The 144,179-nt window shown below is 38.8% G+C and overlaps 10 protein-coding genes across 10 annotated transcripts; 6 read left to right on the top strand and 4 right to left on the bottom strand.

Moving 5' to 3' along the window:
• Positions 1 to 2,342: 2,342 nt before the first annotated feature.
• Positions 2,343 to 4,018, bottom strand: ccdc85b (coiled-coil domain containing 85B). Its single transcript, XM_056243748.1, has 2 exons — positions 3,703 to 4,018; positions 2,343 to 3,585 (listed from the first exon to the last, which is right to left on the bottom strand). The coding sequence occupies exon 2, from the start codon at positions 3,424 to 3,426 to the stop codon at positions 2,824 to 2,826; it is 603 nt and encodes a 200-aa protein (XP_056099723.1). The 5' UTR covers positions 3,427 to 3,585; positions 3,703 to 4,018; the 3' UTR covers positions 2,343 to 2,823.
• A 3,699-nt stretch (positions 4,019 to 7,717) lies between these two features.
• fibpa (fibroblast growth factor (acidic) intracellular binding protein a) lies at positions 7,718 to 12,592 on the top strand. Its single transcript, XM_056243749.1, has 10 exons — positions 7,718 to 7,847; positions 7,936 to 8,134; positions 8,230 to 8,356; positions 8,483 to 8,583; positions 8,910 to 9,043; positions 10,762 to 10,870; positions 11,010 to 11,073; positions 11,145 to 11,231; positions 11,317 to 11,414; positions 12,262 to 12,592. The coding sequence occupies exons 1-10, from the start codon at positions 7,763 to 7,765 to the stop codon at positions 12,329 to 12,331; spliced, it is 1,074 nt and encodes a 357-aa protein (XP_056099724.1). The 5' UTR covers positions 7,718 to 7,762; the 3' UTR covers positions 12,332 to 12,592.
• A 6,387-nt stretch (positions 12,593 to 18,979) lies between these two features.
• Positions 18,980 to 26,938, top strand: efemp2a (EGF containing fibulin extracellular matrix protein 2a). The gene is made up of 10 exons (XM_056243742.1): positions 18,980 to 19,233; positions 19,426 to 19,474; positions 20,732 to 20,944; positions 21,504 to 21,626; positions 22,630 to 22,746; positions 23,856 to 23,975; positions 24,072 to 24,191; positions 24,294 to 24,420; positions 25,001 to 25,196; positions 26,058 to 26,938. Exons 1-10 carry the CDS (start codon positions 19,138 to 19,140, stop codon positions 26,217 to 26,219), a joined length of 1,323 nt encoding a protein of 440 aa, XP_056099717.1. The 5' UTR covers positions 18,980 to 19,137; the 3' UTR covers positions 26,220 to 26,938.
• A 13,571-nt stretch (positions 26,939 to 40,509) lies between these two features.
• npas4a (neuronal PAS domain protein 4a) lies at positions 40,510 to 46,483 on the top strand. Its single transcript, XM_056243741.1, has 8 exons — positions 40,510 to 41,023; positions 41,446 to 41,603; positions 41,749 to 41,851; positions 41,936 to 42,242; positions 42,365 to 42,474; positions 42,695 to 42,830; positions 42,920 to 44,685; positions 44,799 to 46,483. The coding sequence occupies exons 1-8, from the start codon at positions 40,849 to 40,851 to the stop codon at positions 44,825 to 44,827; spliced, it is 2,784 nt and encodes a 927-aa protein (XP_056099716.1). The 5' UTR covers positions 40,510 to 40,848; the 3' UTR covers positions 44,828 to 46,483.
• An 11,681-nt stretch (positions 46,484 to 58,164) lies between these two features.
• mrpl11 (mitochondrial ribosomal protein L11) lies at positions 58,165 to 104,251 on the bottom strand. The gene is made up of 6 exons (XM_056243746.1): positions 104,129 to 104,251; positions 96,421 to 96,589; positions 78,507 to 78,602; positions 60,354 to 60,447; positions 59,712 to 59,871; positions 58,165 to 58,376 (listed from the first exon to the last, which is right to left on the bottom strand). Exons 2-6 carry the CDS (start codon positions 96,541 to 96,543, stop codon positions 58,271 to 58,273), a joined length of 579 nt encoding a protein of 192 aa, XP_056099721.1. The 5' UTR covers positions 96,544 to 96,589; positions 104,129 to 104,251; the 3' UTR covers positions 58,165 to 58,270.
• Positions 86,267 to 91,810, top strand: tmem265 (transmembrane protein 265). The gene is made up of 2 exons (XM_056243745.1): positions 86,267 to 86,988; positions 90,409 to 91,810. Exon 2 carries the CDS (start codon positions 90,410 to 90,412, stop codon positions 91,454 to 91,456), a length of 1,047 nt encoding a protein of 348 aa, XP_056099720.1. The 5' UTR covers positions 86,267 to 86,988; position 90,409; the 3' UTR covers positions 91,457 to 91,810.
• Positions 104,252 to 104,538: 287 nt separating the features above from the next.
• Positions 104,539 to 105,776, top strand: pfdn6 (prefoldin subunit 6). The gene is made up of 4 exons (XM_056243743.1): positions 104,539 to 104,732; positions 105,102 to 105,172; positions 105,271 to 105,395; positions 105,497 to 105,776. The coding sequence occupies exons 1-4, from the start codon at positions 104,669 to 104,671 to the stop codon at positions 105,615 to 105,617; spliced, it is 381 nt and encodes a 126-aa protein (XP_056099718.1). The 5' UTR covers positions 104,539 to 104,668; the 3' UTR covers positions 105,618 to 105,776.
• Positions 105,777 to 107,958: 2,182 nt separating this feature from the next.
• On the bottom strand, positions 107,959 to 109,198 carry LOC130078217 (putative nuclease HARBI1; the record flags this gene model as incomplete). Its single annotated transcript, XM_056243744.1, has 4 exons — positions 107,959 to 108,027; positions 108,458 to 108,795; positions 108,874 to 108,985; positions 109,067 to 109,198. Coding segments are annotated over 4 exons (651 nt in total), but the record flags the coding sequence as incomplete, so codon positions are not given.
• A 15,173-nt stretch (positions 109,199 to 124,371) lies between these two features.
• her5 (hairy-related 5) lies at positions 124,372 to 125,442 on the bottom strand. Its single transcript, XM_056243751.1, has 3 exons — positions 125,340 to 125,442; positions 125,011 to 125,106; positions 124,372 to 124,920 (listed from the first exon to the last, which is right to left on the bottom strand). The coding sequence occupies exons 1-3, from the start codon at positions 125,385 to 125,387 to the stop codon at positions 124,402 to 124,404; spliced, it is 663 nt and encodes a 220-aa protein (XP_056099726.1). The 5' UTR covers positions 125,388 to 125,442; the 3' UTR covers positions 124,372 to 124,401.
• A 1,959-nt stretch (positions 125,443 to 127,401) lies between these two features.
• her11 (hairy-related 11) lies at positions 127,402 to 129,051 on the top strand. Its single transcript, XM_056243750.1, has 4 exons — positions 127,402 to 127,473; positions 127,661 to 127,756; positions 127,878 to 127,968; positions 128,368 to 129,051. Exons 1-4 carry the CDS (start codon positions 127,447 to 127,449, stop codon positions 128,958 to 128,960), a joined length of 807 nt encoding a protein of 268 aa, XP_056099725.1. The 5' UTR covers positions 127,402 to 127,446; the 3' UTR covers positions 128,961 to 129,051.
• Positions 129,052 to 144,179: the final 15,128 nt, after the last annotated feature.

Here is a 144,179-nt window from a genome sequence, read left to right as displayed (position 1 = left end):
GAAAAATTCATGTGATCTGCATGACAAGTGTGTGAGGATATGCAGGATGTCACTCAAAAAAATTATCACACTTAAAAAGGGGGTTTCACATCCATAGATGCCTTAGAAGAATATATATTTGTTCTCTCTTCTAAGTGTGAAAATTGTTTTAAAATATCTGAAGAACCTTTTTCCACTATAAAAGGACCTTTAGTGCAATGGAAAGATTCAATTGATGTTTAAGTTTCTTCATGGAACAATTAAGAACCTTTATTTTAAGAGTGCAATTAATAGCCTATGGTGACAAAAATATAGAAAATACATTAAATACAATTAAAGATGAATAGTCAAGTGACAAAGTAAAAGAGCTCGTATAAGGTGAAAGAGGCCAAAACATCATAAATAGACAGAGAGCATATTAAATAAACATGGCGACCCTTTTTCCTTCACACTGCGTCCTCTGTTATCGCTCTGATTTCAAGTGAGTCACATAGAGGGGACATGAGAACATATGATTGAGATAATGAAGAGTTTGTACTGAATGAACCAGCGAGCACATGTTCTGCTGAAAGGACCTCTGTATGCCAGGCAGTCACAGTGAAAGTATTTCTGGCTCCGGAGCTGCTGTGCAAACAGCATGCCCAAAATAAAACAGTGAAACATCAATAAATGAAGGCCTGAGGTACAGCATGACTAAGGCCTCGTTAAGCCATGACGGGGAAAATTTCATCCATGCTATTCAGAAGTCCTTTGTGGGCTATACAATATATATATATATATATAAAAAATTGTTTTCATGGAAAGTGAAAGTATGAGGAAAAAAAGACCAGAACAGAACATGGTGTGTCAGTCAAGTGTATTTAAAGCTATCTCAATTACTATGAGCATAGCCTGAAACAAAGCAAATGCTAATCAATCAGAGAGCTGGGTCTTGTAGCTATAAAACTGAAGTCATTGAAATAATACTGATCATATATTTGGAATAAAAACATGTACAACAGAACAATCCTATGTAGGAGGGGTCTTGTAGAATGCAGCAAATACAACAAAAATGACTATAATAATAACAATATATAGCACAATAATTTGAAAACTACATTTCTGTCAATGTTTTCCCCTCCAAACATCAGTGTCAATTCAGCATGTATTAATTAAAGTCTTGTCAAAGCAACAACTGAACACAAAAAGCTTTGTACAGTACAGCTATGTAGTTAAAGTGGGGTTAATGCAAAAGAAAGTTCATTTTGGATTCAGTGCAGAGCACAGCAACACTGTTTAGTGGAGCACACGTCACTACATCTAGTGAATTATACTGTCCAGTTCAAAATAAACAAGAAATAACAATCTTATACTGTAGAAAAGTGGTCTAGTCACATGTGCATTTCCAGTGAATCATTCCTGGGCCCCCGCAATAGCGATACAGCCATATTTCACAAAAAATCTGATCTGCTTACAATGGAGGCTTTGCTTTGCACAATCGTTTGATACTACCAGTTCCTAGTCTCCATTGTTGAAAATGATTCAGTGCTTTTTGTAAATGATCTCAAACAGATCATTATAGTATATGGCTCTAATCAGTAAAAATGTAAATCACTAAAGATTGAAGATTCATTGCAGCCCTGTCATAGTGCATCGTAGGAGAAACATCAGCCCGTGAACAGATCAGTGCACAGTAAAACCTGGTAAAAGTTAGCAGTTTCTCCCAATGTTGTTTAAAATGTCAACTAAACCCTAATTTGCCCCTATCTACAACCCCTGTAAGAGATAAGAGGAAACATTCCAGCAACACTTGGAAAAACATTCAAATAATGCTACTAATACGATAAATAGCCCTGCAGGAAAATGTAAAGATTTTGAAACATGGTGGATGGTTTCTAGTAAGTTCAAGCCGGTAGGCCGTCTTAGACCAGAATTAGACAAGTTGGTCATATCATTTTAAGGTGGTCCAGATGTTATTCGACTAGCTTAGACCAGCAAGAAACCGGCCACCATGTTCCAAAACACAGCTACCAGCTTAAGGGGAAAGTGATGATTTACTCTCATCCATTCCAAACCTGTATGACTTTCTTTCTTCTTCAGAAAACAAAAGAAGATATTATGAAAATGTGTTTATGTTTCTGTCCACACATAAGGATTTTCAAACATTGTTGTCAGCTTAAAAACTGTCCCTAAATATTTTTTTCTTATTTTAAAATGATTTATTTTAATTTCACATTTTTATAATTTAATTATTAGCTTTTCACCCACTCATGAACTCCTTGCAGTTCCCTCACAAACCCCTAGTTTGTGAAGCCTGTACGATAAAAGTCAATGGGGTACAATTCTGTTTTGGACACCTATTTTATTTTATGCATAAAAGTTTTATTTTATGGATAAAAACAGTTCTTCAAAATAAACATTCTTCACAATATCTTCATTTGTGTTCTGCAGAAGAAAGTAAGTCTACAGGTTTGGAATGACATGAGGGTGAGTAAATGAACACATATTTTGCATTTTTGTGTAAACTATTTCTTAAAGATTGATTTTCCAGCAGGAGGACAGGTTTTGAAAGAAAAGGTGTCACTTTAAACCTTAAAAATAATTCTATGTTGACTGGCACCCAATAATTTCCCTCAAGTTTTAAAGGTCTGCCAACTATAAAATGTTAATCAAGGAAATATAGAGAAACTGTACTTATGGCATCAAAAGGCCATGAGTAAACTAGCCTACTTAAGTCCTGGTCTATTTTTTTTCCACCGAAATCTGAGATGTCATTTGTCAGAAAATGTAAACTACTTTTGTAGACAAAAAGTCTGTCTCAGCATCAAGAGAGAAGGTTAAGTAATATGGCTCTGCTCCTCTCCTTCAGTCATCTGGTGAACACACCAAGTGCAGCTGGTCTGGACTGCCAACACTCCCGGTGCTGGAGCTCCCGTCACCCACATCCCGGGCCACCATACACGGTATGTTGAGATCCGTGGAGCCACCCGGGCTGGAATCACTTCTGCTGACGCACTCTTCCTCGAGCACCAAACAAAGTTCCTTCAGATCCAGATTCTCCTTCACCAGACCGTCCTGCATCCGCTCCAGGTCGGCGAGTTTCTTGAGGTATCCGCCGAGGTCCTCGCGCATCACTTTGGCCGCGTGATGGCCGAACAGTTGCCACTCACGCGCGAGCTTCTTTACTTTCAGACGGTCGTCGTCCAGAAAGCAGCATAAATCCCGAAGTTCCTGGTTCTCCTCTTGCAGCCGCTGGTTGATGACTTTGAGTTCCCTGATTTCAAGCAGATGTCCCTGCAGTTGTTTATTGACCTCCTTTATTAATCGACCGCGCTGTATGAGAGCGGACATCTTATCCGATTCTTCTTTGCGGAGTCGATTCACCAGCTCTTCCTTAGAACAAGTCAGCAAGTCTTCATCGGACATCTTTGACAGCTCCCGGTTCAATATTTCACTGTCGCTCCCCATATTGTACACAAATTCACCATCAATTGATATTACAGCGGTTAAACTATAAAATAAGTCTGACGAGGCACATGAGTTGTCTGTCACTGTAAATGAATCGCAACATTCCTCACCCAGGCACGAAGAAAACGGCCATTTCCTCTTCGGTCCGATATTTATAACCTACAATAAGGGAAAATCACAATTCTTATATGCAAACAGGCTTGTTTTTGGCCATGTTTAACGATTAAAACAACAAGCTCATCCCGATTGTATCACACGGAACAGGCCTAACGTTACCTCATTCTCCTCGGCGTTTTAAATCGTAACTGGCAGCATTAATTTCTCAGTATTTGGCTTCTGGGAAGTACTGAAGCACAATTGCGTTTGTTCCTGCTCCTCGGGATGGGATGAGAGGTCAACAGAGAGGTTTAAAATAATCCCCGTGGAGCATCTCTTCTCTTCTGTATTATCAGGGATCACAATGTCCGTCCGCATCCGTCTCTCTCTCTCTCTCTCTCCGCCCTAAAGCTTCCACTCATGCAGTGCAACCCACGGTATAACCACGTTATTATTTACTGTCTAAATAGGCAATACATCCCATCGCTAGCGTTCCTAAAACGCGTTAAAAATAAATAAAAATTTATTTAAAAATAAATAAATCAGAGTAAAAAATGTAGGACAGGCTGGTTACACTATAGTGCTGCATGCGATTGGTCGGTTTTTACCTAAAAACTATGTCGGATAATCCGAATCAACGAGGTTGAAATGTATAACGGCAGCCTGCGGGTTTACTTCGTGGTGATTCCTGAGGAATTCGCTGAGATGTTCCTTGAGATTAGTGTTTCCTTTGGCGGTGGTGGTGGTTGGAGGCAGTGATGTCTTCCCCCATCTCCTCCTCTCCTCCCCCTATTCTCTTCACCCCCTCCCCTCTTCCCTTACCGTAAACTCTGCACTGTATCCTGGCTAGTGTGTGAGTTTCCCTCTCACAGCTGTTTCCAATGTCTAAAGATTCATGATACTCCTACCAAGATATAGGCGTACTGTATTTCAAAGGCTATTAATACAAGTTTATGTTGAAATATCTCTGGATGAGGTCTTCCCGCTGCTGCGATGAGACTGCATACACACGGGACACACACAAAACTAACGGAAAGGGTGACAAAAGCTTTTTCTCTACTTTAAGCCATGGTATTTAGCCACATCCTTCCTCCCTGCTCTCCAGCACAATTGCTTGCATGAGGACATAACAATGTGGGTGTTAACCAGGGCCAGCCCGGGGGTGAGAGGGGGGTTGCTGGAGTGAGAATGGAAACAGGCCACAGTTTCGGATAAACGAGCGGGAGGGGTGAACAAAGGCATGCAAGACAATAGGGGAGAGGTGTTGAATAATAAGGACATGTCAAAAACACGCTTGCGCTCCTTTGGTGGATTCAGTTAATTAATTGCAGTTTGGGTGCAAGGAAAACATTTCGATTTTTGTTGCCTAAACTGCATGTGCAGGGGATTAAAAAGTATACTTAGCCTATTTATAGACAACTGTAATGAAATAATAAGCTGGCAATGATGGTTTGGTTATCTAGCCTACTTGGAAACATATTGAAAGCACAGAATATGTCTTTGTCAGTCTAATCTTCTTCTTGTAAACTCCTGTTTTAAAAATTTGTGTTTTACTATTTGTCTCCAAACCTGCATCCACGAAGTGTGTGCTCTTCAGTCTCCTCCACTCACCGGTTATCGTCTCCTCCCAAGCTACCTGGTAAAAGGAAATGACTTTGTTATTCACTATTATCAATCATCAATAACTCTTTATTGACTTCACTGTCCACCTGCTTCATCTGTGCGTTCCATCTGTTCAAAATACGTGTTTGTGTTTGATGATAATCCTGTCTCTGAGTCTGGTATTTCTTAAATACCAGATCAATATAAATCAGATCATGTTATCATATAAAATCATCTTATAAATGTTATTTCCCTAACCGTTTCAATGCACGATTCTAAATACATTTTAAAATGTTGAGGGATTTTGGTGAACTATGTGAACGTTTTAATTTGGTTACTTTGTTTACCACACAGATGCTTTGCATCCTATTGCCTACACTGTACTCTACACTGCCCTACAGTAATGCTAGGGCAGGATCGTTTCCCCTTATAAATGGCTCAAGGACATCATAGACCAGAATTGTGATGTCAGTAACTTTTTCTTGGTTATACCTGATATTAAAGCTTGTGTTATTAAGGCTACCACTATCACCATGGATTCTTTTTTTTAAACCACGCATTCCATTTTAACAATCAATTTGTAGGATATTAAGAGTCCTTTTAATATGATCTATTCAATGAAGCAAAATCTTTTTACTCCTCCTGACATCTATATTTTTTAACTTCAAAGTTTCAGTATTTCTATTCAAACCATAGTAATGTCACAAATAGCACTATTTGACTATAAGACATGTTCAGTTGATGGGGGCTCATATTTTAATAGTATAATACGTATAATAATATACAGTTTTTTTTGTTTGTTTTTTACAAATCTACTCTGTTTATTTTGTTTTCATTTCAATATACCTGAAATATAATGAAGTTGTTTTGTTTTTCATTGTTTTTGTATAATTCTGTTTTTTTAAAATGTATATATATATTTGTATGTAATTCATTGACAATGTTCTTATGTTATTGAGCATTAATATATATATATATATATATATATATATATATATATATATACAGTGGTTAAAGTGGGATTTGGCAGGTGGGGGAACATTCAAATTTTGTGTGGTGCAACAGGGAAAAATGGCTCACCGTGGGACAACATATTGAGTATCGTGGTATAGCAATACTTTTTGGTATAAGTATCACCCACAGCCCCACCCACAGACATGTGCATTAAAATGTGAGGTATTTAGGGGGGTTCGGGTCGGGGTGCATGCTCCCCCGATAAAATTTTTGATTTCTCTGACCTACAAATGTGCAATTTAAGACTTTTGAAGGCCCCAAAAATGGATAATAAATAGCTTTAAAACCATGTCATTGAGCATTCGATTATTTTGTCAATACCTCTCTCCTCATCTACACCTTTCTTTTTCTCTGTCTCCTTATCCTGGCCTATTCTTCCCCTCCTATATCACCCACAGCCCCACCCACAGACATGTGCATTAAAATGTGAGGTATTTAGGGGGGTTCGGGTCGGGGTGCATGCTCCCCCGATAAAATTTTTGATTTCTCTGACCTACAAATGTGCAATTTAAGACTTTTGAAGGCCCCAAAAATGGATAATAAATAGCTTTAAAACCATGTCATTGAGCATTCGATTATTTTGTCAATACCTCTCTCCTCATCTACACCTTTCTTTTTCTCTGTCTCCTTATCCTGGCCTATTCTTCCCCTCCTAAAGCTGAACTTTGACTGATAGTCTTTTCATTTTCGTCTGTGTCAGTGAAGAAAGTAAACATAGGCTTAACTGATATTTATATGTTTTATGAATCATTTTCTTAAACAAGTTAATTTACTCAAGGCTACCTACCAGGTCAGTATTGCCAATAGGAACCTTCTACAAGCTTTGGAATTTGAAAAGTAATTTTAAAACTAATCCTGCTATTGATATCGCTGTAAGACCCTATAGAACAGTGGCTAGGGAAAACAATTGTCAGGCGAAATATCGAACCAAAAACTAACTTTACTGCGCTCAACCACCGTGAGTGCATTTCACGCATTTGTATTGTAATCGCTTGTGAGACCCGAACACTAACTACCCGAAACTACAGTCACGTGAATGTGACGTAAAATGAATGTGGCGCACACCAGGAAGTAATCATAACGGTGTGCTGTTGCTATGGATGAAGTGTAGTCGCTCGATTTGACAGTCTGTGTTTGGTAAACATAACTATGATGGTTACCAATGCATAATCGACTCGTGATAATTATTTCTACGTACGCATCCGATAAGTTTTCGAGCGAATAAATGTTGAAAGGAGCTAGACATTCAAAAACAAAAGCCAATGTTGTGACATCTGAATGTGATTAAAAACCAGCCGTCGCGATAATACGCTTGTGTCTTTGGTAAGTCCACTTAGGATATTTGGAAAATAAGTCATGTAGCATGTCTGAGATGTGTGGTGTGTTAAATTGTGTTAGGGATTAGTTAGATGGTTAATGATTAGTTAACGGCCGTAGCTTTAGTTAGCCTACTGTAGCTAAGTCTGGTTCTTGACTTGCAAAAAGTGCCAAAGAGTGAGACTATTTAATACCAGATTATCCTTGCAACTCAAAGTCACTGGACGTTAAAACTAAAGCATCTGTTTGGTAATAACTTACCATGACCATGCGCCTCTGTACAGCTTAATACATTGCCGATGTCAAGATGTCTGTGGAGCTGGATGTATTTGTTGGAAACACCACCATTATGGACAAAGAGGTGTATCAACTGTGGTTGAATGGATATACAGGTGAAGTATAGTGCATGAGACTATGAACTACTGTAATACCTGCTTAGAAATGTATGTTATATTTATAACAATGTGGTTGCCTTCATAGTGAATGATGCAGTGACGGTGCGGATAGAAGGAGGTGTAATGGAGGAGTGTGAGGTGAGTGCAGAAGTGCTGCTCAGTGACACCATGGACCAGTACAGAACTTTCCAGATGTGCGAGAGACTTTTACACCACCCAGCTAAACTAGCCAATCAGCTTCTGTTTCAGATACCGCCAGACAGACAAGCCATGCTCATTGAACGGTATGCGCTGATTTGTGTCTTGCCAATTGAAATAGTTTATTTGAATAGTTTTGTATTATTGAGTTTAAACTACATTTATTCATATTTTCTTCTAGGTATTATGCTTTTGATGATTTGTTTGTCCGAGAGGTCCTGGGGAAAAAACTCTCCAAAGGAACAAAAAAAGACCTTGATGATGTTAGCACAAAGACAGGTATTACACTGAAGAGCTGCAGAAGACAGGTGGGCTGAACTACTCTATTTGAAACTATATATTTCTCATTGATATGATAACTAAGATTTATGCTTGGATGCTTTTCCAAGATCCTTTTGGGAATTTAATGATTATATCTATCTCCTCAAATATAGTTTGACAACTTCAAGCGAGTGTTCAAAGTGGTGGAAGAACTCAAGGGCCCCCTTGTGGAAAACATACGGCAGCACTTTCTGTTACCTGATCAATTAGCGAGGTGAGAAAGAAATGAACATTTGCTTAAATTACTCTGTTTAGATCTATTCCTTCAAGATTCGGTAACACATTACAATAAGGTTTCATTCGTTAAAATTAGTTAATGCATTAACTAACATGAACTAACAATGAGCAATATATTCTTAGAGCATTGATTAACCTTTGTTAATGTTAGTGTTCGTAAATAATGTTAACAGATACACTTGATCTTAAAAAATTATTGGTAAATGTTGAGTGATATATTCATCCCATGAACAATTGCTTCAGTGCTGATTTGGTGCTTTTTCACCTTCTCTTGCTAAACGATCTTGCCAATTCCTCCTCCAGAGACTATGCTGCAATAGTGTTCTTTGCCAATAATCGTTTTGAGACGGGGAAGAAAAAGTTGCTGTATCTAACCTTCCAGGACTTTGCCTTCTGTGCTGGGCAGCTCATCAACAACTGGACTCTAGGAGCTGTTGGTAAGACCAGTTACACAGCTCTTACACAGCCAACTCCAATACTTGAAATTGGTCAATCGTGGCAATCAGTGGTCAAATATTCTTGTATAATGGCTACTAAAGTAAATGGCTGACTGTTATCCTAGGCAGCCGATTTCCTACACAGGTGTGCTAGATTATGTCTTTTGTACCACTCAAGTTATTTTTAAAGCATTGTATTATCACATGATGAAATACTTTTAAAACACTATTTATAATATTTCTTTATTATTATAATAATATATAAAATGCATAATAGTCATAATTATATCATATTAATAATAATTATATAACAGGTCTCAATGCTAAGGATTGTTTCTACTGGCCTGGTCGGGTCAGTGGTTAATTTTTACTTGTCCTTCCAAAATTTTCATTGGCCCTGCCACAAAATAAATGAATGAATTAATAAGTTAGTTTTTGTTTTCAATCCATGTAACTTTGTATTCTACTAAATAAGCTTATTATGAAACCAAAATAGTGAAATTTCATTTCCAATTTCGATACCACTGCAAAAACCACTAGTATAACTAATATAAAGTTCAAACATTTTGAACGTCCCTTTGTAGTCAATAATTTTATCCCTTAAAACTAATCTTTTATCACCAAAATGACATATTTTAACTTTTTTTTTTTTTTTTTTGGTTATAATGTAGTTTGTGACGTCAGAAATGGCAGCGATTTCAAACCGTGTTTTTGAGGCTGTCTTTGGTTCACTGCAGTTTCAAAGAGAAAATACTCAGCAATGGTGTTGACTTATAAATTTGCACATGGTTTGTCTTAAAGCATATTAAAAACACATCATAGACATATAAACAACGTTAAAAGCTTGATTTTCACCACAGGGGGACTTTAAAGAAAAGTGAACAGTCAGTAATACAATAAGAACAAATAAACAAATTATAGGCACAAATAAACCATAGAACAGACACAAATGAAATAAACAGTGCTTTAAGTTTTTCAAGTAGGTCTAACAGAAGGACTCTGGTACAGAAATTGAATAATCAAATGAAAACAACACTGCATAGTTTTCACTGTATGAATTGAATATAGATTAATCTATGTTAAAGCTACAAAAGTTATTCAGTCAAGAGCAGTGAGTGATTTTCTTTTTGTCTTTTGTTGTTTGATTAACATTAATGACTTTGACGGCAGCAGGTTGATTAGGCTGCTGTCACTTTAATAATAATAATGATACACATCCGATTTCTTTCTCAACTGTTTATGTTCACTTACGAGGACACTGAGTTCTCTTTTACATCTTGCGCTTGAGTGGTTTAAAATCACTTGAAAGTTTAAATTGACAAGACTTAAAAACACTTGATAATCTTTTGTGACAACGCAGCACTGGCCTGAACGATCCATTGACAATTCCATCAAGTGTCCTGAGCCGCGCTGGTCAGTGTTGTAAAATAAACCCCATCAGGGTGGTACTAAACCCCTCCCTGTCACGTCAGGGTTCTGATCACCCTGTCATTTTTTTTTTTTTTTGCGATAAAGCCTGGCTGATTGCACATTTTTCCTTGCATAAATGTCCTAATGTTTAATTTGACATCTGTATGTTCTTGAGCATCTAGTCTGAGGTTATTAATGGACATCTTCAGTCTGACCACTTGTGTGTAGTTTAGAAATACACATAGATGAAATTATCTCCTTTTTTGTCTTTGTCTGTACTTTCAAAATCCACCATTTCTCTCCATTAGATAACATGATGGAGGACATGGATGTAGATCTGGATAAGGAATTCCTTCAAGACCTCAAAGACCTTAAAATTCTAATCACAGACAAGGATCTCTTAGACCAACACAAAAGGTGTGTGTTCAGCACTGTGTGATTGAGTGATTTGGTGATTAGAATAGAGTCTGAGGAGGGCTGTTGTAAATGTCCAAATGTTGCATGGTTACTCCCTCTGTCTCAACCATCTGAATAATGAAACCTCTCATCCACTCAGTTTAGTGTGCACTGCTCTGCGGGGTAAAACTAATGTCTTCAACGAGATGGAAGCCAATTTTAAGGTAAGAGAGTTGGTCATGTGTTGTCTTGTGAAATAAATGCTTTACTACATTCAAAATGTCTTCTGCTGTAGAATCTCTCAAGAGGCCTTGTGAATATCGCTGCCAAATTAATCAACGCAAAAGATGTCCGCGATTTCTTCATTGACCTTGTTGAAAAGGTACTTTTTAAAATTTAATAAAAGGATCTATCAGGTCTGAAGCACTCACATTTTTCACAAAGCATTTATTCTTTGTTCTCTTCAGTTTATTGAACCTTGCCGATCAGACAAATGGACATCAGTAGATGTGAACCTCTACCTTACTCATTATACTAACTCGGCACATATCCTTGACACCTTTAAGTAAGTGTCACTATGGCTGTTGTATATTTTCTTTTTCGTATTTTTCTGGACGATTGCTTTTGCAACCAGTGGGGGTCACTGTATCATATGCACATTACTTTATCTGTAGTCACCTTTGTTTCCTGTCCAGTCATTTATGTGGTTTAACCACTGTGGAATGTGTTTATTATTCAAACCAAATCACAACACCTCAAATCACTTGGAAAATATGTATTTATCCTGACCTACACTACCGTTCAAATGTTTTTTTATGCTCACCAAGGCTGCAGTTATTTGATCAAAAACAGTAATATTGTGAAATATTATTACAATTTAAAATAAGTTTTCTTATGTTCCTTATATAACTGTTTTCATATATTAAAATATATCTTTTTCTTGTGATGGCAAAGCTGAATTTTCAGCATCATTACTCCAGTCTTCAGTGACGCATGATCTGTTAGAAATCATTGTAATATGATGATTTGCTGCTCAAGAAACATTTCTTATTATTATCAATGTTGAAAACAGTTTTGCTGCTTAATTTTTTATAGAAACTGATTTTTTTTTAGGATACTTAGATGAATAGAAACTTCAAAAGAAGAGTATTTATTTGAAACAGATTTGATTTGTTACATTTTCTTGTAACACTGTAAAAGTCTACTTTTGATAATTGTAATGCATCCTTGCTCAAAAAAAGTTTTGATTTTATTAAAAACAAAACAAATAATTCATACTGACCCCAAACTTTTGATTGGTAGTATATGAAGAGTGAACATCAAAGCAAACATTTTGAATGTATTAACAAAACAAGCTCTTAAAAATGTATGTTGTGACACATTTTTAAATCTCTCTCCGATTTCTTTCTCAGGCATCATTCTGTCTGGACCAGGTACATGGGAGTTATCAAAAGTTGCATCCTTAAAATGTACCATGAGTAAAGAATCTTAATTGACACCTTTTCTCTCTCTTCATGATAACTCATCTGCATGCAGTCTAGCATCTTATGAATTTATGGCCTGATGTTTAATATCTCCTGTCTATCATCTTTCTTTAATCTTTTCTCAAATATGCCCCACCCCCCACCCCTACCATCTGTCCATGTCTTCACCTCCCTCTCCCTCTATCCCTGTTTCATTCTTTTACCCCTTGGCCTCCAGAAATGTATGACTTGTAAATAAAAACAGCATGATTTCCACAGACACTGTCTGCATTGTGTTTTCATTAACTCTGCTTTGTGGGTTTCCCTTTTAGCAAAGCCACTGAAAAAATTGGTGTATTTAGTAATGATGGATGGAACAAAATTGTACCCTGATCATACTTGATTTGACTGACATAATTTGGGGATCCTAATGATAATTAACATGCAAACAGTCCAAAGGATGTTGTGGCTTGAGCCCTTATGGTCCTTAAACTCCTGACCCCTCTGGCTTGACCAGAATAAGTGGGCGCATGGCGCACTGATGGGTGTGAGGTCTGTGTGTGGGCCCATTGGGGGCTGGGAAAGCAGTAGGGGGCCACAATTTGTCAGGTCTTGGTGGCACAGTGTACATGTGTGTTTTTACAATAATGGTATGTGATGGCAGCTGTCAGCCCTACCACATTACTCTAGAAGTTTTTTTGGTACAAAAGTAATGGCAAACAGATTTGTTTGCCCTTTTGTCATTTGCAGAGCAAAACAATGTTTATTTCTTTGTATAATTTGATAAAGCTTGAATGTAATGCCTCCAACATCAACTGATTTTGTGACTTGACAACTGAGTTTGGTAAATGTATAATCATTTCTTTAATTACATGTATGTAAAGCCTCAACTAAACCAAATCATGTAATTCTACATGCTTATATAAATACAAATATACTGTACATCTACTAACATACTATTTGTAATATTTCTACCAAATTAAGTATACTTTTCTGAATCCAGCCATATTTATTCTTATCGAAATGGGAATTATTAGTATTAGTGGGCAGGACATTCTCATTCTAGACTGTAAAAAAAAACTGTTGAGAATAGGCACCAATGTATTTATATATATTTTTTGTTTTCTTAGTGATTCTTTATTTTGCCCATTTGTAATTTGTTTATTAAAATGCCTCATTCTGCCAATACATTTGTGAAAGCAACTACAGGTTTATGTATTCACCTTATAAACCAAAGATATCGAAGTTTTAAAAGGTTGTATAAAGACCTCAACACTTGACACATAAACCTAAAGAACGGTGACAATAAATGTAAAAAGAGGAGCTCTTAACATCAAAACACAATTCATAATGACAAACCAACTAAATAATTTAAGTCGGCAAACAGCAAATCAATAATCGTTTAACAGCAGCAGCAACATTTCAAAGAAAAACATTACAATTCTTAGTTCAGACATGTGTTTGAATACATTTGGGGGGATTCTGTTTATGTAGTTATAACTTGGATTTCTTTGGTATTTGTTACTCTTTTTTTTTAGTGAGCATTTGATTAGACAAAAAATTGTGTAGTGTAGGATGAGTCATCAATATTTGTGTTGGTTTTCCCAGAAGAGAAAGGATGTTGAAGAGTGTATTTACATAGACCTAGTCTTCAAGCCACAATCTCAATTTTTTTAAATCATGCTATGTTGTTTGAGTTTGTGAAGTAAAAGTAAAAGTCTTTCCATTGCCTCTCATTTCTAGTAATATCAGCCTGCGAGCACCTCCAGTTTCAATATTTAGACTGCAAAAAAACGAACCAACTTTTCCAAGTAAGACGTGCGTCCTATCCTCCCTTCTTTCACTCTACCCTTGCCTCTGTCTCTCTCTCTTTCTAGTTTGCTCTCCAATTTTTGTCTACATTCCACTAGCTTCTCCCAAGCTATAAATATCCAGCCGAATGAAAGGAATAGAGAGAGCGAGAGACCTAAAAAGATGGGAGAGATGAAGGGTGACTTGAGGTGGAGGGGAAAAGAGAGAAACAAAGTTGTAGGCTGTGGGGGGCGAGTTTAAATGAAACCAGGTGGGGTCTTTGCCTTCGTGTGTGTGTGTGTGCGCGCGGGGGCTGGTTATGTGTGTATGGAGGGGGGTTGGCTGCATGTGTGTGTGAATCTGTATGCTGTTTTTTCTATCGTTGAGCTGGACACATTTGGAATTTTGGAATTTGGGCCGCAGACCAGGAATTTTCATCCTGGGGGGTCAGACGAGGAGGGGACAGGGGGCGGAGGATGGCAGTGCAGGGGGGCTGTATGGGGGTCGGAATGGGCTGTCCCTCTCTCCTCTCTTCCGTCTTTCCCTCCCTTGCATACATTCACAGTCCAGCTGTCCGTCTCCACACTCACTCTATCAGGCTGAGGAGTGAGGATAGAAGAGAAGACGTGCCACCACTGCACAGAGACAAGCAAGAGAGGGATTCACAAAAGAAGATAAACCACTGAATTCAAGAACATAGCAGAAAGAAAGAAAGAAAGAAAGAAAGAAAAAAAGAAAGCCCGGCCTGTGAGTAAGTATAGCATGTTTACGAAAGAAAATCTAATATTGCACTGTAATATAATGTCATCTTGTACTCCAAATAGCTGTTGTTTGCATGGGGTCTTTGGGCATTGTGGATCTGCTCATCTAAAAGCAGAAATGTCAGGCTGAATTGAAGTTATGCCACAGACAGTGGGGCACAGGGAGAAAGCGATTAAGGGAAGACTAAAGAAAGTTTCAACTAGCCGGGTTGCTCCAGGCTGTTTGAAGGGCTGCACACGTCACGCTAACTCTCCACGACTACAGACACCACACTGCGCTCTATAGAACGAACAATCAATCACATTATTCAGCAAATTCCTCATCTCCTACCATATTGTATCATCTCATATCTTCCAACTTTCCATGCTCATACATAGTGTTGTATTTTCCTCAGCATTTATTACTCAACCATCATGATGGTTTTACACATCTCTACATGTCTGAAGTGTTGCAAAACTTTCCAATCTCTTTTCCAAGCACTGTTTCACAACCAGACTAATGCCATTGACTGTATGTTGTTACTTGAGCTCTGTGAACGTAAAATGGGGGACGTTGTTTAGATAATGTTTCTATTTTTAAAGACAAAAAGCTGATTCATACTAACTCCCGTCTGTTTATATGAGCTGGTTTGATGTGAAAGACGCAGCAGAATGGGACTATTACGCACAGACTCTCAAAGGTTTCTGAGGATACACAAAGGTTGGGGAATTTGTGGTAACACTTGTGTTTATCTGAAAGTGTTCTAAACTTCTCTGGAAGCACAGGTGTTGTTATAAGAATGAAGGCTCAATAAAATGCCTATGTGACAGAACAGGGAACACTGCTTTACTGTACTTACATAGGCCACTGCTGTTACACAATTTTTGTTTATGTGTTCTGCTAATTACTTATGTTAGATGTTTTATTTTGGCTGGATGCTGACTTGAGCGTTCATTTAAAAGCAGAGAGTGTGACAGAGAGCCGGGATATGCCAGACTGGGGGCCTCTGTTTTAGCCACATTAGTTCTCTATTTTTGGAAATATTCATTTGTCATCTCAGGGCAGAACTGCTAAAGTAAGCAACATGAAAGTAGTGAGCATTACTGATGATGACCAGAAAGAGTCTAGAAGTTTTACACACTATCATTCAAAAGTTTGGGGTCAGTATATTTAAAAAAAAAAAAAAAAATTAATACTTTTATTCAACAAGGATGCATTAAATTGATCAAAAGTGACAGTAATAACATTTATAATGTTACAAAAGTCTGAAATTAATTAATTTTACTAATTAAAAAAAGTTTTCTATTCATCAAAAAAAAAAGTATATATATATATAATATATATCATGCAGGTTTCCACAAAAATATTAAGCAGCACACCTGTTTTGAACATTGATAATAATAAGAAATGTTCCTTCAGCATTATCAGCATTTTAGAATGATTTCTGAAGGATCATGTGACACTGAAGATGGGCGTAATGATGCTGAAAATTCAGCTTTGCCATCACAAGAATACATTACATTTTTTTATTTTATTATTTGAAACAGTTATTTTAAATTTTAATAATATTTCACAATATTACTGTTCATACGGTAGGCTATGTTGTTCTTCAAATAAATGCAGCCTTGGTAAGCATAAACCTTTTAAAAACAACAGTAGTGTACTTGGCTGGTTTCAAGTTGTCGTAAAACCTAAGACAATCTTTGGTCTCTGTATACAGTAACACTGTAAATAAACAAACTATTGAGTCACTTCAAAAATGATTGCAGTTTAATTATGTAAATTAATGAGATAAACCACATCTAGGTTCCTCTGATAGAAGACCAGAATGACACCTGTGAGAACTGACCCTAAAAGAAAATTAGCTAAGAAACATGAGCTAATACATGTGTCTCTATGATGTCTTGTTGACAGTCTGCATGTTGTTGGGGCCATGGGGGTCCTGACATAAAAAACCCACTTAGTTTTGCACAGGTGGGAGGTAAGGAGGTAAGGAGGTAGTATTCATAAAATTATATGTGCACCAACCAGCAAGGTTTCAAATTGGAGACCCTGCATGAGTGCTTTGGCCACCATGTCAGATTTGGAGTTTAATGTCCAGCTGAGCACACAGAGTTAACCGTAGACATGACACTGGACTAGTGTGAGCGTGTTTATAAGGTTGAGAGAGAGGTAGGAGGAGAGCGTTTGTCATTATGTGTGTGGTCTCTCCATGAAGTCCGTTCTTTTATTACTTGTGTTATTGGTGGTCGTATAATCACTGCAGACTTTACAAAAGTCACAGCACTACCAGCCAAGCAAATGTTCAGCAAATAGACGAGCTGCTTCCCATCTAAAAGCACATGGTGCATCTGGAGTGCTCCACATTTAATTTGTAGCCATACAATGACTGACTTATCTGCCAAAGAAAAGTATTAAATTAATCTAAAAACAGCAGAACAGAGACTGGGACTTATACAAGGACATTCTGGGTAATCACTTGAACTTACCAGTGAACCTTGGGGGGTTCTCGGGAATGTGATACTGTGGGAAAAACAGCGAGTGTCCGGCTGACCGTTATTCAGAGTGGTGCCCACATCCTCTCCGCTGGCATTCCAGAAGGTCAAGTGCCACTCAGACAACATGGCAGACGATGTTACCCACGCCTCCACACTGCCCACACTCCGACCAAGCGACTGAACCGTGCTCTTGCTGGCCTCAAGTTTGTTTATGATGGTTGATTTCAGGTTTTTCCCAGTCCGATGCAACACCACAGGGACAGCCTGCTTCCAGATTTTTGCAGGATGCCACTTAACTATAATAGCACGTATAGGTCAGTATAGGAGTGGGTTATTCACAGATGAGAGATTTGTGAGAGTGTTTGGATTTCAGTGTGTTTGCGTGTGAAGTCGCAAGTGTTTCTTGTACGGTGACTACTGTAAATCGGTTGAATCATTTCTTGTGGTTTGGGAGGAAAAGCACAACAATTCTATCTGGAGGCTGATGCAGCTGAGTTATAGAATGTGCAGATTTGCACGTCATCCAGTGGTTTGCGGTTTGTCACACTGAGTCAAAATGACAAATACTTTTAGATTGGACTCTCTGAAACCCCCCCAACAATATCAACAAGTCAAAGAGCTACTGTTGGGCTCTGTGTCATGTTGGAGCAGCTTTTGTGTTTCCATACAGCGCCTGCAAACAATGTCAATGTACAGTATATGCGTGTATTTACAGAATACAACGCCAGGAAAATAGTGCTGCATTTAATATGTCTGTGTGATATTTTGCTCAGTGTAAACTGAACAACTTTTCACTCCCCTCAAAGCCACAAATATTTGATAAAAATTACAGTTAATATTTAGATTTTTCTTGTGCTGTGTGAATGATTTTTTTTTTATTTGGTAACATTTTACAATAAGTGGTTACATTATTAATGCATTATGTATCATGAATTAACAATACACCACGTTTTTGAAGCATTTATTAATCTAGATTAACATTACACATGCTAATACAGTGCACACAAAAGTATAATTTCATAATAATTAAGAATATTGAATTATTAAGTAGTAGGCTATTAGTATTTAAAAAACTTAGTATTTAAATAGGTCTAAATTAACATTTATTCATGCATTAAAAGCAAAATGAACAATAAGTTATTTTTATGTTTAGCATATTGGTACTCTTTGAAGTAGCCTATAGGAGTACTGTGTAAATAACATTAACATGATCAACATTAAGTGCCATGGTATAAATCATCTAATACAATCATTGTACCACAGTATTGCAACCTTACTTTTGTGCACATAAAGAGCCTAGGTCTTAATCTTTCTGTCTACCTCACATTGTCCACAGTGAAACAGACTAGGATCAAGTCTATTTGATTTTCCATCGGTTACCAAAATTGTTGCATTTTTAATACAACCACTAGGGGGAGTCTGGTAATCAAGCAATTTCAGCGGACGGTCCTGTGCATCGAGAGAGTGAGCAGCACCACTTGGATAAATGAGAGGTCCTGACATTACATTAGAGTCTGATATGCTAAATAAAGCCGAAATAAATCACAGACATCCGTTCTGACTTTTAGTTATGATTAATACAGCGGTATCACTTAAATGTTTTCAAACTTGAAAGTTTGTTTCTGAAGTTTTCTCAAGCTGTTTCTCATCCACAGGTTTGAACTTTCAGTGAACTTTATCGCAGCATCATCACTGTACCAGCGTGCGCGCGCGTGCACGTCTGTCTGATCCCAACACTCTTGGAAGGTGTTTTTGTGTCTGTCCTCATCAGAGCCTGTTGAAGGTGTGTGTGAGGATGCGGCCCGGGTGTGTTTTGGTCTTTTGTATGTGCATCTCTGTGTTTCTCCGTCGCGCTATTTCACAGCCACCCACAGAAACTGACACCTACACGGTAAGGAGGAACGAAACCTTCCCCTGTCTTCTCCCTCCCTTTTCTCTCTCTAAATAAATCTTCATATCATAACCTATGTTATATCATTTAATATCATCTTCATATCTTATATTACTCATAGGCGGTGTAACTATTCGATTTATAGATCACCTATATAACGTTTAATGGACTAATTCATGTGTTTTTCTATAGGAATGTACAGATGGATATCACTGGGATCCACAGACTCAGCACTGCAAAGGTAAAACATCTTCAATTTCATGCTGATTATGGATATTTGTAGAAGTTCACTTCACTTTAATAAAAAAAACATTCATTTGGAACACCATGGAAAATCATCAAACACAGACAACATTTAGCTAAATCACACAGATTAAGAGTTTTGGATATGAAAGATATATTTAACGTCATATTTAATTTATTTAACGACGTTAAACATTTATTTAACGACGATATATACGTCATATATAAGCCTACTTAGTTATTACACATTTAATGTGTATTTATATAAAATATACTCTACCGTTCAAAAGTTTGGGGTCAGTAATATATATATATATATATATATATATATACACTACCGTTCAAAAGTTTGGGGTCAGTGAGAATTTTATTTTTATTTTTTGGAGGAAAGAAATCAATACTTTTATTTATCAAGGACAGTAAAGACATTTATAATGTTACAAAAGATTCTATTTCAAACAAATGCTGTTCTTTTGAACTTCCTATTCATCAAAGAATCCAAAAAAAAACAAAAAAAAAACTGTACAACTGACAGACCAACAACTGTTTCAACATTGATAATAATAATAAATGTTTCTTGAGCATCAAATCCTCATATTATACTGATTTGTGAAGGATCATTTGACACTGAAGACACTGACACTGGTGATGCTGAAAATTCAGCTTTGATCACAGGAATAAATTACACTTTACTATATATTCACACAGAAAACAGCTGATTTACACTGGAATAATATTTAATACTATAACTGATTTTTGTTGTATTTTTAATCAAATAAGCGCAGCCATGGTTAGCAGAAGAGAATTCTTTTAAAAGTATTTAAAATCGTACCAACCCCAAACTTTTGAACGGTAGTGTATATATATCTTTTTAAAATAAATTATTACTTGTATTCAGCAAGAACACATTAAATGAATCACATGTGACAGTAAAGACATTTAATGGTACAAAAGATTTCTTTTTAACTTTCTATTCGTCAAATATTATTAAGCCATATTACATTTCCTAAAAATAGAAAACATATTTTAAATTGCAATTATATTTCACAATATTATGGTTTTTACAGTATCAAATAAATGCCACAACTTGATGATTATAAGAGACTGTAGTGTATATTATTAAATCTTTAAATTAATATAATTTGACATTCTGACAAATGACTGTTCCAATAGTAGTTTATGTCTTCTTAACAGTTTTGTGACCCATGGTCATGGCATTCAAACAGACTGTATATGCTGCTTATCCTGTCTGCAGATATAAATGAATGTGAGACAATCCCAGAGGCCTGTAAGGGAGAGATGAAGTGCTTCAACCACTATGGCGGGTACCTGTGCCTGCCTCGCTCTGCCTCGGTCATCCCCGCCCCTGATCCGCCCAACCAGGTCCATCCCAGCCTAGAGAACATGGCCAGCGAGTCATTCAACCTGTGCCCTACAGGTTTTGAGCCCCAGGGAGACAGCTGCGTGGGTGAGTGTGTGAAAACGAGTGTGTGTTTTCAGAACAGATGTCAGACGGCCTGTGAGTGTGTGGGAATCAGCTCTTGTAATCAGTAGCATGCCTTTGTAGAGAGTCATGTGTGTCCAGATCAAAATCAGTTATGTGAATGGGATGGTGGTGGTGGGGGTTATTGCATGCAATGTTTTAGTTTTGACTGATAGCGCTTGAATGACTCAGGCAGAAACAGGTGGTCAGGGGAAATGGTCAGCTAGTTTTTGCGTCCAGACAACTGTGCGAGTCATGCTGAAGTCTTGGCAGGTGGCTGGTCTGCAGGGGGCCGAAGAATTTACTAAGACTGAGGCATCCCAGCTGTCGTCTATCGTCAAGAGGAAGGAAATACAGATAACGTTACTCAAGACCGCAATGTAGTTTTCACTTCCCATGAGCAGTAAACCAATAAATGCTGCAATAACTACATTCCAGAGTTATGCTAGCTCCAATGCCATAAACTGAGAAGACAAAGAAAAGATAAAAAACGGAACCAGAGATGTGTCCACAATAAATTTCCATTATTGTCTCACAAAAACAGATGTGGATGAGTGTGAACGGGACAGTCACGACTGCCAGCCCAGTCAGCAGTGTTTCAATACAGAAGGCTCCTTCTCGTGCCAGTGTCCAGATGGGTATCGTAAAGTGGGCACAGAATGCATCGGTGAGAAATGAAACGCCTGCCTAATTCTGTAGCAATACAACAACAGAGTTCACATCTCCAAAAAAAGCAAATCACAAAGATCTGTCTTTATTTATTCATACTCATGTCGTTTCAAGCCTTCCATTGTGAAAAATAAGTTTGCTTCATTGTCCTGAATGTGGACTTGTAGAGTACTTCAAAACTTAATAATTATTTTTTTAATTACACTTATTTTGGTGTGTCGACTAACGTATTAAAGCACGCGTGAAAACTTAATTAATTTTCTAATAACGCCCATAGTTAAAATTACAGTTATTATACTTTAAATGTACTAAATTGTAACTTCATAATTCCAAATGTGTAATTATAAACATATGTAAATGCATTACATACAAGTTTCAATACAAATTACATTAAAGTATATTTTAGACTGTACACAAGCATATTCTTTAAAAGTTCTGTTTTAAAAAAAATGCTAAGGTGTACCTTTTCCACAAGGGTTTCTTTCAAAAACGCTTCAGAAATTACACGAATCACCATAAACATTTTTTTAAAGAGTATTACATATGGCTTGTGTACATTGCAAGTCTCCTGAAGCCATACAAAAAAATTAATGTGAGGAACAGACCAAAATGTAAACCATTTGTTCTTGCCTTTAGGTTCCAGTACCTCAAAAGTTATCACTAGCTTGGCAAGAGTTAATTATGATCTTTATCTAATTTTAATTTATATATGATCTTAATTTGGTATCTATTATTATCTTGATATTCAAAATTTAGAAATATCTATAAATATTAACTTTAAAATACTTATCTGTAAAAATTTTGTATCCACACATATTAATATAATCAGTTCAATTTACTAAGTTGTTCTCATGGTTAAGAGTGGATACCACTGTTTGAGTGAAGTGTGCCTTAACTCACATAAAATGGTGAGGTGATCTGTCATTGTCTGTCCAATCATACCAATGAGGAATATAATTTTTTTTATTTGTAATCTAATTGAATGTTTTCATACTTTTCAGACATTGACGAGTGCCGGTACCGCTACTGTCAACATCGCTGTGTTAATGTCCCTGGCTCATTCTCCTGCCAGTGTGAGCCTGGTTTCCAGCTGGCTGGCAACAATCGCTCCTGTATTGGTAAGCCAACCCACACGCTTAATCCCACGCCCCGTTTTGCCATACCCTGAGTCATAGGCCAACCCACCCCACACACACACACACACACACACACACACACGCACTCAGAATCCAAACCCACGTACTTACACAACTCCATCCTACACCTCATTTTCTTTAAGTAAGAGCCAAAATATAAACCAGTAAAAGAGCACTTTGTGCATGGAGGAAAACGAGGAATTGAGTCATTAAAGTCAGTGTGAACAGCTGTTTGCAGCACTTTTATAATTGGATGTATTTCCAAGTGAAACAAGTTATTCAACATGAAAAAAAAAAATGTAGAACGTGACTTGATTTTATCCAATTGATTGGAATTGATCGGCCCAGAATACACTTTTATCATGTTGATTAAGTCTTTTAATTTCAAAGTATTATGGTGCAATTATTATTAATATTTTTTGTCTGTAGAATAACATGCCTTACATTTCCATCTACATTTCTGTAGAATAATTTTGTAACGAGGAGAATAGGACGTGGAACAAAGGCTTTTACCTTTTTTTTTTCTCCTCCCGGGTGATGGGAATGTACAGTTTGCTAATAGCATGTGCCTCTAGCCTCACATGTGTGCGGGAATCGGATGATATATTTTATTTTTTTTGTTTATGAACTACTTTTGTTTAAGTAACACTTGACAGCAGAACGCTTATAGAAGTTTGTAGGAGTTTTTCTGGTAGTGAATAAAATACAAACGGTGAAATGCCAACCTATACTTTCTTCTGCTGCAACTCACATGTGCGAGCTATTCCCCCATTACCAACACAAGATGTGTTACTGTGTGCATTAAGCATCAGTAAATAGGGTCAATTTTGACTTAATAAAATCTCATTGGGTGCATCAAAATTAAACAGAACATTTCCTTCCTTAGGGGATCCCTAAAACAAACGATTATGAACTGAGATTTGATTTGCTTAGCCACTTTATTAGACAAAAATGGCCAGTCCATCTCAGAAAGTATTTCTTTTCTTAAATATCCGATTGCCTTTTTTAGTGACTGCAATCCTTCACTGCTTGCCTTGCGCCGAATGTTTTCATACATGATCCCGTCTGCTTTGTCATTCTGTTGCACTCAGATGTTGACGAGTGTGGCATGGGGGCTCCCTGCAGTCAGAGGTGTTATAACACGTACGGAACGTTCCTGTGTCGATGTGAGCAGGGTTATGAGCTGGGGCCAGATGGCTTCGCCTGCAATGGTAAGCTGGGAGCAAACACAAACCAAAATAAATACACATATTTGTGAAATATATTTATGCAACTTACAACTGGTCAAATTCCTTCTTTGTCGACAGACATAGACGAGTGCAGCTACTCCAGTTACCTGTGCCAGTATCAGTGTGTTAATGAGCACGGCAAATTCTCCTGTGTCTGTCCTGATGGCTATCAGCTCTTGGGCACACGCCTCTGCCAAGGTTCGCCTCAATTTAACGCTCTCTTGTTAAACGCTTTGCTTCCCAATTCGCTCATAGGAGAAAAGAGACATTCTCCCCCCCCCCCTTTTTCTTTCAATCTAGACATAAACGAATGTGAGACAGGAGCTCATCAGTGCTCTGATGGACAGACTTGTGTGAACATTCATGGAGGTCACAAATGTGTAGACACCAAAAGCTGTCAGGAACCCTATGTGCAAGTGTCCGAAAAGTAAGTTAACAATTTGGAAATACCACAAGCACTTGCAGGCTGTTCAGTTCACGCATTGGAACTTCGGAGAGATTTTCCTCTACCTTAATTGTCTATTGTTCTTCGTAATCATTACTGCCTATTTGAGACATACCTGACATGGTTTCTCAAATCGCCTGGTTTATTTTTCCATATCTCGGGCCAGTTCTTGAGTCTGTGCCTCTGAACAGGTCTCAACATAATCTGCAAAGTTCCACAAGCTTTTAATGAAAAACAGGTGGTCAGGCATTTCTGAAGAAATATCTGGTTCGATGGATGGCATCCAAAATTTTAAGCCAATTTGCTGGACATATGGTACACATTCTTCTATAATTTGGTACAGTTGTGGCTAACACAGTCATTAGTCATGCCAAAACCTGACCTAGTGGGTAAAAACAATAAAATTTAGTATATTCAGTCTAAATCAGTCCAGTCCTGTGCAATTTTGTTGATTCATTTGAGTGCAGATCAGTTCAAATCTATTCAATTCACTTTCGTTTAGTGCTGAAACCTTTTACAGTCAATCTTTCCTAACTGATACAATTGTCTCTCTTCATTGCAGTCGCTGTATGTGTCCTGTCACAAAGCCCAGCTGTCGAGACATGCCCTACTCCATTGTTCATCGCTACATGAGCATCACATCCGAGCGCTCCGTCCCCTCAGATATCTTTCAGATCCAGGCCACCAGCGTCTATCCTGGAGCCTATAACACCTTCCGCATCCGTTCTGGAGATGACAATGGAGATTTTTACATCAGGGTATGTTCAGATTTTAATTACTGCAGATTCTGAAAGAATACCTTAATATGGTGTGCTGTATAATATTATTGGTTTTTGCAATTCATTTGTCTTGTTTTCAAGTACAATGATCTAAACACCCTTAAAACAAGCTAGATTCATATCTTGAATAAAATTTAATTTCTTACCCCATTGGCAAAATATATTCTTGGATGCACAGTACCATTTTTAGGTTTTGGGACCTTTTGGAGTTTAAAAAACATGTTTTAGAAGTCTCTTATGCTCACCAAGGCTGCATTTATTTAATAAATACAGCAAAAACAGTAATATTTGTGAACTATTATTACAATTTAAAGTACGATAACTGTTTTCTATTTTGATGTATTAGAATGTAATTTATTCCTGTGGTGGTAAAGCTGAATTTTCAGCATCATTACTCCAGTCTTCAGTGTCACATGATCCTTCAGAAATCATTCTAATATGCTGATTTGTTGCTCAAGAAACATGTATTATTATCAGTGTTGAAAACACTTGTGCTGCTTAATATTCTTGTGGGAACTGTGAGAGAATGTTTTAGAATGATTTGATGGCTAGAAAGTTCAAAAGAAATATTATCAAATTATTTAAAATAGAATTTTTTTGTAACATTATAAATGTCTTTACTGTGACTTTTGTGCGTCCTTGCTGAATAAATAAAAGGGAAAAAAAATGATATATAGTTAAAGATTATATCAACAGCAGTGTATATATAAATATTAAAAGTCACAGTGTTCTGTCCATGAAATCAAGAAGACCCCTTTGATTAGTGCCATCACGACGAATACATATCTCACACTGCCAAGTTTTGAAATGATCTTGTTCCTGTCATGTGCCTTTCCTCAGCAAATCAACAACATCAGTGCCATGCTTGTTCTCGCCCGCGCCGTGAACGGCCCCAGAGAGTATGTGCTGGATTTGGAGATGGTTTCGGTCAACCCGCTCATGAGCTACCACACCAGTTCTGCCCTGCGCTTAACCATCTATGTTGGGCCTTATGCTTTTTAACTGAAAGAGATGCAGAGATGCCTAGAAAGGGAAACGGGGTGGAAGAGTGGAAGCACTGATTGATTCATCCAACAAGGAGGGCTTATGAGATGGATATGTCTGCCAAATGACAGACATCATTTCCAAGATTGTAGAGAAGTCATGTACCAACCTATTTTAACTTCTACATCGTAAATAATAAAAAAGGCTGGGACTATATTTTAAGGACAATATGTCTACAAGATAATAACTCATTATATTGTGTCATTTAGAAAATGGCGAAGTTACCAGCTGCACTATGATCCCAAACCTGCTGTACAACCTATGTAAACTGTCTTTTATCATTTCTAAATGCCCGTTTCTCAGGATGAGGGGTGCAGCTCTGTTCCTCTCTTTCCTATGGTTTGCTCTTCCAGTTCAGAAGTCAGCAATAATAATTAATCCCTCCTATTCAAATAGATGTAGCAATAACAATATCAAGGCTGTAAAAAGTATCTCTGTATGTTCTTAAGTGTCAAAAGCCTCTATTAATGTTCCACTATGTATAATCCATATCTTGAGTTCAGAATTGTTTTTATTCATTGTTATTCAGTAACCACTCAGTCATTCCAAACCTCTACCCCACCACAACCATCAATAATGCTCACATTTCCTTGTGTTTTTTTTTTTATACCACGGTGCCATTGTTGTATTTTCGATCCTGGATTTATTACTGTAATAAATTTGATGAGACCATAAAACTCTGGCTCCAGACCCACATATGTTTGCATTCCCGCTGGTATTTGTCAGCTATGCATCTTCTTCCGCCAAATGGAAAATGCTCACGTGCCCTGCTTAACCCTTCCACCCACCTTTCCTATCTCTTGAGTCATCTAACTACTAGATAGACTGGAACCCTATTGAGGAGCTGTCCGCCTCTCTGTGGCCTTATTAGCACAAGCCTGACAGAGAAAGAGATCTGATTTAGAGGGGAGAAAATTATATACAGTATATTCAGTATAATCTACAGCATCTTGCCTAAACTATATAGGAAAAACGTTTAAGGTGGAAAACAATGGCAATTTATTTAGTGAAGTCAAAGTCCAAAACTCAGTCTTTTATAATCAATACTATGTTGTTTCCACTGAGTCACAGATCCAGGTTAATAGAACTTTCTGGATCTGATCCGGATCCAACACTAGCAGCAAGAGGGCCCTTTCTCAGAGTGGCAATGAGAACTTCTCTGAATGGATTAAGCTGAGTGGCTTGAATCGTAAATGGAGTTACTGTATTTGAGGCTAATGGGGTAATGATGTCACAAGACTTGCATGATTTTGTGTGGGAGGTGTTCGTGTTAGGTTGTGCAAAATATTTGAATAGCAAAAACTAAATTAACAAGCTAAAATTGGCTAAAATGCATACTTTTTGGAATAAATGTTAAGTACTAATACGTATATTAATATAATATAATTAATATAATATAATACAAAATTAAAATAGTCCACCTTTGACTGAAAATTCCATAAATGTAGACTATTGGTATTATTTATAACAACAATAATAATATATTGTATATTACATATTGTACTTAAATATAAATATTCGGCACAACCTAATATGAACAAGAACTTCCATCCATTCTCCAAACTGCTTATCCTCTAGAGTCTTAGGATACACTATGCTATATAATAATAATAATGATAATAATAATAAGTATTATTATTATTATTAGCCTATATATTGTATATTATAGTATATCTGCATTTAAAATGGTCTTATTTTGACTGACATTGCCATTTTATTTCAAAAGTAGACAAATATATATTGTTATATTATATTATATTATATCTATGATCTAATTCGCTTAACCTCTGCAGAGTCATGACATTATTATGTCAATAATATACTACAGATTTTTCTTCTTTGGATTATCCCTTTATTTAAAAAATATATATATATATATATATATATATATATATATATATATATATATACTTTAAATGTGCATAATGTTCGATGTATGTTAATTGCATTACACAAGAATAGACTGATCTGGACAGCAAAATCAAGATCATTCCAGCATCAAAGATACATTCAGACTATTTGCAGTAACATGAATGTAGTTCTAGAACCTTCCACCTGCCATCAACAGCATCACTGCTTATGTTTGTTCTTTAGCAGCTTTTCAGGAGTGACCACTTGCACTGATCAATCACAGCCGAAAAAAGCAACGGGAAAATACCCACTTTTGAGTTTCATCGTCCCTGGCGCTGCTCGCCCATCCCACTACTGCCTCCAGTTATCTGTGCCAACAAACACATACACACATACACAGAGTTCTACTCTCTCTGATACAACCCAGTGATGACTCATTCCCTGCAAAGTCTTACATAATCGCAGGTCTGAAAACTAACTCTAGTCTGCCACTTGGGGGCAGTGCAGCACACAGAGTCCAAGGCCCAAAATAGACATAACTTGAAGTGATGGAATCTTGCAGCTGGTTTTGTAACCTAATTGTCCAGTGAACCAGATTCTTTCCTCCTTCCTGTAAACTGACTGGCTACATGTTCCCGAGCTAGACTGTTCAACTGTGAACGAACGGGATCCCATACACGCATGTATTCGGTCACACACAAACATACACACCTGAGAATCTAGGTGAGTGACACAACGGGCACATTAATTCGTAAACATAGATGGACACAGATGGCACCAGCAGGTTGCTTCGATCATTACTTCACAGCAGAGATCACAATTTAGAGACGTGTTCTTTAGGAAGTGGGTGATGGGGATATATGTGGGTGAGAACATGGCATTCTCGCGCCGTTTCCTGTTGGATGGCAGACAAACGGTAAACCCAACTGTGAGACAAACGCAGGAGCGAGATGTGCTGTACCCACCCAGCAGGCACAGAGAGCGAGGAAGGCTGATGAGCTCTGCCAATATGCCTCCGCATGTGGAGGTGTCCTTCAGAAAAGGCGTGTGTGTGTGTGTCTGTTTGCATGGGTGTGTGAAAATGTTACATACAGACTCATGTGTCATGGTGTCCTATGGAGTGGAGGAACACGCCACAGTTCATGCCAAATGTGACCTCATTGATGGGTCAGGAACAGGTGAGTGGGTGGAGTGGGAATGGACCAGATGTCCTGGGAATGAACTGTTCTCTTGCTCAAGTGCCCTTTTTATATTGAATCATATAAACTTTGATTCTTTTCCGCTCTCTTTTAAAACGACTGCTGGCTATGAACGAAGGCCAAATGTGGTTGTAATTCAATCAAAAACAAGCTTTTCAAAACAACATAACATACCTATAACATACTGTATAACATGGCATAGCCTAGCGTCATATAACAAATTATAATATTTCTGATTATCCATCTTGAATCATGCACTGTAAAAAATGATCTGATTTTAACGGTAAAAATGCTACGGTGAAAAACTGTTACTTGGTTAACAGAAAGTTTCCTTACTATATACGGTAAATAACTGTGATAAATCTAACGGTACATTTAATGTAATTTTACTGTAAAATACCGTTAAATTTACAGTTTTTGAAAGTGAAAAAGAACAACTCATTTTATAATTTACAGTGAAAAAACGTAAATTGACATTCCCACAATTCCCTGCGTGACACTTCACATTTGATGTATTTTTGTTGAAATAACTGTTTCTTCTTAGTTTTCTTTTCTTATCAGTTATGTATATTAGAGTTTCATGTTACATTTAATGTTGTTAAATTAATGTTTATTGCATTTTTTAAATTTCATGTTACCATGATGCTGTTTAGTGTTTGTGCGAATTAGACTGTGCAGCTTCTTTATATTAGTTTTAGCTGTCTTCTTGTGGAAGAGCTGCTTGTGATGAGATTGTTAATCATGTGACTTTCATCACTGCTGTGATGATTGTTGTTTTTCAATGTATTACAATGGTACAAAACAGATATTAATACATAAATAGGTTGGTAAATTAACATTATATCAGATAATGAAATACGGTTTATTACTGTAAATTTTAAGTTAAATCTGTAAAACCTGTAACGTCTGTACCATATTTTGATGGTAAAGTTCTGGCAACCACAGCTGCCGGTATTTTACCGTAAAAATGCCATTTTATTTTTTACAGTGTGTGGTTCTTTTCCGCTCTCTTTTGAAACGACTGCTGGCTATGAACGAAGGCCAAATGTGTTTGTCATTCAACCAAAAACAGGCTTTTCAAAACAACATAATATATAACATGTTATGTTATGTTATATGTTATGTTATGTTTTTTGTAATGTGATATTATATGTTATGTTATAATATCAACATAACACAACACAACAAACAAAGGCCAAATGTGTTTGTCATTCAACCAAAAACAGGCTTTTCAAAACAACATAATGTATAACATTAAACACATAACATAACATATAACACGTTATATGAAGTTATGTTATGTTATGTTGTGTTATATGTTATATGATGTTGTATGATGTTATAAATGTTATAATATTAACATAACACAACACAACAAACAAAGGCCAAATGTGTTTGTTATTCGACTTAAAACAGGCAGTACTACTGTATTAATTCATCACTTTCTCGCTGTGAAGGTGATTCTTAATGCTGTGTCTGCAATCTCTCATTTTGTCCTCACCATAGTGAAAAAATTTAGGCAACTCCAAAAAACAAAAAACTGCTGATCAGATTATTTCTTGCACAGCCAGGAACGAATACATTTTTTATAGCCAGGAACGAGAGCGTTTTTCCTTCATGCTTGAGTGCGCACATTAATTGAGACAAAGGACCCCTCAGGAAATTCCTCACAAACTCTGTCAGTCATTGAGATAGAACCACTATATTTACCTGGACATCCACGGTTATTTTTGAATGAAAAGAGGAAACACTATTGCCTTCCACCAGCTTTTTTTAAACACATTAAGCCATTACAAAACAAGCCCTCACCGTTCGTGACATCCACTGCATTAATTGCATTACAAACAACAGATCAGTATTCATGATATCTATATTCGCTAAGCATATGTGGGGAGGCAGTGGGCAAAGCAAACAGGAATTTTACATTTAGTCCTAAATGTAAACACCAAATAAACAAGCCAACCTCCCGGATAACAATCCAGTTTAAACTAGTTCAAAGGGGTTTATATTATAGCTGGATTTTATTTTCTGTGGTACATAAAATACGATTTTTTGCCCAAACCCGAACACTGGACCTCATTGACTTTCATTGTATGGACAAAAACACATCAGGCATATTCAGAATATAATTCTGTTTCATACAGGTTTTGATGACAGAATTTTCAAAATTGCCTGAACTACACCCTTGAAAATAAAAGTTCTTTATTGACATCAATGTTCCATAAAATTGTTCAGGAGGAACACGCTCAAATGATCCAATCAGCACGAGAAGAGGCCTAATATATATATATATATATATATACACACATATACATACATACACACACACACACAAACACACGTATGACCGACTCACCTATGTTTCATGTCCAAAGGCACATCAACACAGATTGAACTGGATTTCCCACACCGTAAAAAAACGTAACTCATTATTTTGTGTTATCTTTTTGCATGTGTTTTTTTTAGTTTAACTAACTTATTTCGATAAGTTGAGGACAAGTAAACTTAGAATTTCTTGTTGTCTGGACAATCTAGTTATCTCTACACAAAAAAGTTGAAATAACTAAATTGCTAAAATATTTTTTACAGTGCAGCAGAGTTATCTAATAAAGCTAATATAAGATTAGAAATAGCCTTTATAATCAAAGGTGTCAATTGTGATGTTGCGACCCTTGATGGACAGTTAGCAGGGTCGGCGTGGAGAATAGCATGCTCAAATGGGTGATTGGGGTTTACACAGTAGCTCTATTAGCATGTCACATTAGCTTCAGTCCACTGCGTCCTGATTAAAGAAGGATCTCCATTGAAGAGCAGACAGGGGGCTCTTTCACAGATGGAGAGTAAAAAGGGACACATGTTGGTCACTGATAATTGGGTCATTTGTTTAAGGGAATTAAACTGACCTCTGAATATTACCAACACGCCTTGATTAGAGCCTCGTCTGAGCTGGAGTGACTTTGATAACAAGAGTCATATACCTCATCTGCCACTGATTGGCTATTCAGATGAGCCTAACGAGGATGGCTAATTACATTATATGGCTCACAACCTGGGAACCAGAATCAGGATTGACAGGTCATTTCATATAAGAAGTTATAGCGAATATCTGGTTGAGTGCGCTACATTTCTTTATATGCTTTCATAATCTCACCCTTGAATACAAGGAGCCATCATCAAGCTTCATGCTCATTGTGGTCAGAGAAAGATACCTCTACAACCCACCCTAATTTTTTTCTCCCTGCGCAAATGTGGTTACTATGATACGACAACGTGTTGCTATGGGCGCGTGGGCGTGCGAGCAGAGGGGACGGCAATAAAGAGACAATTCCTTCAAAAAAGGGAGCATACGTTTTTAAATCAGTAAAAATATATGGAATGCCAAGCATCCAGAATCATCGCTGCACTCTCATAATGAGCAAAACCCTTTATTGCTTAATGCATTTCATGCACATATGGCCTAAGGATGCTTGAGGCCTATTGCTTCAAATTGAATGTAAAGAGAGGTGAACAACGTCTTTTCGGACTAACGCTGCTCATCTCTGTCAGAGATGGAGAGAGAGACAGTAAAGCGACTTTATCCTCATGATGAGTGAATGAGTAATGTGTGAGAGACTGTCACCATGAATGAGCCTGCGGGTGAGAGTCTGAATGCTGAGTGTTAACATAGGGTGTTAAAAAACAGCTTCTGTGGCAAAACTAAATAACGCTTCAGGCAGATTTAACACCATATTGCAAAAATGCAAATCGCACTCACATTCCACTGTTCATGAAGCATTAAGGTAAATATAATGTACAACTCTTTTCATGGTCCTGCTCTTCATCAAACCCCGTCAGAAAAAAATATGCAAAAATTAGTCATCAGCCTGTCACTGGGGAAGTACCCTCAATGGCACACCTTTGTACCTTATCTACCCACAAAGGGCACATATACCTTAAGGCACTAATGTGCCCCTTTGCAGAACCTGATTTCACCAAGTGCAACATGTTCCTGGACCAACATCTTTGTTGATCCTGGATCAACATTCTAATCAACCAATCATATTTGAGGGACTGATAAATGTTTACTGATAATGTCAAGCTTTCAACCAAGCTTCTACATCAGTGTTCACCCATAATTTCTCTCTGATTTTAGGGATAAATTTATGGGTAGGGTTAGGTTCAGGGGAAGGGATAGAGTTAGGACTTGTTTTTTTGGAGAGTTAAGCCGGGTGCTTAACCTTTTAGGTTTAGGTGTGTCCTTTTAGGGCTGTTGCTTGCTACGAACATGATCCCAGCTGTAAGCATTGTCATTAATCGGCTGTCGGTGAACATGTCAAACTAACAATCACAGACTTCAGATTAGGATTCGAGGAATCTTTTAGGATTCACAAAATTGGTCTCAGATGGTCAAATCGTGGCCAAAATCATACAGTTTGAACTCGGCTTAATGTAGTTCCAGGATCAACTAAATGTGTTGACCCAGGGAAGCAACTGGCTTTTAAAGGAGAACTCCGGTCAATTTTAACATTGAGCTAATTTTTTTGTACATTTGGAGTGCTGTCAGTACAGACAAAAACGACGAAAATCGGTGTTGCCTACACCGTGTTATCCTCTTTTTAAAATTCGCACCCTGTTGACTTCAATGGGGCAAGTTCTAAACCTGCTTTTAGCCGTTAAAAGTTAAGAGGCTAAATGCGGGTTTAGAACTTGCCCCATTGAAGTCAACAGGGTGCGAAAAAATTGACCGGAGTTCTCCTTTAAACGAATTGGAATGGTAATGGATAATCCTCTCTGTATAAATGGTTTGTCCAACACAATATAGCATGAATTACCCATAGCAGATATATACAGGTGGAGCTAGGGAAGGTGAAGGGTTTCTGAAAGCGCGCTGCACTGCTGTAGCAAATGTTGATCCAGCAGGAACCAATCAGCTGTGTCCTATAGATAATGATGTAATTGCAAGCAGATTGAGTTAAGGACCTTTCCGCCTGTGCCTTCTAGAGTTTCATTACAGAATTTCTACATCCAAATTTCACATTTAATTCAGTGAGTTACTTGCCTGCTCTTTGTAATTATTTGGGAAACTTACTAGCAATTTCTGAGTCAAATTTTTTCAAAGTAAACCTTCACCAAAACTTTTTCTTTAAAGGAGTTTGGAACAATCTATCGCAGCTTACTTTCAAAAGATTGTTTTTACTAGGGAGGAAATTTGGGGTTCTGAAAGTTTCTGTGCATTTCATACAGGCGCACTAACCTCTTTTATTTCAGAAATATGATTCCTTATCATATGACCCTTATAAGCAGCCTGTATTTGGTGTTCATTCGGCACAAGTGACTCAGAGTGTGAGTTGAGAAACTGTCAGGTAATGGACTCCCCATTCATAAATTCATACCAATGATTCAGTGAGCCAAAAAAAACCTTTCTATTGTTCAAATCCAGCCATGGTGAATGACACAGGTCATTCTGCTTCTCTACTGCCAACTGTGCGGAAGCGTTCACGCTGCTGAGATGATCACTAATCATAGGGAAAATAGCGGTTCCTAGGGGGAAATACATGTTTGCTTGCAAAGAGAGGGAGGCGAGGGGAAATTGAGGATGGATAAAAGCAATAATCGTAACTTTAGCCTGGAGCTAAAAAAAGGCACTGAAGTACCTTACTTTCTCCCTCCCTCCCTGCGCGCGCCTCATTCTCTTCCTCTTTCTAACCATCTTTGCCCACTCTCTTCTCTTCTAATAGTTATGCAATGCTTTATCAAACTTCATGTTCTCTCGTTTTCCATTGATTTGTCGACCTTGCATTTTTCTAATTTAATATATATTCTCTAAGTTGTATTTTAATCAGCATATAACAATTTGCGTGATTAGTTGAACTGACAAATTAACACGTACATCCTGATTAGAGACCTAGAAATAGTCCACAAGATATTATTCTTATTTAATAATATATTAAAATACATTCTTATGCATTTTAGTAATTTTTTTTCTTTGACTTAAAAGGATTTTTAAATCCTAGATTTTCAACGCGTTTCAATGGGAAACGCACTACTATGAGAGGGTTGAAGAGCAACCCTGGGTACTACAAATATTGTTTTAAAGACAGCTGCACTACAGATTGAGAACATTACAGTCAGATCGAAATGCACAGAGATGGGCAAGGAGAAAGAAGCAGCACACGCTGAATCATTGATCAATTTCTTGCTACTATCAAAGGCAGACCTGAATGGCGAAGAAAAATGGATCTCTTATGGTCACTAAGAGCTGCATTATTTTAAAAGGAATTGCATCTTTCTTACTTTTGTGAGGTTTAGATCAGAAGCTCATGGAGGTGTTTTGTAATGCAATGCCTTTGGCTTAATATGAAATGAGATGGGAGAACAGAGAGCGAGCGACAGACTGAAAAGGGGGGAAAAAAATCTGCTGCTTGAGGTCTGTTTTGATGTCACATCTACATCACGTCACCATGGCAACCTTGCATCAGCAACAACTTATGAAGGGAGAGAGAGAGAGAGAAAAAGAGAAAGAGAGAGAGAAAAAGAGAAAGAGAGAGAGGGAGCGAAAAAGGAGGGTGAGAGCACAATGTGCTGGCATGTAGCGCTAGAATTGAGTAGTGAGCTTAAACAGTAAGAGGGAGAAAATAGACCTTATGGAATTAAAGAACGCTTTTTCTAGACTATTTATAGACTGGTGGAAATGATTGGTGAAAAAAAAAAAATGGAGAAAATTATTTAAAGGGAAAGATATGCAAAAACTAAAGACGTTTGTCAATGAAAACGTACAAAAGAGTCATGAATTAGTACAGTCACCATTCACAGACACTGAAAAGCACAAGAGAGATAGAAATACTTCAACAAAAGTCCACATTTTCCCACTGTTCTGAGCCCTGGGTCTAAAAATACACTGCACAAAAAACCTCACCCGGCTGCAGGCTGGGGAAGTATCTCTGACAGAGATGGGGAAGGGAGGGAGGGAGGGAGGGAGGGAGGGAGGGAGTGTGTGGGTGTCTGAGTGTTACATCTGCTCACTCGCAGTAGTTTATATGAATCAACCAGCGCTGAACCACGGCCGAACAATGCATTAGATAATTTATTACTTAAATCTAGATTATTTAAATACCACGACAGGTGCAACTTCACTGGCCTCTCAGTAGGCTACAGATATCGAAAACATACCGGCACATGATGTGCTGGACTCTCTCGCCTTTAAAGTCAACCCCACATCCTACTCTTCAACTCCATCTCTCTTCTCAGTTTCATAGACAGTTTCAATCCTTCCTCTTCCTCTCTTCTCTTCTCTTACTCTGGCTTTAGCAGGAGTGGGAGGTGTTGCTAGGCGACAGGTTAGCTCCTTTCTTTCAAGAGGCAGAGTGAAGACCTTGATTCTCTCTGTGTAAAAATAAACAGCAGTGCAGAGAGAAAGAATCTTGAGATAGAGGACAAACGTACTTCAACTGCACAAGAGGCCAATGACATTGTTTCTCATTAAAGCATTTTTTCCCCCTCAACTCTGTTCTTTAGCGCAGTTTGATTGAACACACAAAACTCTTTGATGGAAAAGCAGGATTAAACCTGCACAGATGATTTTATAATTACCTCACCTGGGTCCAAACATAATGCATATGTATTTTAATGCATGACAAGATGGGTAATATAAATTTGCAATAAATCGCATCATTTTTTTACCCTAATTTTTCATCTTTAACGTGCCTGCACACAAGTCTTGAAATGAATTAAAAAGTAACCAAATATGTCGGGCTGACAAGACTAGAAAACTTCATTGTTATTTTTGTCCACTGTGTAAAATCATAGGAGGCTTCAAGTCGGCACAGTCAACTCAGTCATGTACTCTGGGCACAGGCATAATGACTTCTTCCTGTTCCCTGGGATATACTGCTAACAGTGGGATACTGTATCATGCTGGCCATTATCCATTTACTCACATCCGGCAGGCAAACACTGAACATTTACCTTCTGCCTTTAAAGGTTCACAAAACCCAGATTGCAACATAACGAGCACTACAAAAAATGGAACACTTTGAAAAGACCTAATATAGATTTTATCCTCACCTTTAACATAGCTTTCCTTGATTTTGTGTGAATGATTCTGAATTATGAAGGAAATGCATTATATTGGTATTCTTTTGTGCAATTCTCCTTAGTAAGGTCTGTAAAGAAAGCAGAAGGATTATTAAACTTTATGCACTAGAACCTCACAATAGGTGACCACCCATCTTCCTTCCATCTGCACTCAGTGGTGCTCTTGGTCTGCATTCAGTTGAACATAAATTGGTGATGAAGGCTAAACACTGGTGTTCCATATTGTACTCATTGTCCCTCTTTTTGAAGATGCCAAAGAGCAGAGGCTATTCATACAAGCCATACCTTGAGAAAGCGACACAGAAAGCCTGGCATGCTTCAGTGTTCCTGAATCACTCTGCCAACCTGCCAACTATTTTAAGAGGTGAAATTTGTTAAAGGGTGACCACTGACAGGGTTTTATCACGGATGGTGCACTGAAGGATGGATCATTAGTGATCAGGTTGATCTATCTTCAGCATTAGCTAATGCATGATTCTACCACTGAATTTGAGCAAGTACAAGATGCATTAGGAACTAAATCAAAACTTAGTCAATAGACTAGGGCCTACCAAACAAGACATTCATTTTGATAATGAGATCCTAAAGGCAAATTAAGAGTCCTTTGTATAGCAACACTCTCTGGATTATTTTGCTTTCCATGTATCCTCCTGCTAATCCCAAATAAACACATTTGCCCAAGTGATTGTTTTTCATGCTGTAGCTATACAATTTCTGTATTAAATGTGATCCGAGCTTATTGAAAACTTCTCTTATGCTGATAAGAATTTCTTAAACCATGTAAACCGGTTAGCTGATCTCTCATCCTGCTCAAGCTGGTCTGTTTAAAATGGAATTTTGGCTGGGAGAATTATAGCCGAAACCAGCAAAAACAGAATTCTCGCATAAATCTTCTTCGACCCTCAAATACTCATACACAAATATGTTATTTTGACCACGAAACACAAATGTATTATTAAAAAGACTAAATGTGTCGCCGAGGACGGTGATTCTCTTTGAGTGCGTTTGTCAGGCACTATCCAAAGGCTATTTTTAGAAAAAGCGAAACGGTCAGCTCACGCGCGCAACAGGTTTCAGAGATGTGCGCGTGCCTCTGAGAAGGACTGTTAAAAGAGTAATACTTCTAAAATAGCTTTGTATTGATAACTGAATAGATATTCCTATCCAGATGTATATTTTTTTAATGATTGCGATTGGTTATTTTATCATGAATGAAAATGAAACGTATGATTTATTGCATCGTTGAACCTCGCCAAGCCACATGGATAACACTGCAACTTTCCTAAAAGCACTAGAGTTTCTGCATGTTGCTAAAAATAGCTCACCTTCAGTGAACAGGCTACCTCGCTTCCTCTTCTGAAAACGAATCGAATGGCAGAACCGCAGCGAGCGCACGAGACTTTTGTCGATGACACTCGTCTTGTCCACATTACGGATGGAACAAACTGTCCAAAGAGAATGCAAATAAGCGTCAGTTGAGCTTGTGATATAAACGAGCCATTGTTTGACAGGTGTTTTAAGCTAATTAGTGGAGACCGGGGAGTGGTGCAATACAGAGTGCATGTGCAACCAATTAAAATGAGCTACAGAGGTGAAATCATACATGACCACCACACTGAGGTGCATAGAACTTGAAAGTGAAATTTCAAACGTGGTTTATAATATGATTTGTGATCATAATGGATATTAGATGAGAGAAAATATGATAGTGTAGCCTATATATAGACCCCATATGACAACTGTGAGAGCGATTAAGAGTCGTTAATCTGTTTTATGCATTTCTATTTGCTTCCGATTTTATTTTTTAATTAAAAAAGCACATGCTTACCATGTTAACTTAAAATGTTTCAAATAAAGCGGGATATTTAACATGTAAATTTGATTACGTAGCCTGTACTTTAGTCTAATTCGAAGCCAGACGAATATGGGAATATCATTTGAGACAGTGCACAAGTTTATACATTTAAACAAACTGTAGGTTATAACACTTCCCTTACAGTTCTCATTTTCTGAGAAATAAGAACCACATAATCTATTTAGTCAGTTATGATGGATAAACCTGTTGTCCATTTAATTCTTTAAACTTACTGTCTCATTCAGACTGCGCTCGTCGGGAGCATCTCAAGTTCATAATGAAGCAACCAATTTTGTGTCCCCTATTACTGAGTCTGTGACTATATTGCGCTGATAGATTCTGAGTGAGCCATTGGCTCTTCCCCACAATGTCGCCTTACGCACACAAACTCATAAGACATAACTCAATACAGCTGCTGTCCTTGTCTATGATTGCCCCATGTTTCCCTTATAAGGACAGAGAAAGCATTTATGTAACAATAAAGCAGATATTTCAGTGTTCTCGTTGACACCGTCTGGTTCACTGGGGCAAATGCACTGCTGGATTTAAAGCCATCGCAAGCACTGTGTCCCGCATGCTGCCAGAGCTACTATAATCTGCCATTTTTTTAAATGGAAATCTGTTTAAGGGTTTATTCTGTGGTCACAGAGCTTGTAAAATGTGGAAAACGATGCAAATTATAACGCAGTGAGGCATGACAGCAAAAATGTCAGGGATTGCATCCGTGCTTCCATGTAAACCCTTTCTGCATCCATGAACATGCAGTGCAAGACATTGTAATACAATATAGGAACCAGTTTCTGAATCATATCTGAATTCGGTCAGTTGGAGGCAATCAGCAAGAGAATTTGGGCAGAGTTGTCTCGTTCGTATGCAGCTCAGAAACAGCCCCCCCCCACCTCCCCTTTCTCTACACACGTCTTTACACTGGAGTGCGGTGACTCCGTCTACGTTTCACTCTCTGTCCCCGCCCATTGCTCGGTTTTGTCCAAATCGGGCTTTTTGCGTCGCCGGAGCTCCCGATTTCAAGCCAACGTCATCAATGGAGAGAGGGGATGCTGACGTCGGAGCAGAGTCAGAGCGCAAGGGTTGGGAGGGGTGAGATGAGTGAGTTTCAGCATTGCTTACACTGATATGAGACCTATAAATCCCCCCCCCACCCCCCCTTTTACTCCATCCCCCCCTCCCCTCGCGCTCTTTTTTTTTACGTCGGTGTTGGCGCGTTGGGAGCCCCCCTACACCCGTGGAGTCCCAGCCTATATAAGTTACTGGCTTGCAATGTTACTCCACCAGATTTACGGACTCCTGATATCTGGGCGAGATACGGCTTCAGCAGCAGCCGACTGACTCAATCTCCGACCCGGAGGAAAGATCCATCCATCCTCCGGTCCGCAACCTGAGCCAGGCGCTGTGGCGGAACCGCAGGGGGAAACCCGGGAGAGGCAGGTGAAAGGAGAAGAGCAGCCGTACTCTGGACATGTGCTGAGATGACACACCTGTGAACACGCCTGAACTCTTTTGGGAAAGAGCATCACACTTTTCTCAACTTGCACCATAGTCAACACTTTCAGCGAACCTCAGAAACAGTCCTCTTCCGTTAGTAACCACAATGTATCGGTCCACAAAAGGAGCTTCTAAAGCCCGAAGGGACCAAATAAACGCGGAGATTAGGAACCTGAAGGACTTGTTACCCATCTCCGATGCGGACAAGTCTCGGCTGTCCTATCTTCACATCATGTCGCTGGCTTGCATGTACACGAGAAAGTCTGTCTTCTTCAGCCAAGGTAAATATCGTTTGTTTTGCAAATATAGTCGAATAAAAGACTGCAATGAAATTAGAATAAAAGCATGAAATTAGAAGAAGCTTTTTAGATTTTAGTTTGTGTTGAGACATTGCTGTATATTACTATTTTATTGCCGCGAGTTGACGCAACAGGTGGATCTTACATTTTTTTAAATATTTTTTTTTATATCTGAGCTGCTTATCTGTTTGGTAGTATGAATTAATTAATATCTTTAAAGATACAAAAGAACATGTAGTGAAGACAGCGCTTTGGAACGCAATTTTTCTCCATGGTACTGAAACATAAACGCTGTCCATGGTGCTGAAATGAAAATAGTGCTAACTAACTTTTCTTTCGTACTAGACGTTTTATATGTGAATGAAGTTTGATAGTTTATTCAGACTTGAAATTACTTCTTTCAGATACAGCTAGCAGTGCTGAAGCAACCACGGGATTCCTCTCATTTCATGAACTGAATGAGTTGGTTCAAGTCATGCCAGGTTTTCTAATGCTATTGACTGGTGAAGGAAAGTTACTGTACCTGTCAGACAGTGTCTCAGAACACCTTGGACACTCAATGGTGAGTAAAGCAGACATAACAGTTATTCTCATTAAATCTTTATAGCCTTCCTCTCCCTTTCATCTCATGTTATTTCAGTCTATTTACAAGCAAAATGAATTAAAGAGGACATTCACCTACAGTATATTCTCTTTTGAATATTTAGGTAGATTTGGTCGCTCAAGGGGACAGTGTGTACGACATAATAGACACTGCAGACCACTTTATTTTGAGGAGTAACCTGGTGCCTCCAACTTCACCTGACACAGGTAAGATCTTTAAAATTTGACACACATATAGATAATACATGTCCGATATGCAAGTAGTCTTTATTTTGTGCCTTTCCCCCTTAGATCGTCTGTTCCGCTGCAGATTCAACACCTCCAAATCAGTGCGTAGGCAGAGTGCAGGCAATAAGCTTGTTTTAATCCGAGCCCACTGCCTGTCAGAAACTCCCGATGAGTCTTCCCCAGGATCTTATTGGACTTCCAACCCAGTGTGGGTATGTTTCTGTGCTCCTCTGGAGCCTCACACTTCCCAAGGGGGAATTGCCCCGGACAGAGAACAATCTTCAGCTCCAACACTAGAGAGCAACTTCTTCCTGCCATGTTTCCGTTCTCAGCATAGCCGTGACATGAGACTTCAGGAAGCACAAGACAGGTGAGGTTAAATGACTAGTAATTTTATAAAAAAAAAACAATTATAAATGAAAAGTAATTTTATAATAATGTGTTTTTAAAAGATAAATTTTTCCTTACCATTTATCTTTTTCCAACTTTCAGTGTGAATGTTTATTTGGGACTAAATGTGGAGATTCTGCAGTCCCAATCTTGGTACAGCTTCCTGCATCCTCAGGATCTTTCACACGCCTCAGCTCAGCACTGCAGCCTATGTGAGTCTCACTCCTGAATGAATAAACAAAAAAATATTCTCAGCTTAATTTGCTTGGTTAGTTGGTAGGTTATCAACATTTGACACTCACAGCGAGCAATACAGAGCAATACGCATCTACAGGGAAAAAGCATTTCTGACCACCCACTAAGACATGACATTAAATCTCACAAGGAGTTGAATATGTTTTGACTTACCCATCTTTTCATTTCTCCACACAGTGAGAGAGGGAGGAGAGGGCAGAGCTGAGATGGTGGTTCGTGTAGAGATTGCAGATCACTCATGGGTCTGGCTTTATATGGTCTTGCAGCTGGAAACTGGGGAAAACCCCATTGTCAGTAACAATTACATCATCAGGTAAGGCTCAGCCTACATCTATCAAGTCAAGTATATAATCCAAGTTGAAGTAGGAATATCACTAATATCACTCTTTTTCTTTGCCACAGTGAGACAGAGGCTTGGTCAATCAGGGAGCAGCTGAGCTCTGAACAGACCCAGCTCTCCTTGGTGCTGGGTTCAAGTACTTCCCAACAAGAAAGCCTAAGCTTACAGAGTCCAGAAACTCTCTCAAGCCCTGATCAAGTGTTCACGCCAGGAAGTAGTGGCCTCTCTGGGCAGTCATTTGACTTCAGCACGGCCGCATGCAGTGCAGGATCTACTGAGGAACAAGGTGGCAGCTCCTCAATGGAGCCTGTACAACTGGAGAGTGGCCCACGTTCCAGTCTCTCCTCTATGGAAGAAGAGAGCTTCTTCCAGCATGAGCCAAGTGAACCTGTGGCCAGTCCATCTTCTGCATCATCTCCCATTCCAGTCACGGTTGCAACAGTGTCTGACTTGGACTTCCTCACTCAGAATATTCTGCTACCACCGGCATTCCAGATAGATCCTCCTCTACCAGCCTTGCCCCTTCCTCTTCCACCTGTACCTACCTCCCAGACCGAACAGACCAAGGAGTTTGTGTGCACACCCCCATACACACCTCAAATAGGTGGAAGCAATTTTCCCTTCGGGGAGCCTCATTTCAGCTTCGATCCTACCGGTGCCACCTCACCATCTCCTCTTGCTCCAACTGCAACAGTAACAACAACGACGGCTCCATCTCTTTCTCCATCTGAGCCATCAAACCCACAAGGCAGCACACCACCTCCAACGACAACACTCTCGACTCTTTTGCCACTCACTATAACATCTCCAACCACAGATATCCTCTTCCCAGTGGAGCCTTGCACTGGGTCGCTCTATGAAAAACTCCCTCCTACTCCTGACAGTCCAGGTGATGGCGACTGCACGGTCATGACTTTACCAGAAGTCCGTGGTCCACTGTATGTTGACGTCCCCCATGGGCCACTCCCTTACCCACCAGAAGGTCTCCTCACACCTGAAGCCTCACCTGGAAAACAGCCCAGCCTGCCCTTCTTCTCCTCACTGCGTGAGAGAGAAAAAGAGAGAACGGAGATCTCGCTTTTAGCCCAGCACATCAGCACACTAGCAGAGGGCTTCTACTTAGATCCATTCCTGGCCAAGTTGGTTCCTTCCACCATTTCTGAACGCTCTCAGTCTCCGTCTCTGAATTCTGCAGGACTTGATACAGTCCCACTGTTGGGTGAATTCTACACACTCAAGTCCTGGAAAGGCCTGGACCTGCCCATCTTTTCTGATGATGAGTCTCTGTTTGAAGAGAGTATATTAGAGACCCTTCTCCAGGACCTCACATCCTCCCCTCCCCTCTCACCGACTCACTCTTACTCCTCTCACTCCAGCCCCCCCTCCTCTCCTGAGTGCTGGTGCCCACCCTTACACTTTGACGGGATCTCTGCTGTGAGTGCTGGTCACTTCTGTAGCGTCCAATCGGCGCACTGTAACAATGAGGCCGGGCGAGGGGCTATGATGACGCCAGTCAACGCAGACAACATGGCAGATGGGAAGGCGGCAGGCGAAGTTGCGATGGAGACAGAGGTAGCATCATCGCCTCTATTCATGGGCATACCGACATCTCCACCACTGCAGCTGACCGCCTCCCCCGCTTCGGTGCCTGTCTCGTCGCCTGTCAGCCCTGCGCCGCCCGGCCTGCCCTGCGCCCAGTCCCTCCTCGAGGAGCTGGCCGCCCTGGAACCCATATTTGGGGCAGGTGCCTCGATCGCCCCCGGCCTGGGGCAACAACCTGAGTTGTATCAACTCCAATGTCATGCACCGCAACAGTGCTTCCGCAAAGGTGAGAGTTGGTCTTTTTGCTGATCACTCTGCTGTGTTGCCACTTTTGCCAAACCGACATTATTATTGTTGTTAATAACATTATGTCCCCTGTTCCTTCTTTTTGTCTTACAGATGGGAGTGGAAGTGATCCTCCGTTCTAAAATAAGTCTGTGACTTACTTCATTAAGTATGGCATATTGTCATATTTCATGGAGCTACTTTTGCTGAAAAGTGAATATTAATTAATTGTATAAATATATACATAATGTATATAATGCCAAAAAAGACTTGAACTTCCTGAAATCCAATGAGAGTAAACAGTCATGTTCACAATTGTTCATCTAATTATCCATTCATTTATGTTAATAATAGTGCAACCCTTTGGTAGCAATGCAATATACTAGTCTGTAACAAGTCCTAAGAGGACTAAGAAATCAATTTATGTCTTTCTGCTATAATGTAACATGAGCTTATATGAGTGAGAGTTACAGCTCTGACTATGTAAGTGTAAACCAACTTACAGACTTGCATTTGTATTCACTTGTAGTGAAAACTCAGTTGTGAACTTTGAGGACATGAAAAAAAGATTCTTTAACATTCCATTGAGAAACAACAGATAGCTTATATGGCTCAATGCTTGTCATCCAGCATCACACATACACAAAGTCCAATGTGTGGAAAGTATTCACATTATAGATCAATATTTGGTCATTTCAAAAAGTGAACAGTTAGTAAAAGTAATAATATCAGCATGTTTACCACAGCTGATTGACTTTCCAGTCTAATCTTTCAGCTCAGTAACTAATGATAATAGAAATGACAGAATTCAGACTACATTGGGCTTCGAGTTTGTGAATGCAATTCTTGGACATATCATTTCACATGTGTTTCAATGTGATGTACAAATGTGAACAAATTCCACTTTGTGTGCAAGACAAGTCAAGTTTTCACATTGTTCTCCTACTGGCCGGTGGACAAAAGCTGCAGCGGAAGCCGCCAGGGAGAGGGAGAAAATATTGTGCATGGCTTTGCATGCACGGACATTACTGGACTTATTTCTAGCTACTACTGAGTGAAGGAGTAACGAATCCATTCAGCCGTCTACTCTGATGGGCATGGCTAGAAGGAATTGCACTGGACTTTTGCAGCATCAATATTTGTAATGCTTGCAATCTGCAGAAGCTCTTGTGTGCCTGGCACATCAAGAGGTTGCAGACCTAAGAGAAAAAGCACCTTTATTTAATGAATACCACAGTGACATCGTAACTTTGCTGTCTGCGGTGTGAAGTGGTGACAATGACTGTGTGAATGATTGATTCTTCTTTTTTGAGAGGGGTTATAAAAACGAAGCAAAGTTTTGTTTTAAAAAATGAGCAGGAAAATAGGGATGACGTTCTATTTCTATTCAGATACTAATCGACACGGGTTGAGAATGGTTCTATTCCCATGGTGTCGACATGCTAACGTAGAGTTGTCTACGGTCAAGTAAAGGATTGATTCCTATGTTCTAGCTATTTACATGCTACGTTTAAAAATAAAAAGTATTTTATTGTATGTATGCTGATTTACGGAATGCTTGGTGCACGTGCCTCTAGATAGGCATGATGCGGAACGGTTAAAGATTGTAATCATTTGTACATTTGTACAAACAACAGTCTGTACATATCAGAGACATTTGTATCATATGATATGAAAACATACTTGACATATGCTATTTATGAAGAATGGACATTGTGGATCAGTGTTCTTTTGTGTCGCTGATAAGTGTATTTGGTTGTCAAAACAGAGGCATTTATATTAAAGTGCACTTAAAAGTACTCATGTGTCAGTTTCTAGTTCCTCCTTTCCTTCCCTTTTGCTAACCACTGTCCTTTCCTCGCTCCCATTCCTCCATCCTCCTTGTCCCCGTATCCCTTGTTTTCAGAGCGGTCTCCTCACTCTTTCCCTGGAGTGCAGACTGCTCAGCAACACCACTGACGCACGCTCGATGAGACGCTATCTGACTCAGACTGACGTACGCACTTGACACAGAGGCGCTCGCAGAGACCGCCAGCTTCCCGCTTTGACGCACTCACGTACTGAATGCCACACGCACGTTGCCCACCCCCCCTCCTCTCTTTCTTGTTCTCTCAGCCCACACTCAATGTACCTGCTATTTTGACGTCACATGACAGCGTTATCAGACTCCATATATGGGCTTCCCTGCTCAGGGGCACCAGTTTTAGTTCCCTCCTCTTCCCTTTCCTCACAGCATCCTTCCCAATAAGGAGAGAGAGAGAGAGAGAGATGTGAGAGAGAGGAGAGCTGTGTTGCTATGCTAATGAATTTAACGTACAAGAGCCAGTCAGCCAATTAAAGCAACCGATGTTAAGTCACCAAAAGCTGTGATTCAAAGCCTCCTCCCAATTCTAGATCTTTTATGTAAAGCACAATCTCCTCTAACTCCTTTCTTTCTCTCCCTCTTACCTTCTATTTTTAGGCACAATGCACCTTGGGGAGCTTAGAAATAATCAAGCATCATAAGTATAGTAACCATCTGCCATAAAAGAGTAGAACCAAGCTGTGCGTCAGCATGGGAACATTTTGTTCCAGCCTCTCATCGCTTCTCCATTGCAGCTTATTGAGACAAAACAGTGTCACAGAAACCCAGATTGGCTCTCTTACACCATCTGGTGTCAAATAAAATGCATCTCTGTAGTAATCCTAAAAATGTATCATTGAAAACTACAGTTTGGATGCATGGATGGACTTAAGCTTGTATGACTGGTACATAGTTTGTTGCTGGTCCAAGATGGTTTACCAGCTTGCACCAGCTGAGAAACAGCAAGGAATTTTATGAATAAAAATTATAATATGTTACCTAGAAAATATAACTTCTTCATTCTGGGGTTTCTGGGTTGGCGGTCACTGGGTCCATAGCACTCCTGTAGAAAAATTATGGATTAGAAAGCATTTAGGAGTCTGAGTGTTTATATACATATATATCACACAGACAAAATAACATATATTGTTATCAGTGCTGTTAAGAGATTAGCAAGGATACATATAATAAATTATGAAAGATATAAAATATGATATAAAACAAATTAAAACGGATTCCCCCTTGTGGAAACGTACAAATACACACACATTAGGAAGTGGAAGCCAGGGGCCTATACCATGGGTGCTTCTCATTCTCTCATTCCTTCTCTCACTTCCTTTCCTTGCGTCTCAGCTCCACCCCCATAGGATGCGAGGGAAGGAAACACCTGTGTATCCTCGCTCATGACTCCTTAGGAAGATTCCTCGCTCCACATTCCTCGCCTCCTCACGGTGCAAATAGAGAATTGAGATGTCCTTCAAGATGGCTGAGTTTGATCGGTTTCCGGGTCACTGGCTAAAGGACGTAGGTGTGAGGAAACAAGGAAACATCAATTTGAGTATTGAGAAGCACCCATGAAGCTGGTTAAGGTGGATAAGCCTAGTCAGGTATGTTTCAGTTTAGTTTGTGCCAACCCTGTGTTTTAGGCACAATGAAAGTGGCTTGGCTTTTCATCGCCATAATAAGTCTTGCACTCCATGGCAAACCTGCTCCAGGGCAGGTTATGTTCTAGGTAAGTGATCTCAAACTAAAATTAGACCTGATGTGAGCAAAGAGACAGATTTCTGATGCAATAAGCCACTCCCCTAGCCTGGGAAAACCCAGACAACTTCCGGCAAATTTAGATTTGCTCTGAAAGTTAGTCTGGCAAAGAGCTCATTCAAGCCCATTTCCAATCCGCCGAAATCGAGGCACCAATCAGAAACGTTGGGGCGGGCTTTACACGATGACGACAGCGCTGGGATTTCGAAGCAGATTTTGTAGCCTACATTACAAAGATGGATATCCACCGTCGAACATCACTCGTTCGAATCAGCTATCGCGTCTGTTTTAAGCGATTTGAACGTTTCCTTTTTGTTAAAAACCGAGCAAAGAACAACACTCGGAGATGTTTCTGCCGCTCTGCATACGTTATCTCCTTCATCGCTCTGATTGGTTTTAGGTCTATCCGCGAAGTCCGTTGGTGACGCCCCTCTGGAAATGATTTGTCTATGACGCTTTGCCAGACCATAACTCAGTTACAACTGAGAATGGTCTGGTTTTAACCAGGCTACCACTCCCCCAGTTTCTACTCTAATGCCGAGTTCAGACTGCACGATTTTCAAAATAATCGGGTCACTGTTGTTTTCACACTGCATGACTATCTGGGGTAACATTCAGTTGCTGCTGTGTTCACTGTTAGGAAATAACGGAAGATCACGCGTGTGTGAGACCGGAGTTCTCGCGCGACACTGAATTTATTATTAAAAATGATAGCCAACAAATTGTCTGACTGTGCACTGATTTGTAGCGAAAAAACAAAACAAAAAACAGTTTATGCAGGAAATGGTTGGGAAGACGAGGGGAGCAAGGACTGTGTTTTGCAAAGAGAGTTGAATACAGAATAATTTTGCAAATGTCCTGGTTTTGCTGCTGGTCATGCAAATGTTTGTGCTTTGTTTCTGTTTGATATAATTGTAAATATAGGCCTATCTATTAAAATACTGATATTCTGGTCTATAACTCCTCCTCCTCCTCCCTTTATCTTGCTCTCTCATTGGCTGTCGGTCATTGCCGATGTAGTTTTCAGTCAGAACACATTCACACAGCAGGATTGTGAATCGCGACCGACAGGTCCAGATATTTAGCATGCCAAATATCTCACGGGCGTCGGCGACTTGTCGGCGATTCTCTCAGATCGCGTCTTTGCTCATTCACACTGCGTGATTGTCACTCGCGTGAACGAGCACCGATTTGCCTGTGATTTCGGGCATTTGTCGGCGATTTCTCAAAACCTGTCGGCGAGCCAAAATCGGGGCTAAAATCGTGCAGTCTGAACTCGGCATAAATCAAAGTTAGCTACAACACAAAAATAGATTTTTAAAGACAAAATTGTCTTTCTTTAAGCGATGACTATTCATATTAATTATTTTGTGTGATTTGGATATTAATAATGTAATTATTACCCTTAATCCATTACACATGGATTATAATTTTTTAATATCAATGTCATGGTACCAACAAAGTCTGATTGGATTGGTTTGATTTTGTCAACTTGAAACTAATCCTGTAACACTGAGTTCATTCAACTACCTCATGGTACAGACCTTCACACAGACCTTTGGGCAAAAATGAATATTCTGTAATCATTTACTCACCTCATGTCGTTCCAAACCTGTATGAGTTTCTTTCTTCAGTTGAACACAATAGAATGTATTTTGAAGAATGTTGGTAATCAAACCGGTAGGCACCATTGACTACCATAGTATTTTCCCCCACCACTATGGAAGTCAATGGGTGCCTGTTTGATTAAAACATTCTTCAAAATATCTTCTTTTGTGTTCAACAGAGCAAAGAAACTCATACAGGTTTGAAACAACATGAGGTGAGTAAATTATGACAGCATTTTTTTTTTTAACAGACCAGACAGATTAGTATTCTACCTGCTTTCTTTCAAAATTAGATCATTCTAAACACATTGGCGAGTGACTTCGTTTTACATGTATATTTGGATTTGGACTGTGACATCGACGTCACATGAAAACATGAATTAGAACACGCCAGTCGCGGGGTGGCATGATTTTCATTTATTAAACAGATATGTAGCACTCCATTTTGTCTCTTTAAAAGCAAAATAATTTTTTGCATTCGTTATGCAGAAAGAGACGTTTGAAGTTGGTAGAGACAGCTGACAAAGGTTAGTTCACATCAAAGTAAAGCCACTCACTGGGGCTCGAAGACGATCAGTCAGAAGCCAAGATCAGAAGAGAAGCGTCTGAGAAATTTGTCTCAGACTTTAGACAAAAGCATCTAGTTACGCATGGCGTGATTATAAATTAAATGCACAAAGGGACACAGATCTGACTGGTTTCTTGGGCTTTACAGTAGCCTAGGCTAATACGCGGATCGCACTATCCAGGATGTAGTGAATAGGGAGTTACTCACCAAATGATCACCCGAGTCTGTGAGCAACCTGCAAGTCTTTAAACATGCAGTGCCATCGTGTGGACATTCAAAGAGCCTTGTCAATTAAATCGCAATTTTAGAATTTTTTTAGCCTTTTCAATAAAATTGGCGTTCAGAAGAACATTTTACAATAAATATCCATTTATTAATACACATTAACTAACAGTGAAAAATACACATAATGTAGCTATTAATAGTTTATATTAATTTCAACATTTACTAATACATCATTAAAATCAAATGTTATATCTGTAAATAATTTAAAGTCCCTGTAAAGTCAAAATTAAGTAGGCCTATGTGTTCTGAGTTTGTCACACCACATAAAAATGTGTTAATAGCCACCCAGCCAAATTTGAATGATAAAAAAGCCGCTAAGTAAATAAAATAAGCTATCAAAATCTTGAAAAAAAATGAGCAAACGCTGGGGGCGTGTCCGCTGACTGCGCTGAAACCACGCCCACTCAAGGGAAAGAACGTGAGGATGTAGGCCGGGGCGGGAGATAGTCGGTTCGGCCCCATTCACCAGTAACAGCGGATTATCAGTGAATCCCAGTTGTCTCCGACGAAAGTTTATAAAACTATCCCGTGTAAAATGATAACTAGAGGGGCGTGTTTTGGCGGTGATCCTCAGCTCTCCATCAAGGTGGCTCTTCACAATATCAATCCACCTCTTCTTGATGTGATCGTTTTTCGGAAATTTAAATAAGGACACCCCTACGTGATCGCATTCAGGTAATACGAATTTCCGTGACGAAGGCATAGCTAGCTAGCAAACTGTAGGCTGTAGTTACTAATAATAGTAGCCAGGGGCGGTTTCTTCATTAGGGCGATTGGGCGACGCACCACCAAAGTGTAAAAGTGACTTTTTCAATCACATTCACAATCTCATTCAACCACAGAGTTACGCTAGCCGTCACTATAGTCCAATCAGCGTCATGTCACGTTCTGTAGAGTACCGCCTCTTTTTGGGCGATTTCACTATGGCTGAGAATCGCCCAGAGTGTTCCCATAGACTTGCATTCAAAGATGTTTTTTTTCTAACTGCAGGCACTGCAATGCATTCTCTATGGGTTCCGGGAGGGCTCGCACTAACGTGCTTACGTCATCATACGTATCCTTAACTTGTGCAGCGATTGGTGGGAACAAACACACACTATTAAAAATCTTTAAGATTAAGTGACAAATAATATTTGAAAACAATTTTGAATTTGAATAACAAGAAAAAATGAAACACTACTATAATATCTTTATCAAATGTGATTAAAAAAATAAAAATAAAAAAGAACGAGAGCGAGAGAGACTGTTGGGACCAGTTGAACTTGAACAACGTCATGGCGAACGCAGTCATAACACAGTCATTTATCGTGTCATTAAAATAAATACCATTCACCCCGTCGTAGTAATCAGCATACATTGAGCAGGAGCAAGTAGGAACAGGAACAACAAGATCTAGGAGGGCCTTGGGAGAAGAAGACAAGCAGAGGCTGTCTTAAGAGGTATTTATTGCTGAACATTTTAATACTCGAGTGTTGGAAAATCTCACTTTGTTTTTACAATCAGTTTAGGAAAGGATGGTAGCAGTCTTTTTTACTCCTAGCATTGTACTTTGAAATTTGTACATTTCTATTCGAACACCAACACAATCTTTATCCTACATGTCAACGATTCAGTCAACAATATTATTTGTCGCCACCTAGTGGATTCTTTAATAAAATAACTTAAACTATCTGAGTGGATTGAAAATACATTTACTGGTCAAAAACCCTTGTCAAACTCCATTTGAGCTTGAATTTTGGTAAAATGTTAATTAACGTAATAACACACACACACACACACACACACACATCATCAGCGCTGTCGGACGGAAGCCTTGTATGTCCAAAACTGTTACTTTTCAGGAAACGAAAGAAAACCTGTTTTTCCCCCAAAATAATTCCCAAGCTCTTTTAATGCTTTCCATTGGTAAAATATTTGTAAAACACATTGACAGATGTAAAGGGTGACCAATAGCATTCATTTTTGAAAAAATAGGGAAATATACAATATGGATTCTGCCTGATACATTGTTGCTGTCGGGATGGAAACCTTGTATCTCTATATTTATATTATAATAAATAATTTATTTTATAACTAAAATAAATGTATTTATTTTGTCAGGTCTGCAACACAATCTTAAAGTAGAGAAGTTGCCTTTACATGCTTAAGCTGTTAATTTATCCATTGCATGGGTGGACCTTATCCTTATCAATAATCCAAACATTTGCCCCCCCTGAGAGATTTTGCAGGAGCCGCCACTGATAGTAGCCTACTTACAGTAACTCGCGATTGAGCGGCGAACTGATGCGAATGTGCTCTATTGTTAGGGGAGGGGCCAGCCTCAGGGCCAGGGGGCAGGGGCTCCAGTGCGTCATCAAGTAGGGGCGTGTCCAGGAGCTCAGGGGCTCCAGTGCGTCATCGAGCCCCCGTTTTAGCCCCGCCCAAAAAATCCGGAACACAGCAATGGTGAAAAACTGTTTAATGGTCTAACTCCATAATTCAGTACTTCACAGTTCACAGTCTTTGTAATGTGTTTTAGCAATACATTTCTAACATTTATAATGTGTTTAGAATTTTTTTTTAGAATTGCCTTTACAGGGACTTTAATGGACCTGAGCTAACATGAACAATGAACAACTGTATTTTTATTAACTAAGGTGGACAGTAACAAAGTAGATTTACTTGAGTACTGTACTTACACTTTTTGAGTAGGCTATCTGTACTTTACTTGAGTATTATTTTTTCTGGAAACTTTTTACTTTAACTTCACTACATTTGAAAGACAAATATACTTTTTACTCCACTACATTTCTGTCAAGGTCCTTGAGTAGAAAGTAGTAACGTCAGTCAGGGGATGATTTTGGTTGCAGGGGTTGCATTTTGGTTGGAAAATGGTTGAAAGTCGGATTGACGTCAGAACCCGACGTCTGATGTACCCTGTGCTATAAGGGCGTTAAACTTACAGACAAGGTAATGATGTAACTTTTGTGTTATGTGCAGATATGTGTAGTTTGTCCATATATGTCCATGTGTAGGCTATACTACGTATAGTTCGTGTTTAGAATTTTGATAGTGTTGTTTATACAGACTGTGAAAACAAATTTCCTACAACGAGGACAATAAGTCGGACGATCGACGTCGGATTTTGGTTGGAAATGAAAGTCGGGTTGACGTCAGAACCCGACTGATGTTGGTTTCTGACGTCGTCAACCCGTTTTTCATTTTCAACCACAATACAACGTCTGTCCAACATTGGAGATTAACGTCAATCTGACATTGGATTCTGACATCAACCTGATTTTCATTTTCAATGTTGGGTTTGGTCTTCTAAATGCGAATTTTGTCATTGTTTTGGAGCACACTAGCTTATAGATAACAGTAAGGCTAACATATTCATACTAAAAGCCAAAAAACTTTAAATAGGGCACAATTGAGGGGAAACAGTGCACTTATTCAATCTCACATTCAGTCCTACTGGAACTGTGTTCTAGAAATAAATTTGATATTGATATGAGGGTAGTTAGATAGGCATAGATTCAGAGGCATAAGGTACTGTAAGTATTACAACAATAATAAAACAATGCATTGACATTTACTTTTGATACTTAAGTAGTTTTAAAAAGGAGTACTTTTACTCTTTACAACTTTTACTTATAACGGAGTAATATTTGACCAGTAGTATTTTTTCACTCAAGTAAGGAAGTTGTGTACTTCCTCTGACCCTCTGACTACCGTTAATTAAAGGAATCTTCTTGTAAAGTGTTACCAGAAAGCATAATTTATTCTCCAGTGAGAACTCAGTGGAAACAAAGCGTAGGCTAACTGAAATTAGAAACAACGTGAAAATACAGGAAAGGAAACCGTTTCCAAGATTCATATTCATGCTGAGATTACAAAAGGGGACTAATGAAAAAATTATTTAAACGTTTCTAGCATGACTGTTCTGCCATATCAACACAATATGCAGGAAAAAAAAAGTTGGAAGATATCGCTGAACATTTATTTAACCATAGCAAAAGTACATTTCTTAATAAGGTTAGTTATTTTTAATTATTTAAACACCATTATTTTAAATGGAAAAATTCATTTGTATTTTATTGACAGAATATTTTAGTTTGCATTTTCACGTCATGAATTTGTCACATTACAAATAAACAAAAAAATATACACTGTAATTATGAAACAAGACCACATATTTGTCCTAGACAAAAGTAAAAATGTGTTAGGTTGTGGCCTGCTCTCCTCTACACAAATAGGTATCAGAACAGATTCGGATGAGGAAACTTAATCAAATTACTAATTAAAACTATTTAATTAAAAAAAGCAGACAATTTTATTTTCTTCTGTTTTTTTGTTGTTGTCGTCGTATTGGAACAAGCCAAATTAATGTATTATGAGTGATGTACATCGATTGACATATTAACAAAATCTTGGCCTCTCGTTTTTATTTTTAGATTCTTTTCCCAAAACAGACAGACAGATAGATTGACAAACAGACAGACAGGATAGATAGATAGATAGACAGACAGACAGACAGGCAGACAGACAGACAGAATAGATAGATAGACAGACAGACAGACAGGATAGATAGACAGACAGATAGATAGACAGACAGACAGACAGGATAGATAGATAGATAGACAGACAGACAGGATAGATAGACAGACATACAGGATAGACAAACAGACAGACAGACAGGATATATAGATAGATAGACAGACAGACAGACAGGATAGATAGATATAGATAGATAGATAGATAGACAGACAGACAGACAGGATATATAGATAGATAGATAGACAGACATACAGGATAGACAAACAGACAGACAGACAGGATATATAGATAGATAGACAGACAGACAGATAGGATAGATAGACAGACAGACAGACAGGATAGATAGACAGACAGACAGACAGGATAGACAAACAGACAGACAGACAGGATATATAGATAGATAGACAGACAGACAGATAGGATAGATAGACAGACAGACAGACAGGATAGACAGACAGACAGACAGACAGACAGGATAGACAAACAGACAGACAGGATATAAATAGATGGATAGATAATAAGACAGACAGACAGGATAGATATAGATAGATAGATAGATAGACAGACAGACAGAAAGACAGACAGGATATATAGATATATAGATAGAAAGACAGGATAGACAAACAGACAGACAGGATAGATAGATAGATAGATACTGTAGATAGATAGATAGATAGATAGATCAAGAAAGAATGTACTATGCATTCAGAATAATCACAAGATACTTATTCCAAATTCTGCCTGTCTTTGTCAGAAGGAAAACCTGAAAAGCTTTTTCTATGAAGTCTCCACTGCACTGATGTTTATACTTATCTTCAAATTGCTGCCTATTTGGAAAGACTCACGCTCTTCTGTAGTTCTTTGAAGTGGAGCAGACATGATCTTTTAGCCCAAATGGCATATCAGCTGATGTTGAGAACTTTTTTCTGATGTTTGGTATTTCTATGAAAATTACTGATTCAACAGGCAAATATTTTTTATAGCAGCATGTACTCTCACTTTTGTACTTGCTGTGGCATTCACTGTCACTTGTTGATATGCACAAGAGTTTCTCTGTTTTTTAGTTTATGCCCCAGGCCATTTTGTATTAATATGGACTAAAAGACGAGGGCAAAAATTGAATTTTTGATTCCTAAGTGGGGTTCTTCAGTCTACTTTCTGCAATATTCACGAGGTAGTGTAAGTATGGGGTTCGCTACAGGTGTATAATAATGAAGAAGGATTGGCTTGCGTAACAGCAAATCTCATTTGTAAAGCAAAAACGCACTGCGGATCTCATATGACCACAAGACCGTGTCTGAGAAAGACTCTTGCCTCTAAATCCCTTCAGGGCTCTTTTGAGATTCTGCACTTTGACAAGCTTCATCTAATGCATAAGATATAGATTCTGATGCCTTTTGCCCTTTATAAACACCAAATATAACAGCCATCATTCTAAATGAATATCGAGGGGGGGAGGGGTGACCATGATGCCACGTGAAATCACATCCTCTTCATGTTATTGTCTCTTGTGCTTCTGTTCTTGTGAAATTGCAGTCAGCGAAATGGAGAACACTCTGTCACTGAAGCCTAGATAGAGTGCAGACACCGCAATCTCGTTCAAATCAAAGAGAGAGCCAAATGGTCTATTGTGATATTCGAAAAGGGGAACAAATATCTCTGCCCTTCACTCACTTTAGACAAACGTTTTGGAAAACAATCACAAATGCGCTTGACTTTGAGGAAAGTGATTTGACGGTGCTTGTGAAGTCTCTCACTGTTCAATGGGTCAGTGCCGGGCTAGTCCATTATGGAGCAAATTACCATCCATTACACATTTTCTATTTGCCTTCACAGTCTGGCACTTCAAGGTTTCTTTCCCAAGCTCTATCCCAATAGTCACATTTATTTATATAGTGCTTTTTTTCTTATCATCAATGACAATGTTAATGACAGTAGAGCTGCTTAATATTTTTGTGGATGATTTCTGAAGGATCATGTGACACTGAAGACAGTAACAAAGTAGATTTACTTGAGTACTGTACTTAAGTACACTTTTTGAGTATCTGTACTATGAGTTATGAGAAATGATAGATTAAAATAGAAAACATGTATTTTCAATTTTTATAATAGTTTACAATATTACTGTCTTTAATGCATTAAAACAGAAAACAGTTATTTTAATTTGTACTAATATTTCACAATATTACTGTTTTTTGATTACATAAATGCAGCCTTGGTGAGCATAAGACAATTCTTTCAAAAACATTAAACATTTTTATTGTTTCCAAACTTTTCACAGGTGCTGTATAAGTATTAGGTTTTTAAAAAATGAAAAAGAATAAGAGAAAATCCATTAATCATTAATTGTTTGCTGCCATTTTGTGAATATTAAGTAAAAAAAAGTAACAGTAGTCTGATTGAGTATTGTAAAACGTAATATAATCTAATTACAAGTATTTAATTTTTGGAATCTGATTACATAACCCAGAGAAAATATTATCAGTTATGCAAGATAAACATTATAAACTAAAGCAAAGGCATTGAGACAAACTTTTCTACCAGTTTGGGTGCATACAATTGCTTAAAATAAGTATTAAACATGTTCTGCTTTGACATTTGCATATCAACCCAAGTTTCACCGTGTTGCCAAAGGGCAATCTACTTCCACACAGGTGTCAAAGACACAGCAGTTATAAAAAACCCTGAATTATTACCCAGATATGGCTAAAAAAGATGGAATGCGCGAGAAAGAGTAGGTGAAAGTGGCTCAGAGGCCTGAAAAAAGGGTTGTAGAAGGCAGAGAAAAGAAAAGAGCTAGTGGTGGAGGCAGAGAATAGACAGGAGACCGGATAGAGTCAACAACGAGAGATACTGAGAAAAAAAAAATACGCTTCAATATTTTTGGATGCAAAACAGCAGCATTTTATTAGAAAAACATCCGGAATAGTGGGAGGAATCCGTGTGAATGGGGGTTTTGTAATGAGAACTTGCACACAGCAGCTCTTCATTTCTTCTTTACTACTGCAGCCTCAGCAGCGGCTGCCTCCGCTTCTGCCTTCAGTCTCTCCTCACGCTCTCGGAGGAACTCCCCGTACTCCAGCGGTGACATGCTGACAGACGGATGACAGGAGAGGAGGACAGAGATTAGAGGCATATCAACAGATACATTACATTAGAATTTCAAACATTTCTAGCGATCGATTGAAATGCAAGGCGAGCTTTGCTCTTCCTTCAAGTATAATGATGGGTCTGAGCATTTGCACCTAGGTGACATGGTTCATTTATTAAAGAGCTTTGGTTTAAGAAAAAAGACCAGACTCTGCTAACAGAACAGGCTGTCAAAATGTTGCCAGATTTCAATGGTGCAATGACATTTGACATCGCAGAGACTCAGGATAGAAAAAGCTCTGGTAGGTGTCAAGCAAACACTTCTCAAATGAATAGTGTCAATAATTAAGCTAGCAGCATCCCTTACAATTTCTCAGTGTTATTAAAGCATTAATTATACATAACATTAATTTTATGATTCATTTTTAAAAGCCTGGAAATCAAGTTCAATTCTCAACCATGAGAAATGGCATAAATGAGCACAAGAACTGAAGTAATTGGCGAGAGTGTGAAGTAAGACTTGATTTATTCAGCCATTACTTATTCACATCTCTTAATAAGGTCTTTACTAGGTGGTGGGATGTCTGAAATATTTATACAAGGAAAAGATGGATGTTTAAACCTCACAGTAGAGACCAGACATGAAGAAAACATTGCTTATATAAATGACTAAATATACATGTCTTCATAAAACTAAAATTTTAATTATATTTTTTAAGAGATACACTACCATTCAATAGTCTGGGTATTGGTGAGATTTGCAGAAAGTCTCTTATGCTTAACAAGGCTGCAATTATTTGATCAAAATACAGTAAAGACAGTAATATTGTAAAATATTATTACAATTTTAAATACATGTTTTGTATTTTAATATGTTTTAAAATGTAATTTATTCCTGTGATCAAAGCTGAATTTTCAGTATCATCACTCCAGTCTTTAGAGTCACGTGATCTGATTTGCTCCTCAAGAAACATTTCTCATTATCATCAATGTTAAAAGCAGTTGTGCTGCTTAATATTCTTGAGGAAACCATAATAATAAAACAATTTGAAAGTCTGTCACTTTTGATCAATTTAATGCATAATTGATGAATAAAAGTATTAATTAAAAAAAAAAAACATTACTGTCCCCACACATTTGAATAGTACTATATACAGTATTTGTTTTAATGTCTTTGGTCATTACATAACATCCACTTCTGCTATTCTCTAGCTTTGAAGACATTACTATTGTTATAAAATGTGAAAAATGGCAAGAATGAGTTGGTGTATTCAAACATTTCACTGGTATTGTATGTTGTGAATAATGTGGTAGAATCAAGTTTGAAGGACTCTCACTCATGGACGATTTTGATGCCGAGGGATCTGGCGGAACCGATGATGCTCTTGACAACGTTCTGCATGGACGTGTCCAGCAGCTTAAAACTGTCATCCTGCGATTTGATCTGTGCAATCTCATATACGGCCCTCACAGTCACCATACCAGCGATCTCATGCCCTAAAAGATACGGGAAAGTGAAGGGATGAGACGGGAGGAGAAAGAGAGGTGATGAAACACAGCAGCACAGAAAGAGAAACCAGCAGGAGGTGTGGTTGGTCATGATTGAGCAAATCGGAAGTGGAGATGGAGTGAAGGTGAGAGGTAACAGAAAGAGAGTGAGGGAAAGAGTGGGCGCATAAGAAAGAATAATTGAGGTGGAGTGGAATGTATGAAAATGAAGCAAATCCATAATTCTCCTTTTTTAAAATGCAACCTTCACCACAGAGTTCCCCTTAGTAATTGCACGGCTCCCTACCAGTGCTACTCATCATCAATATATCATCAGTCAAAAAATTCAATCTGAACCAAAACACCCCGCAGGGGGGAGTCTGTCCATTACTGAAACATAAGGCAGTGACACGATATAGAAATAGACTGCTGAGAGATGGAAGGAAGGATGTATTGCCACAGCTGCCCCGCTCGTAATAGGGTTCGCTTACCAGTCTTTCCGGCTCCTTTTTCAATGCCGGCGGCCTGTTTCAAGAAGTAAGATACAGTGGGCTGGCCAATTTTCAAGTCATACGTCCTGTCCGACTGAGGAAAGAAAAGGGGTAAGCTCAGAAATGTCATGCCCATTCAAAATGACCCAGGTTCCTCAATTTCAGAGCCAGGTGAAAAAAAAAAAAAAAAAAAAAAATATATATATATATAGACTATGTATATAAAAAAATAATAATATAAAGTATAAATAAAATAAATCATTACACCAGTGTCACATCACCCTTCAGAAATCATTCTTCTATGCCGATTTGATAACGTTTAAATTACAGGTGAGAACAGTTTTGCTGCTTAATATTTTTGTGGAAATCACAATAGATTTTTTGTCAGGATTGTTTGAGGAATAGAAAGTTAAAAAGAACAGCAGTTATTTGAAATAGAAATCGTTTCTAATATAAATATCTTTACTGTCACCATTTGATCAGTTTAATCAGAGTGAATGAGTGAGTGAATGGGTGAATGTGAGGCAATGCAACCCGATCACACTAAATGCGTCTCTATAGCACGCAGTGTGTTTATCGTGTAATTTATACGCGAACATGAGTTTTTACGTGCATAGGATACGCATGGTGGGGTGCGTGTGTATTACAAGTTTGGGTAGAATTAGTGGTGTGGGGTGCGTGTGTATTACACGCAAATGAACTGCGTATCAAATGCACGAGAAAACTGCGTATCATATGCACGTAAAAACTCATTTTCGCCTATAAATTGCACGATAATACACAATGCGTGCTATAGAGACCCATTTACGTAAGAACAGGCTGGGCAATATGTAAAGCGCTGTGGTGGCCATTGGGTCTGTGAAAGCGCTACATAAATGCAGTCCATTTACCATTTACCATTAATGTGATTTTGCTTAATAAAAGCAAAAAAAATCTTACTGACCCCAAACTATTGAAGGGATGTGTATATATTTGTATCTTTGCTAATTAAGTTTGTCTAAAACGTTGTGACCGAAATTTCTCGTTCTATTCCAAAACAGTAAGGCCTTTTGAGTTGTACATGCTGCAGATTATTTGCTTTGAATTTCCATTCAACTTTGCTTAAATTCCCTACCTTCACTCATGTCACTTAAATGACTTTTCCCCTTAAGAATACAAAATTAATGATCAAAATGTCAGTACAATTTTAAATCAGACTTTTAAACAGACTTTATATTATGTACATAAAAATGTACATGCATATATGGAATGAGATACAATAAAATTCACAGAGCAGGAAAAAAATAAGACAATACATAAAAATAAATTCAAATATATAAGGAACAATATGATAATGAATAAATTATCTGATGTGTGTAAATGATATAAATAAGGCAAATCAATCAATTTAATTGCCTGAGAAAAATCTGCTGTTTTTTATACAACTAAAATGCATGGTGATCCCTGGCTGTCAAGTTCAGTGGCAAATTTGTTTAGTATATGTTTGTTACATATATAAAGAACCACTAAAAGTCATTAAGAAGTGCTGTTTTTCCCCATTGGTGTCATATCTTGCCTAAGGCACTAAGTGAACCAGGACTGCAACTGCAAAAAAAAAAAAAAAAGGAAAAAAAAAAAGTGTGCTCACTACACGTGCATGCATACATTTAAAAAGAAAAATAATCCTTGATTTCCATCAAAAGACGGAAATGTGAATTAAACCCATGTTGTTTGAATAGAATCTAAATGACGTAAAATGTCAGTATCATAAAATCACATATAAACCACATTAGAATTATATGAAAATGAAAGCTTACAATATTTGAGAACCCCCTTATCTACTGCAGTTATTCTAAAACATTATGGATTGTGTGTTGAGTTTATGTTTTTGACGATTATCTGTTGAGACTGTGGGAACGAAATGTTATGACGGTATTAGGCCTTACAAGATCAAGTTCGGGCGCCAGGGGTAAAAACCACCACAATTATTTAATTAATCACTCATAAATACTACACATAGAGATGATATTATCAATTAAGAAACAACAGAACAAGGAACCAGAAGTAAAAGTCAATTTAATATTTACTAGTCAAGTTCAATTCCAATCATATTGTATTTTCATTCAGCACATCAATACATTCCATTCCAAAAGTAATAACTAGAATGGAAATAAGATTTAATGAACATGTTCTATTAATTTCAGTCCCAGGAACATTTACCTTTTAATTACCTTACAGTAATAAATGAATGACAGATAAATCAAAATAAACAATTCAGCTAATTAAATGCAATGCAATAAATCTTATGCAGAAAGAAATCAAAATACAATAAAGCAACCACATAAGTGAAAAAACAAGCAAAAAACAAAAAACGTTTGCTTACCATATCACTCATTGACTACTGGGGCTGAAATACAATTCATTACAACACACACAATATTTACAAAGTAATTCGGCAACTCGAGCGCCAAAAATAAACCCCAAAAGAAAAATCCTTCCTACCACCAAAACCTCCTCAAAACATACTACCTATAATGCCCTGAATCCACATCTAAACACAATATAACCGGATTGGAAACCGCTCTCTCTCAACCACTCCAATCACACGCAAATCACACGCTCCATTTACACGCAAAACTCGCTCTCGAACAAACTTTCCAATGCTTTACGAAATTCAATGAGGGCAACATATTCCTCAAAATATGAATCGCAAAACAGAAAAAGTCCGCAGCATTAATACATCAATGCAGCACGGCCTACAACAACCATACTCACAAGCCGTCTGCTAACGTGACCATGACCGCGAATAACCCACGCCTGACAACAAAGGCGGAAGAGCGAGAGAGAGCGAGCGAAGCGCAATCACACTTCCTTAAAATAACTTCCCACCTGGTTCCCCGGATATACGCATAACAGCGCCATCTCCAGTACGTAATAAGAAAAACATTGACGACTGTCACATTCTTCCCCCCGTGGAGAAAGATTCCCTAATATTCTGGAACATACCATATGCTCATCAACAGGAAAATGTCAATACATGAAACACATGAAACCCTACAACAACGACAGCATAAAGCATTAGTTCCTGCATTCAACATTTAGATTTCCATCATTTGTAAAATCATTGCAAAATGGAGTGCTAATTAGACTAGGACATCATTATATCCATATTAAAACCCTAGAAACTTTCCTTAAGATCAAACTCGTCAGCGGCAGGGAAGGCAGGCTTCAAATTACACACATGGACAGTACGCAAATCCTCTCCATTGTCCTCACGCACAACCCGAAAATTTACTGGACCTAACTTTTCTACAATTCGATAAGGCCCAATCCATTTGGCTGCAAACTTGGCTGCAAATTGTTGAGAAGCCTTGGAGAGGGGATGTGCCTTCATCCAAACCCTATCTCTCCTGGAATAAGTCACATTCCTACGACCAGCATCATAAAAACGTTTCTGCTTCTCTTTCGCTCGGGACAAGTTCTTCTCTACAATCTCCTGCAAATCATTAAGAACCCTGAGACTAGTCTGGTGTGGTTCTAGAACACGTTCAAAAGGTCCTTTCAACCTTCTTTGCAAGAGTAATTCTGCTGGGGAGTATCCAGTACTCTCCTGAACAGCAGAATTGATAGCATACCTCAGCTCTGGCAAATAATGATCCCAATGATTATGCTCACCAAACACATAAGACGATAACATCCCCTTAACAGTCCGATTCACACGTTCTGTGAAGTTGGTTTGGGGATGGTATGCGGTTGTCAATTTTTGTACCACTCCCCACCTGCTACACAGCTCTCGCAAAATTTCAGAGGTAAACTGAGGACCTCTGTCCGATAACAAGAAATTCGGAACACCCCACCGTGTCAATATCTCCTTCCTAAGCGTCTGCGCGATTACCACAGCAGTAGCTTTCCGAAGTGGAAACAACTCCACCCAATGGCTATAATAATCTACTACCTCCATTAGTTGGGTGTTACCTTGCGTACTACGAGGCAACGGTCCCATAAGATCCACGCCAAGCAATTCCCATGGTTCATATGCTTCAGTTTGTTGTAACAGGCCCGCTGGTTTACGACACTCAGGCTTACACTGTTGACAATTGACACAATTCTTAACAAACTTTGAAACATCCCCCCACATATTTGGCCAAAAAGCAACTTCTGTTAACCTTTTTTGTGTCTTATAACGGCCAAAGTGTCCACTTACTGGGTTGGAATGATATGCTTCCAACATAGTCTGGCGAAGGATCTGTGGGACATACACTTGAAAATAGGTTCCTTTGGAAGGATGAATCACCTTCCGGTAAACTTTATCCTCTAAGATAACGAATCCAGAACCAGACTCCTCAGGACTCTGCAGATTACCAACTATATTCTGATATACCTTTTGGACCTCCATATCTTGCTGTTGTGCTGTCCAAATATCCTCGTCAGAAAGAGGAAACTGCAAAACCAAACTGTCTGGGGTTTGCTTAGCATAAGCAGCAACTATTGGTGTAGCGTCATGGTTACTGATACGGGACAAAGCATCAGGAGCACTGTTAAGCTTTCCCTTGCGATATTCAAGAGTGAATTCAAACTCTTGCAATTTCAAAGCCCACCGAATCAGGCGAGAGTTTGCTTTGGTAGTGTTAAACACCCAAAGGAGAGATGCATGATCAGTCACAACGATAAAAGATTTGCCCTCCAAATAATGCCGCCACCTTTCGACCGCCCAAACAACAGCCAAACACTCCCTCTCTGTGGTGGAATAATTCCTTTCTGCACCAGTAAGTGTACGACTTGCATATGCCAGTACTTCTTCAGACGCACCACACATAGATGGACGTTGACCAAGAATAGCACCCAAACCTGTTGAACTAGCATCTGTATAAACTATGAATGTGCAAGCATGGTTAGGGTGTCCCAATATTGGTGAAGAAGACAGATGCATTTTCAAATTCTCAAAAGCAGCCTGACAATCAGCTGACCAGTGGAAACGCGCTCCTTTTCGTTTCAAGGCGTTTAAGGGTTCGGCAATAGCTGAAAAATTAGGAACATACCGATGATACCATCCACTCATCCCCAAGAAGCGCTGAAGTTCTTTTAGATTTTTGGGTATAGGGAAATTTTGGATTGCCTCTGTTTTAGCAGGATCCGCTTTCACCCCTTTGGTGGTCACCACGTGGCCAAGAAACGTAACCTCAGTTAAACAGAAATTACATTTCTGAAGTTTCAGCGTTAATCCTGCCTTTTGTAAACACCTGAAAACCCTTTGGAGATCTTGTATATGCTGACTGAAATCTGATGAATAAATGACTATGTCATCTAGATAAACCAAACAACACTGTCCTAAACACTCAGCCAACACCCTATTCATGAGCCGCTGAAATGTAGCTGGGGCATTTTTCAAACCAAAAGGTAAAACCTTAAATTCATACAGCCCAAAAGGGGACACAAAGGCAGTTTTAGCCATACTGTCTGGGTCCATTGCCACTTGCCAGTACCCGCTGTTAAGATCCAGAGTACTGAACACACTGGCTCCCGCAAGTGACTCCAGGATTTCACCCACCGTAGGGAGAGGGAATGCATCACTTTCACTCACAGCATTTAATCGTCGATAATCAACACAAAAGCGCTGGCCTCCATCTTTTTTAGGAACGAGTACTATAGGAAATGCCCAAGGAGAATGAGATGGCTGAATAATATCTCGTGAAAGCATATCATCAATCTGATCCTTTACTATTCCCTTCTTATGTACTGGTAACCTATAGGGCTTTTGTGCTACAACCACATCTGTACGGACAGCGATCTTATGCTGAACCAGATGAGTTCTGCCAAGAGAAGGAGTACACACTTCAGGATGATCATACAAAAGTGTAAAAAGAACATGAGACTCTTTGTCTGGCAATTTACTCTCACTGACCTTGCTTTGTACTAACTCAAGTTCTGTAACAGTTTTTTCCTGCACACAGTTCTCCATACACTCACTCACTGACCATTCCAGTTGGACAGGAGGAACAGAGGAATACAGAGATGCAGTAGGCTTACCATACCCAGGTGGTTTACAAGACTTCCAAGCATCCCCCGAGGTAATTGGTGGTTGGAAGGGGAAAACACGATTTTCCAGGTCTCCCGAAAAGCTGTACAACTGATCTTTAATATTAAGCTGCAACCCCGCCAACGCTATAAAGTCCAACCCCAGCACCATTGAGTAGACGAGTTTCTGAGCTGGAAGGACTACTGTAGGAACCTGAAAATGCCAATCATGCAAATAAAAATCAAGCATTTTCTGTCCGAGAGGAACAGTAGCATCACCATTAGCCAAATAAAGTGGTCCTTCACGCCATGCATCAAGTTGCTCTTTAGGTCCTTTCATCTTGTTCCATAAATCAAAATGTAATAATGTATATGTGGCCCCTGTATCTACAAGTGCTTTCCCAGTACAGTTCCTCACAGTTAAGGGAACCACTAACTGTTTAAGAGCTACAGAGCCAACTCTCCTGTCCTGTTTGCTACCAATTGGATCTTTCTTTTCCAGTCTTTGCACATCATAAGCAGAGACTACACCTCGTGGATGACTACGACCCTGAGGTTCTTTACAACCCTGTGCATGCCCACCATAGTGTTTTCCACTCAAAGAACCCTTGAAATTAGGACAAGAACCTGGAGAATGATTTTCATGACACCTCCAGCACAACAAGCTTGAATTTCGTTGCTCTGAAGGCAAGACAGCTTTTAATTCTACCTCTTTAATTTTTCTAGCCTGTGAATTCTGATCAAATGTAGTGTTCTTGGACAACTGAAGCTGATTATACTTTCTCTGATGATCATGATCCCTTTCTATTTGAGTTCCTAGTCTCACTAGTTCCTCAACAGTCTGTGCACGACCTCGAAGCTGACTAGCAAAACAAGGGTTCATAGCTTTAAAAAGAGCTTTTAAAACCTCATCCTCAGTAGCTTCCTTTATCCAACGCTTAAACAAGGCTTGAAATGAGAAAGTAAAATCACGAACACTTTCATTTGCCCCTTGTAACCGATTTCGTACCTGGTCCTCCAACACGTCTTGATAGTCTTCCGGCAAAAAAACAGCTAAAAAAGCTTGCTGAAACCTTTCCCAAGTGTCAACTTTAAATCTCACTGTCTCCCACCAATCACGGGCAGAAGCATGCAAAACACTACGCATTGTTGCAAGAATCTCACCATTTGACATTGGTCTAAGAGCTAAGAAATCTTTACATCTTTCCAAGTAAACTAGTGGATCACTCTCATCATGCACTCCACCAAAAGATGGAAATATCATTTTAATAGGCAGGACACGACCACAGGTTAAATTAGATGGAACAGAAACCTGACTAACCAAATCACCAGTATTACCGGGTACTGTTGAACCTGAACATACCTGAGAAGGAGTAGAGGTAACATCAACATCCTCCCGCTCAACTATCTTATTGTCATGTGGTGAGCTTTTCTGCATAAGGGCATCCAGAGAAGTTTGCATAGTAAACAGTTGCTGCTGCAGACTGCATACTTCATCTCGTAACTCCTTTCCACTTACACTATGTTCTTTAATAGCTGTTTTAAAAGAAGAAAGTAATGAACTGCTAGTATCCTCAACCAATTCCTTAAACTCAGTACATGATTGGCTTGCATTCCACTTAATGGCATCAATTGTTTGACTGGTAAAAACTTTCATACGATCATTAAGGACCTCTAAAAAATCAGTTTGCGCCTTTTCAACCAGTGTCAATGTCTCTTTAGGAATGTCTTTAGCACCAGATTTAGCATTTTCCTCAAACCATTTTTTCTGCCAGGCCACAGTATCCACAAATACACTCTTAAGTGAATCAATTGCTTGAGAAAATATTGTTAAATCATCTGCCTGGTTTCCTGAACCAATTAAAGGAACACCAAGAAATGGTTGTTCTAAACCGGTGTTATCGTCTAATAAAGACCGTTCTACACTCCGAGGAGTGGAAGGGCTATCATGAAATGGTCCCAGACTACTATCATCTCCAGGTCCAGTAAAATTTATAAGAGAAAAACAGGATTCCATAGTTACACAGATAATCACAATAGGCCAATAACCACACAACATCTGAATGTCCCTGTTCGGGCGCCACTTCTATGACGGTATTAGGCCTTACAAGATCAAGTTCGGGCGCCAGGGGTAAAAACCACCACAATTATTTAATTAATCACTCATAAATACTACACATAGAGATGATATTATCAATTAAGAAACAACAGAACAAGGAACCAGAAGTAAAGTCAATTTAATATTTACTAGTCAAGTTCAATTCCAATCATATTGTATTTTCATTCAGCACATCAATACATTCCATTCCAAAAGTAATAACTAGAATGGAAATAAGATTTAATGAACATGTTCTATTATTTTCAGTCCCAGGAACATTTACCTTTTAATTACCTTACAGTAATAAATGAATGACAGATAAATCAAAATAAACAATTCAGCTAATTAAATGCAATGCAATAAATCTTATGCAGAAAGAAATCAAAATACAATAAAGCAACCACATAAGTGAAAAAACAAGCAAAAAACAAAAAAACGTTTGCTTACCATATCACTCATTGACTACTGGGGCTGAAATACAATTCATTACATCACACACAATATTTACAAAGTAATTCTTCAACTCGAGCGCCAAAAATAAACCCCAAAAGAAAAATCCTTCCTACCACCAAAACCCCCTCAAAACATACTACCTATAATGCCCTGAATCGACATCTAAACACAATATAACCGGATTGGAAACCGCTCTCTCTCAACCACTCCAATCACACGCAAATCACACGCTCCAGGGACGTGCACAGGGGGGTTGCTCAGGTTGCCCGGGCAACTGCCCATATGCCCTTCTCACTCAAGTTGCCCTTCCGAGAAAAAAATTAAATCGTACAATGGATGCAGAATTTCACGTAGGCCTAGATTTAAAAAAAAAAATCGCAAAGCCTCATTCACTTACACTCGGGCACCGAAAGTGAAAGTCAGTATGAAGGGCAAACGCTGCACGCGACCATAGAATGCACGCGACCGGCGTAGGGCCACGCAAATTAAGGCCACGCCTCCATCTCGTGTCATAGTCATAGCGCGCCGTCAAATGTGTAGCTACAACATCCACGACAAAATGAAGCGAAACTATCCTTCTGGTCACGAAAAGAGGAAGAAGAAAAAAACCATGAGAGTGAATTGCGGGAACAACAATCAGGTAAACTTGTGTTCTCTCCTCTGTAAGTTTGATGTCAGCAAAGTTTGATGTTTTTCGGTCTTGCTAACCTAGCTGGGCAGGCAGTGCATCTCTTGCATCACTTTGTGGCTGACAAAAGTGAGAGTAAAATATAAGTATTTATTACGTTTGATTTTGATAAACGACAAAGTGCAACTGTGTTTGTTTACTGCAGCTCGGAAAACATAACCGCGTCGCGTGTGTTATCGTGCGTTCATATGCGCGTTGCCGAAATGAAACTCGCATTTTTCAAGCAGAAATATGTGGAGACCAGACATACTGTACAATACATGCATGCACGTGAATGATGGCACTCCCAATCAAAGTACACATTATACTTTTAAAACAAGACACTGATTATCTAGTCTCAGTGTAGTTAAAAACTCTAAACAACTGCACTAATTATGCAAGATAGAAAGCAATGTATTGACAATTTGACATTGATTGACTATTGATTTATAGGCTATATTGAATTTAAAATGTTGATTAGCTGGACATACTGGTCAAAATGGATGCACATCCCTCAGTAAATAATAACCATAAATCAAGAATTGCTTCAACATGCATAATAAAAAATTAAAAAAGCATACTGATGCCGAAAATGCCCAGGCTGTAGAGAGAACCAAAGTTAATCCCAAAAGCCAAAGCTCAGGGTTATAATTTATTATTTTCTTCTTATTTATGTTTACGTTAATATTCACTTACTTAATAATATTCACTTATTATCTTAACATTCTATAGAAAATACTCTATTCAATAAATATTGTGTGTTTGAACCTCATTCTGTTCTATATTGTTGTACTTATTCTTTGACTGTTTTGGTTAAAGGAGGGAGGATTGTATTGGGAGCACTGAAGTGTCAGGTGTGACTGTGTGGCAATGGCAAATGGTTTACATAGCTCACGACATCACAGGTCAGGTAGAGGGCCCCTTAGCAGAATTTTGCTTAGGGCCCCAGGGGGAGGTCAGGATCGGCACTGGGTTTAGCAGTCGATTCTGTTCCTTACCGGAATTCCTGTTTCCTTTACGCAATCATACTACAAATCATGCGTAGTTGCCCAGATGAGCAAAAAGCACAATTTAATGTACGGGAAGCCAAAAGGTTAAAAAAGGATTGTATTTTTTCCGAAATCTAGGCCTAAGCGTTTTTTTTTTATTTTTTATTAGAAGCGAGTTTTTCCCCCATCTGTCAATTCAATCCAGATTATTTATTTAAAAAATAAAAAAAATAATTAAAAAACAATAAACAATAATATGAGGAACTCTTTTTCTCATGTGTATTTTGGTGACATTTAACATATTGTTAATACATTTTGTATACTGTTTACAAAGTTGTATATCATAAACCTGTCATCTTTGACGTTTGCAATCTTTATAAATAATAATAAGACCATAATATGAGGCATTGCGTTTGGACATAAACACGATCAGATAAGGCAATTTGTATGGGCAAAATTCAACTGAATATATTCCTTCATATAGCCCTTGAGTTTTGGGGGTAGTGCCCTTTTTTCAGGTCAGAGCAACTGCCCCACAAAATTCCTGTGCACGTCCCTGACACGCTCCATTTACACGCAAAACTCGCTCTCGAACCAACTTTCCAATGCTTTACGAAATTCAATGAGGGCAACATATTCCTCAAAATATGAATCGCAAAACAGAAAAAGTCCGCAGCATTAAAGGGATACTCCACTTTTTTTGGAAATAGGCTCATTTTACAACTCCCCCAGAGTTAAACTGTTGAGTTTTACCGTTTTTGAATCCATTCAGCCAATCTCCGGTTCTGGCGGTACCACTTTTAGCATAGCTTAGCATACATCATTGAAGTGGACAAGACCATTAGCATTTCTCACAAAAAAATCACCAAAGTGTTTCGATATTTTTCCTATTTAAAACTTGACTCTTCTGTAGTTACATCGTGCACTGAGACCGACGGAAAATGTAAAGTTGCGATTTTCTAGGCTGATATGGCTAGGAACTATACTCTCATTCCTGCGTAATAATCAAGAAACGTCACTGCCGTACCATGAGCGCAGCAGGCGTAATGATATGACGCAGCGCCTGAAAATAGGCCACCTTCCGTCAACACAACGGAACTATTTTCAGGCGCTCATATCATTACGCCTGCTGCGCTCATGGTACGGCAGTGAAGTTTCTTGATTATTACGCAGGAATGAGAGTTTAGTTCCTAGCCATATCAGCCTAGAAAATCGCAACTTTACATTTTCCGTCGGTCTTAGTGCACGATGTAACTACAGAAGAGTCAAGTTTTAAATAGGAAAAATATCGAAACACTTTGGTGATTTTTGTTTGAGAACTGCTAATGGTCTTGTCCACTTCAATGATGTATGCTAAGCTATGCTAAAAGTGGTACCGCCAGAACCGGAGATCGGCTGAATGGATTCAAAAACGGTAAAACTCAACAGTTTAACTCTGGGGGAGTTGTAAAATGAGCCTATTTCCAAAAAAAGTGGAGTATCCCTTTAATACATCAATGCAGCACGGCCTACAACTAGGAATGGCTGCCGCGAAACAGTCGTTCCGAAGCTTTGAGAGATCCCGAAGCGCAGATGTTTCGAAACACTGATTCGAAGCGTGATTCAAAACACCCATGTCACGTGACTATGGCCAAACGAAGCCTCGAAATGTTTCACTGAGTGTTTCATCAGTTGTGATCCGCCGAATCAGCGTTTGATTGACACGGTCGGGAACAACAGACCACACAATCGCACATCTGTATAAAAGTGAAATCAACGCATATTGACCTCGTGGGTTTTTGTGAGAGGAGTTTGATTTTGAGATAGCGGATTTTTGGTGATAGTGACATTTATAGTGCGATTTGTTTAGTTATATTTAGGCTTAAATGTACACAACACATTGACTGATAGGCTAGAGACAGAGTATAGTGACACATTAATAGATAGATATAAATATATATATATAGACAGCTAGATTAATATATAGATAGATACAGATAGATTAAAGATAGGCTACATAATATACATACATTGATAGATTATAGATACATATTATACATATCTAATTACATAGATAGATTAGAGATACATATCTAGATAGATTTGGATAGATAGATAAAATGGAGGCTCCCCAGAAGAGATGCCGTACATCTGTGGTGTGGGAGCATTTCCATTTAGAAACCCCAAATAAAGTGAGATGTGTGTATTGTGATCGGCAGCTCGCCTGCAACAACATCATCCAGTAGAAACACAGGACAGTTTATGGGAACTTTTTGATACTCGTATCATCAAACCCAGATGATACACAATGCTACAGCTGATGCCACAGTGGAAGTGAAAAAATACATCAACGATGCGTATTTGCCCACAACTCATGATCCACTAACTTACTGGAAAGAGAGAGTAGTAATCTTTCCTCATTTATATGTATTAGCTAAAAAATATATTTGCATGCCAGCAACAAGTGTCCCTTGTGAGAGGATTTTTTCAAAGGCTGGAGAAATTATCTGTAAAAAAAGAAGTAGGCTAAGTAAATAAAAATATGTAAAAAAGTGAGACATTGTGGCTTGATTTATTTTATTAATATTCATTTTGCAGGACCAAAATAACATTATGCACAATGAGGAGCCTATAGGTTACAAGATTCACATATTAGAAAAGTAAAAAAAAAAAAAAAAAAAAAAAAAATCATGGCTTGTCAAGGTTGTTTCAGATCAACACCTGCAAGTGACCACTAGGTGTCACCATGGAGACGGGTGTCGGATTGATTCGAAGCCTCGAAACAATATGAACCATTTGATTCAACTGTTTCATTGCTTCACGAAGCCTCGATCTGCCCATCACTACCTACAACAACCATACTCACAAGCCGTCTGCTAACGTGACCATGACCGCGAATAACCCACGCCTGACAACAAAGGCGGAAGAGCGAGAGAGAGCGAGCGAAGCGCAATCACACTTCCTTAAAATAACTTCCCACCTGGTTCCCCGGATATACGCATAACAGCGCCATCTCCAGAAGGTAACGTTAAATAAGAAAAACATTGACGACTGTCACAATGTTATGTTCGTTTTTTGGGTTTGTGGGCGTCAAGCTATGGTCTCAGTCTCTCAGTCTCATCGCACATAGCGGGTGGTATCACAAACACTATTTTCTTCGAGTGCGAGAAGAGCTAAAATCCTATAGCATCCAATAGAGTCTCTGGACCCTGACAGAATCTCATTTTCATCCATAGACTCTGACAGCCTCTCATAAACTCAAAGTCGAGTCGAGTGAAGCCAGGCGCGTGCATCCACACCCTCCATTCCCCCGGCACACACCCTCGACTGTCAGTTCTGCCGAAACCAAAGCTTTAAGGCAGGGATTAGTCTGCATAGAGAGGCTCAAAAACAATGAGTGTGCAGCAGACAGCTTAATGGGACAACTGGGACTTCACAGGCAGTCTGACTTGGGGAGACAGCTTGGCTAAAATGCATTGCAGCCATCCGGCTCAAGCCTAAAGCAAGCATTGTGCTGCAAACTCAACCAGAATTTGCCCACACCCCCTGCAGATAAAGATCACGTAGCTCAGGCTAATCTTCAATCCCTGTCGAATGCTCATCAGTATAGTGAGAGGACTCTAGCTTTAGGGCCTAATCTGCCTGTAGGACTCGAAGAATGAATCATAAAAATACATTTTCCCTTTGTTTGGCAATGGAGGGATGTCTTAAAGGGATAGTTCACCCAATATATAAACATTCTGTCATCATTTACCATTTACATCAACCTCATGTCTTTAGAAATCAGAATCTGACTTTTTCTTTTTGTGGAATACCAAAGATGATATTTGTAGTAGAAATGTCCAAACTATTCTTTTCTATACAATGAAATATACAATGAAATGCAGTATAGCACATGAGTCATATTGACTCATCTTGATTTTTTTTCTTCCTTTTTGGAGCTTGACAGACATTGGTCATTATTTATTTACACTATGAAAAAAAAGAAGAAACAGTCAAACACCTTTGGAAGCAACGAAGGTGAGTGAATTATGACAATTTTCATTTTGAGGGAACCTGTTCCTTTAAGAGTTTCATAAATACTGCAAATAAAAAGAGTATATGAATTTTTTTGCTATTTTTTTTCTTTTCCTTATTACTATTGTATTTCTTTATGCACATTTTCTATTTGTTAGAGTCTAAGAGTAGGGTGAAGGCACCAAAAGAGAGACAGACACACACACACACACAAACAGTGGTTTACTAAGGCAAACATTAATATTACTGTATTGCTCATAAACATGTTTGAATAAGGTGTTCTCCGGCTCAGGTGTTTGAATAAATCACTCACCCTAAGTTTTACAATTTGGGTTTGTATCTCATCCAGTATAAATGAAACGATACAACTAAGAAGCATTACATTTCTAAGCAATAAGACGGATCAATCCCAAAAAAACAAAACAAAAAAACCCCCGCCAGATTTGGATTGAAAGAGCTGTTAACTAGCAGTTTTGGGATTTTTAATTAAAACTACAACTATTAAAATGTATTTTCATTAACTGAAATAAAGCAGAACTAAAATAAAATATGTTTATTAGATGAAAAACTTACAGTAAACGAAAATGGGAAATCTTGCCATAGCAACTAACTGAAAAAAGAAGGGAAAAAGTACTAAAATTAAAAAAGAAACACCTAAAACTGAAATAAAAATTAGAAATAAAAAGGTTAGATAGAAATATAAAAAAACTAATAAAAATGACAAACGCACATAAATTACTTAAACGCAACTAAAAATAAATAAAAACTGAAAATATGAAAAGGGTCATTCAAAATATGAATAAATGCTATAATAGAATATAAATAATAATAATAAAAAGGAGGAAAACTTTTTGTGCATTTTGGCCATTCATTTACACGACAATGGTGTTTTGGGGGTCTGAAAACGCAAATTGTTGAAAACAGGTTTCAAAGTGCAAGTTTTTGAAAACAATGCCATTATTGTCTCAGTGTAAACTACAAAAATGTGAATTTGTGAAAATGGTGACGTCATGTGCATGCATTGCATATTAAGTGTTAGGCGCATAGTTTTTTTTACAAAGTGACATCCCCAACTACCGGCCTGGCATGAATAATACAGCCTTTTTAATTTTAGATGTCAAGGAGACTGGGGACGGACTCTTATGACTTGGGTGTTCAGGGTGGTTTCTAGTTGGTTGCTTACTGGCCCAAGTGTCACACCTGACTCAGAGATGCGACATTAGGGGAGATGACAGTAAAATTAACTCCAAAAAGAATTTATTACATTAAAAATGACCAAAAACAACAGTCAAAATATCAGTAATCAATAATGTTGGTCAGTCGTGACTGCAAGTGAATGAGTGAATAACTGTGAGTGTTGTCAGAACGAATGCATGGATGCGAAACAAAACAAATATTCTCACAACTGGAGCGCAGGTCTGGTAAAACGGCCCCGACTAACAACTGCACGTTGTTTAAATAAGGTGCCATGACGAGATTCAGGTGTGCTCAAGTCAAGCCCCAGTCACCAATCAGACCTACAAAAACTAAAGAAAAACAAACAACCAGAACCGCAACAACAACCGAGTCATAACACGAGCAACCACCTAGCAATGTGCTAAAACTGCTGAGAACACCTTAGCAACCACACACCACACCCAATAGTTGTTAAGTTTAGGTATTAGGTAGGATTAAGGGATGTAGAATATGGTCATGCACAATAAGGCATTAATATGTGCTTTATAAGTACTAATAAAAGGCTAATATCCTAGTAATATGCATGCTAATAAGCAACTACTTAATAGTAAGAATTGGACCCTAAACAAAAAGTGTTACCTTATTTATTATTATTGTAAAAAAGATAAGAAACAATCATGTCAGCAAGTCAAATCACAGTGAGAGCTGTTGCATGTGTATTCAAAGAACGAATGATGAATGGCAACAGCACTGAGGTGTGCACATTTTCCTCTCTCTCCCTCTGAAAATGTCTTGCAGCTGGTCCTGGATCGAGAGCTGATGTACCTGCAGAGGAGCTCCAACAACAAAGCCTGACAATTCCCACCCTCGGGCAAGCACAACTGACAGGACAACACAAAGGGATGAGCTAGATGAAGGTGACATTGTTGCCGAAGATGTCTAGTTCTACTTTATGCAACAGAAGCCTCTAGATTCAAACTGTGGCAGAACTGGACCACGGACACTCACTTAATCATCTCAGAAGAAAAGATTATGTGTTTGGATTCTGACTGAGACAGCGCATTAGACATGAGACATTAAAACACCCTAGACTGGGTTGGGTGGCAGTGCCAGAGCATAATGTGGTCATATAATTTCCTCTCAATGTCTGCACCCCCGTCTGGACTGCCACAGCATCTCCCATATCGCTTAAACACAGAGGGTTATCGAAACTGGGACTTCCAATAGCTTGTTTTCATATGACGTCACGCCACTGTGTTGCCATGGCGCGAAATGCAAATGGCGGGCAGGAAGTGATTTGCTGTATTTAGAAAGCACTATAACAAATTCAAAATGCCTATGTTTTGCGTCGTTTATGGTTACTTAAATCGATCAAACCACGAGGAGTTTTTATCGTGTACCAAAAGTTGTTGTTCATAAGGGGGGAAAATGCAAGAAATTAACCGAAAAACTCCGGAAAAACAGCTTGCAAACCTACGTCTGCGGTCGGGAGGAGCCGAATGGGAAAATGCCCGTTTGTGCAGTGATCACTTCGTCAAAGGTGAGTTAATACAACTTAAGTGGCTATGTTTGTGTACTGGTAACGTTTACGAACTTTGCAAAGTCAAAGTATGTCTGTAAGACGAGGTAGTTCCTGATATCTACCGCCTCAATGGCAGGAAAATCTTTCAATTCAGTTGAAAATCGCTCCTCTTCATAACGTAAGGATCACGTCCAACATATGTTTGATTTTTTGTTTATATCTTTCTCTTGTAATAGCGTGTAAAGTAGTACAGTACGGACTTTCCTCCATCTCGTCCATTGCGCTCTTCACTCCCTGCCCTCCATCTGAATTTCGCGCGTCATCATAATCACGTGACTGAAACCCAGCTATTGAAAACCACACAAGAGCTTTTCAACAGTTCTTTAATGTAAAAGAGATAGAAACCTGTAATGAGAACTAATTTCACGCAGTCGTGCCACTTTAAAAGTTGTGATCAATGACCCCTCCATAATAAAAAGCCATTTCTCACAACCTTTATAATGGGCCTTTGCTCAAATGCCCCTGCGCTTTGTCGCCGACTCGGCAAGCATTACTAACAGCCTTCAATCCATCTTTATTTAAGACACTGAGAATATGAGGAGAAAGTGCTAGACCTCTCATTTTGTTACAGAGGGCGGGTGAAAAATGGGAGAGAATAGATTAGAAGAGACAGAACGATTGTGCGAGAGAAACAAAGACTAAAATGTGTCAGGGAAAAAAAAGCCATCAGACGGCCCTATTTCTCCAAGAAACTTTGAGTTGGAGTACATTCACGGTCTTTGACTTCAATGATGGAAAGTGTGTCCTTGACAAAACATCATAATAAACGTGCTGAAGCTCCCTGAAAAGGTGAGTGGGGAGATAGACCTAGGCCAGACGAACATTGCATACGCCGCATCAGTGACTATTCCTCATTTACGAGTCACGCTCAGATTGGGAAAGCTCTGTTTATCTGTTTAATCCACTTCGCTCAATACCTTCATTTGATCATAATGTCAGTAGAAGGCCTAATCCGCGCTTTGGCATTCGAGAAGCATCTAATGCTGTTTGCTAATGCGCCTAAGATGCGAATGTAAACGAGCACCCCCGGGGACTCATAAACTGAGAAAACAAGCGGCAAAACAAACGAGAGCAAGATTGATTGAAAGCAATAAGGTGTATTATGAGGCCCCCAAGACGTCACATCTGTGACTGATTGGTAAAGTGGTGTTGACATTGAGAAAACGACAACAGTATTCCTAATTAGTGGTTACATTACCTTCACATTGATCTTGATGGGAAGAGGGATGCCTTCTTTGAGGTCTTTGGTTTTCTCATTGAAGTCTTTGCAGAAAGACCCTATGGGAATCCCTTTCTGGAAAAGAAGGCATAGGAAAAACATTCAGAAAGGTTTAGAACCACACGCGTTTTAGCCTGTTATTCATCGTGGCAGTCTTTTGATGAATACCAATATCCATTTAGAGTGGCTGCATGGTGTCAATCATTCGATAACTCATTGGTGCACTGTGAATGCCTCGGCATGCTTGGATGCCTGCGTGAGTGAGTGAGAAAGCGAACGAGAGAGGCTGGTGGAAGCCTATTTACCCAAGGGTGTGAGTATATATGTGTGGTGTGTGTGTGTGTGTGTGTGTGTGTGTGTGTGTGTGTGTGTGTGTGTGTGTGTGTATAATGTCAGAGTATGGCAGTCATCATGCCTCTGAGACTCCAGATAAATTAGATTCTCTTTCCTGGCCCTTGCCAGGCAGAAAGCTAAATGTATAGCTGACATTAAGTCAACACTGGCTGCCATTTCTCCTGAGCATTTCTTCACCAGAGCATGAGTGTTTTCTGTGGGTTGACTGCAGAGGCGGCTGCTAATCTGTAATCTTATTACAGTTGTGAAAGTTTTCCTTGCACTTGAACTTTTCAAAGGATCCACAGTGACTGGCACACTTGTTTCATCTTGAGGTAGATGTTACAGAGTTTTATTTAACAGTCGGACTCTGATCTATTAGGAAAGGGCTGCTATTGCAGTTAGCAGACTGGTTACAACTAGACACCAAACCCATGGATCACCCTCAGTTCATCCACTGACCGTTTGATGCATATTGCCCAAAAAATGCTCAAAACTGGTAAGTCAGTGGCATCAGTTCTTTTGTTTGAAGCACCTACCAAGTAAAAAATATAGATCTAGAGCAGAACTGTATTATTGGATGTTTCAGATGTCTGTGAAAAAAATCTGTACCTATTATTTTTGGATATAGACATAAATTCTGTCATATTAACATACACTACCATTCCAGTGTTTGTGGTTAAGATTTTTGAACGTTTTTTTGAATTTTTGAATGTCTTTTATGCTCACTGTGGCTGCATTTATTTGATCAAAAATATAGAAGAAACAGTGACAGTGAAACATTACAATTTAAAATAACTTTGTTTTAATATATTAATTTATTCCTGTGATCAAAGCTGAATTTTCAGCATCATTACTCCAGTCTACAGTGTCACATGATCCTTCAGAAATCATTTTAATATTCTGATTTGCTGCTCAAGAAACATTTGTTATTATTATCACTGTTGGATAATAATTTTGTGGTGACAAATTTTTTGTGGTGATAGCTTTTTTTTGTGGAGATAGCTTTTTTTGTGGATTCTTTGATGAATAGAAAGTAAATAGAAATATTTTTTAACTTTAGAAATGCCTTTACTGTCACTTTTGATCTGTTTAATGCATGTTGGCTTAAAAAAAAAAACTTTCTGACCTCAAACTTTTGAAAAGGGCTGTATTTCACACATTTTTCTGTATTTTTTTTTTTTTTTTTAACAGTCTTCTAGGGTATCAACCAGGGTTGTGTGGCATTCAGAATTAAAATGAATTGGAATTCAAATAAAATCATAACTGGAACTTTTAACTAAGAAAATCTTGTATAACACAACCATGCCAATTATTTCAGATAAACAAAACTGCCTCAAACAGCATGTTAAAATAAAAAGTTTGGTGACATTAAATGTCAGTCAGACCTTTCCTTCTTGGCCAAAATGAACTACAAAACATAAGACTTTTTGCCAAAGTCGAAGTTAACTCCCATATGTGATATACAGGCCAAGATAAACAGCACTTTTGGCATAAAGTATATTTGCAAAGTACTTACTTTAGTTACCATTGGTGTTTGATCCTAACCTATAAATACTGATGCAATCTTTTCAGATTAGTTAAAGCAAACACTGCCATGCGAGAACAGCAAATATTTCCCCACCAATTCCAGAGGTATTACTGTTCAGCAATTTAAATTTTATCAGGAATGAAATGAAAAACAAAAGCCCTGGATGGCAGGCAGCCTATCTCCCTCCTGACTTGCTTATTAATAGTAATCCCATGTCAACCCCACTAGCATCTCCTCAAGCCCCCCCAACTTCAGCGAGAACAACACATCTAAGTAAACAAGAAAGGCGGTGGGTGACTCCTAATTAAATATGGATTAATATTAAACCGAGGTTGTTAGCAGAGCCTCAAAAACCCTTGGGCGAACACACTGAGATTCCACACCGCTTCCACTCCGGTTTTTGCACCCGCTGCTTTATAACTCCCTTTGTCTAAGTCTTTGTTTTTGGTCTGAAAAGGAGTTCAAACAAGCAGACACATGCAGAGGATGGCAGACAGATCTGAGAGGAAGAGGTTGTCCGACGATTGGGGGAAGCAGGCAGGCAACAAGGATGAAATGTGATGGAAGTGTACTGACAGTGTACTGATCAGACACACAAGACATTCAAACTATGCCAAACAAAGACGGTACAATGGAAGAAACCATAGCAATTGCGGTTTACGTAGCGTTTTTAATATCATAAGTGAGGCCATTATAAAAATGGAAATCTGTTGTTGGTTGAAAGGACAAGGCTCGAAGATGAAGATTGCTCTGGCAATCTTTACGGAATAAAGCTCCGGATGACCAAGAAGCTTCGCGTTTAATGGCAGATACATTCACTTTCAAGTGCTGGCCAAATTGCCAGTCTAGCTCTCTAAAACCCAAGATCTAATCATCCAGAAGTGAAGCGGTCCAATTAAACCTCCTCTTTATTCAATAGTGTCTGATAAGGACTGCGAAGAACAAAATGGCTGCAGTACATCACCTTGATGGAGGCGTGCTAGCAATCTTGGACACTGCACTATATTTATTATATCAGATGAATATTAAAAGTGTTTATCATATAAATATTCTCTAGTATAAAGCAGCCATTCACAGTGAATGTCCCGAAGGAAGACAAATCCTGCCTGAATTGTGTAAGATGGGAATTCTAAAAGACTGAATAAATTAACCAGACTAAAAACCCCATCTAATATATGTTGTACATGGTGTCTGCATCCAGACTGTATTTGTGATTCACAAAACATCTCCTTTTTCCATTCTTTTCATCAGTTATCCCACTTTGCATTTGTTTCATTATTATAACGTAAGCTTTCAGCTTCAGCAATTCTTTTTAACGAGATGGCCGCTGACATGGATGAATGACAAAAAGAGTGAGAACAGACCGGGAAAGTAACCATTGTTTCAGATAGCTGAAGTAACAGCTTGAAGGGCCACATATATAAGTGCTTCTAATAATACTGCACACGTGTGTATATTTCTAGTGCAGGACAGAGAAGAACAGTGTTACGTTCAAGTCATGTCCCCTATGAGAACAATAATGAAGATCAATACTAACATTCAGGAGGTCCATTTGACAAAAGCGGGTGAAAGGCTTCAGAGCGCTGATGTATGGAGAAGCCATAGGGGACCGGCATGAATAAAGAATGTATGTGTGAGGGCTGTGAACTCATTCCATTACAAAAAAGCAAAAGTAAAAGAAGCACAGTGCTGGGTTCAAGTGGTTCAATCACTTTACAGCAAAGCCTCCGAGGAGAAGGCATTAGAGGACAGTGTGACTTCCAACTAAGTGAAAACCTGTGTAATTAAATGCATGAATAAGAAATTAAGCAAATTAAAATTGTTAACACTTCATATAAGGAACAGAACATTGTATGGGTCAGTTAAGAGGATAGAAGCTGTTGGACAAAAGACCTACAGTGACGGGGACTGATATATATATAAAAATAAATTAAAACAAAATGAGGCACTTAATAGAGCACCAATGTTTAATTGTGTCATAATCTAATCTTATGTCATACTAAATGTCATTGTGTGACTTTGGTGAAATCTGTAAAACACCTAATAAGTTTTCCATGTTTTTTTCCATATAGCATTAGGAGCTTCAAAAATCACACAAAAGCACCATAAAAGGATCATTAAAGCAGTGTTATTTTTGTATTATTTATACCGACTGCCATTATAGTATTTATTGATATTTTGAATTAGCTTTTATTTGTATATTTTCAGTTTATTCGTTTTAAATATATATATATATATTTTCATTTGGCTTTACAATTATCTCAATTTTAGTTTTAGTAAATTTAGTACTTCAACTAATTTTAAGTTAATTGCCAAAGAAACATTTCTAATTTTCATTTAAGTTTTTTTAAGTTTACGTTGTTCATAAAATGTATTTGCCTAGTTTCACAGACAAGGCTTAATCGTAGTCCTGGACCAAAATGCATGTTTGAGCTGTTTTAACTCAAAGCAACTTGTTCTGACATATCTTAAAATATCTCACTGCCATTCCGATCCTGGCTTAATCTTAGCCCTGTCTGTGAAAACCAGGCCACATTTTATTGTATTTAAGCTTTAAAACTTATAAACATTTTTAATAGTTTATTTTTAGTTCACAATAACAACACTGCATTAAAGTGTCTGTACGACTTGTGCTTTATATTCTACGTCTCATGCAGTCTTCCGATAGTTTTGTGTGTCACAAAATTGAACTGAGAATTTCTCCTTTTGTGTTCGATAAAAGAAAGTCATACAGGTTCAGATTCAGAACAATGATAGATGATAGTGCGCAGATGACAGAATGATGAATGAATTATTATTGTAGGTTGGACTATCCTTCTACATTACAGACAATACAAAACAAAAGGATATAAAGAGTAAAATGGAGAAAGAGCGAGATGAAGAATTAAAGCGAGCGAGAGACCGTAACAGCAGTTTCTTTCAGACGGCTCTCTCAGTGTAAGATTTAGAGGACACTGCACTGCATGTTCTTTCCTTGTGTGAACTGATATGTAACAGTGAGTGAAACAGAAGTGCAAAAAAGGGTGTGTGTACACAAGCACGACAGGGCACGTGGCCTCGGGGCAGCAGGCAGGATTAATTGCCCCTGGCACCCAAGGACGGGCAATTCATTGCCCACGCCGGCGTCCTGAAGGATGGGGGTGAGGTGGGAGGTGTAGACGAGGGGTTAATTAAACTCTGCAGTGTGAGACACTCTAATTAATTACTCCAGTTCCCCTTCCCTAATTTAATGTGCTGAACTCTTCCCATTTTATTACGTTCTTCCACCATAAGGGCGTCATACAGCTGATTAGCCTCATACCCTCCAACCGCTCTGGCCCGTCTGGTAGTTGGAGACTTCAGAAGAGGAATGGACAAGGCCTAGTACAGGGAAGGGTCCTATTTTTGTGGGAGCACAGAGAATTATTAGCCATTTGCTTGAGCCACGAGCGATCACAGAATGTTTGCATCAGACATTGTGGAACGCTAACATAAAAGTTTGTCAGAATGGCTAATGGCTTTATCTTTGATCATCCCAAATTCCCCTGTAACTTCGCTCACATTTAAAAACACATCACTCTCTTTTTTAAGTATATGCAGTGATGATTAATGCGTTCGTGCTACTGGGGACACATTATTTTCGGGTCAATTTTTACGGTGCAGTTTTACAGCCAATATTGATAGCTATACCTACTTCAGTCGGAAGCAAAAATACATGTTGCGCCTCTAAATGAGTGTGCAGCCTCGCTGGTGAACCACTCCGTCCTTGAATATGGCGGATTGTTGACTTGAAATCAGTTAATTAAAGCAGAACATATTTATTTACAGATAATAAAATGCAGGGTGAAGGTCTGAGACACAGCATGAGGCTATGTGGCATAGGAAAAGTTAAAAAGGACAATAAATGCTTTGAGGAAGCCGTATCTGTGCCAATGTCCAAAGTCTGATGGAAATCAGCGAGTGTGAAAAGATTTCATTAAACGTATATTATTGAAGGAAAGAGCTCAATTCCTTAGACCCACTCTTCAGAGAATTACATCTCATCAGAGGATCTCTTATCTTATCAGAGCTCTGCAACGTCCCAGTTAGTTAATATAAGGCAGACTGATAATTAACCGAGTATCATTATCAGTTCGCCAGGGTTTGTTTTAATAGTAAGATTTGTAGCCATTTTTAAGTTCCAGACATAAAAGCAGGAAGTTAAGGTGCGGATTTATGATCAAAAACAGCACTGAGCTGTGCGCTCATTGCGAGAATCTTCCAGTCAGTAAGACAGATTGTTTTGCTGTGGCTGGAGCATGTGTGGTGTCAGCTAAGTGCTCTAATGCGTAGCAGATGGATGCAGTGAGGAATGTCTTGGGACAAGCTTCTGCCAGTGCACACCTGGGGCACCAATCAGGCCCGCAACATTTCCAAAAGGCATTTTTTGAAGTCTTTACCAACTTTATGGGGGCGGAAGTGTTGACTGTGCACTGCTGGACTTCTGTTGTCTCGTTTTCTCCGCCTCTCTCACTCCCTCCGTGCTGAAATCTAGCCAGATCAGAGTGACCTTCAACCACTTCAACCCCACAGGGACTGAAAGGGAAAGAGCGAGTGAGAGAGGAGGCGATAGAGATGGAGAGATAGAGTGGAGTAGTGGGTGGAGCTAACAAAGGCGAAAAAAATATTGAAGGCAAGGAATGGAAAATGTCTGGAAACCAGCGGTGCGTATAGCGGACTGTGACAAGAAAGATGACTTTGCCTTCTATGCCTTTCTTTCCCATCTGGCTGATTAAAACTCCAAGATGACCCCTCACCATGAATAGATGAGGTGCACATTGTGAAGAAAAGATACAACCTTTGATTTCAATAAAGAGAGTGGAAACTGCCCTGTCAGAGCAGTTGTGGAAGAAATTTAACAGATAATGAGATTCAGCTGAATCTCCAGTCATACGCTCAGCATAATTAAAATAGACTGATGTGTATGTTTTCCAATGGAATCAGTGCATGTAAAAGCAAATAGCGCTGTTGTTCAAACATTATGTTCACAGCTTGTTTCATTTTTAAGATTTTCATTTTTTTTTCTAACAAATGTCTTATTTAGGAAGCCATGTTTAGGTGTGATATGTCAAGAATTGTGATTGTTTGGCTCGAAAAACTTGTTCATTCAGGACCAAACAGATCAGTGTCTCTACACAAAAATTGGCCCCTAAAGTTGCAAAAAAGTTCAAACATTTCTAGGCGTGGATGGTATTTGGGACTTAATTGCACCCATAAAAGACACACAGGATAATGATGAAATGTTTTTTTTTTTTTTTTTTTTTAACATAAGCATTGACTCCCTATGGGAGAAATGTTAATATCTCGGGCAGGTACAGTACAGCATTTTGCTAATTTAAAGGGACTCAATTGACAATGCTAACAACCTAGCATGGGAGTATAGGTCTTTGTGACCAAAAAATAAAAATCAGCTTTTATTTATTTATTAAATCAGCTTTTACGCTGACATAAAAGTAGCCTACATGATTTTTTTTTACATGTTTCAAAAGTAGGCCTATTCATCCCTAAAAAAAACGTAAGATAAAAAAAAAATACTGAGTGCACCTTTAAAGATCTATGCTTATAATACAAAGGCTGCAGCTCATTTGCAATCTATGCAATGCATGAACAGTCACCCGTCTTCTGTCAGGCATTTAACCCAGGGGACTGTCCTTGCAATTAGTTATTCTAGATTTAAAAGATAAGAAAATAAAGTATTTGCTAAATGTCAAATAACCAATCTGAAAGCACCTTCTAGTTCATCTCACACCACACAATCATTCGTCACTAACAGCAGGGACATCGGGGGTGTTGTTTTCTCCTCCAGGCTAGAACAATGTAATTATCATTGCAATGATTGCACTAACAGCAGCAGTAATTAGCAGCACGGACCCATCCGGATGGTGACTCGCAATATGCACGAAGCCATTCAAATATCCCCGCCTGCTATCTGAAGTGAAATCCAAGAGGCTCAGAGAGAAGCAACTAAGCATTAGAGTTGGAGAGCGATCGGAGGGAGGGGTGCAAGTGCACGTAAGCTGCCTACAAATGACACACTGCAATCATAAACTGTCTCGCGACGCGTTCTTTCGCGCCCTTTCGTTAGTGAAGTATGAAGACGACGTCGAGGTACTCGGAAAAACGGCTTCAGTTACAGAGTCAGCAGTTAGTAACGCACTTCTGACCGACTTCTACTGCTCAGCCCGCAAAAAGCTTCATCGCAGCCGCCTGAGAGTCTTTATGGACCGGGAAGGAGCCTGCTCGAGTCGAGATAACGGAATAGACCCCATGCCGATTATATAAGGGTTTTGCGACAAAGAAAGTCAGGAGGCAGAAAGGCTTGCTTTCCTCATCACTTCGCCCGAATAAACTACACGTCGGGGCTTATATTATGAACAATGTAGCTTTCGAGCGTGACGTGGTTGACTTCTCTGGATTATTTTCCACGTTTAGTTTTGTTGAGAAGCAGCACAGTGTCATTAGGCTACTGGACGAACGGCGCGATTTCGGACACTGGATTCAGATAATATCGTCTTGATGCCTGCAGGTTTTCGCTGGTCATTAGATTGAGACTGCTCTGTGAAGTCTTCATGCTGTGGGGTAAATACTCTCTACTTCATCTATTCCTGCTTACATGAAGTTGAGCTGTCTTGCAACTTGATATTCAATTATTCATGCAGCCTTCAAGTCCAAAAAGTTCAAATATTTTAGATGTCACCGTTTCGCTGCTGACCGAGCTCACTGGTGAGATTGACACATTGCCAATTCGGATGTGTATCCGAATGCAATGACACCTGTCGCAATATCGTGATATATAGAAGTGGCACAGGTCTGATGATCACACGTGTACTGCAGCAGCAGCTCGACACTTACAAGCATCAAGACAGATGATGCCATTTATTTCGCGAACACTGATGCTCTCACTGTGATGATATTCTCTGTGTGGGAATGATTCAATGGCACATTACCGACTAACATTTTCAGTCGTTTACTCGTAAATGAGGGCATGTGGCACGAGTCCAGCAGAGAGCATCTCCAAGAATGAGAGGTAGACGCGATTATGGGCACTTGCACACAGCAATTAAACATTTACAATATTCATCACACTATATTTAACCTAGACCATTAATAATGACCATCACTTTAGAGTGTTAATTATGAGAAGCTTTTACATTTCTCCTCACATTGTCGTAGCCTACATTACATTACTTAATTACATCACTTATTATCCTCTATAAAATATTACAGACATAGGCTAGTTCAAAATTCTGTCATCATTTATTCACCCTATCATTCCAGTGACTTTTTTCGTCCATAGAACATAAAAGAAGATATTTTGAGAAACGTCTCTGTTTAAAACAAAAAACAAAAAACTGTTTGGATAGCCTACTATTATTTTAAAAATTATTATTATTATTTTTGGTGACATCACTTTAAAACAACTGAGATTCAAATAATTACACTTGCAAATATTAATGATCAATTGGTTATTTTTATTTTTATGTAAACGATAACAAATATGGAGAAATTATTCAGTTTCTTTCTGCTTTTAGACAATTCCATGACCATTCGATTACAACATTAAAACAATATAATACATATTAAATATTATAAATTGACCACTATTGCTTTTTAACAAAAAATATCAAATCACTTGCAAGAATTTAGTGTCTATACATCGCACATCTTTTGTTGACGTATTAAATAAAAGCGCAGATCAAAGCACACATTTGTACAAAGCAAAACTGCATGAAATTATGCACGGTAACCTGTGGCCTTAAGCAATTACTTATAGTTAAGGATGCACTGGCTGTCAGTACTAAAGTCTAGTCTTTATTGATGTGCTTGAAAAAAAAAACCAGTATCATCCAAGTGACTTGATAACCTAATGAATTATGTGCTGACAGTGGAGTCAAAAGATAAGCTCTGCACCTGCAGGCAAGCCTTCTGGGTTTTCAATTCCTTTTTCGTCTTAAAATAACTATCTTCTATCATTTTTCTGATTGAAAAAGAAAGATGTGTCCTGTGCTGAAGCATTTTTCTTCAGGAGCATGTGGCTTCTCCTAAATTCAACACTCAGCCTGAGATTATTGGATTCAATTGAATTCCAAAGCAGAAAATCAGTAACAGATACACAAAATAAGATCTGCAGTCAAAATCAGATATTAGTGACGCACACTCCATTTTCATTCCACAGAGCTCACAGAAGATTAATCATTCTAGGTCATTTACCAACATACTCCCTTCATTTCCAGCACACTTAATGTGTTTAATTTCTACAGTTCCCAAGCTATGAATATATTTCCATTCACATTCTCATCAACACAACATCTCCTTTTTCCCAGAGCAGGTCGCCTGTGCTTTTTGTGTTATACTCATCATCACTCTTTCCTTCTTCATTTCCCTCAGCTTATTTATGAACCATTACCATCATGCCGTAACACTTTATTAGGTCTGTAAAAAGCCAAGGGAATGAATCACTATCTTGCTCTCTCTGTCCCTCTTTCACCCCATTCAATTTCCATTTCACCTCACGATTTAACACTTTTTCCCCATGTATCAACATGTATACCTAATGGGTCTTTAAAAGTTGCAAGAGTTGTGATGGGATAGTTCACCCAAAACAATTATGTCATCATTTACTCTCCCTCTTGCCATTCCAAACCATTTTTGTGTAAACTTATTTTATGTAGTTATAACATGTAAGAAAAATCCAATAAAACAAAATGTTGAAACCCTGTATTTCCACAAACCTGTTGACACCCCATGTGTATGTCCTCAACAGTAATGACTTTCGAATTAAAAAAGTAATCTATCTGAGGTGTTGACATTCCACTTCAGACACAAATGGTTAGTAGATGGCTATAGTGCATCGGACATTGAGTTCATTCGGCTGAGAAGGCCTGCATTCGATTTCACCATAAAGCCCACAATCATTTCTCTACATTAATCAATACCACAGTTTTACACTGTCTGTTGCTGAAATATGGCTTGAGGAAACATGAATAAAATCAACATCAGTATGCAGTGTTATGACAACACCTTTCAGACAGTATTAAGATTGAGTGTCACCATTTTGCAGGTGGCCAATGCACTTGAAAGGCCAAAGAAAACGAGCCAGAGAATCAGACTTGATCATGTCATGCTTCATACTGAAACCAAAGACCATTAAATACCGCAATATGTGACAAAACCAGCATGGAAAGCTAGCCACGAGGAAAAGAGGCTTTGAAAGTGTGCCTTGGGTTCCCTTCAATATAATTAATTAATAAGGGAACAAGAGCTGACATGAATGCTATATACTATGCAAATAACTGGGAAACTTCCAAAGTCGAAAGGACTTAAAGTTTCATGAGTTAAGAAATCAGATTTAGAAAGATACAAAAAAAAGATTCTGGCATATTCTATTATATTCAAGGCATCAATTGGGAAAAATACATTAGATTGAAAGCAGAAAGATGTGCTTGTTTTGGAAGTAATGAAAAAAGACCCTGGCCACCATAAAGCCCTGTCTCAAACAAGCAAAAGCTTACACTCAGCACTGCCACAAACCTCATCTTACTAATCCTTTCAAAGTCACTTTGTAAACCAAACAATCCTTTGAAATGCCATGAATCGTAAAATCTCCAAGGATTACAAACTACATTTGTCAAGAAAGACCTTCGGTACAGACATTCAGCAACTACCTTCGATAATAAAGTGGAAAACTCTCCCATTTAAACGTAGCGAAACAATGAGGAGAACATTGTAGAAAATCATGCAATTTGCTCAGTCCATAAAAATGGACTGTTCTGCCTTAAAGTATTACGAACATGTACATCAAAGACTTTGAAGATTTATGGCTAATTCACTCAGAAATTGCACATTTCTCTGTATATTCCGGTCTTGTAATTGCACATAATCATGCTGCTCATGTCATTATCAGGAAATTAAGGATATAACCTCTAAAACCATCCTCATCTCTTTCCTTAATGAGCCATCAGAGTCTGACTATGTCCTTATTTCTCCTTCTACTTCAAGCATGTTGCCCTCGCCCCAGGTGTGCGTGTCTACTCTGGTGACAGTGAGCACGATGGCCGTGGTCGACCTCTACCTGCTGGAGCAGAGCATGCTGGGACCTCGCAGTGGAGCCCGTCCTGCAGTATGGCCTTGTGTTGCCGTCGCACTCGGTGACCTGTGTTTCCTGCTGGCGCTCCGCTTTGTTTCTGCCGGTGTGGTTTCGGAGGCTCGCTCTCCCCGTCGGGGCTTCGCCAATGCTCTCTGGTTCCTTTTCCTCTCGCTGCTGCAGCTGAAGCTTTTCTTTGTGTGTCAGAATTACAGACAGGAGAGACGACCCCCGGATCCTCTCGCCCGCAAGACTCTGACTCTTTTACTTTCGGTGTGCCTGCCCTCGCTTTTCCTCATCCTGACAGGAGCCGATTACATGACTCCCCTTCGTAGGAAGCAGGAGGTGCGCAGCCGGCTTCTGTGGGTGGTGGTCGACTTGCTTGATGTGTTGGATCTGCAAGCTGGGCTGTGGGAGGTGCAGGGCAGCGTAGGAGTTCCTCTTTGGGTTGAGGGTATAGTGTTCTTTTACTGTTACGTGCTGTTGCTGTTACTGCCGTGCGTGTCGCTCACAGAGCTGGGTGCCACTGCGCTGCCTGGGCTGCAGGCGGCACGAAAGGAGGCTATCTATCCGTGGCTCAGTCTGGTGACCATTAATGTGTTCACGCTCGTGCCCAGAGGGGTGGGGATGCTGTGGTACAGGGACCCACGGGTGTCCACGGTGTTCCTGGGGAAAAACCTGCTGGCTCTCGCAGTAAAGCTGAGCTCCGCCTGGGAGAGGCACAGAAAGGGCAGCAGAGGGATGCAGGGAACAGGAGCCGCCACAGGAACTGGAAACCAGACTCGAGGTGCGGTTTCGGAACAAGCCACGGAGCAGGAGCAAGAGTGCACATCTACAGTGCCGTCGTCCACGCGCTACCACTCGCTTTCACGCACTCACGGACACAGCCACTCGCTCTCTCACGTCAGCCTGGACCCCTCCGAGACCTCTCTGGGACCGGCTTACATTTCCCACGAGCTCTAGAGGTCGCGGAAAAGCCCTGAATCTGCCAGCAACTGGAATTTATGGGCACATAACCATCCCTGGAGTCTCTGTGCTTTTCACAAGATTAGCAGAGATAACTTATCGTATTAGCACACTTTGTAGTTTGAACAACTGATGATTTGTAAAGCCAAACACGAGTAGCCTACTGTGGTGTGAAGCTCCCAGACAAAATGATAATGAGGCTGGAGCTGTTTTAATTAAGTGCCTTCTTTAAAGAGCTACAATTAATATTGTTACTCTTATTTATTTTTCATCAAGGACTTGAATTAAACCATGTACTGTGAAGCATGACCACTGTTAATATTCCATTCTGTAATAAAAATGTTTAATATACACCTGCCTCTATCATTCAGATGCAGCTAGACCTATGTTGGTCAGACATGCGAGACAGAAGCAGCTCCACAGTAAATTTGTGGAGACCTGTCAAACTTAATGACAACATTTCAAAAATTATATGGGACATAACTTCATTTAAATCACCATTTTTATGGTTGGTCTTCACAAACAAATTAATCCATTCCTCCATCAACTAAATGGACGTTTCATGGTTGAGAAAACGCAATAACAAAAGTATCTGTCAATCACTTAAAACAGTAAAACCTTCCACACAATTACATACAGTGGAGTCCAAATGTCTGAGACTACTAGTGAAAATGCTCAACAAAATTGTCATTACAAATTATATTATCAGCATAGCAAGTTCAGGCCAAAAGTTGACTTAAAAACATTTCATTCATTTTTAAGTACTTGTTGTATCCTTCTTTTGCTTTAGTGACTGCATGAACTGCAGTAGTTTGTGTAAAAGCAGCACATTACTCCAGTAAAAATGAAAATGTCACCAATCTTTCAAAATCCCCAAACTATTGAATCCCAGTTTCTCAATGTTGTCTCAGACTTAGACCCTTCTGTGTGCAGCACCAGACATGTCTGTGCACAGAATGGACAGTGAGAGCTCGCCAATCTCCACCTTAAAATGTATCATAGTTACCACAGCCTGAACTGAAGCATCTTTCCCATTGTGGTTACCAATGACATATCTGTACATAGGAGTATGATGTTAGGGAAAGACATTCTGATGTGGTGATAGAGAATGAATCCTGGTGCGGATTATGATGATGGGGGGTTGCACTCTCCATCAGCAGCCTCTAAAGCCCTCTACAATCCCCCCCTACACTTTCTCTAATAAACCGTTATTACTCATATTAATTGAAATGGGACTAATTTTTCAAAGAGCTAAGAGCTTATACCGCACTGCATTAATGATTTTCAAGGAATGTTTACAGAATGTAAAAGGGGACAAACTTGCATGACAAATGCTAAAAATAAGCCTAGCTATAAATTAATTGAATTACTGAGAGCAGTTCAACTTGAAGCTGATTTAGCTTCAGAGGTATATCAGACATATGAACCAGACCAGAATGCCATTTCTCAGCCTTTCATCTCTCGCTCTCTCTTCATTTTAAATGCACAACCTCCATGTTATGTTCACTGTAACTGTTCAGCTTGCCAGTAATGAAGAGAAATCAGTGAAAAGAACAGAACTAGCAGTTCAGACACAAGAACGTTCATTATTCGAGTAAAATAGCGTCATATTTCACCCCAAAATCAAAAGAAACAAATAAGTAGTTGCTTAATAAAATAACTTTTTTTGCATTTTTAATTTGACATTATTAACATTCTCTAAATTCTGTATCGCAAAATACATTAAAATTCTACAGCTAAAAGCAATACAACCATTCTAAAATCTCTTTTTTAGACCAGTAATATTGTGAAAAATTATTACAATGTAAAATAACTTTTCTGATTTAATATATTTGAAAATGTATTACGTGATGGCAAAGCTGAATTTTCAGTGTCGTGATCTTTTCGAAATCATTCTAATATGCTGATTTGGTGCTCAAGAAACATTTATTTTTTATTAGCGTTGAAAACAGTTCAGCTGCTTAACATTTTTTGTGGAAACTTGTACTTTTTCAGGATTCTTTGATGAATAGAAAGTAAAAAAAAACAGCATTTATTTGAAATGTAAATCAGATGGATGGATGGACGGGAATAAAGAGTTAATCATTTTCCGGTGAACTATTCCTCTAATTGTAATGAAAATAATGTATTAATGCAAAATATTGCATGGTGCATAAATATAAAGATTTCCTTTGATTTAGGGAGTGAAATGTGATGTGGACGTGTTTCACAAATTCACCCATTTGAATTTCAAATTCACAAATTCACCAAACATTTCCCTCACAGTGTTAGTATGCTTGATCTCGACGTAAAAACTTGAACTATTGTCTTGCACGCCCCTCTTTTATTCCGTCCCTGTTTCTCTCCTCCATCCGGCTGAGTTAATTTCTCCCTGGACTGTAATTACTCTCCTCCACAGAAGCTGTCAGTTTCCCCCCTCTCCTCCAGAACTCCCTCTTTTATTTCTCTCGTTTGTTTAAATTTGCCCCCCGGCCGACAGGCAGCCTACCTCTATGCGCTTACCCTGTCAGGGATGGTTAGGCAGACGAGAGAAAAAACGAAGAAGGGAGAAAGTGGGAAGATTAAAGGGCCAGAGCTGTAAGCTGAAGGCCTGCTGGCTGCAATTTATTTACAGTTTAATACACATAAAAGTAGAGCCAAAGATGGCAGAGCTCAAACAGAGCTGACAAGAGCACGTGTAGACACATGCACAAACACACGACTGTGCGTGTTTCACGGACATATGGTGCTGCTTTGCTTGACTGATGCTCATTACACCTCAGATTTAGTTCATAACAGCTTTCTTCAGAAGGCAAGATCACTCTGGAGGCCAGGTTGACTTGCACTGGCTCATTGCAATGTCTCATTTATTATCATCATGATGGGCAAGGGACTGTAATGACATCATTACAGCTGTAATTAGCTTGTTAGTTATGAATGTGCTTTACATTTGAGAGCAGAGGTAAGCCTGTGTGAACTTTTGACTAAATGACAGTCCCTATGTGGTGGAGAAAAACACAAAACCTTTAGAGAAACATCAGATCTCTGTGAACAAGAGGTAAAAAAAAAAAAAGATGTAGTAAAATATATAAAATCAGATTTTCATTCTGAACATTCAACTCCTGCAGAAGACGACAGACCTTGAAATGGACAAAGCTGTGGAAGCTGTGATTTTTTTATAGGCCATCCCGGAAGTTGGCATCACCTTTGTTCCCTCAACAAAAACACAATAAGATGTTTCCATTGGCTTTTGGATTATTGCAGAAAATAACCTCTGTAACCAGCAACAGTTTATGATTCATACATGATTTGTTCATCATGATAATCTTCACAAATGAACAACTTTTATAAATTTCAAAGCTTAAATATATTTGCCAGAAGTAAAAAGCTAAACATAGGCTATAAATGAACTATGCCACAGTCACACGACTTCAGCATCACTACCATTAAGCTTCGACAACTTTTTCAGTAACCATCTTTTTAGTAATGCTTTAAAAACATCACACATTTCTCGTGTATTTTATGTTGTAGAACAACACGTGAATGCAACTATCTTGAGCTTGTGTTAACCACTTACCTTATTTCAGGCATTTAACCAAAAAAACATGGACTTCAAGACGATATAACCGGATGTGCTAAAAAATGCAACCTGGTTCCTGGTTTTGGTCTACAACAATCATGCAGCACTCTATGTTCTTCAGAGTTCCCACTCTTTTTAACCAATAATTTCGCACAGCTTTGTCCAGTTTTCCATGATTTACTGGATAAAGATTAAAGGGATAGTTCACACAAAAACAAACTTCTGTCATCATTTACTCACCCTTAAGGTGTTGCAAACCTTTTGGAGTTTCTTTCATCTGTTTAACACAGAAGAAGAATGCTGGTAATCAAACAGTTGACGGTAGCCATTGAATGCCATGCTATGGAAATCATTGGCTGCCGTCAACTGTTTGATTACCAGCATTCTTCAAAATATTATTGTGTTATTAGTGTTGAACAGATGAAACATGTCTTTTCCAGGTCTAGAAATCATGCTTTTATAATTAGGCTACCACATATAGTCCAGGTTTTCCAGACAGTGAGAACCATGGTTGCTAAAAAAAAAAAAAAAAAACAGTTTTTGAGGGGGTGAATTAAATGTTAATTTTTTTTGCTTTAGCTGATTTTAATGCTCGTTTTGTCTTTTTCCCCCCCTTGGAACCTTGCTGAGGTGCTCTATAGTGAGTCTCAGGCCCCGTCCACACTACTGCGTTTTCGTTTAAAAACGGAGACCTTTTGCTACGTTTGCACCTCCCGTCCACACTAAAACGGCAAAAACGGAGACCCAAAACGGAGAAGTTTAGAAACGCTGCCGATCCTTTTTTCGTTTTGAATCTCCGGAGGGCGTTTTAGTGTAGACGGGTCAAAATGGAGGACTTTAGAAACGATGACGTAGTAGAGGCTCACGCTCGGCTCTATGATTGGGTGTCATCAGTCATGGCGTATATCTTTGCTAGCAGCTGTTGTACAAGTAAATTCTGCATTTTACAACGCTATAACTGCCTACATGCGCCGGAGTCAAGCTATAATTCGAGCGATCAGTGACAATTCCCGTGTGCAGCGGCGGTGTTGACCGTACATGGAGCGTCGGTTTGGGGTTAACCCAGAGCATGGTGGGATAATTTTATCAATGAAGTTGTGTTTACACAGGCACGCGCATGCCCAGTGTTGGTGAATGGTCACGTGATCCGCGTTTTCAGTCGTTTTAATGTGGACGGAGATCAATTCTAATACGCAGCTAAAACGCTGGTGTGGGCGGAGATCGTATTCGTTTTAAATAATTATCCATTTCTAAACTAAAACTCAGTAGTGTGGATGGGGCCTCAGCCCCGGGTTGAGAATCACTGCATTACAGTCATAACAAAGGCCAAAAACACAATAAAGAATACAATAATAAAGAGAAAATGAAATCGATGCTGAAAACGAGAGGTCTAAAAGCTTACCTGTCCCAGAATGGGGCCCAGGGGAGGCCCAGGAGCCGCCTGTCCAGACCTTACAATCGCTCTGATGACGCCTCCAGTATCCAACTTTTTCACTGCCTTGGCCGCTTTAGATATCTTAGACATATTGTCTATGTGTCTGGCTTGCCACTCGTCTGTCCGTCCACTTTGCCTATTGGGAAAGATAATTATAGAGGTCTCCTTAATTCATTAAAAATTAAACACAAAAAAATCAATACATGTCCAGAGGTTGAAAAGTGAGTCACACAAAAGCTCTATGATCCATAAAAGCTCTCCCAGGAGTGCACAGTGGCCTTATCTCGAGATGCTGTGTGTGAAGACAGTCACGAGACGAAGTGCTATGAAACCTCAGGACCTTCAAAGATAAGGGATAAAAGCACATGTGCGTCGTGCACTCGAGGAGCTTCTGTGCTTGGCTGCCTTCAACAATTCCCTGCACTCTGCTGATCCATTACAGTTAGCTAGCGCTCTATGGGTCTACATCAGGAAGGGTCGATGGAGAAGATTGGACGGCAGCCACCAAGAACCAAAACGCACAGATTTAGTGTCTCACGCAAAGGGCGAAAGGGTAATACCTGTTTTTTTTCCATTCAAGACTAAATTCAATTACATGATTCAATCAATTAGTTGAGTGGATGTAAATGTATGCATGCACATGGGGAAGCATGACTCATAAAAACCACGCCCTATAATCTGATATAAACCAAATGGAATAAAATCCACTACGTGTTCGACGCCATTCGCCAGACCACAGCACAGCCAAATACAAATATAACGGTAGAACTTGACCCTTTTTGGGACTGTTCAACCCAGGTGAAAACGAGATCTCTAAATTATTCACAGCGCTCTGTTCCCAGGTTAACCTCACCATTTATATATTCAAAAATGCAAGGGAGATGAGGACAGAGGTGAAATAAACACACCTCGCTAGCCACTAGTTGGAGCGCGCCATTGGTTTTAATGCCAAGTTAATCCTCGCATCTGTGCGCACAAGGAGACAAGCAAAGAGAGAATTTCACAAGCACTGAAACGTCTTGGATCTCAGAATACACAGGCTATCTAAGGAGAGCAGAACCAGCAGATATAGGCTCAGCAATCACCAGTTGTGGGAATGCATTGCGTTAAAAATTACTTTGTGTTTTCTTTAAAATGCCAATCACATACTGCCCTTAATTTCGCCCTTCTATTTCATGCTGTTCTCCAAACATATTTTTGCTGTTTTAAAAAGCATGTTGAATCAATTTTAAGAGGCAGTCAGGGACGGTTGGGCTGCTGGTAAACCTCTACTTCTTGGCAGGAGGTCCAAGCATCTTAACATATTCAGAAGCAAAAGAGGACAATCAACAATCCTGAGTTGAATTGAAGCAATTTATTTGGAACATTGTGTTTGGCACCAATTTACTTTTTTGGGGGATGGGGGAGGGTTAGGGTGGTGTGTGTTTACTTAGTGCCGAAAATAACAGAGTGTCTGACTGTTTTGAAGAAACATGCATGAAATTTCTTTTCCATTTTAAAGCAACTCTGTTGACGTGATGGGGATATAAAATACATGAAAGAAAAGAAAATAAATTAATTGAATATGGACTGCAGGCATTGTCTGTCAAACTTCACTGTGCTTCCTGTGTTTACTGCTTTGAAGCACTCATCAGCTTTCCAAATTAGATTAAATGGCTTGAGAATAATATTTGATATTTTCAGGGGGGAGAGAAACCTTTGGGGTTGGTAAGATTTACATTTTTTGAAAGAAGTCTCTTATGCTCACCAAGGCTGCATTTATTTGACCAAAACTACAGTAAAAACAGTAATATTGTGAAAAAAATATTATAATTTAAACTAGCTGTTGGTTTTCTATAGCGTATTTTAAAATGTAATTTATTCCCTATATGACAAAGCTGAATTTTCAGCATCATTACTCCAGACTTCAATGTCACATGATCCTTCAGAAATCACATGCTGATTTGGTGCTTAAGAAACATTTCTTATTGTTATACCTATGTTGAAAACAGTTTTGCTGCTTAATATTTTTGCAGAAATTGCTTTTTTCTTTCTATTTTGTTTCCTATCCTTTGCTGAATAGAAAGTAAAAAAAAAACAGCATTTATTTGAAATAGAATTGTTTTTGTAACATTATAAATGTCTTTACTGTCACTTTTGATTAATTTAACACACCCTTCTTGAATAAAAATATGAATTTCTTGCAAGCAAAAAAACATTTAAAATTGTGTTTGATTAAAAATAAACATTAATTCCCTATTTTCACTTGACTGATATTTTAATAACAGATTTTCATGTATAGGCTACGGTGGGGAGAACAAGCATTTGATACACTCCCGATTTTGCAGGTTTTCCCACTTACAAAGCATGTAGAAGTCTGTAATTTTTATCATAGGTACTTTTCAACTGTGAGTGATGGAATCTAAAACAAAAATCCAGAAAATCACATTGTATGATTTTTAAGTAATTCATTAGCATTTTATTGCATGACATAAGTATTTGATTCATCAGAAAAGCAGACCTTAATATTTGGTAGTACAGAAACCTTTGTTTGCAAATCGGCAGTGTATCAAATACTTGTTCTCCCCACTGTATATAAATATATAACATCTTAAAAATATATTTATTTATACACATGATGGAGTCATGAAAATGTACTGACTCAGCTGCTATTTCTTCATCTGTGGAAATAAAGCTTTGTTTGCCTTTTATGATAAAATGATTTAAGATTTTAGGCTAATTTAATTTCCTGAAAACACTGAAACATCATTGCATAGTACATTCACATTTGTTTGTTTACTATCCCACTCATTAATCTATAGCCAAAGTGCCATTTGATTTTTTTCTGCATTGTTTTAACAGAGAATAATGAAGTAGGTGTACAAACAATTGGCGCCTGAAAATGAATAGTTGCAGTGTTTTACACTGAAGTATCTTGGCCGTAACAATGATAAAAAGTAATGCCAACTTCTGGGATTTTAAATTGCACTGGAAAATAGGGCAATATACCATTAGCAATAGATGAATGTGGCCCAGGTTTGTTTATTTATTTTTTGTAGCATTTTGTCCATTAGCCAAAAAAAAACAAATCCCTAGACTCAGTAAAAAGAATTAATATCTTAATGCAAATTCAGAGAAAGCCATAGTACAAGAAAAACCTCACCGCTGTTCTGTTCAAACTTCAGATCAAAGGGATAAAACCCGGTTTATGGAAAATGAAACACTCAAGGGAGTCAATGGCATTAGCAGGGCTACATCATTCCTGATTTAAGATCACAAAGAGAGACAGGACTCTCTTTATGAAGTGATTTAAGAACCTCAAAATCATTCCCTCTGCAGTTTCACATTTACATATATAGATTTACAGCCCAACTTTTGAAAGCAAGCCAGTTCATTTAGATTCTAACTCTCTCTTGATATATCTGTTTTTGGTTTGAGACAAATTGAACTTGCAGACATGGGAAAACATGTTTGTTGAGGCAAGAATAGCCATTTAGAATACTGCTGAACAAGCAATTGTCGTTTTCGCAAAGTAGACAAAAGCTGGAAAATAAATGGAGGAAACTAATAAAACATTAATGCATAACAGAAATGACTGGTAAAGTGATTTAGTTTCTTCGACCAGCTTGCGTTTTGCATAAAATGGGAAGATACGGGAAAATTGGCTTTCGCAAAAAGCTTACAACAGTGAATGAAAACATGTGCTCTCCACACTAAAGCAATTAAATGATTTGAGAACAAGATACAAAACTGAGATTCTGTTGTTCTCTTCTCAATAACAAACAACGGTGCAACAGACGTCGCAATTCAGTGAGCAGGCTGGTGTTTCAGAATTCTGCTCAATTCCTCTGATACCCTCCAGGTGCATATTGATTTTTGACAACACCGCAGAGTGCAATTTGTGATAACCTCAGCAAAGAGCTAAACTACCACCTAATTTACAACAGCAAACTAGAAAAAAGGGGGAACACTCAAATGACAGTGAAGTATCACCGTGTCAAATGTAATGCCATTATCACACTCATCAGCACTTGCTTAAATGAACAAATTTAAAAACAATATTATCAACATGTGGGAATGTCATGACTCATGATTCAAATTAGCACTAATTCCAGAGAATTTAGTTTAGGTCAGGTTTCTGATTAGTATCACAATTTTTCCTCTTTTTACCCAGAGGTAAACTGTAGAATGTTAGTCAGTACTAAAAATAGTTCCATTTTAGTTTTGAATGATCATATTCCATTCTCTCTCTGACCATCAGAATAAAGCAATCCTTTTTTTTGTGCTGTCTTTAAGAAAGGCCTCTCTTGGCATGTAAAATGAGCAACAGCACTGAGCACTTTCTCAGGCTCTTTCACAAAACAGGTTTGCTATACAGTGTCAAAATCGAGTCTTTTACAACAACCAGCTCTAAATCATAAAATCAAAATTGACAATTCTTATTATTTTATGGAATATTGCAGTATTTACATGCACATTTTATTCACGTGCCCTAGTAATCTTTAACCGACATCTTTTCTCTGATCTGTTTACTGGTGTGAAGGCGGGACAACCTGTCACTCATTATGACATCACAGCAATAGCAAAACAACAATCCAATCAATTCCTAATGGACAAAATCAAGACCTGCCCAACATTTTTTCTTGTTTTAAAAGCTTTTTCACGCTACAATAAGAAAGAAGACTTTCGCAACTTACATTTAATGGCGACTATTATGCTACCACTCCTGCACAAAACAATCTGTCACTCTGAATCAACTCATAAAATGTTATCTACATAAGAATCTGACTTTTCAAATTTATGTATTCTTGATTAACATTACATTACTACGACACAAAAGTACACTATCATAAACACTAACTTATAAAAACATCCACGGTCATTCCGTGTCAAATCAACCAAATTTTGGAAACTTCCCCGGCTCTAATTTTTGATTTTGTTAATATTTTTTCTGTACAAAGACAAACATAAATAATGATGAAAGCCAAGGTGTATATTTGCTGAGTAATCCACTATTTTGTAGAGGGGGGTCAAAATGAAAATTTTCACCTGAGATTTGGAAACAAATTACAGTGGGGTAAAAATCACTTTAGAAAGATGGCAGCATCATTATTTTATTTATGCACAGAGATTGGTAGGTCTATTACTTAAATCTGTTAACTTTATGCCAAAGGTGACAGTTCTAAAAAAAAAATTTTGCAAAAAACACTGCCTGTGTTTTTTTTGCTTAAAGTTTGCATGCATGTGTAACTCAAGAAGTATTAAATATATCTTAATATCCTTTAAGATTCTGGTTTTTAAACTTTTCTTTTGGTATTTTCATTTTAAAGGCCCTCAATGGTTCAATCCCAGAGATATGAAGATCTTAATGTGACTCCATGAGTAAATTCTACACATTTTCAATGGTCAAAAACCAAATGTGGGTCACTTTGCAATGCATACAGCTGATATTTTTTTTCTTTTAAAGAGGAATATCTGAAGAACAAATAATGTTGAAACTAGAAATGTATCTCGTGTTTTTCAATCAACACAATTGCATAGAACACCTATAACCTTTTAGATTCTCATTCTTAATGACCTTTTTTTTTTTTTTTAATCTTCATTTTCAAGGCCCTATATAGTTCAGTCAGTCCCATAGATATGGAGATCTCAAAGCAGCTCCATGTTCAAATTATTGAATTTTCAGTGACTGAAAACCAAATGTGGTTCACTTTGCACACACAGCTGATACTTATTGCATTTAAAGTGGAATGTCTGAAGATTAAATAATGTTTAAACAAGAAATGTATCTCGTTTCCCTCTATCAAAAGAATTGCATAAAACATTACTCTGAGAAAATCAACTGAAAATGGTTGATTAACCTGCTCTCAAAAGTTTATTTATAAGAATCTATATTTGAATCAGTTTTAGGGATATTTGGAAGATGGGATTTTTGTCCATTTTAACAGCTTCTGAAGCTACCAAGAGTTCAAATACACAGTATCAGAACTATACGTTACTGCATTGACATCACTATATCTATGAGAATGAACCATAAAGGGCCTTAAAAATTAAGATTCCAAAAGAAAGGTTTCATAAGAAAAATAATCTAAAATGGCAATAAGATAGGCCTATCTTTAACACTTCTTGAATTAAAGACTTTTGACTAAAGATTCTGATTTTTGTTTTGTTTCTGGCATTTTTGTTTTTGTTTCTGGTGTGTTGCATTCAATTGTTTTAATAGAGGGGAACAAGATTTCTAGTTTCAGTATTTGTTTTTCAGACATTTAGCACAATAACTATCTGTTTAAAAAGTGCTATCTACATCTACATGTTTCTTGACCATTGAAAATGGGTACAATTCAACAATTTGTACATGGTTTGCTTTGAGATACCCATATCTATGGGACTGAAGAACTAGGGCCCTAAAATTGAAGATTTCAAAAGAAAAGTTTATTAAGAATGAGAATCTAGAAGGGTATAAGATATCTTCAATACTTCGAGTTACGGGCATGCAAACTTTAGAAAAATAATATTTATGGCACTCACACAGGTATGCTATATGCAATTGAGCTTATAGAAAAACGCTAAATTTAAAAGGCATTACATGCAAACTTGAGGCAAAAAAACACAAGCAGTGCTTTTTGCCATTTTTTTGAACTGTCAAAAGTCAACAGATTTAACTAATATACCTACCAATCTCTGTGCATAAATAAAATAATCATGCTGCCATCTTTCTAAAGTCATTTTAACCCCCCTGTAATTTGCTTCCAAATCTCAGGTGAAAATTGTCATTTTGACCCCCCTCTACAAAATAGTGAATTACCCAGCAAATATACACCTGTGACATTTAATATTTTGGCTTACATCACTATTTATGTTTGTCTATAGGAAAAATATTACCAAAATCAAAGATTTGAGCCAGGGACCTCTGGTTGAGTTGACACAGAATTACCCATATGGTGACCTCTGGTGTTACTGGTTAATGGAAATATTCCAGTATAATACAAATAATCCATTTAAAGGGACAGTCCACCCAAAAATGAAAGTTGACAGTAGCCATTGACTTCCATAGCAGAAAAAAAAAAAAAAAAACTATGGAAGTCAATGGGTGCCATCAACCGTCTGGTTACCAACATTCTTCCAAATATCTTATTTTGTGTTCAACAGAAGAAAGAAACTCATACAGATTTGGAACAACTTGAGGGTGAATAAATAATTTTTGGGGGAATTATCCCTTTAATCCCACCACCAGTAACATCAGTGACCAAAATTTACTTTTGAGTCTGAAAGGACAAAAAGAAGAAGAGAGTCTCTAAATGAAAGTGCAGAGTGACTTAATTTCATGCTAAAAAAAAAAGTGAATAGTGTAATAATACACATTACACTGACATATTTAGTACATGCAAACATAAATATAAGTGAAGATATCAGTGGTCACGTTATAGTGGGAAAACACAGAGCCCAATTTTTAACAAGTGACTGACATTATGAAACAGTAGAACTCAAGGATTGAGTAGTACTTTACACCGGTTACAGTTGTTAAAAGAATGGAACTTTTAAAAGAAAAGGTCGTTATAATAACAATAATAATAATAATATACATCATTGCATGCATATAGCACGTTAATCGATGGTTAATAAGCAGCTTCAGGTACATATTTAAAACAAACGATACATTTGATTGTGATACAAAGAATAATGAAATTCACATTACCAGCAAGTGGGATAATATGTGTTCACGTACAAGCGAAAAAGACCTTCACGTTTGTATTTGAACCATGCGCGCTGCCATATTGGCTTTACTATCACTTCCGGTGGTTTGATGAAAGCAGATAGACTGCCCCATATGGACAGGAGGAGGACTACGACTATAAATATTGGTGGAATCTAGTGTTTATTATGAAAATTATTTATATTGACCACTACATAACATATTTTAATATATTGGTAAGTAAATGAGGAAAAACTATAATTTCCTGAATAATGGCCATTTCAAGACTTTTTTTTGAAGGGGCGAAAATGAAAAACCGAACAGTATAATTACGCTTCATTTCAACACTAGATGGCGAAGTGACACTGTCAAAACCATTTTTTACAGTCTATGGTCAAAACATGAAGAACATTGCGTCATTTCCTCTGCGCCCCAGACAGACTGTATGATCCGTGTGCTGCTGACTGCTTTTGTTGTAAGATATATATTTTTGTTTTTAGTTATCCAGATAAAAAGTGATCCGAAATCAGAATAACTGTTGTGATGGCTGAAGTGATTCAGAAGAAATTACAGTCTGAGTTGGAGAAATATCAACTACTGCAAAAAGGTATACATCACAACGCTAGCTATCCATGTTAGCAATCCTTTCAACACTCTCTGCATGTGCATATTAACATCCATTTTCATAAAATTGTATTTATTTGATATATATTTTACAACGCACTGAGAAGTGTCTGTATGTTACTGTCAGTTTCTCAAATTGGACTTGATTTAGTTATTCAGCACCTGTTCAGAGCTGTCATAGTGATCTGCTTACTCAATAAAGAAGCGTTTTTCATTTAGTGTGTGTTTAAACGTTTTAGATTCAAGTAGTGCATATTTTAAATGGGTTTGCTTTGCATTTTTTGCGCATACAAAAATGTCCTTTCTCTCATTTCTTTATTGTGAATATAGATACTATTAACTATTTTCGCAGATGTCAGTAAAAGTATGTCAGCACGACAGAAACTGGAGGCACAGTTGACTGAAAATAATATTGTTAAGGAGGTAAGAATACAATTACAATACAAATATCTTATACATTTGCATGTTCATTTATTTATGTTTGCTATGTATGGTTTACCACATATGTCATCCCTCTGTAGGAGCTTGCCTTGTTGGATTGCCAAAATACAATTTACAAACTAATTGGACCAGTTCTGGTCAAACAAGATCTAGATGAAGCCAAAGCAACAGTGGGCAAGAGATTGGAATACATCAATGGTGAAATGTATGTATGAATAGGGGCCACTCATATTGCATTTGATTCTGTTGTAAATGAGTGAGTAGTTCACATAGGCCAATCACTAACTGATCTCCTCTTCATCTCAGTCAGCGCTATGAAACTTTACTGAAGGAGATGGAAAAGAAGTCGGATCAGCATCGGGAAGTTCTGTCCAGCCTACAGCAGGAGTACCAGCGGGCTCAGGGTCAAGCGGTTGGGAAGGCCTAAATGGATTATAACTCCGTTGGGACACTAGTCTTATCCAGTGAAACTCAGAGACTGAATGTACCTACTAATAACCCATGCTTGTTCACGTCTATTAACATAATTCTCTAGGTTTTTTTTTTGTTTGATGCTATTAGGCTATCAATAAATTTTGTTTATCTATGTTCAGACTCTTTTTTTTACATCATTGTTTATATTACAAACATAATTTGCTATGCTGATTTGAGATCAGTCTGCTGTCCATTGACAGATTTAAAAGTTGGACATTTTGGGGTGATACAGGGCTGAACTGAATAGAAGAAATCATTTGTTTAGCTTTTGATTAAGCTTTCAATTCACACTATATTCAAGAACGTGAATTGTTAACATGAAAACGAGTGCACAAACTAAAGACAGCACTACAAACTTGGTAATTCATACTACAAACTTATGATAAAGTAAAAAGCACTACTCAAAAATACATGATCTTTATGACATTTTATACATTAAACACAAATATGTGTTATTCAACAATACATTGAAAACAAAATTATGTTTTAGAAATGTGGAATACAATAAGTGATTCATTTTTAAGGAGGTAAAAACATGAAAAGTGCTAACAATACGAAGTTTCGAGCATTGTTCGGAATAGTACAAGCTTGAACAGGGAGAGATTAAGAAAAAGTGAAAGCATAGAATATTTTTTTCCCCAGCCATATGCAGTTAAGTGTTTACACAAGAGATGAGTTTTGATGCTTTTGGGAAAAATGGCAATATTACATGTAAATAAACACAATATAAGGTCTCCAGAGGGGTATTGCACAAAAGTAGAATTAAGAAAGCCAGGATAAAAGACCAGTCCCGGCTTGACCTAGTTTAATCAGTGCATCCTGGCTTAATCCGTTGCACGTTTGCTGAGCCAGGATGAGAACGCGCGGATATGTCAAGCCAGGTGTATATAGTTTGGATAAATGCACGTTCACGGCATTCTTTAAAAGATCACGAAATCGATCACAGAATCACCGATCCGAAAATGGACAAAACGCGTGCGGCATACTTTTCGCCTAATGAGCAACAGCTTCTTATGGAAACGTATGAAGAAGTGAAACATATAATATGTAAAAAAGGCAATACAGCTGCTGTAATAAAACAAAGAGAGAATGCATGGCAAACAATAGCGGACCGATTGAATGCGTAAGTAGTCCAAATAACCAGTGCTCCACTGAAACCCTCATAATTACAATTCAAGGAGTTACTTGTCATTTTCAAAAATAATTGTATACTTTGCCTTAAATGTGACCAGTGAACATGCATTTAACATGAAGAATAATTGCAAACACTTACCCACTATGTGTATCTATTTAGTTTATTTTATGTCTATTATCTCTTTAATCTTTTTACTCTTATCTATTTGTATGTAGGTTTTGTTTTTAATTGATTTGATGTAATCTATAATCAGATATTTTGCTCTATTTTTATCCATCTAATCTATTTTATCATTTGTATCTATTCCTCTTAAAGAACAAACATGTCTGGCCAAAAAAGGACTTGGCAGCAAGTCAAGATTAAATACAAGAATATTTTGCAGGCTGGTAAGTGACTTGTTTGCGGAGAACATAGGTGACATGTTTGCTGACATTTTATTGTCTGTGCTGATTTTAGCAATAAAAAAAAAAGTCATATATCTGGTACGGGGGGTGGCCCTCCAACCCAAGACTTCACCCCAGCAGAGGAGCTGGCCCTGGACCTAAATAAAGGGAAGCCAGTGATTGAAGGGATCCAGGGAGGGACATCCACTGACTCTGGCCCAGCAAGGGATACTGGCCTCTTCATACAAAGTACATTATTGCCATACAACTGCACATGGAAAATATTGAAATCCATATATATTTTGTTTTGTAAACTGTGTGACTTTGCCTTATAGTGGCTGGTAGCACCCTTACACTTTTGGAGCCAACAGACTATGATTTGCCGGTGAGTACTCTTTATTAAATCATAGGCTTTGCATGTCCTGTCAAAAAATATCAATACAAGTATTGAAATGGCAGAGGGAAGCCACATCTACAGCAGTGGAGTGCACTTCTGCCGATGATGAGACCGTGTCGCTGGACTCCAGAAGGCTCGAGGTATTTTGTGAAAATAGACACATTTTTTTATAAGTTCATAATAGATAAGAAGTCAGGGAAGTGGTACTAATAGAAAATATTATTTGTTACAGGATCCTGACATTGGGCAACCTGATAAGCAGCCTGGTAACATAGTGCGTATTGCCTAAAGTAAATTTACATTATGCCAAAATTCTGCTATGCTAACTAAAAGGTCTTCACAGAATTCACAAACTGTCAGATATCTCTACACAACCCATCTAAAGAGACAGATCGAGCTGACAGAAGTCAAGATTGATGTGAACAAAAGAAAGCTGCAGGACATGGACCTTGAGATGCAAATTAAACACAAGACACTGAGGAAACTAGAACTGGAAATCCAGAAACTAGAAAGAGAAGTAAGTGACTTCAGTTCATACTGTAACCATGACTGTAACACAATGTATTAATCATTATATTTTTTTCTCTCCAAAGCTCCAAGCTGACAAGTGATAACAGCAAAATAATAAAAGAAAAATATTCCAAAACCATTGTGGTCTTGTAACTTTTTTTTATGAATGTCAAGTATACACTTTATATTTATTGATCCAGTGAAGTGGAACTAGAATTTGGGAAGATAACCACAGTGTGTGCTGCTGATTCCAAATAAAATGCATGTACACATGAAAAAGTTATATAGCCTGCATTATCCTTTATTAAGGGATGGGCTAAATCAAAACTAAATTAACTGAAATAATTTGCAATGTATTGTTCTCTAACAAGTCTTCCATTTCTGTTATCTGGGAATATGGCAGCATTGTCCCAATTAACATCCAAAGCAACTCTGGGAGCCCTTTCTTTTCTTAGGCTGGCAATATTGTGCAGCACTGTGCAGGCAACAGTCACATCACATGCTCTGTCTGGGGAGACCCTCAGGTGGTGCAGGCACTGAAATCGTGATTTCAGGAGGCCGAAGGTCATTTCAATTCGAGCCCTGGTTTTGGCATGGGGATGGTTGTAAGCTTGCTGTGCTGGGGTTTGGGGGTCTGTAAGGGGAGTCATCAGAAATGTCTCACAGGCATAGCCTTTGTCCCCCAGCAGCACACCAGAGAACTCACCTGCGAATACAAAACATAATTCTTACAAGTACTGTACCCTTGATGTTCAAGGTGCTTAAAAAAAATGGGGTGGCTTACCTAGAGAGAGTCTCTGGTAAATTCTACTTGCCCGAAAGATTCTGGAGTCATGGACTGAGCCAGGCCACTTTGCCTCTAAATTTGTGATAAGGCAGTCAGCATCACAGATCATCTGTAAAAATATATAGCCTATTAAGGTCATTTAATGCACAGAATAATTATGTAGCTGACAGTAACCATAACTCATTCTTACCTGAACATTGACACTGTGGAAGGATTTCCTGTTAACATAATCTCCCTCATGTGCCCCTGAGGGGCGTTGGATACGAATATGGGTGCAATCCACTGTACCAATTACATTAGGAAAAGCTGTAACACAAAATAATGAGTGTCATACTGTGACTATGCTAATGTAACATTTTGTAGTAATCTGTTATTATTCGTGTAACCTGCAATCTTGTAGAACTCCTCCTTGATGTGGATGAATCTTCTGTGACCAGGGAAGGTGATAAATATGTGCACAAGAGATTTCAATGCCAGACTTACATTTCTTATTGTGCGGCAAATAGTGGCTTTATTGAGGTTTTCTGCATCACCGACAGAATACAGAAACATGCCACTTGCAAAGAATCGCAGTGCTACGCAGACCATCTGTGGGACAATGAGAGCATGGCTCCGTGCTGTCTTGTGCTGTATGTTTGGACCCAGCAGCCTACACAAATATCTGATGCCATCACCTGAGAATCTGTACCTCTCAGTCAGATATTCGTCTGAAAAGGCCAATGGGTCTGCCCTATCTCGGAAGACTCTTTCATGCCTGAATGCTCGTCTGAGTATTAAAACTTCCTCATCAACTACATCATCCAACAAAGGACAAGCCATTGTGAATAGGAAACACACAAATCTTTAGTCTATATATACTACATATTGACCTCGTTACGGACTTAATTGAAACCACATTTGCAACTTCATGAGCCATTTCTTATTATCTCATCAACTGCAAAAATTTTTTTTTCTCATTCAACAGTACATTTCTACTCTATACTTGCATATATAGATATACATAGTCTATATTCTATTTCTCATATTGTATAGTATAGTTATTTTGCACTGTGTTGGCATTCATTGTGGACAGCAAAGTAATAATTGCTCAGGAAAATCTGCTTTCCTCACTGGGTGTATGACAATAAACGCTTTAAATCTCGAATAATATATATATATTCATCAAACCTCTGACAGTGAAATGAACAGCAGTTTTCAATAATAACTAAAATAACAGTACGCATACTTAGATGAATGACAGTATATCTAGTATTTTAATGCAGGACCATGAAGTGACTAAAACACATTAATATCTAGTAGGATTTAGGGAGGAACTAGCCGATAAATCACTAGGATTAATCTTAGCCTGGTTGTTAGCCTGCTCCGGAGCAGGCTAGCTGCAAAGTGTAAATCTCCATAGTAACTTAATGTAGATTAATTTAGCCTCCCTTCATGCAACCAAGTAAGGGCTAAATTCAGCCAGGATAACTGGAAAATCCCAGCTTAATCCCTTATCTTGCTTTTGTGCAATACCCCCCAGGATGTACAGTTAACCAAGTTGAGTGAAAATATAAAGTTGAGTAGAAATTGTTCCTGGAGTTTTAACTGTAAAATGATGAGGAAAACAGTTGTGAAAATGTAAGATCACATTTATTTTTCCAGCTCAGTCGCCGCTGTCCGTCACCATGTTGTTCTTGGCCTGCCTCATTTGCGCTTGCCAGGTGGTGTCCAACGCAAAGTCACTATAGGTATCCTTTCCTGAGACATCCTGAGTACATGTCCGAGCCATCTTAATCGCTGTATCTTGATCTCCTGACATATGCTCTTGCATCGTGTCTTTTTGTTCATGTTGATATTAGAGATGGTATTGGGCCAGTAGATGTTGCAGATCTTCCTAAGGCAACTGTTATGGAAGGCATCTACCTTGCTCATACCTACTTTCACTATTCTCCAACATTCAGAGCCATACAGAAGCACTGATTTAACATTGCTGTTGTAAAGCTTATGGCTTAGCTGTTTAGACTTCCAGATGGTTCCGAGTCTGCTAAAAGCTCCTCTTGCTTTATTTATTCGGTCCTTGATGTCTTTTTGGGCACTGTTATCAGTGCAAAGGAAGCTGCCAAGATACATGAAATCATTCATATCCTCAATGGTAACTGGGTCAGAGACAGGAGGATTGATATGCATGATCTGTGTCATCTGCTTGTTTATGTGTAAGCCTGTAACCCTAATTATTCTGGGTAGGCCTGGATAATCTTGCTTGTTTCGTGCCTCTGATATAAGTAGCAAGGGAACTTGGTAAATCTTGGTATGTCTTATGTACTTCAGGCAGACCAGCGCCGTTTAAAACAGCATACACACACCTAAAGGATTATTAGGAACACCTGTTCAATTTTCTCATTAATGCAATTATCTACACAACCAATCACATGGCAGTTGCTTCAATGCATTTAGGGATGTGGTCCTGGTCAAGACAATCTCCTGAACTCCAAACTGAATGTCAGAATGGGAAAGAAAGGTCAAAAGAAAGCTATTTTGAGAAAAAGAAAAAGAAAGCTATTTTGAGCGTGGCATGGTTGTTGGTGCCAGACGGGCCGGTCTGAGTATTTCACAATCTGCTCAGTTACTGGGATTTTCACGCACAACCATTTCTAGGGTTTACAAAGAATGGTGTGAAAAGGGAAAAACATCCAGTATGCGGCAGTCCTGTGGGCGAAAATGCCTTGTTGATGCTAGATGTACTAAAATGAGGGCCAGTATTTAATGTTCACAATCATTAATATGTTTACAGTTGCTAAATTCATATAGTTCTTTGTATGTGTGATAGTTTATTCCCTGTTGTTATTCATTCAGGCAGTAAGTCATTCGTCTATTGTAAGGACCCGACGGTGCTTAGGACCCTGATGCTGACGCGATTTAGTGGGAAGTACGAGCGCTATTGTTATTATAAGCGCAGAGCGGACCTGACGCGATGATAACACCAGTTCATCCGCGATTTAATAATGACTAATCACATGTGTGCGTGCATCAAAGAGTAAGTTAATCTTGCATCATTATACCGTGTTTTTACACTGTGAGAGTGCGTAAATTTGTCGTTAAAGATGTGATTATCACATAGGCTATGCAGTAGCACACGTGTCTGTAAGCTAATCATATTGTACGATCGCTGAATAGACAAATTTCCAGTGTTAATGTCATACGAAATACGTATTGTATTCATTTGCATATTGATGTTTATCATTGTGTATATTTATACTTTCTTTATTGTTGTTTCTCTTTCTAGAACCACACTTAATTAAATTATGTTCATGTTTGAAATGGGTGGTCTGTGAGTGGTGTGTGCATCTGGCTCCTCCTAAACGGACATCCTTTATTGTTCTGATCGGACAATCTTTGGTGGTTGCCACCGGGTATTAATTAGCCCTAAGAGCATAATAATTCTTTAATTCTTTATATGGTCCTTCGAGCCGGATTGGGCAACTTCTGAATTAACATAATGTCCATACATAGTGAGGAGAATAGTGATGCTACAGTTCGCTCCCGTCGCCGAACGCAAATGCCAAAGTACCTCGACGACTATGAGGTGAATTATGTGCCAGAGCACCGATCATCGCACACACCCCCAGACCACTCCAACGAAGGAGAACAGCTAATAGGGGCTACAGGAGGTCCATTACAACCTCGCAACACCCTTGTTACTGACATTGATCATGTTTCTGCCAACGAGGGAAATCCACACTTCTCTCCTGAAGTACTGCAGATGCGGCTGAAGGATCTGGACGAGGGAAATCCACACTTCTCTGCTGAAGTACTGCAGATGCGGCTGAAGGATCTGGAAGAGGAGAACCGTAAACTCAGACATGACCTCAGAGAGCACTCCGCAGCTCACTCTCCAAGACCAGTGTCTCCATCTCAACTATTTCTTTTGCCCAGACATTCAACATGTAATAGGGAGGAACGAGTCTCTACTTCACTGTCACGCTCCAGAGTAACGTCAACAAGAGATCAAAGAGATCAACGTTATGAGAGAGATAAGTCAGTGAAACACAGTGAGGATAAGTTGCACTCAGAACGTCAACAGGACAGAATAGATGAGATTATCCACAAGCTGCAGAGGATGAAGGCGAGTTCCAATCCATCCAGACCGTCTTCGCCATCGCCAGAACGCGCATCAACAGCCCAGAGGGCTGAGCGTGCTGACGAACACTATTACAGCCCCTCCAGGCAACAGAGAACATTCGTGTCTTATCGTCCCTCATTGCCACACAGTCAAGAGAACACTTATCGTGGTCCAACCCCTACCATTCCTAACTTCACTAAAGAGGATCCACGGGAGTTCGCCAGGTTGAAGGTAGCTCTTGACAATCTCCTGCCCGCCGACGCTACAGAGCGCTTTAAGTTCCAGATATTGATGGACCACTTGAAGCTTGAGGAAGCATTGCTCATTGCTGACTCTTACAGTAACAGCAGGTACCCTTACAGTCATACCATGCAGGCTCTAACAGAACTCTATGGACAACCCCATCAACTTGCACTTCAACGCATTGCTGTCCTGATGGATGGACCCAGCATAAGAAGTGGTGATACCAGAGCATTTAGGCTTTTCGCACTAAAGGTACGGGCCCTGGTTGGAATGCTGGATCAGTTGGGAAGTCCTGGACATACAGAACTGACTTGTGGGTCTCATGTTACCCGACTCCTCGCTAAATTACCTCACGATCTCCGAGCAAACTTTAAGAGGTATGTCAATCCACTCAAGACACCTATCCCTACTTTGTTTGAGTTTGCAGAATGGTTGGAGTATGAGATGAGGGTGCAAGAGGACGGTACCCAGTTCAGTGTTGACGTAGGCAGAGAGAGGCAGAGTTTCCGCAAAGACCAGCAAAGAGTACCCAAAGTATTTAACAAGTCTACTGCCATCTTCCATGGAAGCGAGCAAAAGCCAGTTGCCAAAGATGAATCGATTCACAGAAATGCAGTTCATGAGGTGAGATCACAAGAGAAACCAAAGAAATACTGCCCCTTTTGTAATACAACTCAGCACTATCTCAATCAGTGTTCAAACTTCAAGCTGCTGTCCAAAGAGCAGATTGTGACCTGGATCAGGTCCAATTGTAGATGTTGGAAATGTGGGCGCGATCACCAAACAGGTCAGTGTACTCTTAAGGCGAAATGCAAGAAGTGTCAAAGGAGACATCTAGAAGTTCTGCATGAGGTTAATAGCGAAATGAGTGCTACTGCTACCAAAGGAAATGCGGAGATCACAAAGTCTACCAGCACCACAATAGAAACTTTGTACGTCGATCGACCAACTGGCAGTAAAGTGTTACTGAAATTGTGCAGAGTTATCATACGCAATGGAGACTTTTCACTCGATACATATGCATTGCTAGACGATGGTTCAGAGCGCACTATACTTCTCCATGAGGCAGCTCAGCAACTCCACCTTCACGGTAAGCCTGAAGACCTCTCTCTTCGTACAGTGCGTCAAGATATCCGCATCATCCGTGGCTCCACAGTATCATTCTCAGTGAGTCCTGTCACACAACCAGATCGCAACTTTGCAATCAAAAGAGCCTTTACAGCTGAGGAGCTTGGACTAGCACCTCATTCTTACCCAATTGAAACGCTCCAAAGGAGATATCACCATCTCAGAGGCCTACCTCTGCAGTCAAGCGACCATGCCAGGCCATTACTGCTCATTGGGTCAGATTACCCACAACTGATCACCCCTGTTGAGCCAGTTCGATTGGGACCCCCAGGAGGTCCAGCAGCTGTGATAACTCGTTTGGGATGGACACTCCAAGGTCCATCAAAGTTCCTCGAACATATCCCCCACACACAACAGTGCCTGTTCACATCAGTAAGCCTTTCGCCTAATGATTTATTCAGTCAAGTTGAGAGGTTGTGGCAGATGGACATCTTGCCCTACCGAAATGAACGGCTTGTTATAAGGTCAAAATGTGATGCAGAAGCTATGTGCATGCTGGAGGAGAAAACAACAAGGGTTGAAGTTGAAGGTGTGCAAAGATACGCTACCCCTCTCCTGTGGAAAACCAGTCTTTCACCTCTAACTGCTCCAAAGGAAGCAGTACTGCCTCAGTTGCGAAGGACTGAAAATCAGCTGGCAAAGAGCTCTGAGAAATCCCAAGTGTACAAGTCTGAAATAAACAAGCTGCTAGAAGCAGGCTATGTGAAAAAAATTCCCCAATCCACAGCTGTACAGACTCAAGGGTGGTACATTCCACACCACATGGTCCACCACAACGGAAAGAACAGGATTGTATTCAATTGTTCATTCAAATTCCAAGGCCTGAGCCTGAATGAATATCTCCTTCCTGGGCCAACTCTGGGTGCGACCTTGCTGGGAGTACTTCTCCGTTTCCGAGAGTATGCAGTAGCCATTAGCAGCGATATAAAGGGGATGTTTCATCAGGTGCGCCTCCTGTCAGAAGACCAAGCATTCTTGCGATTCCTGTGGCGAGACCTGAACACATCTATCCCACCTGATGTTTACCAATGGTCAGTGTTACCCTTTGGCACCACGTGCAGCCCATGCTGTGCAACCTTTGCTCTCCGGAAACATGTTGCCGATCACAGCCATCCAGACAGTGAGGTACGAGCATCAATAGAGCAATGTTTCTATGTTGACAATTGGTTGCAAAGTGTCCCCTCTCTTGAGACTGCTAGGAAATTAGTGGATGACATGCGACATCTGCTGGCTGATGGTGGATTTGAACTGCGCCAATGGGCTAGTAACACTCCCCAACTCCTGCAACACCTACCGCAGCAAATCAGGTCAGAGAACCATGAGCTTTGGTTTAGTTCAGACAGGGCAGACCCTCAGGAGCGTACATTGGGACTTAGGTGGCAGTGCAGATCTGACACACTTGGTTATAAACATGGCCATGTCGTAAAAACTGAGCCCACTATGCGATACATATATAGCATCCTTTCTAGTCAGTATGATCCATTGGGATTCATCACCCCATTTACTACTAGAGCTAAGATAATAGTCCAGAGGCTCTGGGATAAAAAAAGAGAATGGGATGACCCTGAACTGCCCACAGACCTCAGAAATGCATGGCTCACATGGGAAGACGAGCTTCCGCAACTTTCCAGTGTCACAATGCCTAGATGCTACACTTCAAAGGTAGATCCCTTGACCAGCTCCAGAAGTGTGCACACATTCTGCGACGCCTCCGAGCGTGCGTACGGCGCTGTAGCCTATCTCTGTACTGAAGATAACAAAGGGCAAATAGAGGTGTCATTCTTGGCAGCTAGATCACGAGTAGCTCCAAAGAAGCAGCAAACAATTCCTCGACTTGAGCTATGTGCTGCTCTAACTGGAGCACAACTGGCAGCAGTTCTGAAAAAGGAGCTCACACTAAACATCAGCAGTTTCAAATACTGGACCGATTCTACGACCGTCCTTAACTGGCTGCAATCAGACTCATGTCACTTCAAAGTGTTTGTAGGAACCAGAGTTGCAGAGATTCAAGAGTTAACTGATTCACAATCATGGTCCTATGTGCATTCACAAGACAACCCTGCTGACGACATTACTCGTGGCCTGTCACTGGCTCAGCTAGCCACACCTACCCGCTGGAAGAATGGCCCAGAATTTCTTCAGAAGCCTCCGTCGTCTTGGCCCAAATTGCCCAACCTAAAGCCAGCCGACACCTCAAAAGAACTGCGTAAACCAATATCCTTCCACCTTCTTAGAACTCAAAATGAACAGAATGCAGTCAATGCATCTCAATATGACAACTTCCAAGAGCTTATTGATGCAACAGCCAGATCCCTTCACGGGGCGGCCTGTCCTACAGACAGTGTTAATGCTGCCACGTATAAGGAAGCCGAGCTCAGAGTCATCCAAAAGTCTCAAATGGAGAGTTTTCCTGACGAATATGCTCAGCTTCAAGCAGGGAAACTCATCTCCTCAAACAGTCGTCTAAAGACATTAGCTCCTGAATTTGATTCTGACATGCAGCTGATTAGAGTGGGTGGACGACTCCGAAGGTGTCACCTGCTGAGCCCTGACATTCTCCACCCAATTGTACTAGACCCAGTTCATCCAATGACTAAGTTACTAATTCAGCAGTACGATGCACAGCTCCATCACCCTGGTACTGAACGAGTCTTTGCTGAAATCAGAAGACGCTTCTGGATCTTGAGAGGTCGTCAAGCTGTTCGATCAATCCAGCATCATTGTGCTGAATGTCAAAGGTGGCGTGGCAAGCCCAATAGCCCTAAAATGGCTGACTTACCCCCTTCCAGCTTAAGACTCTTCCAGCCAGCCTTTTACTCCACAGGCATGGACTGTTTTGGCCCATTTACCATCAAAATTGGGCGACGGAATGAAAAACGCTGGGGTATTATTTATAAATGTTTGACCACAAGGGCAGTGTACATCGATCTTCTCTCTCAAGCTGACACAGACTCTTTTCTCATGTCTCTACGTCGATTCATCGCCCGTAGGGGAAAACCTCATGAGTTGCGCTCTGATCAGGGTACAAATTTCAAAGGTGGAGATCATGAGCTCAAACAAGCCTTCAACAATATTCACCCTCAGTTGCAAAAGGAACTTGCAAAGCAACAGATCAGCTTTCAGTACAATCCACCGAACTCCCCACATTTCGGAGGATCCTGGGAAAGAGAGATCAGATCTGTTAAAGCTGCATTGTACACTACCATTGGTGCTCAAACTGTCACAGAGGAAGTGCTGAGGACTGTCTTAATTGAAATTGAGGGAATTTTAAATTCAAAGCCATTGGGATATGTATCTTCGGATGTAGCTGATCCGGACCCAATAACCCCTAACTCACTCTTAATGGGCCGGCTGGACTCTGCCTTGCCTCAGGTAATTTACCCTGCATCGGAGTTGCTCAGCCGCAAACGCTGGAGACACAGCCAAGTACTGGCAGACCAGTTCTGGAGCTGTTACCTGCGTAACTACCTGCCCGGACTTCAGGCTCGCCAAAAATGGCAACAAGACAAAGACAACCTGATCGTAGGGACAGTAGTCATGATTGCTGATCCACAATTCCCCAGAGCACTCTGGCCTATCGGGACTGTGAAAGCTGTCATTGCTGGAGCCGATAATAGAGTAAGAGCCGCAGAAATTCAGGTCAAAGACAGAACCTACATCAGACCTGTTGTTAGACTGATTAAGCTCCCTCCACTCCCTGAATGAATGGGAGTACTGGCCCGAGATTCAAATCTGCAAACACATTTGGGGGCGGCTGTACTAAAATGAGGGCCAGTATTTAATGTTCACAATCATTAATATGTTTACAGTTGCTAAATTCATATAGTTCTTTGTATGTGTGATAGTTTATTCCCTGTTGTTATTCATTCAGGCAGTAAGTCATTCGTCTATTGTAAGGACCCGACGGTGCTTAGGACCCTGATGCTGACGCGATTTAGTGGGAAGTACGAGCGCTATTGTTATTATAAGCGCAGAGCGGACCTGACGCGATGATAACACCAGTTCATCCGCGATTTAATAATGACTAATCACATGTGTGCGTGCATCAAAGAGTAAGTTAATCTTGCATCATTATACCGTGTTTTTACACTGTGAGAGTGCGTAAATTTGTCGTTAAAGATGTGATTATCACATAGGCTATGCAGTAGCACACGTGTCTGTAAGCTAATCATATTGTACGATCGCTGAATAGACAAATTTCCAGTGTTAATGTCATACGAAATACGTATTGTATTCATTTGCATATTGATGTTTATCATTGTGTATATTTATACTTTCTTTATTGTTGTTTCTCTTTCTAGAACCACACTTAATTAAATTATGTTCATGTTTGAAATGGGTGGTCTGTGAGTGGTGTGTGCATCTGGCTCCTCCTAAACGGACATCCTTTATTGTTCTGATCGGACAATCTTTGGTGGTTGCCACCGGGTATTAATTAGCCCTAAGAGCATAATAATTCTTTAATTCTTTATACTAGAGGTCAGAGGAGAATGGGCCGACTGATTCAAGCTGATAGAAGAGCAACTTTGACTGAAATAACCACTCGTTACAACCGAGGTATGCAGCAAAGCATTTGTGAAGCCACAACACGCACAACCTTGAGGCGGATGGGCTACAACAGCAGAAGACCCCACCGGGTACCACTCATCTCCACTACAAATAGGAAAAAGAGGCTAAAATTTGCAAGAGCTCACCAAAATTGGACAGTTGAAGACTGGAAAAATGTTGCCTGGTCTGATGAGTCTCAATTTCTGTTGAGACAGTCAGATGGTAGAGTCAGAATTTGGCGTAAACAGAATGAGAACATGGATCCATCATGCCTTGTTACCACTGTGCAGGCTGGTGGTGGTGGTGTAATGGTGTGGGGGATGTTTTCTTGGCACACTTTAGGCACCTTAGTGCCAATTGGGCATCGTTTAAATGCCACGGCCTACCTGAGCATTGTTTCTGACCATGTCCATCCCTTTATGGCCACCATGTACCCATCCTCTGATGGCTACTTCCAGCAGGATAATGCACCATGTCGCAAAGCTCGAATCATTTCAAATTGGTTTCTTGAACATGACAATGAGTTCACTGTACTAAAATGGCCCCCACAGTCACCAGATCTCAACCCAATAGAGCATCTTTGGGATGTGGTGGAACGGGAGCTTCGTGCCCTGGATGTGCATCCCACAAATCTCCATCAACTGCAAGATGCTATCCAATCAATATGGGCCAACATTTCTAAAGAATGCTTTCAGCACCTTGTTGAATCAATGCCACGTACAGGCATTTCGCCTGAAGGCGAAAGGGGGTCAAACACAATATTAGTATGGTGTTCCTAATAATCCTTTAGGCGAGTGTATTTCTACAGTGTTCTACATAAGCATGCAGTAAAAAAGTGCTGGATTTGTATTTAGAGTTTTCAGCTTGAATGAGAACATGAACAGTATTTGTAGTTGTTTTAGAAAATGAATGGCGGCAAGTTTTTCTTTAGGTCATATGCTATTTGACTAAAACTATTTATAAATGTATAGCCTATATAGAAAGTAAAACATGTCATATCCTCCTGAGACCCAGAAAAAAAAACTTTTTTGAATTTAGTATTTTTTCATGTCATTGTGCTACATTGTTTAGAGTATAGGGAAGATTTTTTTTTTTTTTTTGTGACAAAATTATATTTCATACATATGCTATGTCCTCTGTATGGGACGTCAGGACTAAAAAAAAAACTAAAAAAAACATGAAATGACATGTATCTGCAAAAACAATGGGATTTTTTTTTTCTATTCACCAATCAATTTTAATGTTTCAGGATTTTTTTTAACCAAACTTTGTATAAAGAGGATTGTCAACTATAAAAGATATAACAGAATGAATATGGATAATACCATTTTACTTATGCAATATGTGTCTCAAATGGCCATAAATGGTATCTAATTTGCATATATGTGTTCTTCGAGTAAAAGTTGGCAACATTCTCATAATAATATTAAATATTTCATAGGAATATTGATGTATAATTTATTTCACTTGTTGTGATAAACATGCTTTATCACAACAGTCACATGTATGAAATCAATGCCTGGTTTTGTAACAGAAAGTCAGATTTTGATTAGAAACCCCATAACATTTTCCAGAGATGTTGATTTATGACAAACAATTTGAAAATTTGTACATTTTATATGATAATTACAAAATATAATATTTACATAAGAGTGCTAAATTTGATCACTAAATGAATGTCAGTACTTTTTAAAGACCAATGTGAAGTTGTTGTCATGGGGAAATCTCCAAACATTTGGTATCTCTGAAGAGCCCTGAATGGGCTCTTTACAGGACATCTTAGACCTGTGAGGTGTGGTGTCATAGAAATTCACTAAAATATAATGCCCACTACAGTGGACAGAAGTCTATTCCTGGGCCCCAGGAGGATATGGCTTTGTATGCATAAAAACTTCCACGTTCCTAAAAGCACAAGACCTTGGTCAGGTAATACCTCACATTGGCTGCGCATCACCATTTATCAAGGCCTTGAGAGTTGAGCAGTGAGGCGACTCGTTTTCTAATTAAAGGGGCAGGCGAGTGGTGCATACGGCCAGATGTTGCTCAGGGTAATGTCATTGAAGCGCTCGGTCAACAGGGTGTGTATCCGCCCCCGCGCAACAGGCCATCAGACGCGCAATGGAGAAGCGCTGAAGCACAGACGTCCGCATTGTGGATGCTTACCTCCAATTAATATCCCGTAGAGGGGGACCTGTCCCCCTTCATTTCCCACCCGCCGGGGATTAACTCACATGAATAAAAGGCATTAAAAGAACGGCGCTACTTGTAAGGGACCTGTATACGCTTTAAAAGCAGGTTGCCAACACACCCGCATTAAGTCCAAATCGTAAACTCTGGCGAAAAGCTTCTAAAGGGATTAGCTATTTATTGAAGCAATAATATGCAAAGCTAATTAAACAGACAGACTTTGAGGTATTGTTCGCCTTTTTGAAGTAGACTTTTCTGGGCTGAATAGGGTAAATTATGCAAAAGTTGGACGGTTTTGAGTAGATTCACGTTGGAGTTCTGATATATTTGAGATTTTTAAATGCCATACACAAGCCTCCAAAATGTAAATATACAAAACAGTTATCTAATTTATGTGTGATAATTATAAACTATTGAAAGCAGTTATACACTGCTTTTCACTTGAACTGTTGTTTGAAGTAAGGGTGACAGTATTTCACGTTTAGCCTACGCCAAATATGCGTGCGCACCTCGATCGTCACCTGAACACGCTCCAGGCTGCGCGTGCTTTCTTTGTTTTTATAACCAGGTCAGGGCACGCGTCGGCTTTTGACAATTATACAGTTTTTGACAAATTGCCAGAAAGACCACATATTGAACTAGCGAAGTGGGTTGGTGGCGTTGCTATAAACGTTGGTTGTTCGTTCCCATGAGTGAGGTGACAGAATGAATGTTAGCACCTCGCGCTCGTGCGTAATTTGGCAACAGCTGACAGTATGTCAACAGCGAGCGTCACCATACATGGCGCAAAAATTAAACAACTACATTACATGGAGCTGAGGGGAAATGGATGAAAACAGGAGAGAGGAAAATATTTAAGGCCTGCAAAATTGTACTTTGGACGTCTAAATTAATTTGTATGGATTTTCTTTAAAAAAAATTGCCTGGAAAATAAAATTAAATAAGAGTGTAGCCTTTAGTTTCAATAGATTTATAGCTACTCACGTAAAGTGAAAAAAATAATGTTCAAGTAGCCTATATTGTAATGAAGTATAATTACTGAAGTATTGTTTAAATGTATGCCTATTATTAAAACGAGTAACGATCCTGTAGTAGATCAATATAAATATAACCTAATAACTAATGGTATCAGAACATTTAATAGTCATAATTAAAAATGTATAGAAAATACTTTATTTCACATCTGCATTTTATATATAGGCTATTTACTTGGTTGCATGCATTGCTCTTAGTTGATCAGAATAGACAAAAGCAAGCATCCGGCGGTCAGGATAATCTATTTACACCTTTTGTGTTGAATGGCATTTAGGGACTTATCTGTCTGTAATAACCGGTTCAGGCATCAGTCGGTGCATGGCATCTCTCAAAGGTTTAATCTCATTTCAGCTCAAACTCATTTATCTAAGAGCTTATCCGGAGCGACAAAGCGAAACAAAGCTGCACATGAAGGTTGATTTAAGGGAGAGTAAAGCGTTAAGTAGAACTAAGCCATTCTATCTAGTGGTAAATCTACTTTCCACAGGTCGTATTGTTTAATGATATCTTTTAGCCTCTAAATATTTATTATGTTTCCATTTGATTGTGATATGCAGATGTAGATGAGGTATTAGTTATGACAACATTTTACATTGCTTTTACTCATCAAAATAAAAAAGTAAGCAATTTTCAACTTTTTTATAAGTTATTTAATTTAGATTTAATGTCATAAGTTGAAAGGACAAACTACGAAGCTGCGTGTAGGCTACTTATAAATTTAATGCAGCAACTTTTTTTTACAGACTTACTTTAACTTTTGGTACATGAAAGTGGCTTGGCTCTGAATTGTATCGAAAATTGATCTCATGACGCAGTCCAAGTTTCAAAAACATTTGCGCGCACACATTCATTTTAACATCTTGACAATAGTGCTGGACCCAAACAACTGTTGATAGGATTAAAAAAAATCGTTTGTTCGGAAAAAATGTATGCCAAAGAGACGTAGGCATAGTCCTATTTAAATGCATAACAACATAGCGAAATACAAATGTAGTTTAAATGGATACTGGGCGTAGCCTATTCTTTATGTTGGACCCTTACAGTTGGGGTTATTTATTTATTTTAGCCTATTGTAAATAGAATTAACCAAAAATTACTTGAAGTAACTTTTTCAAACTCAGAATTGTTTTTTTTAAATACGCGTGCGAGTGGCTAAAACCTTAACTTTTGTTGTCATAAATATATATCTACCATCTTCGATCAAGTCTAAATTGCTACAGATTTTTTACGGGGTGACTCATTAATAGACAGAGTCAAATTCCAACAACACGAACAATCAAACCATTTAACGTGTGTTATGACAAAAGCCCGTAAAGACCACACCTGCGTTTCTAGCAGAAGATCGGTTAAGCAATCTGCACCTCAATACTTTATATCTTCCATAGATTAAGTGCAACATCATTGAGATGACCAAATGATTGCCCAATGAAAATCTGCAAATGCCAGGTCTGTTATCAAGTTTTCAACTGCTATCACATTGGAACGCTGAACATTCACACTGAAGAACAATGCTGTTTAATGCTGAATATCTCTCAGGAAATGAATTAAAGACATGCAAATAGATAGTAGGAACGGGAGCAGACCAAAGATAAAAGAATATATCCTCAAAGAGGTTTAATTCTTTGTTCAAAGTAAAATACTTTACGAACAACATTTCACATTCTGCTGACAAGAAAAATAACAGTAAACAAAAAGCTTGCTATATTGTTTTAAAAAAAGACATAATCTCTATACTCAAAGTAATGAAATTAACATTTTCAACGGTCCATAGAAGAACACAAATTGATGGCAATTACAACTATTACCAAAAAATAAAAAAATAAAAACGACTTTAAATTCTGCTATGCACAAGTTTCCAACAGTTTCTTGGCACTAAAGTTCACAAAATAACAAAACTCTTGAAACATTCACCTCATTAAGTACAATTCCTCAGTCAAAAATGGATTTCATAAAAGTTTTGAAATAAAATTCAGTTGATATAAAAGTATTAAAAGGCATCAACGTTTCAACTAAATATATACATCTCAACACAATGTATCTTCTTTGTTTGGCTGGAAGATCACCAAACACACTATACAGGCACAGATTTGTCAATGCCTTTTTATAACAAAATAAATCTTTGGCATCTACTGTACAAAATCCACATATTTACACATGCTGAAAATTTACACAATTCACAGTCTATTGTCCCACAGTTGTTCCCACACTGCTGAATCATCAGAGATCAATCTAGGCCGTTCCAGACAGTCTTTGGGGAGCTACGCAGGAACTTAGGACACGATCTTCTACCAAGGTCTCCAGATGGAGGCACAGAGCATAACAGGTTGCTTAGGACTTGAAGTCATGGTGGGAGCAGACAGGACAGTTCTTTGTGCAAGCTTTGCACAGCCAGATGGTGTGCAAGAACTGCTCAGTTGGGCATGAGTGAGATGTTGCTGTGCTGGCAGTGATGGATCCTCATAGAGATGCACCTGAGTCTCTCTGTGGGGTGGTGCAGAAAGTAGCATTGCATGTGATTTGTGAAGGTTTCCACATGTTTTTTCCACTTCCTGCCCATACTCTTGCTCTTGCTCTTGGCTCTTGCTAGCAATAAAATGGCTGACTCGCAAGAGACATGTCCTCATTCCATCACTGTAGCTCTGACGTTTGCAAGGTGAGCTCAGGTCCTCATCATACTCCTCTGTGCGTGCCCTTTTTCCTCTAGTGATTTGAAAAGGGTCATTCCCTGATCCTTGTTCAGCTCTTAGGAAGTGCACAACACTTTCCAGGATTTCAGCCTTTTCCACTTTAGGGTTTTTTAGCTTCTATTAAAAGTTAGACAAAACGTGGTCAGATAAAGACATAAGGGCAGGATACAATAAATAGAGTCTTTAAAATAAAATAAAAGAACTTACCTCATTGTGTGTATTCTCGAATAATAGCATTCTCAAAGTTTCTAGGCTTTGATTAATGCGATCTCTTCTCCTTTTCTCCATGAGAGGTTTTGGGACCTGTAACAATCATAGTTTGAATATTATGGTAAAATATCATTCTTTGCAGCCTTAACATGACCAAATCTCCATATCAAGCGCCATATTGCACAAAACAGAAACACAGAATAGCCCAACACTGAATGTAAGGCATAGTCCCTATGTGAATTAGAATTACTTTTCAGAGGACTGAACAATTCCTGGTAAAACAAATAGGCCTAGGCCAAATAAAAAAACAAATAAAAAGTTTTTACCCGTCTCGAGTCTTTTTGTTCCGATATGTCAACAGCTTGTTTGCTCATTCTGGCGATTCACCAAATTCCCTCTAAACTGAGATTATGAGCATCGTTTTGGAGTTCACATAACTTGTCCGTAGGCTAGGCTACTACACGCCTATACTCTCCTCATAATGAATAACAAAAGGAGACGGACCAATCGCGTGCGTCCCTCAGCAAGCCCCCTCATTAATATTCACATGCGCACTGGATGAAAGAGACAATGCCTGTAGATAATGTCGATTGTGAAGTAAGAGCCAATAATGACCCATTTAGCCCCCCACTGAGATATTTAAACGATGGCTATTCAGTTAAGGTATTGCCAAAGATTATCAAAGAAGGTTTGCGCCAGTCATATGCGTTATATTTAAAAGAACCACTAAAAGGCGACTATTATACCTGTTGGAATTTCAAATAGTTTGATTGTCGATAGATAATAAAAGTGCACAGTTTAGCCATTTGGAAAAATATAACACTGCACATTTTACTGTTTCTATGACTTGTTGCCTACTTAACAATAAATATGTGAACGTAGCATATAGCCTAAATCTAAACAAACTATATATACCTCACATAGCTTTTCTACACTTATGAATGTTGGATATGGCATATTGCCTTGCAAAATCCAATCATTTTATACGTTTAATCTCACAATGAAAATTAAGTAACGTAGTCTATCTGTTGGTTTAAACTTTACGGGCTGCTTTCCTCTCTATACACCGATGCGTAACAAAGGAAGACGTGCTTTTGGTTTGGTTGAGGCGCTCGAATGTGACTTCAATTGAAAGTGGTGTTTTTGCTGTTCTCTTGATGTGTGTGAGGTCTTCTCGTGTGTGCTCAAATAATTATCCTGCTTGACGAATAAAAGCTAATTGGAAGAGACTGTTCCAAAAGAAATTCAGGCTAACTATTGTGGACGTGCCGATTACCAAGCTAAAAAACAACAACTAAAAAACAAACAAAACTACAACAACAAAACACGTCAAAATAGCAATTAAATAGCCATTGCATTCTCTGACATTAGGCCGTTACATAAATCTCAGAACGTTTCTAAACCAACCGCGCCATTAGGCTACATTAGGCTAGGTGATCCACCATTCCAAAGCAGGCCTAAGCGTGGGACAATAATGGTTGGCCTAATCGCTCACACTTCTATCAAAACACACTTAACAGATTTGCTCTGAAAGCCCGGGCATCACCTCCTCACACATCCCCCATTTCAACAAAAAGCAGGATGCGCGTGTACGTTTCACTGGTGGCCACGAGCTATCTCGCTTTGGCGCGCGACTCCAAAATCAATGCATCGTATTTTCTTATTTTTTTGTATTTGCTTAAATAAAACCATTTGATATCCACATTAAACGGGTTCTTTTTACATGTCGAAACACGATTAAAAATGTTTCAATAAGGCCATACGCCTAAATCTTTGTTTCCAGCCAATTTGTCAGCTAATTTCTATAAGATTCAACTCAATTTTCTTTATCAGTAGTTAAATTTAAAATGGTTTAAAAAAAAATAAGGTGCTCTTATCCCTGAAGATTTTCATTTGGCATCACTTTGAAATTTCAATTTTAGTGTAGGAAAATGTTATGTAACTTTTATCGCCAAAATTCCAGGACAGATGCCATTTGTCCATGTATCCTTTTTACCTCAAGCATTGTGCTCAGCTGTTTATTCAAAACCATTTGCTGATATTTGCATATTGCAGCTGACTATCAAATGGCAAACGCTTTTTTTTTTTACCAGAAAATGAAGCCATCAAAATATGAATAGTTCGACTTTTTAAATATGCGTCAATATAAAACTTGAATCTATTTATTAATGACTGTGTTAAATATAGCGTATTAGGCTTTTATATTTAGATATAGGCTACTATTGAATGCAGTCTTACTTTGCCATACTTCTGTTACTGATTGTTTAGCAAAGGCCAGATAGAAAGTGGTAGAAAGCTCACGCGGCCTACGTCACGACCACTTCTCCGCCAATCAAATGCCATTCCATAGGCTTGAAATTCCCGTTTGGTTAGATTTCAGCAGTTTCCCACATCAACGAATTGGCGTGAACAGCAGACTGTTTAACTCTCAACATGGCAAAGACAGAAGGCATCAAAAGAGTAAGATCTTTAAAAGCAACAATATCTTTCAAAGAAACATTTGTTTAAAAAAAAACTTTTAGCCTATATTTAATCTAATCTGCTCATTTTTATTTTATTCCACAAATTTTAAAAGTTGTTTAATGGTAGCATTGGGAAATTGAAAACATACTAACAATTTAATATATATATATATTTTACTTTTAAGAAGTTAAAACCTGTGATAGAGAAGAAGAGAAGAGATCGAATCAACCATAATCTGGACGCGTTAAGAGATCTGCTTTTCAAGAACACAGCAGATACGGTGAGTAGACAGACTACCTCGGTTCAACTCAGTTTATGATCAATTGCTTCACTTTATTTCTTTGACAAAACCCTAAAATTACAATGACACAACCCTCTCCCTCTCCCTCATCCCTCCACAGCGTTTACAAAATCCTAAACTGGAAAAAGCAGAGATTTTAGACCTTGCAGTTCACTACATCAAGAAGACCACAAGAAAGACTGAGACAAAAGGTAAGTTTTTACTATTTTTACCTTTTACTTCACCCCTCTGAATTAAGTGTTAAAGGTGCACTATGTAACTTCTTTGTTCAAAATTTACAATTTAAATAATGAGTCAATATCAATCCATTCCAAAGGTGTTTTTGCCTAACCCTGATTCACTAAGTGTTAAATCGAGCTTAGTGAATGTTTTATGAGCAGTAGGATGATCTCTCTTTTTTAAGTTATGAGAAAGAACCATGTTCATACGCACAGTCACACAGAGCCGAAGCACAACCAAACAATGTTCTTCCACAAAATGCATGCAGTTTTGTTTTTCAAACCGATAGAGGGCCAAACCTATAATAGCTATTATTTATTGTAGAAATATTTTGGCTAATTTGTGTCTAATTTTCTTCTCTCTTTCTGCAGTGACGTCTAATCAAATGGATTCTAAGACCCCTCCGAATCAGTCTGATAGGCCTATATCTGTTTCTGCAGGTCCCATCCATGCCAATGACTTTTATTGGAAGCAGAAGAAGGTTCTTCTGAAAGTAGGAATCAGTCTTGATGATAACCTAACCGATGCTTCCAAAGCAGGAAATCAACCAGTGGTCCACACAGGCTTTCTTCTATCACCATCAACCCAGAACTATCACCAGGAACTTCTTTTACGCCCTGAATTGTCTTTGTATGGCTCTAAACTTTTGTGTCAGTCGACTTCTCCCTCCAGTTCTCCATCACAATGTAGTTCCCCGCCATCATCTCCCACTTTTACCAGCGTATCCTCCTCCTCTCCCAATAATTCCCCTGCACATCCTTTCACATCTTGTTCTCTACCTCCTCCTCCTGACCCATTGTCTCCTCTCATAACACCACTTTCACTCCATAGACCTGTTATTGTGTCTCAGCCCATTCTGCCCCACATGGCTAGAGATTTTACCCCACCTCAGTCCCCTGTCCTGGCTCTTAGACAGGAACCGTTTCCTCTTCCAACCCAGTCCACATGGAGACCATGGAGCTGAACTTTTACCATTTGGGTTTTTTTCCTTTATTTAGGCACTGCTCCAATGGAGAAAGGATCATGGTCTCTCAGAGGGACCTAATGGACATATGGTGTGGCTTGTCACTTGTCACAAGGTTGTTTGATACTTTTGTCATGTTTTCAATGACATGTGTACTTTAACTTGGCTATTTTTTGTTTTATCTAATGTTTGTCTTCATTGGCACATGCAATTCTAGCAGTGAAATAAATTATTCTTGTATTATGTTTGTTTATTTTAAATATATAAAAATAGTTTTATAGTAGCTAAAGTACAGTCCTTTCACACTATTCGGTTGTTAAGTCTGACGTCACGCGTGACGTTTAGCCTCTTCCGGGCCCAAGCGCTCCGCTCGTCCACTCCAGATCCTAGACTAAATAAACCCTTTTCTTAAGGGCTTTTTTCGCTTCAGTGCCAGTGGGTGTTACTAGGGATTAAGGGATAGCACCCACTGGCGCCAAAGTTTCTTCATTCGTTTAAGATTTGTAACTTACCTTATCAACTGCAGCCATTTTCTCGTATCTTTCTCGTCACAGGGAAAGCGGTAGAATGACAGTTGAATGTCACTTGTTTTTTAACTCCGATCTATTTAAACAACACGGGAACACGTTAAAACTCGGGCGAAAGCGGTAGGTAGGTAGAGAGGACCCGGCCTTTGGACCCGGAAACAGTATTATCGGAGAGTGGTTACGTCACGACTTAACAACAGGTCAACAACATGATATTATCAGTATTTGGACCATATGGTTTTGGAGGAGCTATTGCAGCCAAACCATTTGGATCCTAAATAAAGATATAGCGTCAGTACTTTAAAGGGGTCATGAACTGGCTTTTTAAATTGTTTTATATTTTTGTCTGAGGTCAACTTATGACGTTCGCTTGGTTTTTACATTCAAAAACATCAAAATGAATAAGTAATAGGCTATTTTCTACCCTAGTTTTGAGCCTATAGCTCAAAAACGCTCGGTTTTTATGGGCGTCTCGCATTGAAGACTTGGAAGTAAACGCCCACTGCTGTGAGTGGATAACAGTTTTGCATATTATAATGAGTTTCCTGTAATGCGCGAATCGGTGGGCGGGGCTAAACCGGCCGTGTTGAAGTAGGCGTTGATCTTCTTCTGCGGGGGTGGTGTTTTATCCTATTTGTCGTCATTGTTCCCCACTTTGAAAAACGAGTCGTTTGCTGAGCCTGGTGTCAATAAAAGCTTTTATTGGACTAACAAGGACGTTTTCAGTTCTGAAACTTACAGGATATTCTTATAATTTGATGACCTCATAGATGTCAAAAGCTCAAGGAAAATTTGATTTCTCAGTTTATCACCCCTTTAATAACAAACCATGAATTAGAAAGTAATAAAATAAATAAATAAATGAACACATTACAATAATTTAACCCATAAACAGGCAATGTGCATTGAGGAACAAGAAAGGTGTTTTTTTCACCCAAAACTGTTATTATTAGTTGATTCTGTTTTGAGTATGTGGGCCACATTACTTGGTTCAAATTTTCTGTGCTCCCTTTGTCAGCTTAACCTAAATCCAAAACATAAGCTCATGGTGCTGGGCATTCTGGCTTTTTGGAAAGTAGTTGAAATTGAATCTTACTTTTCTTCAATAAAAAAGCAATAAAACTGAAACTATTTAGTTGACTACATCTTTTCATTTTCAAATAGATTTTTTTTTTTTTTTTTGCAGGGTTGAACAGGGGTAGCCAACCTTGCTCCTGGAGGACAGAGTTTAGCCCTATCCCCAATCAAACACACCAAAACCTGCTAAAATTACAGCCATGTGTGTTTGATTAGGATTGGAGCTAAACTCTGCAAGACAGTGGCCATCAAGCCAGAGCTAAGGTTGAAGATGAGACAGTTCAGCAGTGTAAAAACACAAGAAATGTATATGGCTCAATTTTAGGACACTTAGACATGTCATTCATGCTGTATATTTTGCATATTACATATTTTTTTTGCATCACAAAACATAAATATTGATGAAAGGGATAGTTGATGGACCCAGTTGACTTCCATAGCCTATTATGGAAAAATATAATTATGGAAATCAATAGCTACAATTGGGAGATTAGATATAATTAATAAAATCCAAAATACATATTAAAAAAAACCTTTGAACATGATTTACTTAAAGGGATAGTTCACCCAAAAATGAAAATTTATTCACCCTGAAGTCGTCCCAGGTGTATATGACATTCTTCTTTCAGACGAATACAATCAGAGTTATATTAAAAAATGTCCTGGCTCTTCCAAGCTTGATAATGGGAGTGAAAGGCTGCATGTATTTGGAAGTCCATTAAAGCGCATCCATTCATGATTAAAGTGCTCCACGCTTCTCCGGGGGTTAATAAAGGCCCTCTGAAGCGAAGTGATGCGTTCGTGTAAGAAAAATATCCATATTTAAACCTTTATTGATTAAAATAACTAGCTTCCGGCAGACGGCCTATATGCAAGCCGACTTACGCCAAAAGAGTAACACTTGACAATGTAGGATGTAGGAGTAACGTAAGCTTTACGCCTCTCGTGGTTCAAACAAACAGGTCTGGGCAACCGCGTTCGTCATTACATACATTGTGCGTCAAGTTCAAGGGTTACTCTTTTGGCGTACATCTACGTACTACGGCCGTCTGCCAGAAGCTAGTATTTTATTCGATACAGTTTTAAATATGGATATTTTTCTTACACAAATGCATCGCCTCACTTCAGAGGGCCTTTATTAACCCCCGGAGAAATGTGGAGCACTTTAATCATGCATAGATGCGCTTTGATGGACTTCCAAAGACATACACCCATTATAAAGCTTGGAAGAGCCAGGACATTTTTTTATATAACTCCGTATTCCTCTGAAAGAAGAATGTCATATACACATAATGGCTTTAGGGTGAGTTAATCTACGGCTAATTTTCAATTTTGGGTGAACTATCCCTTTAAGTCTGGGTTATTTAAAAAGTGACATGATATGATTTTTGCTAATCATTTTCCACTTTTGCCTTAAAATACATGCTTTTTGTGCTGTTGTACCAGATTATAACAAAACACATTGTAACAAAATTTTATCTAAATGAAATACAAAAAATATCAAGGCCTTCACACCACATAGCCTATTTCCATAGGTCTTCCTCCTGCCAACCATCTGACACTTTTAGGGGGCATTCACACAGAAGTTAAACCCATTTTTGTGTTTAAAAACGAGAGGCAGGGCGATGAAATAGGGGGGGGGGGGGGGGGGGGGGAAACAAAGTCTTGCCTACTGACGTTCTTTAAAAGTTGAACTTCTTTTTAACTTAGGATAAGTGCCGTATTTTTAGAACGCGTAATGTGACGCTACAGGAGACGCAAGCGCAACGCGTCCGTAAACACATAGTGCATGTTTACCTAGAAAACAAACGAAAAGCGTGATGCTCTGAAAATAATCATGATTAGAATGCACACAAGACATTCATTGACGAGCCACATTGAAGATCATCTAGAATGGTAAAAGTTTCCAGACTTCACTGGCATAGTTAAACAGTATATTGATATATGAGTTTGGACACACTGGCTGTTGTGGCTGGTACCATCATCAACCATATTAGCCAACCGTGCCAAAATTGAATGGAACCTTTCATGGAATGGTGGAAAACCACATCTTATCTTGGCTGAGTTAAACTTTTAAACGTTACATCAGCCAATACGCACAAAGCTCTAAAAGAGATATAATTTAGACCGTTATATAACAATGGAAAATAAAAATACACACCCGCACAAACACATAGTACTCTGCTGCCATCTTGTGGTGTCGTCAATGACTGCAAGAAAATATTTTCTTGCAAGATTCTATAGCATTTAATGTTGATAAAAAAAAAAAATCATTAATATCCATTTTTAGACGATGCTGCTGTAGCTAATCCACAAACAACATATTCATTGTGTTGAATTTCCATAGCTCCTCTTATAATAGTGTATATGTTGAGACATGTGACAAAATATCTGCCATGTTCAACCCAATACTGACAAAAAATATAAGGTGGTTTTACATGGGCAGGAGTGAATTATTCTCTCCAAAGATTTGCAGAGAGTTGCTCTGTTTCAGCCTTATGGTCAGTAGAGGGCAACACAAGATAGTACTAACAGATTCAGTCCATAATTGAGCTCTAGCTTGTGGACACAGAGAGCCTGGTGTTGTTACCGGTGTTCCTGGGCGATAAGCCGAAGATGCATGACTTGTCTCTCTCTCACAAAAGTCAGAATTTTTCTCTCACTCCTTCAGTCTTGGATAAATCCATAACCTCTTCCCTATCTGCCATTCACATCTCTATTACGAAGCCTGAATATTTTCTGAGCAAGGCACCAAGGGATTTGGCTGGAGAAAACAGAGTTTCTGACATGATAGAACATGTCTTTGGATAATGGTTATTTCTCTCTCTCTCTCTCTCTCTCTCTCTCTCTCTCTCTCTCTCTCTCTCTCTCTCTCTCTCTCTCTCTCTCTCTCTCTCTCTCTCTCTCTCTCTCTCTCTCTCTCTCTCTCTCTCTCTCTCTCTCTCTCTCTCTCTCTCTCTCTCTCTCTCTCTCTCTCTCTCTCTCTCTCTCTCTCTCTCTGCTTCTGCCATCTTTACATTCAGATGCTTCTATCTGTACCAGTGCCATTACCTATGAGATGGCCATTGTTCAATGTGAGGTAAAAGAAGCTAGCTCATAAATGGCAAGTTGGTGTCGTTCTACATTATGACGACCAGCAATAAAGGACTGAAGTGAAAATTAAAAGAGGACGTCCTGCCTGGACGGAGGAATGCTTGCCTCAATATTCACAATTGAACGTGGTGGGGAAGAAATCACCTTGCAAAATTCAGGACAAAACCCCGAAATCCCTTCACAAGCGTTCTCAGGTCACACTGATTAGAGCTGGATCCTGTTACCTGTGTAGTCTTGGTCTTGTTAATAGTGAATGCAAACACATGCATTCCTGATCTGGCACAAAGCAGGGAGGGAGAGACTTAAAGAAAACATTGACAAGGATCCAGCACAGAGATGTCACTGCTCTTGCCACGGTTTATTGGACTCAGAGTTAAATACATTTGTGTTGGCACATCTCAAAAGCAATTTGTCGAGGCAGGGCTGCTGTCAAACACTTTCATCACACGTGCACACACTTGTACATGCCCCGTCCTTCAAAGCACAGGCATCCTCGTCGGCACGCACACGCACAAATGGTGTAGTTTCATTGAAAACCGATCCCTACTTTTGTGCAACATGTCTTTGTGTTAGTGATATCCAGTGAGTGGTGTCCCATTAATGTTATTTTAGTCAGAATCCACTGTTCTAACTTGGAAAAAGAGATTTTTTTTCATTTCTAAACCTTTTAAATCCTAAACTCATTTTACCGTGCTGTAGTGTTCAATCTTAATGTTTAGCTGTAAGGTCAATGAGTCTTCATTAATGATTTCAGCTTCCTTGTAATGTTGACAGGTCTGGTTAATACGGCAAAGGGGTCTATTTCATTTCCTCATTCCACAGATCGAGAAAAACCTTTTGTTAGATTATGTCAGAGCTGTAAAGAATTGTTTAAAATGTGTTGTTAGAGAAGTGACTCAAATAAACAAATAAAAAAAGAGGTCAATTGTGTCTTTAAGCCATGATCATGATCACTGCCCTCAAATCATTTACATGGATAGTTGAGTAAAGGAGGAGCTTTAAACCTGTTAATATTGATATTAATGGTTGTTTTTGGTTGTTATTAATGGATATTAACATTTTATAAAAGCGACATTTGCTGAACATTGAAGATAACAACTGCCCTCATATAGTAAGATTAAAATGTAATTTATCCAGAGATTTTTGGGTCAATGATAATGGTGTCCATGAAAAAGAAATGTGGTGTAATGTAAAGGCAGAAGTAATAATATAAATTTATTACACTTTGTGTACACATATTAATCATAATTTTTATTTAATAGATTTTCTAACAAAACAAATTACCCACCAGATTGGTCCCAGAAAACTGTTTTTTTTAAAGGTAAAAATTATTATTTTTATTATTATTATTATTTTTTACAAATAACAGAAGTGATTAATTCATTTATTAATTAAATTATAATTTATATTTATGAATTACATAATTTATAAATGTCTTTACATTTTTAAGGAGTTGCACCACATGGCATTTTATAACCTGAATGAACTTTACCACATGATATCTTAATTATCTGGCATTTTAAAGTTACCATGAAATCAAAATTGACAACTCTAGTTTTTTTTATGGAATATTTCAGTATTTATTTTAAATGATTTATTCTTGCACAACATTATTACATGTGCAATATACCTTCTCAGATGGTGTGTTTACTTGTGCAAAGGCGGGACAACCTGTCACTCAGATGACATCACAGTAAAAGCACAACAATAGACATGCAGAAGATCTGCTGAAGCAGAAGAGGACCACACCGGGTGCCATTCCTGTCAGCTAAGAACAGGAAACTAAGGCTACAATTCACACAGGCTCACCAAAATTTGCCAACAGAACATTGGAAAAATTTAGCTTGGTCTGATGAGTCTCGATTTCTGCTGCAACATTCAGATGGTAAACAACATTAAGGCATGGATCCAGTGGTGTAGTGGTGTGAGATATATTTTTTTGGCACAATTTACAATTGAGCATCATTTAAAACTTTAAACGCCACTGCCTACCTGAGTATTGTTGCTGACCATTTCCATCCCTTTATGACCACAGTGTATGGCTACTTCCAGCAGGATAACATGCCGTGTTACAAAGCTCAAATCATCTCAAACTGTATTCTAGAACATGCCAATGAGTTCACTATACTCTAATGACCTCCACAGTTCCAGATGTCAATCAATAGAGCACCTTTGGGATGTGGTGGAACAGGAGATTCACATTATGAATGTGCAGCCGACAAATCTGCAGCAACTGCGTGATGCTATAATGTCAATATGCAGGGACGGACTGGGACCAAAAAACGGCCCTGGACTTTGACTAGGCCCGGCCCAAAGCAATCGGCGCGAGGAAACTCGACAACAACAACAACAACGCCTACCGCCTGGCATGAGTGTCATAAGACTTTAATTGTGGCTCATGATCCTATACCATTCAAATTATAGCTAACAACATATTATACAATCTATTCCATGCTGTCTTAAAATTAATTTATTACTTAATAATCTTAATTAATTTATGCAGTAATAAATCTTAGCTACTGCACAAATAATAATACCACATCTAAATGAAAATAGGCAATACCATTACAAATGTAACTTCTGTATTTAAAATCTTCAAAGTTTGTAAGCATCAACTGTAATGTTACCAACATTTTTAAAAGTAAAAGCACAACATATTTCTTAATATTAGCTATACTGCATGTGGCATTTTACAGCTAAAATGTTGAAGTTTAGCTGTTTTAACTACTGTAATCATTAAAAATGTAGCAAACTGAATATCACTTCCTAACATCATCAATAGCAAGTAACTTGCAAAGTAATAATTTCTGATTAATTTGGTTCGGGAGTAGTAGAGATAAAAGCCCGCCCACACTGACAATTGATTGGTTGGGTCCTTACATGCGCTTCGTGAGGCACACGCGCACACTAGCACACACACGCAAGGTCTCTAGCTCGCTCCCTCTCTTTGCCGTGCGCGCGCTACGCATGCGCGCTCTTGCTCGCACTAGATTCCGGGAGATTTTAAAGACCCACTCCGATGAAAATAATGTTTTTCTAGGTGTTAACATGTTCTTGTGGCATTTTTCTGATGTTAGAGGACATACCTTGAGAAAAATAAGCTCAAAGTTGTATTTCTGAGTATTTCTACATTCAAATGGCTGTGATTTAGTAGCAGACGCTAAAATGCCGTTTAAAATAGACTGGAGTTGTGACGTAGTAACTCCACTGGGCGTCTCCACACGCGACGTCTTGGAGTGAAATAATGATCGGTGATCGGTGATAACTTTGATTAACTTCGGATAATAATAATTAGCGTGTATATAATACTGTTGCCCCACCGGTATTGGGGGTGTAAGCTAGCAGGAGAGACAGAACTCTCAGCAACGGGCAGGGGGAGGGTCGTCTCCGTGCCAACGGCTCCGCCCACAACGCATAGGCGAATTGCTAATGAGCTACTGCCGCTCTGCTGAAGCGAAGTCCCAGAAAACGGCACAGGTTTTGTGATTTTGGCTAAAAATGGCATAATCATAATTTAAAGACCACTGGGAATGTTTAAAAATAGCTCAAAATATGATCGGAGTGGAGTCTGCTGACTGCGTGTGTGGCGGGTGGTGGGCCGGCCCGCCGGCCGTCCTGGAGTACCGGCCGTTCTGTGATTCTCCAGATCACACAGATGGCCAGTCCGCCCCTTATGTACTTCTACCAGAAAGACTCGGGAGATAAGATACTGTACAATGATGCATTTTATTAACAGCCCAGCAAGCCATACAGTATATGCAATAAAGTTCTTTGGCGTAGGCCCCGTCCATAGCTCGCAATCCGAGGGTCCGGACTCTGCATTTCCTGCCTGAAGACGAAGGCAGGGGCGCAGCCGACCCCCCGGGAGGTATAGGAAGGGACCATCCTGGTGGTGGTGGGGAGGTTGGAAGGGACCATCCTGGTGGTGGTGGGGAGGTTGGAAGGGAAGGAACCATCTTGGAGGTGGTGGGGAGGATGGAGGTCAATGGAAGCGTCAGCATCTGCGATCTCAAACACGTGTAAGTACCGGTCTTTTATACCGCAAGTATTAGACGCGATTGGATAGATGAGAAGGTAATACATGACGTAACAATTGAGTCTTCCTGGCGGAACTTACGCTACGCTTTCATTTCTGAGTCTCTGAGGAATGTTTCCAGCACTTTGTTGAATCTGTGCCACTAAGAATTAGTGCAGTTCTGAAGGCGCAAGGTGTACCTAATAAAGTGGCCAGTAAAGACTATCGCAACTTCCGCTTCATGGCGAATTATTGACCTTGACACACATGCTGCGTCCCAATTCGCCTACTTATACTACGCCCTAAAAGTATGTACTCTTTTTGTGAAGAAAAAGTACATACTTTTGAGTGTGTAGCAAAAGAGTAGGCAATCTTTGGGACATACTACTTCGTCATCTTTAACGGACAGATCTGTCGCTGCCCTGTCAATCATCTCGTCACAGTTAAAATCCTCCATTCAATCTAATATAACTTCTTACCATTTCGGAGAGAATTGTTGTCGCACGTTCATCTGCCAGTCATGGGTCTTTCATGCGGAGACTCCCCTCATGTGTTTGGAATTTGAATATAATAATGCATTTAAAAGTTAATGGCTAAACGTATCTTTGCAAAAGTTCACAATGCTGCTGCAGATGCAATATAATGTGGACAACATTGAATAAATACATTTTCGTCAGGTTAGATACTGATAATTAATCACTCAAACCCCTTTATCTAAACCTCTCTACACAACCGCCGGACTCGTGCGTCCTCCATGTCTGTAGTTTTTGAACACTTTTCATTCGTGTTTGTAGTTCTAACCGAATCCTCGTCCAACGCGCGATGGGTTGTGGGCAATATCAGCCGTTAGAGTGCGCATCGATCTGCACTTCGGATTCTGACCGGATATAGTAGACCATCCGGGTCTCTTTGGGACACTCATTTCAACATACTACGATTTGGGACGTACTAATTCTATTTTCGAATACTATTTAGGACGGATAGTATGCGAATTGGGACGCAGCATGTCATGAGGGTGTGCATGGGTCCTCACTATGATATCATTTCCTGTTTTATGCTTTTTTTTCTGCATGTTGGTTGGACTACAAAACTTTGATTTTGTGGACAAAAGTTCTTCAAATGTTAATAAGCAGTGAAACATTTTTGTTATATATATATATATATTATACTTTATGACCCCCCCCCCCCCCCAAAAAATATCAAAAGTAAATTTGAATTAATTTCAATTCAAAATATGAATGTATCTAAGTCATTGCAAGTATTAATTACATTTTTAATGTATGTTTGAATAAATTATTGAGATGGGATAAAAACATTTGTGTCATATCATTGAACTTATTGGTTTAAAGGATTAGTTCACTTTAAAATGAAAATTAGCCCATGATTTACTTACCCTGTGTATATGACTTGCTTCTTTCAGACGAATACAATCGTTACAAAGTTACATAAAAAAATGTCCTGGCTCATAACTCCGATTGTATTCGTCTGAAAGAAGAAAGTCATATACACCTAGGATGACTTCAGGGTAAGTAAATCATGGGCTAATTTTCATTTGAAAGTGAACTACTCCTTTAAAGTTTCATTAGAATGGATTGCAAGGGCATCATTGAGATTTGGCTTGGTGTACCATGGAGGAAGACACCTCTTCCTGAGATCTTCCCAGACCTCAAGAATTCAATCTTTCGCTACTCACAACTAAATACCATTTTCCCCTCTTTCATTTGTCTGTTTTCCCTTCACAGGAGCTTTTGAAGTTACCAGAGAAAGGAGCACTGACTGTAGCAAATTACCTGGGCTGAAACATTTTTGACATAAGTCCTAATATGCGAGTGAGCCACTTCTCCTGGAGGCCCCATCGGGAGCGTTTAATCTCGGGCCATGAGAGGCAGCATTGCTGACAGAGTGACAGGACAGCTGGACACACTTCCAGTCTTCGGAGCAGGGCCCGTGCATCACCCCAAAGGTACACACCGGACAGGGTGTGGAGACCAAGACTATTCTGTAGAAGTGACCAAACCAAATATTGTTCTGTTTCAGCATCTTGCAGTTTAAATACTGGTTTATGGTTTATATTTACTCCGTTTAGAAAGCTCTAGGTCATGGCAGCCTCCTAAGAACTTGCAACAGAGGCCTATTTAGCCATTGTTCATTATCATATTTCAGCCAGGAAGTCTTGCTAAATATTGTCCTTATCACAGATCCCAAGTCCTTAATAGCTGTTCTGTGGGCAAAAACTGTTTTTATAAGCCACTGTAGTGGAGAGCACCGCCCGGTTCTGTAACAGAGAGTAAATAGATGCGATATACTCCTCTATTCCCAGATAGTCAAAACAAAAACGCGTTAACAATAGCTTTGGAGACTAGCAATTGTGCTGCTGAGACACTATTTGACATTTTCATTCTGGTGAATAATGTCTTTCAACTGAGAGCCATACAAATGCTCTATTAATTTAGAGAGTCAATTGTTGTATAATTTGTCTCTGAATGCCTAAAAAATAAACTCTTTCACAATGTTCAGCACAATTAGTCCCTCGTACTGTATAAATAGCTCTTTTGAAACCAACAATGTGCAATTGTGTCCACTTTGAGTGGTGAACTCACAAATATGGAGCTCTTTTCATGTTTATCGCTTCAAGCTGCATTGTTAAAGCATGTGGCATGAGCAGAAGTTGTGGTCGACGTTGAGTTTATCGTGCCCTGAGGTTGTGTGTTAACTGAGGAGTTTCTCTGGTGGCTGGCTCCTCTGACCTGGCACCCCCTGCAGTGGGTGGGCCATGACCCAGGTAGCCTAAAGCCATGCTGGGTAACAACTTCTGCTCTGGAGCTCTTGTAATCCGTCAGGATGTACTTCAGCTCAATAAGGAGGTTGCACTCTTCTACGGTCGCTAACACCCTTTTTAAAAACCAGGAACAACTTAACAGTTCAAAGGTCAGTGCTGGAAAAAGCTGGCGGCAGTTAAAAATAGTGTGTGATTTCTATTTTAGCTAAAAATACTGAGAGAGATGGTTTTGATCAGGCCTGAAAAGCAATGTGAGTTGAAGTAGATAGTTTCATTGAAAAATTACTTTTCTCCTATAATAGGATTTAAATATGCTACTGTTTTTCTAGTCATCTTGCAAGTGTGTTTGAAATCATCTCCCAGTGTTCTGACAGGAAATGTTTAAATGTAAAATTTTTAACATACAAAGTTAAATCACATTATTATTATTATTATTATGTTGTGTGCAAACTTGTGTTTGTCATCCACGGGAAACGCGCAGTAGAAACTGGTATTTAAAAACAATCAGTTAACACCTGGCATCTTTGCTGTGCAGACTGTATAGTTTGAGAAAACAACCTTTGGCCTGGATGCGGGGTTTCCCAAATCAGCACTAGTGAATCCAATCTGGAAAGTGCCATAGTTACATTTGGAAAGTACAGGCTGGCTTTGAGCCAAGAACAAATGCCTTTCATTGTATTGTAAGTGCATACAGCTCATCATAACCACATTACAACTTAAATTGTTTGTGCAGAGATTCAGATGCTATATGGGCAATGGTTGCAGAGGCATGTCGTTTTATATATATATTTTTTTTATAGAGGGACAGTTCACCCCAAAATAAAAATTCTGTCATAATTTACTCACTCTTATTCCAAATCTGTATGACTTTCTTTCTTCTGTGATATTTTGAAGAATGTTGGTAACCAAACTATTTTGAAGACTTCCTTTGTATAGACAAAAAAACAGACATTCTTCAAAATATCTTCTTTTTTGTTCCCTAGAAGACAGAAAGTCATACAGTTTTGGTAATGTATGAGGGTGAGTAAATGATGACAGAATTTTTTTTTTTTTTTATGGGGAGACCTTTGATTTAGTTCTTTTCTTTCATTTTATCTTTTATTAATATATATATTTTTAAACTTAAGAAAGCAAAAAAATTAAAAATTAAATAAATTCAGACCCTAACAAGTCATTATGATTGGCAAAACACTGCATTTAACGGTTAATGAAGTATACTTACTTCTGATGTCCAAAACATGGCCTATTAATAATGTCAATCAGATGCAGGGAGATAATTCTAAGAAATTATTTAAAGATTTAAGAGGAAATAAATGTTCTTTTTTTGTTTAAATTTTTTGACAATTATTAAACAAAGTAATATACGAGTTATTTATTTCAAATCTCTGACAGTGTCATGGCTTCAGAATGCATAAGTGATTTTCTCTTTCTCCTTGCACTCCATTTGAAGAGAGCTTTATATATGAACTTGAAACAGCACCTCCAGGCAGATCCACATTAAAACTGACAGGAAAACACCTTCTAAGAGGAGCTTTTAAACTCATGGGGTGGCTTTGCGATCCATCTCAACCCCAGTCACCTTCATCTTGCCCTCGGTGTTTACGATACACATCTTCTAACAGCCCGCAGAGATCAATGGTCAATGCTGGATGATTGTGCTTCGGAGAAGGCTTTACAGACACGGATACTTGTCCGTGAGTATGAGAACCACAAAGATCTCAAAGCCTGTTTAACAATATAAAATCATCCTCCAGGTGGTCCAGATGGAAGACACTCAGATTTCTAGTCATGAGACTGAAGGTGCGGCTGGGTCTTAAGAGTGTGAATGGAGCTTCACTCGTCTTTTGAAACAGCTCATGCCCACTGTTTTTGCGGTCCTGTCTCCTTTGATGTTTGAGGTTGAGATGTTACACCAAAGAAAAGCTTTGTGTGAAGTTTTCCATGTGCTGGTATGTCAGCTGAAATAATGGCTGTTTTGACATGACTGGTGCAGAAACTTTAATCTTGGCATCATTCATGTGTCATTCATTGGAATGAAAAAATGATGAAATTGCATTTCATGTCAATTCACAAAAAAAAGCACATGCCGGGTGCTCAGTTGTTCTGACTTTGGCCCGCATTTCTGTGACATTGTATGTGCCGATGAAACATATGCCTTTATTGTCCAATCTTGAAACCAACACCACAATGTATCCATCAGCCACGTAAGAGTAGCGTGCAAGTGTGTGTGTGTGTTTCTGAGGATCTGCGGCAAGACTTTATTTGTTAAATCAAGGTTAAAACACCAAGATATCTCTTTGGGATCATCATGCGGCATTCAGGCTAGATGTGTGGACCACCAGGCGGAGATCCTCACATACAGGAATAAAGGTAGTGTGATATGAGCCTAACTCCTTATGCTGAGAGTGATTACGCTCTGATTTGTGGTAGAGGGACTGGTGGTGCTTTGTCTGGCTCATCTAGATTTTAGATAGAATGCAACGATAAGTGTCATGAAAGGAGCCTGTCATCAGTTTTTTTTGTGTTATTTTCCCCCCACAGCACCATGATGATGGCAGCAGGGGGCAGCTGAAAGGGCTTGGATTTGGCAGAGATGCAGCATGGGCTGACAGGCAGGCACTCGCTGGTGACAGAGCACCGGAGCTTCTGTCTCTTTGAAGTGTGTTTTCTGTGAGCATTTCTATTTTTTCCAGTTACACTACCATTCAAAAGGTTGGAGGTTGGAGTCAGTATTTCTTTCTTTTTTTATTCTGCAATAACACATTAATTTGATCAGAAGTGACAGTAAAGGCATTTGTAATGTTTAAATAAATGTTGTTCTTTTGAACTTTCATCAAAGAATCCAGAACAAATTTATCACAGTTTCCTCAAAAAGTTTAAGCAGCACAACTGTTTTCAACATTGATAATAATCAGAAATGTTTCTTGATCATTGTCACAAATTTGCTCATTTGGAAATAGTGCAGAATATTAGATATTGTTCAACTTAAAACAAAACATTTCTTTGTTCTAAATGCAGTGTTGTAGTTGAGACCAGCTCATTCGATTCCAGTCAAGACCAAGATTAAAAGAGGGTAGAGGCCAAGTCAAGACCGAGACTAAAAGAGGTTTGAGTCCGAGTCAAGACTGAGACTAAAAGAGGTTTGAGTCCGAGTCAAGACTGAGACTAAAAGAGGGTTGAGTCCGAGTCAAGACGGAGACTAAAAGAGGGTCGAGACCAAGTCAAGGCCGAGACTAAAAGAGGGTTGAGTCCGAGTCAAGACCGAGACTAAAAGAGGGTCGAGTCCAAGTCAAGGCCGAGACTAAAAGAGGGTCGACTCCGAGTCAAGACAGAGACTAAAAGAGGGTCGAGTCCAAGTCAAGACAGAGACTAAAAGAGGGTCGAGTCCGAGTCAAGACAGAGACTAAAAGAGGGTCGAGTCCAAGTCAAGACAGAGACTAAAAGAGGGTCGAGTCCAAGACAAGATGGAGACTAAAAGAGGGTCGAGTCCAAGACAAGATGGAGACTAAAAGAGGGTCGAGTCCAAGTCAAGGCCGAGACTAAAAGAGGGTCGAGTCCAAGACAAGATGGAGACTAAAAGAGGGTCGAGTCCAAGACAAGATGGAGACTAAAAGAGGGTCGAGTCCAAGTCAAGGCCGAGACTAAAAGAGGGTCGAGTCCAAGTCAAGACAGAGACTAAAAGAGGTTTGAGTCCGAGTCAAGACTGAGACTAAAAGAGGGCTGAGTCC

This window comes from Rhinichthys klamathensis, unplaced genomic scaffold (genome assembly GCF_029890125.1).
Source record: "Rhinichthys klamathensis goyatoka isolate OS25496 unplaced genomic scaffold, OSU_Roscu_1.1 h1tg000837l_1, whole genome shotgun sequence".
NCBI lineage: Eukaryota > Metazoa > Chordata > Actinopteri > Cypriniformes > Leuciscidae > Rhinichthys > Rhinichthys klamathensis.
This window is presented reverse-complemented; position numbering and strand designations above follow the sequence as displayed.

Coding starts and splice junctions, on each gene's coding strand:
- tmem265 (XM_056243745.1), top strand. CDS start 90,410: ATGTTGCCCTCGCCCCAGGTGTGCGTGTCTACTCTGGTGACAGTGAGC.
- pfdn6 (XM_056243743.1), top strand. CDS start 104,669: ATGGCTGAAGTGATTCAGAAGAAATTACAGTCTGAGTTGGAGAAATAT. Junction 104,733..105,101: donor ATATCAACTACTGCAAAAAG/GTATACATCACA, acceptor CTATTTTCGCAG/ATGTCAGTAAAAGTATGTCA. Junction 105,396..105,496: donor GAATACATCAATGGTGAAAT/GTATGTATGAAT, acceptor TCTTCATCTCAG/TCAGCGCTATGAAACTTTAC.
- her11 (XM_056243750.1), top strand. CDS start 127,447: ATGGCAAAGACAGAAGGCATCAAAAGA. Junction 127,474..127,660: donor AGACAGAAGGCATCAAAAGA/GTAAGATCTTTA, acceptor TTTACTTTTAAG/AAGTTAAAACCTGTGATAGA. Junction 127,757..127,877: donor TCAAGAACACAGCAGATACG/GTGAGTAGACAG, acceptor ATCCCTCCACAG/CGTTTACAAAATCCTAAACT.
- ccdc85b (XM_056243748.1), bottom strand. CDS start 3,426: ATGGGGAGCGACAGTGAAATATTGAACCGGGAGCTGTCAAAGATGTCC.
- npas4a (XM_056243741.1), top strand. CDS start 40,849: ATGTATCGGTCCACAAAAGGAGCTTCTAAAGCCCGAAGGGACCAAATA. Junction 42,243..42,364: donor CTTCAGGAAGCACAAGACAG/GTGAGGTTAAAT, acceptor TCCAACTTTCAG/TGTGAATGTTTATTTGGGAC. Junction 44,686..44,798: donor GCAACAGTGCTTCCGCAAAG/GTGAGAGTTGGT, acceptor TTTGTCTTACAG/ATGGGAGTGGAAGTGATCCT.
- her5 (XM_056243751.1), bottom strand. CDS start 125,387: ATGAGCAAACAAGCTGTTGACATATCGGAACAAAAAGACTCGAGACGG. Junction 125,107..125,339: donor AACAAAAAGACTCGAGACGG/GTAAAAACTTTT, acceptor TGATTGTTACAG/GTCCCAAAACCTCTCATGGA. Junction 124,921..125,010: donor TCGAGAATACACACAATGAG/GTAAGTTCTTTT, acceptor AACTTTTAATAG/AAGCTAAAAAACCCTAAAGT.
- mrpl11 (XM_056243746.1), bottom strand. CDS start 96,543: ATGTCTAAGATATCTAAAGCGGCCAAGGCAGTGAAAAAGTTGGATACT. Junction 78,603..96,420: donor TGGGCCCCATTCTGGGACAG/GTAAGCTTTTAG, acceptor CTTCTTTTCCAG/AAAGGGATTCCCATAGGGTC. Junction 58,377..59,711: donor GGCATCAAAATCGTCCATGA/GTGAGAGTCCTT, acceptor TCCGTCTGTCAG/CATGTCACCGCTGGAGTACG.
- efemp2a (XM_056243742.1), top strand. CDS start 19,138: ATGCGGCCCGGGTGTGTTTTGGTCTTTTGTATGTGCATCTCTGTGTTT. Junction 19,234..19,425: donor CAGAAACTGACACCTACACG/GTAAGGAGGAAC, acceptor GTTTTTCTATAG/GAATGTACAGATGGATATCA. Junction 25,197..26,057: donor ATGGAGATTTTTACATCAGG/GTATGTTCAGAT, acceptor GCCTTTCCTCAG/CAAATCAACAACATCAGTGC.
- fibpa (XM_056243749.1), top strand. CDS start 7,763: ATGTCTGTGGAGCTGGATGTATTTGTTGGAAACACCACCATTATGGAC. Junction 10,871..11,009: donor CTCTTAGACCAACACAAAAG/GTGTGTGTTCAG, acceptor TCATCCACTCAG/TTTAGTGTGCACTGCTCTGC. Junction 11,074..11,144: donor AGATGGAAGCCAATTTTAAG/GTAAGAGAGTTG, acceptor CTTCTGCTGTAG/AATCTCTCAAGAGGCCTTGT.